This window comes from Pteropus medius, unplaced genomic scaffold (assembly GCF_902729225.1).
Source record: "Pteropus medius unplaced genomic scaffold, Ma_sr-lr_union100, whole genome shotgun sequence".
Lineage (NCBI taxonomy): Eukaryota > Metazoa > Chordata > Mammalia > Chiroptera > Pteropodidae > Pteropus > Pteropus medius.
Genome location: NW_024347867.1, coordinates 4,272,999 through 4,417,177, shown reverse-complemented (window position 1 = coordinate 4,417,177; position 144,179 = coordinate 4,272,999). Strand labels below are relative to the sequence as shown.

At 37.6% G+C, this 144,179-nt stretch overlaps 1 long non-coding RNA gene across 2 annotated transcripts; it reads right to left on the bottom strand.

Annotated features, from left to right (window-relative positions):
* Positions 1-97,296: 97,296 nt before the first annotated feature.
* On the bottom strand, positions 97,297-143,352 carry LOC120615794 (uncharacterized). 2 transcript variants are annotated; one of them, XR_005656364.1, is made up of 4 exons: positions 142,271-143,352; positions 137,368-137,534; positions 104,160-114,691; positions 97,297-97,307 (listed from the first exon to the last, which is right to left on the bottom strand). It is a non-coding gene; the product is annotated as an uncharacterized LOC120615794 (long non-coding RNA). The 2 variants fall into 2 exon arrangements; XR_005656363.1 differs by lacking the exon at positions 97,297-97,307 and having other exon boundaries at positions 100,073-114,691.
* Positions 143,353-144,179: the final 827 nt, after the last annotated feature.

Below are 144,179 nucleotides of genomic sequence, written 5' to 3'. Positions count from 1 at the left end.
CACTTCCCTTGGTCTTTAGGACTCATACAATTTGAGTGAAAGGCCCCTACATCGACTCCCTGTGTTTTTTTAATAATCAATACAAGACAAATGTTAGTTATTCTAAAGTGACACGTGACAAATGGCAAAGAAACTGGTCTGGATTGAAGGAGTAACGTTCACAATGATAGCTGGACGATGGGAGGAGGTGTGAGCTTTGACAGACAGGAAGAAGACTTATACTTGCTAAATTATACTGAGAGTCACAAGAATACAGATTTTAGAAGAGATGCTATACATATACACCAGCTTAAGGTGAAATAGGTTTCCTGTGGGTTTCTTCAATCATTAGGATAAGTTTATAGTTATTATTGCTATGGTCTGAATGTTTGTGCCCCCCCCCCACCAAATTCATATGTTGAAATTCTAATGCCCAATGAGATGGTATTAGGAGCTGAGCCTTTGTGAGGTAATTAGGTCATGAGGATGGAGCCTTTATGAATAGAACCAGTGTTTTTATAAAAGAGACCCCACACAGCTCCCCAGCCCTTCCACAATCAGAGGACACAGGGAGAAGAGAGCAAACTGCAACCTGGAGAAGGGCCTTCACCCCAGCGCAACCCTGATCTCAGATCTTCAGCCTCCAGAACCATGAGAAATAAATTCCTGTTGTTTATAAGCTGCTCAGTTTGTAGCGTTTTGTTATAGAAGACCGAATGGACCAAGACAGTTATAGAACATTTTAATTAAGATCTGTATCTTAAAAATCAAAACTTAAAGTATAATAAATGTTCATGTCCACTTGAAAAGATATAATAATTAGTCAGCTGTCTAGGTTAATATTGGAGTGCAGGACAAAGAAATAAACTGTGTCTGAAGCCCACCTTGCTTCCCACTCTGTCAGATGGACAAGAAGTAAACTCGTCAGTTAGTCATCTGCTGGTCTCTCTTAAGATGGGAGATAACCAGTCAAGTGCCTTGACTAGGAATATCTTTCTTGCAATGGCTCAGGATTTCCCAAAGCACATCAGTAGTCCCTGATATTTGCAAGTTTCCTCTTCTGCCTCTGGGACCATGGGAAGCTGTTCTGGTGTCTTAGCCCATGGCCCTCAGACCCAAGTTTTCAACTGGGTCTGAGAGAGCAGTTAAGAGGGAGGGGGTTACTCCTTCTCCATCTTTTGCTATGGAGGAGAGGCTTTGCCTCCCTCCCTGTGAGCAGAAAGCACTCAAAAGGGAGACTTTGCTCCCTCTCTGCAGGCCCCCTTTTACCTCCTGGCCCCACAAAAATCAAGGCTAATCTGATTGTCAAGGCATGACATTTATTGGGACATGGAAAGTTTATTAAACATTAAAGATGTCTCCTTGCTCTTTTACTTTCTGTGATCAGCCCTCAGGTGTAGTAAGGACAGCTGAGAAGAACCTCCTGCAAGTAAAGATACCCATTCTCTCCTTCTTTATTAGCTCTATTCTTGTGCCTGGATGGGTGAGGTTGTGTCTGACTTTTGGCGTTTTTAATCCTGGATGATGGAGTAGGCAGTCCCACTCTGGCCTTGGGTTTACACTATGTTAACCAACAGTTTACTGGCAGCCTTGAATTTTAGGAATTTTAGCATGCTTGTCCAGGTTAGTAAAGAGAAACCTGATTTTTGCTTGACTGGACATCCGTCTGTGTGCCCTCCACTAGCTAGATATCCAGAGGAAAGCAGAATCAGTAGCCTCTTGAGTTTTGAAGGGGCAAGTAGTAAGGGCTCTGAGCCTGGGTGTTTTGTTACCTACAGGCACCTGGGTCTCAAGGTAAGAGGAGGAAAACCAACAAAAATGATTCTAGGTAAGTGGAGAAAGTCTCAAATATGCCCTTGCCACTGGTCATCCTGTAATGTCTCATTTCCAGCAGCCTTTGAAGTGGCTCCCATGTTAAGAAAAATGAATCAAGTCTTACACAACTGTGTCCTTCCGGCCCAAGTCACATCCTCATCTTCGTTTCTCCGTCAGTACTTACTGCCTCTCTGCAAATGCCATTTTTCTCTTTGAAACAATAATAGATCAAGGAAATGAAGAATATGTGAAAAACCTTTCCCAAGAGCACATTACAAATGAATTACAATTTATGTTCTCAGTGAATTTTCTTATCCTTCACCCATTCATTCATTATTACTGGGTGCTCTATCTCCAGTTAATCTTTTGGGTACTATTTTGGCTACCATTTCCTAGAAGTAATTTCTTTTAATGGAGAGAGATTTTTCTAATGACTTTTCCCTTATTCTTTCTGGCAGTGTGCTATGCCCTCATTCTTCCCGCTCTCCCCGCCCCGCCCCCCCCACACACTCCCCAAAATACATACATGCAAAATTTGCTAGCAGTTTAGAACACCACACAATTTAAGAGGGTCTGGGGGTACAAGATGATTATAGTTGAAAGCTCCAAGAAGTGCATTTCCTTTATATCAGATTTGCATAGGACATCACTACGTTTAAAAACTAAGCAGTTCCTTTCAAATGGATCATTTATCATGGCCCTTTCATCCTCGGGCTCCTTTAAGGGTATGGCCAATCTGGTTGTTTTACCTTTCAAGTATGGGTACTCTCTGGTCCCTGGAAGACTGAGCAAATTTCTGATTTGTGCCCAGATATCTGGTCTACTTCCTTGACATCTCAACCAGTGTGTCCTTGGTTTTTCCTAACTTAAGAAATCTAGTTTCTCTCTTTCTCTCTGCATGTATGTGGTATGTATCTAATTTATATGCATGGTCCGTAGAATATCTTCCTTTGGAAATTCGTTGAGATTTGATATATGGATAGCATCAGAAATTTTCATAAATATTTCACATTTTGTCTCCTGGTAACATTTTGAGACCTGGCCCTTCCTGACCTCAAAAAAAGAGAATCAAGTTGATTGGTTGCTAATTATTTAGATTCTGGCTTTGAAAGTGGTCAAGTTTTATTGCAAAATAAAAGGTCCTATACCTCATTGTGGTAGTATTGCTGATGGGATAATAAAGAGGTTGTAGGAAATAGGAGGACAAATAAGTTTTCAGTTTTGTTGGCTTGGTTTTGGAGGGCCAGAGAGATTAGTAGATGATAATTCAATTTAGAACATGTCACTTCAGAGATACCCATAGGATATCCTGGGTGAACTATCAAGCTAACAGTTAAAAATGTAACAGGAACTTAAGAAAAAGTTCAAAGAAATTATAGATTCAAAAAAAAAAATGTTTGCCTCTATAACAAGTATTACTAACAATAATCAGGACAACAGTGACTTGGAAAGTGAGTTGGACATAGATTTGACTTTTAGGAAGAAGTAACTTTGGCAACAGCATGAATTTTGGAATGAGAAAGAACTGAGACATGGGAAAAAAGTTTGTTGCAAATGTCTGTGTGAAGGTGTGAGGGACTAAATTTGGAAAATAGCCATGGGAATAAAGTGGGGTGGCCAAATTTGAGATATATTTTAAGGCAAAATTCTAGGATCTGGCAATGAAAGAAATTAGGCTAGGCAGTGAGAGAAAGGGAAGTATGAAGATGTTTCTAAGATTTCTAACTGAGGAGACCAGGTGGATAGACACTATTAACCAGCCCAGGTGTATGTCAAGATTTTCTTTTATTCTTTTTATACTTATATACCACCTCCTTACAAACTCCGACTGGTTTCAAAGATATTGGTCCTATTATAACCTTGGTAATAAGAAGAGAATAAATCACTTGCTTTTTTAGATATTTATAATTCCTAGTACATGAATAAATTGCTTGTACTAGTTGAAAAGCAGATGTAATAATAAATTGTGTCCTGGGGCTGGAAGTAGTAATTCAGTACTAACTGATAATACTATTGTTTAACTTCATCACTCATTATCTCATTAGTCTTCACAACATCTCTTACAGGTTTTCACTTCTCTAAGTGGAAGATAATATAGATTGGCTTATCCAACTCCATTTTAGTTCAACTGTCTCCATTCAATCCTCCACCCTGTAGCAGATTTTACAGTGTTACAGATTTTACAGGCTGAAAAAGCTAAAAACTTTATGTCATTTTCCAGATCTCCTTCCAGCTCTAGTTTCTTCCAAAGACTAGCTTTCACAAAGCAGACTTGCCCACACAAGATTTGGAAGACAGAGGTAAAACTCACAAGGTCAACATCATTCCACCACTTGTTATTTCTAGTAGCATCATTGCAGTGGTGGTATTTGGCTTTGTGTTTTCTTCAGCAATTATTACAGTGGTCCTCTATTGGTTGAATTGTGTCCTCCTAAAATATTGAAATCCCAATCCCCAGTACCTGTGAATATGATCTTACTTGGAAAGAGAGTATTTGCAGAAAATCAAGTTAAAATGAAGTCTAATCATTGGGTGGGTCTAATCCAATATGCTGTGTCCTTATAAGAAGGAGAAATTTGGGCACAGAGATAGATGAGTACACAGAGAGAACACCATATGAATGTGAAAGTAGAGATCAGAGCGATGTAGCTACCAGCCAAGGAAAGACAAAGATTGGTGGCAATCCACCAGAAGTTAGGAAAGAGGCATGAAATAGATTTTCTCTTACAATTTTCAGAAGGAACCAACCCTGCTGACACATTGGTCTCCGACTTCTAGCCTTCAGAACTATAAGACAATAAATTTTTGTTGTTTAAGCCATTTTTTCCTGGTAAAATAACACAGGGCCCAATGTCCGGTCTTTATGGGCATTGAGAGGCAAGGAATGCAGAAATGGTAACATCCATTTTGATGATGCACATTCTAGTACAGTGTAATGTTCCTAAAGCACTCGGCTATGGGTTCAGTGTTTTATTTCCTAGTTTCCTTATTATCTTAAAGGCAGCAGTTACCTAGGTAGACCAATTCAGTGGTGGTTCCTAAAAACTCAGCCTAGAACTTGCTTCTGCCCTTCCCATTCCTGGAATTAAGACCCTTTCTCTTAAACTAGGTCCAATAGATTCTGTAATCTACAACATGTGCCCTTATCCTGACTACAGGACACAATGATGCTCCAAAATGCACCAATGATTCAAGCCCACAGAAAACAAACAACAGTTCTGTTATTTTCTTTGAGCAATACAGTATGCGGATCCATAACAAGTATGTATAAACCATAACAGAATGAAATTAGGTAGTGGTTCTCATTGAAATTAGGTCACAAATTTCAAAAAAAAAAAAAAAAGTCTATTCCCTTTAGAGATTTTTGTATTTCTGACTTTACTGCAGTAGTAAGCTAGTTTGTTTGTTTGTTTGTCTGTTTGTTTGTTTGTTTGTTTCCTAACTAGGTGAAAGGGGGAAAGTAGACAGGCAGGAGGGTGGGTAGGTAGATAAGGATGGATTTTATAAATATGGATATAGACATTGTAAACTTTGTTGATCAAATAGAATTTTGGGCAGTCTTGTGGTTTTGGAAAGCTCCTTTAAGACACTATAATATAAAACTTCAGAGAAAAATCAATAACTAAAATTCAGGCTCAAGTCCTACATAATTTGTAGTCAACTCTTCATAAACAATGTAAATGATGTACACGGCTAAAACTCATAACAATATATTGTTAATAATCCCAGTACTTTAGAGCTGGTTTTAAAAAATCTATAATGCTTATTGAGTCTTGACCTTTTCTACTTTAAATGAATAAACCAAGTCTCAGAGTGGTTAAGTGACTTATTCAAATAGTAGTTTACATAAATGGCAAATAACTAATCCTTATGTAAGAAATAGTTATTTTTTTCGGTGTCCTCAGAAAGCACATTTAAAGAGCCAGTTTTATATTAAACTATGATAGATATGCACAGAGCAATCTAGGCAAAGTCCTGCTTATCTAAAGATGAACAAAACACATGATGTAGAGAATTCAGCTGAGCCTTCAGGGCCTAGCTATCTCTGTCATGAGCCTTTCTAGTCTCCCAGTACACATATCTGCCTCTGAATTCCCAGAGCACTTCAGTTATTTCTGTTAGGCTATTTGCCACTGATCCATTTGGGAAATTCCTACCTAACACTTACCTAGCGCCAACACTGTTCCAGTGCTTTCCTCATAACAATCCTATGTGATAGGTACTATAATTATTTGCATTTTAAAGATGAGGACCTAAGGGACAGAGCTAGTAGATAATTCTGCCAAGGTAGATCGGGATTCAGGAGGTTGGCAGGCCCGGAGTTTACGTTCTAACCCCTACCCTAAACTCCCTTAAGCATGTTAAGGTTCTACACATGCCCAATATTTTCTTCTGTTCTGCAAGCTTATTGAGAACAAAGTTCATTCTGGTGCATGTCTGTAGTCCATATAACATTTAAAACAGTGCCTGAGGCAGACTTAGAAGTCAAATCGTTAAATAAATGAGTGAAGATGTAGGACTAGAGAGCAAAAACACGCTCATGGTAAACACATGCTGGTGGTGATGGGGCTGGAGAAATACCATCCTTTCTCTTCGGTCGCAGAATTCCCAAATACTCCCTGCGTGTCGCTTTGCTTAGGCTGTTGTGCTAAGATTTCTTAAAATGGATAAATTGTAGAGAAAATAGCCAGCTTCAGGTAATGAGCTAGCTCCTGATGCGACTCTGAAGTAGAAATGTGACCTTGCTGCTCTTTTTCTTCCCTTTCTGTTGTCTTTCTTCTCAATATAAATGGCCTCTATTTGAGGTGTTTTAGGCTTCACTTAATGTGTTTGGAGAGGTCAACACTGAGCTTCTAGGAAGTGACTGGTCAGACCAAAGCAGTAGGACAATTATGTAAGGACCTACAGGCACATGCTATAAAATATATATTCACTCGGAAGTATGATTCAGCCGCTCAAATGTTCCCTGTAGTTTAGATTTGTACATTTGACTTACCCCTCCCTCGTAGCCATCATAAAAATCACCCTAGTGCATGACTCACTTTCCTTCATTCGCTCACATTTCAGTGATGATAATTAACCATGGCTAATAGTTCTCTTCACTACACTGACTCAGGGATTGTTAAAAGCAACAAGCTAACATAATAGATGGTAGAAGATGGAGACACAAAATGCAATTTGGCTCATATGTTCTGGTAATGAGATTTAACACATTCTTATTTATTCGAGCTCTCAGCCGGGAGGTCTCCTGAGCACAAGCACAGACTTTGATTTTGGTGAGTCAGTCTCAAAGGTAGAGGCAGTTCAATAATCAGTAGCTGGGCTAGAAAGGCAATACAAAGAATGGAAGGGGTTTTGTTTTTTGTATTTTTGTTTTGTTTTGTTTTTGCTGTTAATGTATTTTATAATAAAATAGTCTATATAATTTATTTGGTTTTAAATTATGTCATATTCCTCAAAAAGTTAAATATAGAATTACCATGTGATCCAGCAATTTTACTTCTCAGTATATACAGTAGTCCCTCCCTATCTGTGGGGGATACATTCCAAGACTCCCAGTGAATGCCTGAAACCACAGATAGTAACAAATTCTATATGTATTATGTTTTTTTCCTACATATACATGCCTTTTCACTCAAAGGAAGCACTTTACAGCTTCTCTTGGGCATATTTGAATTGCCAGAACCACTACTCTTACACTTTGGGGCTATTAGTAAGTAAAAGCAGGGTTATTTGAACACAACTGTGCAATGCCGCCACAGTTGATCTGACAACTGAGATGGCTACTAACAGTCGTGATGTGTATACAGCAAGGGTACAAATGAACGTAGGGAGGATGCATGTCTCAGGCCAGACAGAACAAGATGGCATGAGAGTTCATCAAGCTACTCAGGATGGCATGCAATTTATAACTTAAAAATTGTTTATTTCTGGAATTTTACATTTAACATTTCAGCCCATGGTCAACAGCAAATAACTAAAATCATAGAAAGTGAAACCTTGGATACTGTACCCAAAAGAGTTGAAACTGTCAAATGAACTCAGAGTCTGGAGGCTATGGCTAGAAATGAGTGATAAAAACTTACTCAAGGGTCTTAGAGTTCGAAAACCGAGAACACAGCTAAGCAAAAACCCAGAAATGTTCCAAAGAAGAAAGAAAAGGTAAGAGTGTTTGTAGTAAAAAGTGCATTCTTGAGAATAAATCGGTCCTGCATTCTTAGCCCTAGGATTAGTCCAGGACAGTTATCAGTCAGATGTCAGACAGTCTGGATAACAGATGCTGGGAGGTCAGGAGGATGGGTGCCAGGAGGTCTGGTCACATCCGGCAGTCTGGATCATGAATGTCAGGTGAAAGTCAGGCAGTCTGGATATGTGAGTCCTTCAGAGGGGTAATCAGAAGGTTATCGGGAAGTCTGGCATGTGTCCAGATGTATATCTAGATATTGACATAGGACTAGAAAGCTCAAAAAGTGTAAGTCCCCAGGGTATTTAGGATAAGAATAGAGTCTTTCCTCATGCCTCAACCCTCATGAGGTTAATAATTTTAGCAGCTTGGTTAAAGTGACTCCATTTTACTTATTCCCTATTTTCACTCTTTCCTCAAGACAAATCCATGTACATACATGTTCATAGCAGCATTATTCACAGTAGCCAAAAGGTGGAAAAATCCCAATGTCCATCAAGAGCTAAGTGGATAAACAAATTGTGACATAGACAGAGGGGAGTATTATCCAGCCATCAAAAAATAAATGAGTACTGATAGTTGTTACAACATGAAAAACCTTGAAAACATCATGCTAAGTGAAAGAAACCAGACGCGAAGGTCACATATTGTATAATTCCATTTCTATGAAATATTCAGAATTAGTAAATCCATAGAGACAAGAAACATATTAATGGTAGCCAGGGGTAGGAGAAATGAGGCTTTGATTGCTTAATGGGTATGGGATTTCCTTTTAAGGAGATGAAAATGTTTTGGAACTAAATAAAGGTGATGGTTTTATAGCATTGTGAATGTACTAAATGCCACTAAATTGTTCACTTTGAAATGGTTAGTTTTGTTATGTGTATCTCACCTCAATTTTAAAAACTGCATGTGTTCCTGCTATTATTAATATAGTACATGAAATTATAAATTTGCCATTCTTTTACAAATCAGTATAGTATATATATATACATTCTACCATACAAGGGTGATGTTCAAAATATTTAAAAACCAGCAAAGAACACACGTCTCCAATCAGAAATGACACTTCCATGGGCATAATTTTATTAACTCGTAACCAACAACCCCAACACATTTATTAAGGGATATTTCTTCGATTTTACAGAAGCAACCAAAAACTTCAGTAAGACTAGGTGATTACCTCAAGGTCACGCAAATACTAAATAGAACAGACTCACATATAAACATTCTTAGTTCAAACCAAGATATCTATTGCACAAAATTCTTTTTTTCTCAAGACAACTTGCATTCAAACAATTCAACAGTTCCAGATCTTTGGAAAAGATATTGGCCCTCTAAGAAATCTTTCAAATTTTTAAATTATTGAAAGAAGAGGGTAGAAAACACCCGATGAAAAAACAGACCAGATTTCCTGGGATAAACTCAATGGTATAGTTATATTAATAGAAACTAGTATTTGACAATTTAGTATTTTGCAGAAATATGTACCCTGGAAATGTAGTAAAATATGATCTCCTCCACCACCACCACCACCACCACCAAATCCAATGATAGTTCAGTATCCAGGGCCGGCCTTCATAAGCATATAAGCTGTACAGTCACACGGGCTCAGTGATCAGAAGTTCAATGGTTGAGTGTCTGTTGTTACTCTCTCAAAATTCTTAATCATTTTTGAACAAGGGGCCTGCTTTTTTATTTTTGCACTGAGCACTGCAAATCACGTAGTAATTTGCCAACACCCAACTAATTTTAATCCTTATGTGAACTACTTAGAAGGGTTGGTTATTATGAAGATCAAATGGGGTTAATGTAAAAGTCTTTACAGCTTATAAAGTACTTTCACATAAAGTTGCTAGTCTTTAGTTAACTGATTCTTAATTACTTGGATGTACAGACAGGCAGCTTCTTGAGGAACATATTGCTCCTTTTGCAGGTGAGGATACTGTGATTAGAGAGGCTGGGAAACTTGCAGAAACAGAGGCGACATGCCAGTGAAGGCAGAGCCCACTGAGACCCAGGCCTCCTAATGCTCAGGGAAAGGTTCTTCCACAGCTTCCGCTGCTGCCTTTTCATCCCTCAGCACTGAGATCCAATGATACCACCCCAGAGAGGCCTTGCTTGCACCCTAAACTGTATGAAAAACCCCTACTCGCTCTCACTCTCATTTACTCTCTGTCATGTCATCCTGTTCATGCCCTTTATAGCGCTGTCACAATCTACAGCTATTTTTTTGTTCGTTTGTCCATTATCTGTCAATTCCACCAGAACATAAATGATACAAGGGCCAGAAGTTGTCTATCTGTTTTCATCATCGTGTCTTTCTGGCATGGTGCCAGGCACATAGAAGGCACTTAATAAGTCATTTCTCAGATGGTTGGAGAAATGAGTGAATAAGCGAATGAATACTCTTCTCCAGTAGACTGGAGAATGTTACTTTCTGTGCTGACTCTAAAGCACTGTAATGTTCTTTGGTCTCGTGGTCAATGGGTGGATTTTGTTGGAATGTATTGGTTTACAAATGTTTAACTATCAGCTTACTTATTACCTACTCTGAAAATGAGATTCTAAATGATAATAAAAATTGATTTTGGAATTTGTACTAAGCCAGCTGTGCACATGGTACAGAATGTTCTTAGAAGCAACGGGACTCATGAATAATAAGGCAGCCACTTCCTGAACTTTACAGCCTTGCCTGCCTGGTGTCCTCCCTGGCCTACAAACCTTTTGCCTCCTGATCTAAATCTGAATCTTCTCTTCTCGCATGAGTGATAACAGATGAAATCCATGGAAATTACCTTTATCCTGAACCTTGGCTGCTCCTCGTGCTCCACCATTTCCACCTGGCTCCATACTTATAGCACTGCTATTTTATGGAAAGAATGTCATTAACACCACATACCCTGACCTTTGCTACCAGCAGAGCCCCTGACCAAAGCAGCATTATTTCATTCAAACTGTTAATGCTAGATTGCTCCAGATGGCAAAGCTGAATCAACAGACTCCAGCAGGAAGGCTGGGTTTATTTCACAGCAGGTAGGAATGTGCAGTTGCAGCACAAATAGAAAATTTCTTTGACTTTCCCTGAATTATAGGTGTTTTTCATGCTTAATAAAATCAGGATCTATTGGGCTATTTACTCCATACGCTAATATTTTTTGACTAACAAATTTACACAAGCATCACTCATGTGAACATTATCTTAATACATGTTCACTGTAAAAAAATTCAAATAAAATAAAAGCATATAGAATAAAAATATATAAGATCCTTTATCTCATCTCCCTCCTCACCAGAGGTATCTTGTTAATATGTTAATGTATAATATTTCTCTCTTAGCATCTGACACTCTTTATGCATTTTAAAGCATCTGCTTAAAAATAATTATATAAAACATTTATAAAAACCTATGTTGACTTTAAAATACATATGTTTTCACATATTAACATTTCTGAAATTGGGCTGTTTTACATTTAAAGCTTCTTAGATTCAATGAAATACTAAATTTTTTAGTTTTTAATTAAATGGCTCCTATTTGTATTGTTTTGAAACTGGCTTTTCAAGAGAACCTAAATAAGTTCTTCACACAATTTTAACCTTTCTTGTTGCATTTATATTCACATTATTATTTGGTATTTTTAAGTTATAAATATAAATATGGTTATAGCTTTCATATCCCCAAATTGCTTCTAAATTTATTACTGACCCTTCACACAATGTCATAAGCTTAAAAGTCCCAGTTCTATATAAAAAGGTTTGTGTGTGTGTGTGTGTGTGTGTGTGTGTGTGAGAGAGAGAGAGAGAGAGAGAGAGAATGAGAGAGAGAGAGAGAAACAGAGAGAGAGAGAGATATCTTGGGAGCACCCTCATAACCTGTAGCTAATATGCACACAAAATATAAATAGCTTTCCTAATGCTGATGGCAATTGATGTGTCATTTGACTTATAAACTGGTTTATTTATATTTTCTTTAAGGCTGGGTAATCGGGAATATTCTTTTGTGTCATACATACATACCCCATATGAGAGTTGTGGGTTGTACAATATCTCACTGTTTTTTTCTGATTTGAAATGGGCAAGTGAGACATTTGCTAACTTCGCCCCTGCTGTAGCTCGCAGCAACTGTCCTAGTCTTCAGGTACCACTCCCTCCCCAACCCCTCCCTCCAGTTACTGAGCACCCGGCCCACGGGCTGAGCAGGATGGGGGTGAACTCAGGAAGATTACAGCCATGTCAATTGAGAGTGTAGAGGAAGGGAGGACTCTGACCTGGACTCAGATTGGCTTTGGTTCCGAAAACGTCTCCAAGAAGTGGGTTAGCTCTGGACCTCAAAAGGGGAAGGTCCCAAATATTCAAGTGAGGTCAGGACTCCTTAGTGCTCCCTCAGAACTGTCATACACAGATGCCTCATGGACCCTGGGGCCCGCCCCACATCCAGAGCACTTGGGACTGGTGAAGCCTAGACTTGTTCTACCTCTGACATAGAGGGTAGTCGTGTGAGCCTTAGGTGTTTCCAGAATATGGAGTCTGGTAGCTGACAGTGATCCCTGGGCGTAAACAGCATCTCACTCTTGGAAGGCAGTAGAGTGTTTACAGTAGCCACAATATAACCACTCTACAAGTCCAAAGGACAAATGGGAACTTGCATTTTGAACCTGAGTTTAGTCAGCATTCTCACCATTTACCTTCATGGGAAGATGATGCTGTAGTGCCTTTTGACCCAATGGCCTGATCTACATCTGCCACATAACCAGTCAGAACCCATGAATCTGCCACAACTTTTTCAGCTGCCTTCTACCTCCCAAGAGACCCCAACTTGGTTCACCTCTCACCAACTCCTCTGCTATCCCCAAAGTCCAAGCTGACACCACCTCTCACTTAGGTTATTGTAATCGGTTCTCACTCACCTCCTTGCTTCTGTTATTATTCTCTACCAAATTCCATACAGAAGCCAAAGTAATCTTTGAAAACATTAATTTCCTATGTCACATCCACCTGACCCCATTTGAAAGCCTTCTGTGGTTTTCTCCTGCACTTAGAATAAAACTCAAACTCTCTAGCTTGGTCAACAAGTCCCTTACACATCTACATTTCGAACATCTTCTTTATGCCACTCTGTCTCTTACACACTGTATTTCAGACATGCTAACTTTTAATATGCTCTTGTCTCTCCTGGAAAACCCTCACTTCTATTCTAAGCACAGCTGCTCCCTCTCATCTCGAAGTCTCCACTATAATATCCCCCGTTCAGCATAGCTCTCACTGTACACCTGTCTGAAGCCTCCTCTCCCATTACTCTGTCATATCATCCTGTTTATTTCCTCTTTTAAGAGCACTTATTATACTTTGTAATTATTCTATGTGCTTACTTGATAATTTTGTCTTCCTATAGAAAATTTAAACTTCTGAGAATGAGGAATGCTATTGGTTTCTCCATTGTGTCCCTTTTTCTCATCTAGAACATTTCCTGAACAATAGAGCCAATAGATTTTTTTTGTATAAATGAGTGGGCATGATCTACACATTTTAAGTTAATGGGGGAACTGCTGTATACCCTTAAAATCCACCAGCCCAGGGCTGCCTGTGTCTGGACATAAGAAAAGTCTGAGTGAAGACAGAATAAAGTAGCTGTTCACAATCCACATGTTCTTCAGTATCACAAATTTGTAGATCCTACTCTGCCAGGCTTAGTCACAGTGCCTGGGGGCAGAATCTGACTGTCCTTAGGGAGGAAGTTCCAAGAGCGATTCTAATGCCTCTTTGTCTCAACAAGATGGGAGGAAAGAGCCTTTCGTTTGCCCCTGGGGTCACTAGGGGTTACTAGGGCTCACAGCAGGACCGCTATGGTGTGATAATATGTGGTTAGGGTCAATGCTTCTAACTGTCCCGCCACAGGAGGACTAGCAGGCATAGGGGTGTTCCATGGGAAGAGCCGGAGTTATGTTCTGCTGCAGCCCGACCCTCCAGGGGAGCAGGGGAGTGTAGGAGCCAACACAGATCAAAGAGCTTTTATGGGGGGTGTATGTGAGTGGTGTGTGTGTGTGTGCGTGCGTGTGTGTGTTTAAATTAGCTCTTTTTTAAAAGTAAAATATTGTAGAAAATTTGGAAAATGCAGGAAAAATATCAGGAACTTAAAGACTACCCGTGCGTCAGTCTTCTACTCAGAGATCATGATAACATTTTGTTACCTAAAAAAAAAATCACCACAGCCACTAACACTTCTTGAGTGCTTACGATCTGCCATTTTCCTACATGCTTTGGGTGTATGTACTTATTTAATGCTCACAATAACCCAGTGAGGTATTTCCCTTACTCATTGCAGGTGAGTAAACTGAGGCACAGGGATGTTAGGAAATTTGTCCCAAGTCATACAACCCCAAGATTTTAACTTAGCAATCTTCCTCCAAAGCTCATGTTCTTAACTACTATGCAGTAAAGCTCTGTGGGGTTGTATATGTTTATATTTGCACAAATACACACACAGACACATATAATGAGGGACAATGCTTTAACTATTAGATTCACTTTTTTCTGGTTAAAGTAGTGATCAATTTCCCATTGCAAAAAAAGTTTTGTTTGCTTATTTGTTAAACCATGACTGGGTGTGTAATTTTTGTCAAATGTTTTTTTCTGTGACTGTAGAGATGACCTTATTCCCCTCCCATCTCCCACACCCCTTTAACTAGCTAACTAACTTGGTTTGTTAGGTTGGCTGTAATTTTCTTCTAAACAATGGCTAAATTTTCTTTGCTGGCATTTTGTTTCAGAATGTCATCTCTATGTTTAATGATTTTTTTAAATAAGTTTATTTTCTCATACAGTTCATGTCTGGTTTTGGTGTCAAGGTTATAAAATGAGTTGAAGAATATGCCATCTTCTTTTCTCTGAAAGAGTTTAAGTTTTGAATTACCAATATCTTGAACTCGTCTATAAAAATAGCCGGGGCCCAGGATTTTACTCATGGGAAGACCATTTTTAATTCAATTTCTTTAATGGTTATAGCACAAATTCAGTTTGATCTTATTTTTTGAGTCAGTTCTGAGCATTTTTATTTTCCTAGGAACATACCTATTTTTAATAAGTTTTTAACTCATTGGTATACATTTGTTTTCTCTCATATCTAATCTCTTAATGCTATATGTATAGCGACATTCTTTTTCTAATTGCTAATATTATTTATTTGTGACTTTTTCTCTTTATTTTTCTTGATAAATCTTAACAGAAGTTGCCATTTTTATTACTCTTTTTAAAATAAACTTTTTAAAATATTCTTATTTACATATGTGATTTCTATTTATCAATTTCTTTGGGTTATCATCTTTCGTCAGGTTATCCAATGAGTTTGTTTTTCTCCCTGACTTCTTAAATAGAATGCGTAGCTCATTTTTCACTTTTTTTTAAATATAAGCCTTTAAGACTATAAATTTATCTCTCAGCACAGTCTCAGCTACATGACACAAGTTGTGACACATAGCATTTGGTTATTATTCATTTTTCAGGATATCCTAATTTCTATTAATTTTTTATTAGTTTAGAAATGTTTTTTAAATGTTCTGAATTTATAGAACACTGTCAATGATTTATTGCATTATACAAGAAAATGTGATAGGTATGTTAGCAATCTTTAAAAAAATTTTGAGAACTTAAGGCCAAATATATCCAATCAATTTCCAGAAATGTCCCATGTGTAGTTTAAAAAGTATAAGTTTTGTGCCAATAATCCCACAAAAATTAGCTTCTAGACTGCCTGTAGATGTTTTTCCTGGCTTTCAAGGAATTCTCATATTTTCTTGTAAGTAAAAATTGAATTAAAAGAACATTTTTAAAATATATTTTATCCCAAGACTTTACATGTGCTGGACTAAGAAAATTCCTATAAATTTAAGATGAATTTTTTTCCTCTTTCCTTCCAGTAACTTGACCTTGACTGTGGCATGGATTTTATTATATTATGATTAAATATTCAGAAGTCTGTTCCCCTTTTTGATATTAAACACCTTGGGGATAATGCCTATGTCATATTCATTATATAAGCCCTCACTTGCTGGAACATAGTATTTCATTAATAGATTTATCTTAAATTGATGAAATTCTTTAATACTACCCCTGGCAAATGGGTACACTCAAGGACAGAGACCTTCATATTCATCTTTGTACCCCTGAACCCAATGTGGTACTTAGCATAGTAAGGGCTCAAGAGTTCCAATGATCAAACCCAGGAAGGTCACTGTTTCAAATATGCAAAGAGGAAATGTATATTACAAACACCAAAGAACACTTATGAGTCAGCCTTTGAAACATTTGATCCACGGTTTGTTCATGAACCTAAAAAGGTGTTTATTGCCTAAAAGAATTTTAATTGGGTTCGACTGTTTAACTCTTGCTGTCTTTCCAAAGACTTTCACTTGAAATATAGTAAATAATTCATTTCTGTGTTTCTAGAATTAATTATTATAGAAATTGACACAAAGAATCAAACTTCTGATACTTGGCACCCCTTGTAGCAATATGTAATTTATAGATTTTTTTTTTTTCCCATGAGTCAGACCAGGCATATTAGAATCCAAGACAACTCAATTCCTGGTGCAGGGCTTCTGAGAACTTGTCTAGTGAGATGTCAGCTGGAGTCAGAATAGGTGGCTACTGCTTTCTTTCCTGCAGAAATAATTTAGTTTCCCTGAACTAGTTCCCAGAAAGAAAAACTTTATTTCTCTTTCAGCTTTACTAAGCCTAGCACAATTGAGTGCACACTCTACAGCCCTGAAATCCAAAAACCCTGAATACTTTTTTTCATTTATTCAACATGTGTTGAACTCTTATTCTATATATAGTACTGTGTGTCTTCAGTTAGCTGTCGAGCTGTCATCTGGCATTCCATCTTCCTGTTTGAATTTTCATTACTCTCCTTCCATCGATAATATCAGAATGCTGAAGAGCAAGAGTGATCTAAGTCAGAGCTAACGATTCATAACTCATAACTCAGGAGAAACATACAGGGTATTTTCTGCAGCAAGATGTGCTACATTTTTAAATTTTATTAAACAATTATAAGGAACAAGAGTCTACAAACCTGGTAATTAAAGCCCTGAAATAGAACATTTATGTCTATTATAAAGAAGCATTCAACGAATGAAGAAAATGCTAGTGTTTAATAACTTGCCTTGCACATCAGCTAGAGAGAAAAAGAGAGAGAGAGAGAGCCATGTCTAATCAGAAAGCTACATTTATCTTATGTTTATAAAACTATGTAAAATGAACAACCTCAAAAAGTGTGACTATGGGGGAAACACTATTTTATTTTATGCTGGGTAGATAAATTCTGATTAATTTTTTTCTGCAGCCATTCGCATAGTATTATTAAATTAATTTTCAATAATTTTTATTCCATTTAATGATAGAGACACATTCCTTCCTGTCTATGATTTTAGTGCCAAGTCAGCCTGAAGGACTTTGGATTGAACCTTTTATATTAATCTAGATTTTTCTTTAAATTTAATTTTCAGCCTGACTTCACATGATGAGAATAGCATGAAATATATGCGTTTGGTTTACATATCATAACAGAAATCACCTTCTTTGATTTCTAAATGACTTTATCATGAGAATAAAGCCATTTATGGTTTCTTTTCTAACCACAAGTGCATGTTAGACTAGATTTCCAAATATATCCATTAAATGGAAAAAAGTCTACCTGCCAAAAAAAGTTTGCCACGTCCTCTGGCCCTGGCTAACTACAGGCATTATTCATACTTTCTAAATTAGCAAATGTGCACATCGCCTCCATCTGTGAGAATGTGTGGCGGATTGAAGTGGTCGTTAGCACTGTCTATGATCACAGAATTGGCAATTCTGAGTTCTTTTCCTGCCTCACTCCTTACTCAACAAACCCCAGAGAAAGATCACTATGGTGCAAGAGGGCAGCACCCCTGGGAAGTAGAAGTTTTGGTTAGAGTACCTCTTACCGGTCTTCTGAACAAATCCATGTAGATTTCCTACTATATTTCAAAAGAAGTAACTTATATTTCCATAAGTTATCCATATCAACCAATGACACCACAAGAGCAATAATAACAATTGCTATTATTATACATTTAGAAAAGTCAAGGCACACATGATAAATGCAAATGCATCCTCAAGTAACTCGCCTGCCTTTTTGCTGCACCTGTTTTTCTTTTTATGCCAAATATTATTAGTGCACATAGGCAATCATCAAAATATTTACACTGGGCAATGAAAACATGCTTAGAATCTAATAGTAAGTTCCTGATTGCCTACCGACAATTAATCTGACGTGCTAAAATACACTGCTTCGATGTCTGCACTACTCAGATATAACGCTGACATATACTTTCTTAAATGACTAACAATAGTTGGAGCTGCAAGTGCAAAGATCTTCAAACATCAAGCCATAATTGCCAGGCACTCTGGGCTGGCTCAAGAACATTGTTTCCACAGTGGCCTTAAATAAAACATCTTAACTCTATGGTAGTTTTTAAATATATTATAATACATTTATTTTGATGAAATTCATCTACTATGTTGGTAATGTTTCTTTTTCATTACAAAAGTATTAGCTATCTATTGTTTTAAACATTTACTTATATTTACTACCATGGTACAAAAAGGAAGACACATAATGCCTGCCTTCCTATATTCCACTTCCACAGTTATTTACAAATCCCTACACATATGCACACACTACACAGCCATTCCTCAGTAAACATATATACGATGAGTACAAGTGCACATTAACATACAGTGTGTATGTAGATTACATTATTTGTTTCTACGAAGATGGACTTATGATTTTCACGTCATTCTACTTATTCTCACCTTTTAAAACATGGGCATTTTTTCTAAGACCATACCTCAACTTTCCTCAGTTTTTGAATACTGCATAACATTTGCTCAAACGAATACACCATCATTTAACTATTCTAAATATTTAAATTATTTCTAATTTTTCCTACTATAATCAATGCTGCAATGAGCCAACTCATTTTTTATCATGAATATCTTTAGCTTAGGGGTAATTATATTCTTTGATTTGTCCTGTCTTAGATAACAAATATAAATTCCTTCAAGATCCTTGAGTCGTTATATTGATGCAAAGTGCTAGAAAACAATTTTTGAATTGCCATGGATACAATCATATTGCAGATCAGTTCAGGGAATCATTAGAAATCACACCTACTCAGTTACTTTTTCTCTCCCCTTTTCTCTACATTAACACAGGAAATCTACATTCTCTGTGTTAAACTCGTTCCTCTCAATGTCGTTATCACTTGTTTCCAATGTATTATAAAACATTTTTTCTTGCAAGGGAACCCAAAACACAAGCTTTCAGTATCATACAAATGAAATAATTGTTACAACCATTTTCTCATTGGAACTGTATTCAGGGTGTGGTGGAAAATGAGGAAATTAAGAACCCACCCAGTTGCGGTTACTAATTGGTAGGTTAGAAATTTTGAACAATGTAATGAATTTAGTCTAATATTTTGAATGCTCTGCTTAGAGACTATAATCAGGAATCAAATATACAATGTAACCTGCCCTAGGTAGAAATTAACATTGTTGGGAAAGAGAAGTAATAGCATCACATCTCTTCACCCCACTATGTCTGGTTTCCAAAGGGAAGAGTAAATCCTTAAAAGTTAAGGTGTCGAGAGAAACTGGATAAATATTTGTCATTTCTAATTCTATATCTATGAGGGTCTAAAGAATTTTATGAATTTATTCCCAAACTAGTACTATATAACTTTTACAGGCAGAACTGAGACTAAAGCCTAATGTGATGAATCAGTCGTGCAGTAAGATTCACCATCTCAGGTTATCTGGTCTGCACCCGAAACCCCATAGTTGCCACTTCCCCTGCTCTGAATGACATCACCGGAATAATGCATCCTTTGACAGCCACTGTACAAATCCAGTGCCATTCCTTGTAGTTCTCATAATGCACTATTTTTCATTTAGTAGGCTGGCTTTTATCTGGCTAAATGAGAGGTATCTTATATACCCTCTAGGATTTTTTTTTTCTTCCTACAGTCTCTTCTCCTGGGAAATTGAAAGATTTCACTGAAATGATATCTGGCTGATGGAATCTTGACTGCTACTTCCCCTGAAGAGGAAACAGCAGCTCAGAGTCAAGCCATAGTTTTCTTTATAGCTAATAATGTTTCAGATCCCAAGGATGTTCTTAAAGGGTGGCTACTGTTACAGGGCTCTAGTAATGCCTAGACCTGGCGGAGGAAGGGAGCACTGGAGCTCTAGAAAGAAGCTGAGGTTTTGCTAATAACCAGATCACAGCGGCCAGATCCAGGCCAAGCCAAGCTGCAAGCTCTGCCCTGGACCGGAGGTGCCTCTGCTGGGCTCCTTCTCTCTGCCTGCCAGCCTGCCAGCACACGGCTCCCCTGGGACTGGGGATTAGGAAGCCCAGGAACCGCATTGCCTAGATAGATCCCGAGACTGGGAGGAAGACAAGGATCCTTGCAAAGCCCTTCTGGTCCTCCCTCCCCCAGTCTCTTCCTTCCCACCCTCTCACTGCGGCCCACCCCACCCCTACCCCACATATTTAGCTGGCAGAGTAATGAAATTAATCCACCACTCTACATATCCTGTGTGGATTTCTTCAGGAAATGTCTAATTCTAACTGACTCCATTTCACCTCTCATCCAATCAGTGCTCGCTTTTCAAAGATAGAAGATAGTATTTTTTAATCTGTACAACTGTATAATTAGGGCCTAGAATACTATCCTGGAATACAAATTTGGGGAGGGTAAGGATTGTGTTATACATATGTTTTTAGTGATGAACTCACGAACATTAAGATCATTAAATGCCAAGAGACAACATTTTGCCATTTCTTGCTTATTGGGTTAAGGCACTCAGACCACCAGGACAATGTGAGGTGTTGATAAGCCACTTTGGAAAGGTCTTTTCTCTGACTATCTCCTACCTCTCCATTCGACAGTTCCTGTTTTTATTCATACGCTCTGTTTTTCACATCTGGACAATTGCAACCACTTCCATACCTCCTGTCATGGTCCCTCCCACTGCAATCCTGCTGTTAGAATGATTTCTCCGGAACAAAACCCTGGTCATGTGATTCTCTGCCTGAACCCCTTTACTGTGCACCCATTGTATATTGGGGAAAGCTGATGCTGCTATTGGGGTTACTGTGGAGATTGTGCAGATCTCCCTAGCACAGCTGTCTCCACAGCCCTGCTCAGTTGTAGTGATATGGGTAAGCTTGTGATATTCTTCTTAATACTTTAGCATAGAGGTTCTCAACCTTAGCTCCATTAGAATCACCTGGATCCCTCTTATAAAATACAGATGTCCAAGTCCCACTCTGGGCCAACTAATCAGAACTCTTGGGGTAGAACTCAGGCATCAGTTTGTGTGGTTTTACTCCCACCAGGAGATGCCCGTGCAGCATGGATTAACTACTCTGTGTGCTTCACCGTGTGTTTCACTTAGTGATTCCACGGGGCTACCATTTGGGAGGCAAGGGAGCAGGATGACCCACAGCACTGACTGCGTGAGGACCTGAAACACCAAAGCACTGCACACTGAGTGTTGAGCAGAGTCAAGAGGAAGTGTGGCTCAGAAGTTTCCCTGCCGATGGGCTCCACTCAAGAAGAATGACTAGTATGGTCTCCAAATGGCCTTTGTTTTTTCACAGCTCACAGCACATATTCCCGGTATCTGGCCACGGTGCATAGATTTGAAAACATCCGCACACTTCAAATCACTGTTGACGTTCTCCAAAAATTAGTGTTATTATTTCCTAAACATTGTTTTTTAACGACAGTTCAGTATATAAAATTGGTTTGTTTGTTTACCATGTGGCATTTCGTCTAGCCATTGCATAAACTAGATTTTCTGGAGCAATTCCCAATAGCTTTACCCAATACAACAATGAAAGATTTGGTGTTAGAAATATGAATGAATATCGTGGCTGATTCCTCCTCACCTCTTTCTACCTCTCCCTTCCCACTCCCACCTCTATCAACATCCTTGACCTCTGCAATAATATGCTGGAGTCTTGGCTGCTGCAGCCAGTGTGCCTGTGAGATGAGCATCATTGTGAGTTTAGAAGAGAAATCGAATGCCTCTGCAATGTGCCTTCAGTGGAAGGACTGCTGCAAAGAACTCTTTTGTTTACATGTGAACATAAAAATGTTTCAAAACACAAGAAGATTCCCCACTGTGTTCTCAGTTTCCTGAACAAAGTCCTTCACAGAGAAATAAAATGACATCGTCTTACCTGGAGGCTATTTTTCTCCAAATGTCTGAAATGCTGGATTTAAGTGAAGTAGTAATAACTGAGCATCTACTATGTATACTGGCTGAGTGTCCTGAGTGTGGAGAGGGGGAAACACAAAATCTGGTCCCTAATTTTCAAGGAATCACTGTTAAGTGAGCTAGAAAGACACACACATGCACAACAATATTTCAACTCTGAGTATGATAATAAGTATAATACAGATTTAACAAAGTACAATAAAGAACAGGAAAGAATGAGTAATTTCAACTAAAAGTGAAATGGATTGATATATTACTTACATTTATATCTAAATATAGTTTCTGAGCAAATAAAGATCTTTTAAGATAAATTGTTTCTCTTGCCTTTATATATTCATTTCTTTTCCTAACACAGTCACAAATACACATTGCATCACAGTCATGGATTTTCTTTGTAATAACACCATTAAGAACTTGCCACATGGAGAATGGTGGAAGATTGGGGAGTCAAGCAGTTTGAAATAATTTCAAAAGGAACTTCAGCCTTGGGGCATGTACAGATACCAGTACAGCAAATTTTTTCCAAGAGAGAAAGTTCACCACTATTTCCTGTCACCCTTGAAACGTGTCTTCCAAAGGTACAAATCAGGATGTGCAGTATCTTGTATGTGAAATAAATTTAAAATAAATCTAGTTGAGAAATCACTTCTTGCAAGATTAGCTATCTACAAATATATTGTTTATAAAGTATTGGAAATTGAAAATGTTGTTTAGTTTCATACAACGAGATAGCATTCTTAAACATCCATATCAACTCTTTTTTAGAAAATAATTTGGCATAGATTAAATAATTGTCATATAGATGTATACCTGCTACAAAGAGACAGGCTCCCTGTCTGGCATATTCAAATGACCAGCATAGCACAGCACCCAAGTACAAAGTACACCAGGTCCACTGGCATATTTGTCTCAATTTGTTGAAATCTTTAAAAATGATTTAATAACCATGGAAATATAAAGATCAGTTCTTCTACAACAGGATAAGGATACAAACAAGAATGCAAGCCAAAGATAAGATATGCTGCCTGGGACATGGACAGCGTGGGTACCCCAAATACTGAACGCTGTTCGTCATCATGTGTTAATCAGAAAATCTGAGTAAGCCCCGTGTCTCTCTTGCTCTGACTGGACTGTATTCTCAAAAAAACACTGCATCCATGTTAACACTAACAAGAGTATGAGTATGTGTGTGTGTGTTCAAGAATTTAACAACAACAACAAAAAACACTCTTTCCAAAGAGAAATGACTGCTGGGGTTGACTGCTCAATTTGTAGAGAACCCACTAATGACTTTTATTCCTCCATCTCCTTCCTATAGTTATTATTACATATTTCTCTGCTTATTAGTATTTATATTGTTAAGCCTATGTACTGTCCAAAAAGAAATTTGAGGATTAGCTATTGATTATTCCCATGGGCTCTTAAAGGCTTTGGAAGACTAAATTGATTTTGTTAACCGTCATATGTTTTGTATATTTGACATATTTCATTTTAAAAGACTAAATCATAAAGGCCTGATGGGCAAAAATCACATCTTTTAGAAAACACGGAAGCTTCCTGCAACAAAGGCGTTCACTGAATGCAGGTTACTATGTCAGGATTTCTGAGATCTTGTCCTAAAAATGTACATCTTCCCACTGAAGTTCTTAGGAGTGGGTGACCCAAGCAGGCCTCTAGCGCTTGCTCTAACTCAGCTGTAGGGGTGGCAAGATAAAAACAGGAAAACAAAGAATTATCCCTGGAGAGGCAGGACCTGTTTCTCAACTATTCATCTGACTTTGTTTAAAATAAGTCTACATTTGAATTTTCAGCTTTTTATTCACTCATTTATTCATTCATTCATTCCATCATCCAGAGATTGGGAAAAAAAAGAGAGAGAAGGGCAGGGGAAGAGGAACTAAGGGCTATTTGAAAAGTCCAGTTTCAAGGTCAGGGGAATGATTTTGGATATTTTTGCTTACCAGAGTAAACATGAATAAGCGGGGTGGGGAGTGGATATTAATTCACCGGCCTCTAGAAAGCTTTCATAATATATTTGGAACAACCACATCTTTGAAAAAAAAAAACTTTCCAATTTAATAATTAACTTGTCTTGTTAGAGTCAGCATATTTGCTTTATATTGATTTGTGGTGCAGTAAAATCATACCCCTAAGTGTGATTTATGTTCACTTTGTAGCAAATTAGGACCTTTTATATAATCAGAATGAATTGTGTATTAGCAAACACTTACAGAGCCTCAAAGGTCATTTCAATATTTTAAATGATTATAGAAGTTTAAAACTGATACATTTTTTAGTTTATGAAAGCTTAGTAGAATAGGCATGATTCAATGCTCGATTTTTCAAAAGAAAATTAATCTCTAATTATAATTTGTTCCCAAAGGCAAAAGTGGCCAACTCCATGACAGGGGTACAGAAATACCTTGTTATTAGAGTCAAGGCCTGTTTCTAGTGCTCTTAGAAAACACAGAGGTCCTGTCAAGGTATGTCAATGATAATTCCAGGCTCTCTGACTGGACTCCATGCACAGAGCCAACAGGTTTCCTCTTAGTCTAGTGGTTCTGCTGCTTGGAAGCCCATGTTGAGTGAGACTCAAATGTAACACACAGGTGAAGTGGGGAAGCCTATCATGATGACAGCCGATAGTAAGGGCTGAGACTGTGGGGGAGCTCTCATTCAATGTATTTGTCTGTCCTGGTCTGATCTAGTACCTAAAATCTTTCAAACACAATTTCTTAGTCACAATTTAAAAGAAATTCCTTACTTCACTAAACATGTAAAGATTCTTTCTTTTATGACTAGATACCCATGTGTGTTGGGGAAAGGTGAGGAATGATTATGATTTAAAAATGGTATCCCATTTAAATCTGAATATCCATAAATATTTAAAACAAACAAACAAACAAACAAATTCTAAATACCTGGATACAATTTCTTGAAAACCAACTTTAAAAATTGAAATAAAAAACTCTTAACACCAAAGATTATTCCTCCTATCTTTTATGATTATTTTTTCCCCCTAGATTATAGATATGTGTTTACTGGCATCAAAATGTCCCCATTCAGTGGAATATTGTGAAAGCTTTACTATGGGTTATGTAGAGATGAATAATACATGGTTCTTGACCTCAAGCCATCAAATACACAGTAGAGACACATAGCAAATAATTACATTATATCGCATGTAATGATAGACCATAGGCACCAAACAGAGGACATGGGGATAGAGAGAGCATCAAGGAAAATTTCCTGGAGGAGACATGTGAACCGATCTTCAAAGACTGAGCAAATATTATCCAAGAAAAGACCAAAATCCTTTTCTAACTTTCAGGTTACCTGGGTTCTATCTTCTCTGCCTTCGTCCGTCTTGCCTCTTCTCGTCTACAGCACCACTGACATTCTTAGCCTCTCCAGCAACCCTTCATGTTCAAGGGCCTTCTGGAATGCTCTTCCCTGTGTCTGGAGCTTCCCTCTGTGCCACCTTAATTCTTACGCATCTTTTATAGTTCAGCCCTCATATTAGTTTCTCAAAGAAGCTTTCCTTCAGTGTCTTTTGTATGTTCCCCAGTAGCCTACCCCTCAGTCTTTGTTGCATCATTCATCGTCGTTTTAATTAATAATGAATTGTGCAATTGGTTGTTCACTTTAGGTTTCCCTTGCAAAAACATAAGCTCCATGAAAACAGACACCCACGTGTATCATTTTTAACTCTGTCTGAGTACTTAGCATAGGGGAACACATAGGATAGACATTCAATGGCTCTTTCATGATGTAACTGTCTAGATAAGTGGTGATGAGAACCTGAAGTAGAGAAGTGGAGGTGAGAGGAAGAGAAAAGGAGATTCTAGAAATAACTATTGGATGCATATTGCTAAAGCCAGGTCATATTTGATAGGGGAGGAGGAAAAGGAGAAGTAAAAGATAACTCAGATTTACTGTCTCACTTGTCACTTTGGCTTCCCAATCCTTAGAAAGCAGTGCCATATAGCCCTCTGTACTTTTATTTAAAATACACCACACAGAAAGTTATATGTTGCTTTTTGATGTTTCCTGTGGAGATTTGAGAGTTATTTGTAAGAGTTATATATTGAAAGGCGAGTCTTTAAACCGAAGCACCCTATCTTCGCTTCGGTCCAGACCCAAATATTTGATGACCTAACAACCTCCTGGCTGTGACTAGTAAAAGTGAAGGAATTCATAGTAATAACGACTACAGTGTGGAGGGGACTTAGAGTGATGCCCTGTAGAAACTGTCCCCTCCCTATCTTATTCCACTCCCCTGCATCCCTTCTTTCCCCCTCACTATGCTCCCAGGGTCCCTCCACATGCCTAAGAAAGAGCTAAACTGTGAGGTTTTGACTATCTAAAATGTGCAACAGGATCAATTCCATTGTCCTCTCCCACCCTGAGTTTTATATAAAGAGGACTTATAGTTTCTTCTTTCGCTTCCTCAATCTCAGGGACTTCTCAACAAAGAATGAATACAAGATGGGATCATTTAAAGTTTACCATAGATTATGCGGAGAAAGAACAAATAAAAGTTGAAGCTGGCAGTTAATATGTCACACTACATTTTAAGTATCTCAAACATTTCTTCCCAAGCCATACCTTTCCCCCCAAACCACCTACATTAGCTCTAGTATTTGTGGTTTAAACATATTTAAATATATTTTGGCCAGGAAGTTAAATCCCAAGTAAAGTTGTTGGCACATAATAGATGGTTTCTCCAAGTTTTTACAGCCTAATTCCCAATCATGGAAGAAATTTCAGTAAACATTTATGTAACTAGAGAAATATACCAACTATGCGGCGTACCTACTTAAGTAGAAGAAATCTCGCTTGCCCTTCAGAGCCTTAGGTATAACCACAGTTTATTTAAGTAGAAAGAATTTGTATGTTTGATGCAATAAATAAAGAAAACTTTGGAATGTTCCTAAATCTGAGAGGCTTGGCTCCAGAGTACAGGAATCACATTGAATTGTCTGATCTTATCTACTCGTCAATCAACTAAGAACCACCTGCTGCTGCTTCTTACTCTATTTTGTTTCTTTGTCGCTGCTATTGTGCTCTCTCTCCTTTCTCCCTCTCAAATGCTTCCTTGTGTTGTCTTTTTTCCAAACATTTAATAATCCGTACTGTAATGTGTCCAGGACCAAAAAGGCTATGATTGGTGCTGGAACATATACTGTCTAAGACATATAAACCATCACCTTTGTTGCACAGAGCTCTATGTTGAGGAGGCAACCACAGTGATGACTTGGATTGATGAAACAGTTACATGCAAAGAGATTTAAGCAGCAAAGTTATATAATCTGTGGTTCTAGAGGCAGATTTCTATTAACAAAGTTCTACTTAGATTAAGAGATGAGGTTCAAGGTTCGTGTTACATATTTTGTATACATGTTACATGTTACATGCTGAAGGGACAAAATATTAGCTATTCACTTCACTTACACAGTGATAGTTTATATGTTTGACACAAACTGGCAAAGAATATTGCTAATTCTAAGAGTGTATGTAACCTATCGACAGTGGAGAATGCTGTGCCTAACAAGCACACCACCACCCACCCCTGCTGTTCTATTATATAATACACCCTGACTTTGGAAGAACAAATATATCATCTCAAAGTTCCTCCAACTCTGACTTGCTCCACTGATTCAGCAAGTTCCAATGTCCCTGTTTTTTCTAGGTCAATCCTGCTGAGAAGTTCTGTTCTCCCTGATCTTTGGCCAACAGCGAGGATTTCAGGCTGTTTGTTGAGATCATGATCATAACTCATGTAAAATCAGAATAGTATTCCCAGATGCAAAGGCACCCTTGCTCTGCCTCTACACTTTAAGAAGGAGAAATGCAATCAATGCAAATGATCAAAACCAAGTGGGTGTAACAGCCTCTATATCCATCCACGTACATCCTCAGACTGCCCTCTTGTGATTTTTCTTTTCCTTCAAGGCTGTGTTTGCTGTGTATGTTGTCTTGTTTCACTAGGATAAGGGGATTCCACACAAGTTTGCCTCACAGCCCTTCTCCCCACATCCCCAGCATAAACCTGGTGACATTAGGAGTCAAGTAACTAATAGAGGTAGAAGTATATTTGAGGCATGGCGAGCCCTGGATGGCTTTGCTTCTTCCTTTATTGTCTCATCAGCTATTCTATCCTCTCCCTGAAAATAAATAGACTAAGGACATAACCAAGGAAAACCAAATTCTTCCCCATTAGACAATTTATTACATAATATATATAATATATTATATATACTACATATATATAGCATCAGAAAATGTGTGTTTGATATTTTTTATATTTTCGTAAGATAAACCCATGGCTCAAGCAAACGAGAAGTAAAAGATAGTCGTTGCTGGATGATAATCACTGCGACAGAAAATAAACACAAGATGTTGCAGCTACGCAATGTACATGAAAGATGAGGCTTTGTCTTGTTTTTCAAGCAGGAAATGTAAATATTAACTCATCCATCCATCCTCCATTTGCGCACTTGCTACTCTGAGCATACTCGGTAAAGACAGTTGTTTTCAATAAAGTTTATAGCCATAAAATAGCTGCAAGTTGATTTGCTTGCATTAAAATCAAACCTTTAAACACTAACTAGCCCCCACCAAAATCAAACCTAAGACTTTGCAGTGTTCTGTTCCGAAGCTCAACTACTACACGCGAGGCCCAAGACTCTAGGAGAGTCATAAAGCAACTCCAGTAAACCCCTGAAAAGGAAGAAGAAAATATTGAGCACATCCCAGATTCTTGCATCACAAGTATTATACTTCTCCCTTTATTTCTGGAGTTCTTTATGAAAGACTGGACAATCATACCAATGATGATAGTTTTCCTCATTCTTAATGGAAATTGCTTTTTTTCAGAATCATAGGATCTTAGTGTGGGCAGAGACCTTACAAGCCATCTAGCCCTACACTTTATTCAAATTGCCTCTTGATCACATTCAAGAAGTGGCACCTGCTCTCAGCCTAAACCACTGTGGCAACAAGGAACTCAAACTGCGTTACAACATTGTCCATTCCATTTGTGGACGAGTCAAATTGATATAAAGTCCTATAGCTTAAATGATCTTGGTTAAGATTTTAAAAGCCCTAAGCATTAAAAAGATTCTGGTGCTCCAATAGGTAATTCAAAATTTTTAAAAACTGAATCGTAAAATAAGAGAACCAAATTTAGCTCAAAATTTCCTCCTATCGAAATTTTTTTATGTTTTCTTTACATTTTAAATGCAAATTTCTTTAAGAAAAACATTCTTTAATTTCCTTTTGGCCTTGAGTGGCCTGCTTTCCATTGTCCTACGCTCACACTTAGTTCATTAGTGGGGAATCCATCATGGCCCCCTAATTCTCCCCTTCTTCACACTAAACTCTTTTCTTTTCACTATTCCTCAGAGGTCATGGTTTTCAGAATTTTCACCTCTCTCTTCTAGTTGTGCTCCGATTTACCATTGTCTTCTTTTCTACTCTCAATATGTCCGGCTCAGCTTGGACACTGACCTTGCTCTGGACGTGGCACTTCAAGAAATTCCCTCTCCAATCTTTGGTGACCACACCATAGCAGTAACTTGCTGAGTGTGTATTTAATCAAAACTCCTAACTTCTATTTCTTAAGCATTCACCCTTCTGCTTTATGGCACATTTTTGCAAATTAGGAAGAGGCACCCTCTCTGAATAGACACAGCCTCTCAGCCAGACGCCTGAGTGCAGAATGCAACCTGCTTAAACCTACTAGCTGGTTCTGCAATATGCCTACCCCTCCTGTGTTTGTGTTGCTAATTTTCCTGGAATTAAGGGCAGCCTTTATATATTTCCCTTTTACGTTTTATCTTGTTAGATTTGGCCCATTGTTCTATCCTGTCAAGCTATTTTAGGTTCTAACTTATTTGCCCTCCCACCCAGCTGTAGAGTTGCTTAATCTGCCAGCTCAGTGGCCCTATCAAAAGGAAGTGAGGTCTGTTAGGGGAATTCTTATCATCTCACTCTGACTCAAAGGATCATCTCTTCCCTTTCTACAGGCTCATGATGACAATCTATTCCAAAGCTTTGTCAGTATCAATATCAAATTTTGCTTTTTGTGAGGAATGTAAACTTCTCCTTTCCGAAAACTAGGACATATTTTCATTCCCATCCAGTCTCAAAGTGTATCTCCTGTGCACCAAAATTCCTCCACCATCACTGACAGCAATTTCAATTGAAATTGTACAGAGCCAGGGGCAGAGGTATCCTGAAATTTCTTTTGAAGTAGTTTAACTGGGGATTTTTACAAATAAATGAAAAAGTTGCTATGATTCAGGTTTTATTTTTTTAATTGCAGTTTAGAAATTCCTTTATCCATCTTTTTCAGGAAGGGTAAACTGCTAATCCTATAGCTTAATGCAGGGTTGTTGTTTAATGCAACAATAAAATTCCAGCAACTATAAAAACAGTGATTTTAAAATAGGTATATATATAATTTTTCTTTTCATTTTTGCCACATTTTTTTTCATTTAGGAACCTCAAACTATTTTTACATATATTATTAGTACCCCATTTTGTACATGGATTAGAATTTCAGTAGAAAATCTTCTTTTAATTTTATAAATCATAATATAATTACATAACTTGTATCAGTGAATTGTTTTTAATCTATATTTTAACTGTTAGAAAGAACAGAATATACTAAGCTTTTTAGATTAAAGTTGTATCACTAAATGTAAAATTCAGTCCCTACTTAGCATTGCTTCTGATTGCCATAGAGAAAAATGTGATGGAGATACATTTTTTTCCCACATATGATCTCTTTGAGGTATATTTAAAAAGTTTTATACCTACAGAAAGAAAACATTTTAACCAGCAAACTTATTTTCCACACTTATATTGCCAAAAGCCATATCATCCTTCCTATCTTCTCATTTCTCTGATTCCTCAAGTTGCCTAAATAAGAAATTGTAGGCATCTGTCAGCACCTTCTATAGTCAAAGATTTCTCAGCTAATTCTGTTCACACAGGAATTGCCAATTTAGTGGCAACAAGAAGCCAAAGGAAGGGCTCTGCAGTTCAAACAGGGAAGAATCTTTCTTTTTCACAGCTGATGTGGGATGAGCACTCAAGCCTAACCTAGGATTTAAACGTGAAAATAAGATACAGTGCGTAGAATAGCTGGGAAAGACTTGTGAATTAGAACAGAACTAGATAAAAGGGGAAGATGCATTTCAACTTAATCAGTCCAAGAAAGGAAACTACTGGCACTACCATTAGTAGTATTGTCAGCCGATATTTTCTGAATACTTAACTCGTTTCAGGCACTAAGCTAAATTCATTACATTTTACACATCTGATCTCAATAAATTCTTATCGTGACAGTATCAGGAAAACACAATATAATTCTCATTTTAGAGATGAGAAAACTGAAGTATGAAAGATTAGGTAACTTGCTCAAAATAGACAGCTAGTAAGAGACAGAGTCAGAATCAAACTTGTCATGACTGTGTTTTCTACCACTTTCTAGTCTTTACAAAATTTTCGTATAGTTTACTTCAGAAATAAAAGGTTTTTCTTTTTTAACAATAGACCTCAGGTGAACAGAATAGAATCAACCACAATTATACTTATCACTAATTTTGCATAGCCAGCTTCTATTGGGTTTTCAGTTAGTTATTTCTAATGTAATAAGCACCCAGAGATGTACTTCCCAAAACAATAGCCAGAACCTTGATACCAATCTCCATCAAACTCCACAGTCTCCAGCATCCCAACCCCCAAACTCAACTGATATGAGGTATAATCCTGAATCTTGTGTTTATGAATCACATAATTCCTTTTAAAATAGTATTATTGCATATATATGCACTCCTTACAAAGTATATATTTTAGTATAGTTGTTTTTAACTTTGATTCATCTATATTATTTCATGTCTCTGTAGTTCACTATCTTTGATTAATGTACGATATCCACATGTGAATATTAATTATTCCGCAGTCTTGTTGATGGGCATTGGGCTGCATACTGGTGTTTTACTGTGATAAACAATGTAGTTATACCTTTTTAAATACATGTCTCTTGTTATTAATATGTAAGTTTCTCTTGGGTATGTACCCAGGAGCAGAATTGCTGGGGTAGAGGGTTCATACTGTTCAGCTTCAGAAAATAATGTAAAATTATTTTCCAGAGAGATTGCACCAATACACATTCCCACCAACAACATCGAGATCCTATTGATCCTTGTCATTTCCAATACTTGAGAATGTCAGACTCTTAAATTTTTGCCAGTCATCTGAGTATAAAATAGTATTTGCACTTGCCTTTCCATGACCACTAAAGATGAGCATTTCTTATTTGTGTATTGGCTAAATGTTTTTCTTCTTCTGTGAAGTGCCTTGCCTAAAAGACAAATCTTTGCTGCATAAATTGCCTTTATTTAACCTTGGTTTTGGTAACTTTAGAATTAATTCCATATCTAATAGAAATGAGATAGTAACCCTATCTCATCACAGCATCTAATAGCTGTTTAAGGATTGACTTACTGCCTTTAAATTTTTCTACTGTCTTTTTGCTAAAAGTAATCACCATATTTTATAACCAGCTGCAAAGGATAATTTTCCATAGTTAAATGATATTACAAAGAATCTTTAGTTTTTAGCACCACATTTCTCCAAAGCACATGCATTCTAGTGGCCAGCAACAATCACTACTAAATTTCCCTTAGATCTAAGTAAGGCATGGTGCCTAATTCAAAGGCCAGCTTGCAAAGGCTGACAAGTAGAAAAGGGCTTTGCCTTTATAAGGATGTCATAAGTGGCCTTTTATTTGACAGGAAGTTGTTAGTGCATACAAATGCTATTTTAAAGTCTGGGGATATTTAAATATACTCTAATCATTATTCTCTATAGTTCCAGATGCTAGTGTCCCAACTATTGTCCAAAGTGTAACAGAATCATATCCGGTAGCAGGAAGCCCAGAGCCCACTCACAGACACCTGTTACAACTTGAATCACAAGCAAGACAATGCATAGGGATGCCAATGAGAGAGCAGCAAGTGTAGCCACTGACCCTGCCTCATTAACATAGACGAGGATTACAGCTCCACCTGTGGTTGCCAGTGCCTTAGGTAGCTCTGGAAGCAGAGGAAGAGATTAAGAAAGAACATGTGTAGTAAGAAACAGACACGCCTTAGAAGGAAAAAGTGAGTAAGAAAAAAGAGACTTCTAGAAAATAACCATAAATATCTCATTTTCTGTAGATGCCTGTAAAACTCTCCTCATAACAACAATGCATAGTGGGGAGCACTTACAACAGAGGGAAACATGTAGAAGTTTACCTTTTGAAATATCCTGCACAGAAATGCTTGAACTTGGAAAAACAGATGAATATCTCTAAAATTAATGTAATTCAGTTTTTCTTCAAAGGTCTTGGGTAATAATATGGTTCAATCACTGTTACTTTCTTCCATCCCTTAAAAAGGCTCAGTCTCTTTAAAGGTCACCTGGCTATTTGGGGAGATCCCAGCTCCCGAGTATACGAAAACAAGTCTGGTTGGAAACTCAGTAAGTTACTGAATGCAAATAGATATACTACTTTCTTCTACTCCTAACCAGGGCCCCACTACCTGAATATCACAGGGCACTTCTACTGAGTATTTTAAATTTTTCAGGCTCTGCTGTTCTTTCTGCTATATACTGTCTGATTCAATAGACATTTCCACTGGATCTTAAGGGACCTATGTTAACTTTAGTTTGCTTTGAAGTGGAATAAAACAGCTCTCTCTAAATGTCTAAATGAAACCTTTAGAACTCTTAAGAGGAAATATCAGTCAATAGTTTTTATACTTCCAAGAAAGAAAGGGTATAAAGCACAAAACATGCTAACTTTTAAAAGTAAAAATTTAAAAAGGCATAAATTTGACCTCAATAAAATTAAGGAATTGAAATTAAGACATTTATCAAGAGGCGCTTTAAATAGAATGGAAAGACAAATTTATAACTGAAAGAAGATATTGGCAGCATACAACCAACAAAGGATTAGTATCGAGAATATATAAAGAAGGTCAATAAATCAATAAGAAACACACATAATAAAAGAAAAATAGAAGAAAGTTATGATTAATCATTTCACAGAAGAGGAATCAACCATAGTCAATAAACACATAAATGTATTTTCAACTTCAGGGAAATATAAATCAATGCCACAATAAAATATGATTTTATACCCATTCAATTGGTAATAATTAAAGTGTCTGATAACTTCTCATGTTGGAGAAGATATATATCTACAAAGCATTTGTTAAATATTGGTGGTGGGAGTATAAGTTGGTAAAATTATTTGAAGAGCATTTTGGCATTAGCTCCTAAAGTTGAACATTCTCATACCCTGCAATCCAGCAATTTCATTCCTAGGCATAAATCTAAAAGAAATTCCGAACAGGAGATATATACAAGAGTGTTCATGGTTAAACAATGGAAAGCTGGAAATAGCCCAAATGCTAGTCAATGAGAGAGTAGAGGAATGGCCTGTGATGTAGCCAGTCACACATAGGATATTAAACAAAGGAACATGCAACAATATGGATGAATCTGAAATATTATGTAAAGATGATACTCTTTTATATAAAATGAAAAAGTAAAAATTGTACTCTTAAGGAACATGTAGAGATTGGCTGAAAGAATATAAAAAAGGATAGCAATAGAATAATGAATACAGGATTCACAGTGTGGTTACCTCAGGAAGGGGGAAGTGAAGAATGAGATTGTAGAGGACCATTGGCTAGATGAAAGCTATGAGATAGTGGGTTCACTGGTGATTACTGCATTTTAAAAAATAGCCAAACAAACAAACAAATAAATAAAATAAGTGCCTTGCATAGACCATTGATGTGTATGTGTCATGAGGCGAGGATTACATTTTATCCAATTCCAGACAAAAAAAAAAAATCTTCTTTCTTTTATTTCTTACACATTGTTAGCCATGCAACAAAGCAGTCTCCAGAGTCTTCTAAGGGGTAACTTGCAATCATTTACTTGCGATCCTCCCACCTTTAACCCCAGAGGAATAGTGGATGCAGTGGAGCTGTAATTAAAGACCTGACTGATCAATCATTAATGCCCACTCAGGACACTAACCAAGCTTGTCTGGGCAGCAATTTCTGTTGGATGGGCTTTCCACAAGAAGACTTTTGTCCTTGACTACCATGGAAATGGACCCACCCCTGGACAGACATTCTCAGAAGGTGTGAATACCAGAGTCCACCTAGCTTTCCTCATCACCCCACACCGTGAAAGGCAGAGGAGCCAGGTCTGCAGAATGAAAGACCTATTGTGGACAAGGCATTCTGTAGCCACTGACCATTTTTCATGTGGTTCGTTTTTAACCAACCCTATTATTGACCTTATAAGCTGCCAAGTTAAATGTATTGTTTGGGCACTTGAACAGAAAGGGCCCAGACAACTTCACAGTCACTCTCTTGGTGTCCTGACTGGAAAGAACAGATAAGCCCTGTTTGTTGTAAAAGAGCAGTATACTGCTCTGGGAAAGCTTATCACCCAGAGCTTATCACCCCAAAATCCATGCATTCATAATAATAATAATAAAAAAAAGAATTTATTGTGAGAGTTATTTCTTTCTATGAAAATGAAAAATAATTTTGAATATTCAGAAAAGTATAAAATTAAAATATTAAAAATATCCATTATCCCCCAGCATAGAATAAAAGTACTTTTAACTTCTGGTTTCTTTCCATCCTATTGTTATTTTTGTTTTTCTTAATTTATACTCACACTTTCTTTTTCTTGTTTTTCCTTGCCTTCCACCCCATACCTCAATATTCAGATCACATTATTTTGTATCCTGCTTTTTCTTTAATTTAAGAATATATTATTAGCATTTCATTTTGTCATTCTTAGAAACACAACTTCTAAAGATTGCATAATAGTCCATGATATGGATCTATCGAATTTTATTTATTATTTCTTTATTGTTGAACATTTGTCATTTTCCCAATATTGTATCATAAGATATGCCATGTGAATATATCTGCACATAAAGCATTTTGTACATCTCTTATTATTTCCTTTGGGTAAATTCTTAGAAGTAGAATTTCTAGATCAAAGGGTCAATTGTTAAGGCTTTTAAAATACACATTCTAAATCCTCCTCCAGAAAACTATCTATTTATATCCTTATCAGTAGTGAAAAGCATTATAATTTTTAAATTTCTGATAATTTGATGGGAGAAAAATGATATATTGATTTTGTTTGCATTTCTTTAATTCTTAGAGATTGAATTTGCAATGTTTATTAGCCATTTGCACATTTTCTTTTGTCAATTAACTATTCAATATCTTTACTAAATATTTAGTATTTTCATATTTTTCTTATTGATTTGTAAGAACTTTTTATATAATTATGGTAACTGACTTGTATATGCTGCCAATATCATTCAATAATTTTTTTGCTAAAAAAATTGATTTACATTTTATAGACACACAAAGATTCTAAATATTCTTTATTGTCAAAGTAACAATTTTTCCTTTGAGATTGTTTTCCCTTACAAAGCTTACTTCCATCATAAGATCAAATAAATAAAAACCTATATTTTCCTTCAGTACTTTAACAGTTTCATTGTAGTGTATTTTATTCATCTTCATATATTTTGGTATATATTATTAAATGAGAATCCAGTGGGATTTTTTATTCAAGTAATTAACCAATTATCCTGACATCATTTATTGTACATTCTCTTTTCAAACTGATTTGTGATGTCATCTTTCTATATATTGGATGATCTTTTATAATATGATCTATTTCTAGACTACTTTGATTTACTGGGCAGTCCATATCTCTGTCAGTACCACACTGATTTAAATATTACAGCTTTAAAATGCAATTATATATATAGATATTTCCCCCTCACTTCTCACAACTATTTTCTTTTTTTTTTCCAAAAGGTTTTATTCTATTTTCCCCATTTATTCTTCCAGATGAGATTATTGTTCCAGATGAGATCTGTTCTCTCGGCCCTCTGGTGAATATGATATGCAAATAAAAAAGAGACTCAAAATACAGACTAAGACATTGTAAAATCTATATTCATGCTATATTTATCAGCTGAGCTAATAAATTTGTTTAAAATTTTTTTCTCCTTTATTTGGTTATACATCAGTTTAACTATCAATTATCAATGTACACTAGAATGAGTTATTCATTCCCTACATTAATAGAGCAGAATTGCAAGTCTTAATAAAAATATTACCCAAATCTTATTCGAGTTAATAAATTTGTCTAGAGTTTAGATACCCTTAAACTTTTCACCATTGCTATTAAAAAAAGGTCAAAGGGGAAGTTTTGGATTTTCTCTTTTGTTTTTTTGACTTTCTTTTGTAAAGGTGACAACAAATCCCCAAACTGGCTGATGATACATCCAGGGACCCCTGGAGCCTGCATAATCTGCCTACTGGAAACAACACCCAAAAGTCAAGAAAAGAAACTTTAAAGCCATCTATCAAGTATTTATTTCATATTCTTTTCTTCAGAACTAAAGCAACAAAAACTATGAAAATAAGCTGTAGACTTTCAATTGGAAAAGCATCAAGTGGTAAAAGACCCCCTCCACCATGGAAAGAATCCCTCCTACAACACTCACATGGTCAATGGATGGTTTTCTTTGGTACAAATAGCCTTAGTAACAGGGAGCTCTCTGACCAGTACCCAGAGGTTGGAGTGGAAACCTCAAATAGAAATTAGAAACTATTCAACAAAGTGACCCCAAATTTGCTTAAAGGCAATTAAGTTGAGATGCCCTGTGATCTAAAATAACAACTGCAGAAGTAATTGCTAATGTGTTTAATGATATTATATATTGGGTGTTCTAAGATAGAGCCTTATGGATAAAAAAAGACAACCATCACCATCAAAACCAGCAAACATTTAAGGAGCAAATGCAAGTAAGCCTCTGAACAAGACACAGAACTCAAAGGGGCCCAAGACAGAGCCTTGCCCTTGAGAAGCTAACAATCTAGTCGAGTGGTCAGGGAACACAATAACATAAGGTCATGTGGAATCAACATCAAACGAGTATCAGAAGAGATAAATCTTTACTCCCTATGTTTTGTGAACAAATTTATTTGTGGTTCAAATTTGCTTCCTACCCATATTTTCCTTTTGCCTGAATGTTCTGACCTTTATTTAACTTTGCTGAATTATATGTATTTATTTAGCTTTGCTGAATTATATGCATCTTATTCAGCCACTTTACTTCTTTCAGAGACAAGTGTTAGGTACTGCTAAGGAAATTCACAAGAGTAATTACAAGCTGGGATACAAACAGCTTATCCATCAAGGTCTATAAAATCCCCATTCTGGCCCAGGGTCCTTAAGCATTAAAGCTCTAGCCCACTGCTGGGCCATCTTCTCAAAGTCATCCCTCACCAGCATCAGACCCCTTAAAAGCATCATATTCACCTGGTAAATATTAATCCCATTGCTCAAAATTCAGTTTTGAAGAACTGCAGTAAGACTGAAACAGTTCTTCATACACAAAATAAACCTAGCAACTCAAAACATTTAAAAACAAACAGATGGAAATGTTGCAGTATGACATTTCAGAACTTTACTTGGTCTAATTTGCTTTTATTCACTATTTTACATTCACTAAGAGGATTTATATTTCTGTGATGTATATGACATCCACACTGTCCACAAATCAACATGAAACGAAAGACCTCACTTGCTGCAGAGTCTCCAGCCTACTAAAATAGCGCTGTCTAATCAGGCATCTCTGCAGGAAACAGGCCTTCCTACGCAGGAAGCACAGGAAAGAGGACTGGAGACAGCAATCCCAGTGGCTTTTTTGCCAGAAAGGACAAAATGGCTCTTCTGGCAACTCCTGACTCAGGAAATCACTGAATTAAGTAGTCAATCTGCAGAGTAATTTAGCATGTCATCTGCTTCCTGGCAACAGATATTTGGAAGCATTTATATTGTAATTCAACTCTGTCACCATGGGGGTTAGAATTCCTTCTCTCCAAGGACCTCAAGGTCAGAGATTTTCCTGCAGTTTCTACAGAGCCACTTCTTTTAGTTCTTCTTCCCCTATCCAGGCCCCAACAATCTGGCCTCCCCTTTGATTTCTGTCTAGGTCAAGCAAACCCTTGTCTTCAGAGCTAAATATAAGTTATATGGGGGTGGTAGAGGCCCGAGCAGTGGTATCCCTGGAAAATACACTTGTGAGTGTGCAAAAGGATGAAGATATGAGTGCACGCCCAGGAGCTGCAGTAGCATTGTTCTCTCTCAAGGAGAGGGAATTGGAGAAGAGGTCAGTAGCATGAGTTCCCATTCCTGCTTTGGCATGGACTTTCTGTGTAATGTTGTACAAATAATTTGCCTCCCTGTTCCTCTACTTCTCCAATTTGGGAGTGAACTTGACCAGTGCCCTTCATCTTCTTCGTTTGCAGACGTTCGAAATAGATAATGCCATAAAGCCATAAATATCCTGTATGTCACAAACAAATAGCCCTAACCATGCACACAGGGAGATCAGTAAACACATGTTGTAGGGAATGAGAATTCTGATCATGGATAAAACAATTTCTTACAGCTGGTGAACACATGTACCCACAAAGTACTTAAAAACAAAGCATATAAAATATAAGCAGCAGGACCATTTAATTCTTACTGTATGCATACATTTGTAGAGCTTTACCACTTGGGGATAATGATGGCTAAATCCAGATGAGAATAAGGCATCAGGAAGGTAATAATTTCTATCTGGGGCAGAGGTCACTTTACTCCTCTCTTGAAAGGGACACTCTATGGATTCAGCAATAGGGCCCAGGAAAAAGTGTCCTGAAGTCATGAATGTCAAAATAGAGATCTCTACCAAATAACCATGAAGCACTGGGTTTGGAGTCTCCTAGAGTTAAGACCACAATCTTCCAGAAAAAAAGCTAAGCTGAGATGGGGTGAGGCATTCCACATAACTTATTGCCTTTGGCTCTCATAGCAATTCTGTGAAGTAGAATTATCTCATTTTGCAGATGATAAAAATAAGCTTTAAAGAGACTAAATAATATATCTACAGTTCATCAGGGCACTAAGATTTGGAGCTGGGATTTTGAATCTGTCTGTCTGATCCCAAAGTCTATTCTCCTTCTATTAGATTGCTTTGTCTTCCATGTACTACTTCTGTTATTACCTGCACACCCAAGCTTCCTAATTTGTAAAATGGAGAAAATACTACCTAAATTTGTGAAGCTGCTGCAAAGATCAAAAACAAATTACATAGGTGAGGGTACTGTATAGAAATGTAGATTGTTATTCTAATAGTAATTTCATGCATAACCTTTATGTCTCTTCCATACCTCCAGCCTCATTATTACAAACACATGGGGAAAGTTTATACTGGGCCAGGAATATGGATCTTGTTTGGCACATAACCTAACTATCATTTTGCATTTCATTGACTTCGAGGAATTTACATATTTTAACACAGTTCAACTAGATTTTGAAGTGCTGCATCTCAGGAGTTCTTACAGATATTCAATTCTAAGTTAATCATTTATTACCTTTAACTTATTGCTTTAAAGATCTCATTTAAAAATCTACATGTATTTAAACATTGTCATATTCTTTAAAAGAAATCTTGCATAGAAATTAGATTATGGCTAATTAGGTATGACATCAAATTCATGGGCAAATATCAAAATAGGAGCTTAATGGAAAAGAGAGATTTGTTCTTGCCCTGATTTTTTTTTAAATTTTCTGCAGTATTCACCTCCCCAGTAGAAAGAGAGCAGTAATACACATTGCCAGACTTGCCCTGACCTCAAGAAACAGGAATAAAACATAAATTAAGATTGCTTATGTATTATTATAAACAATTTGTTACTCAGATTCACAAAGGGGAATATTCATCAGGCAAACTATCTTTAAAAAGCTTCCTATTAAGAAATAAATTCCAAAGTTTAGCATTTCAAAACTGCATGATTTGAATACATTTTTGAACCATCCAATGGAAAAATAGATTGATTCCACATGTGCAGAGCTTGTAAATAGCTCAGTAATTCTTTCACTGTTTCCAGACACAAACTAATGGCCTCTTTTTCTTTCCCTGGTAGAAGATTAGGCCGTTTTTTCAGAATCAGAGTGAGAAAGTGGGGGAACAAGGATTATAATGGAAAAATTTAATTCACTCAGGATAGCAGGGTAGTATTAGGGATTATGTAAATCTTTTCTTCACGGGACATAGTTCCCATGAAGACAAACACCCCCTATAACTTCAGACATTAGCACACAGCCATGTAACAAAGCTAAACATTTTGTCTTATTAAAAAAAAAAAAAATGCTAAATTACATTGTCCGTGTTTATAATACTCATAGAAAATAGTAGGTTCAGTGAAAGGCATTAAATAAAGAGAAGGACAGGATTAGCCTTACATAAAAATACTGTATTCAGGACTTATTCCCTGTTCTCATTTTGAAACTCTGTAGTTGGAGAAACTCCAGGTCATGAGGCACAGGGTCAGAACACCTGGGTTTGATCCAGATTTTGTGATTTCTAAATCATCTTATGCCTTTGATTTAATCCCAGCACCACTGATTCTGCCCCCTGTTTTTCTAACTTAGAATCTCCTGCCACCAACGCTCCGGGAGCCTGCGCTGGTAGTGACATTTACACAGTTGTTTGTGAGGATCAAACAAGTAATACTTAATATGTTAAGCATAGAACCATGCCAGGATGTGATAAATGTACAGTAAATATTAATTTTTGTTCCCGCTGCTATTATTATTTTTTTTAGATAATGGTTGCTAAATAATGGGAGCTTCAGCTTCAACCCCAGTGCCATGTCAATTAAAAGTAATTGAAGTGGAACTCACTGTCCTGCTTCCATTACTCTGTAGTATCTGAGCTCATGTATTATCATAAAGTAGTTTGATTTTGTTTATTAAGAAATACCAGCATTCCTCTCCAGTGTGGAAATATTCCCTCCACTCTCCTGGGGCCCCATGGCTGGTATGTTGGTATAGATTTTCTCTGTCACTTTTAAAGAGGTGCTTAGTAACTACAAACCAGTGAGCATCCAGCCAGGGTACAGACACTCGCAGAGCCCCTCAAGAACTGGTAGGGCCTGCTTTCCAGAAAGGCCCATGGGTGATCTTCACCTCAGCACTTGGAGAATTCAAGATGTCAACCTTATAAAGCCCCTGAGGATAAAAGGAAGTATGTGACCAAGGATGACAGACATCCTCTCTGTCTTTCGGGGTCCTCCATGCTTATAAAAGCACTTTCTACAACAGATACTTAAATATTACTCGCACTATAAACACAAATCTTTTGAAATTATTTTAATTAGATTTGGGTTTTTTATTCATCTTGAGGTGGAAACAAATTTCTGTTCAAAGAAATTATTGTTTCCCTTCAGAAGTCTTAAGAAGGACAAAGTAGACTGATAGAAAAGCAAACAGGCTCAGTCTCAGAGGTTTTCTAGGCCTCATTCCTTAGACCAGGTACTTAAAGCACAAAATATTACTGACACTGAACCATGAGTCATTTCAGAAAAATATCTTCAAAAAACAGAGATTGTTTCAGGAAGTTTCCTTGCTCAATCAAAATCCATTTCACACTGTTCAACTCTCTCTGATAAAACAAAAATCTAAACACTTGGTATTTATAATAAAAGCTTACTCTGTGCCAGGCACTGTTCCAGCTGTTTTATTATATTAAATAATTTAATCTTCACAACAGTAACATTCTATGAGTGTCATTATTGTCCCTTTTACAGGTGAGGATGAGGTACAGAGATGTTAAATAACTTGTCTAAGATCATACAGAGCTAGTACATAATGAAGCTAATATTTAAACCCGAGAAGTCTGGCTCCGCGGTCCTCAATTTTAACCTCTCAATTATATTACTTCTCTTTTTTTTTCTAAAACAAAAATGAATATTTTGAAAATTTGAGACATCCTATAGCATATCACCACTAAAAATTCTCAATACCTCTCTTTAGAATATAATTAAAGATAATAATAAATCCTAGGAACCCAACTAATAATTCAATGAGTTATAAGTCCAATATCTTTCCACGTATATATCACACCAGACAATTCCAAATGTTAATTTTTAGCAACTATGTAGATAAATATAAATATAAACATACATGCTAGAGAACATTGCTCAGTCAATGTTGTTCTTTGCAACAAATACAATCTTTTTCTCTAAGGTAATGACTACAATCAGTTACAGAGGAACACTTTTAAGGGCCCATCACGCTGGCCTCCACAGAAGTCGAGTTATGTGAGTTAGCATTTATACCTCAGCCATCTTCTCCTTGAGAGTTTTAGTATTGTCAGTTGCTTGAAATATATTGCTATTTGCACACTAGGAAGTTATATGGTTTAGGTTATAATGATTTCGTATAAATCATAAGTACAATAGATAGCTGAATATGTATTGAACCAAGGATTAATTCCCAATACATAATGGAAGCTATTTATCGATGAGTAATTATTATCAAATGTTGGCTGACTATTTATAGACACCAAAGTCTCTCAGTCACTTCAGAGGTTAGGGCTTCCCTTTCAGTTGCTGTAAACACAGCTTTCTCCAAGACTCTGTTTATATGTCTGCTTGTCAACCCAGCGTCAGTCACTGGCGCTCCCATTTTTACTGCTGCTGCTCCCTCATCCTGTTTACAGGGCAGGGAAGATGATCATAGATGCAGAATTATTTTAACTCACCAGAGCCCTGGAGAAACTACCAGTTTTGCTTTAAGCAGATTCATTCCTCACTTAGACCTTTAGCTTAAAACTGCTTTACCAGGAGCCAGTCACATGAAGTTCATTGGCCTACGCAAAACGTTATCACTATTTTAAGGCAAATTATACCAAGTCTGGATACCTATTAGTCACAAATCTTCTTTGACCTCCTCAAAAGGAAACTTACACTATCATCTCAGGGTAAAGGATTCTTTTATTGTTAACAATGAGTCTCGTTAGAATCACCTTGGGAATATTTCTCTTTTATTTTAGGTAGATAGGCGAGTGGGTAGGTAGGTTGACAGACAGACAGACAGACAGAAGCTTGGGGCCCACACCAGTCAATTAAACCAGGATCTCTTTTTAAAACTTCTTTGATTCTGCTGTTCAGACAGGATTATGAAACACTGCTCAAAAGTCAGTCTCCATTATAAACAAATTACCAAACAAATGTTTTACATATGATTAGATCAAATAGACGTATGTTAATTTTTTACCCCAAACTTCCAAACAGTTTTAGGAGGCATGAAATGGCCAGGCTAGCTGAGTACAGAAGGCAGTCCTCAGTCATGGAAGGCTGTATTGTGTAAGAAAGTTCATTTGCCCCCTTCAGCAAACCCTCACTGTAACCTAGTCCCTTTAGAGAATGGGATAAGGACACAAAGGACTAGCTTTCAGAGCCTCGATAACATAAAGAAGAAATTAGGTTTCGATCCTTACCATGAGATTCCAGAGAAAAGAAAGAATTAGGACATCCCACAGAAGTTCAGAGTGACCCCTGCCACAGATCAAAAGGTAGCCTGGTAAAGAAATATAATGTCTCCAGTATAAGAAGAAAGGGGAGATCAGAGATTAAAGCTGAGGTCTTCTCTCTTGGGATGACTTCCAGTCACCCAGGGTATCAAATAGGAATCCTTGATAATGATGTAATGCTGCTGAAAATCAATTCAATTCAACACTGGGAAAGAGCAGAGCAGTCCCTGACAGCGGGAGCTGGCTGGAGCTCAAAGCCAGGCCCTGATGTCCCCCTGTTAGATGGAAATAATTTCACAGAACACCAACACTAGGCAAGGCCACTCTGTGGCTGTGATGGATCAGGACAAAAACAAGACCACTCCATAATAATGTCTAAACACAAAAACATGAACATCATCCAAACAACAAAAAGACTCAACTCCCCCTATCCTGATGAACATGAGTTACTGCTGCTGCTTTAGTCTTAGGCTAGTCTTCTTTCCTTCTAGATACAATTTAGAAAGATATCCAATCATGGAATTACCCCTACTTCCTGACAGTACCCAATCCAGAGCAAAGTCCTGTTTCCTTAAACCTTCCTCAAATCACCTAATATAAGCCTAAATCCTATAATTAGTCATTCCAACGCACACCAGTCCCCTTGGTGTGTGTTCTCACTCAGCACAATGAGTCATAAACCAATCCTGTTCACCTACAGGTGGATTTTGGTGGTCTCTGTTTTCTTTAAGCATCTAATATATGCCACTTTAAGAAAAAAGGAATATAAGGCCTTAGTATTCAAATGGATTTAAAAGACATCTAAGAAATGAACACAATCGCACGATCAAGGTTATGTGTGTACACTGGCAAAGAGATGCCAAACCACTCTTGAAAATCATCATGAAAAAAGGGAGATGTAAGCTGTGCTTTGAGAGAGGAACAGAATTAGAAGGTGTGGAAGATGGGCACACAGGGAATGGAATAACACGTTATAACATTTCATGATTTAGGAACCTAAAGTTTTCAATCTTCTCTTGGTTCAACAGTTTCTTCTGTAATCATTTTACCCTTATCTCTTTCTTAAAGGTGAATAGTTTCAGAAGAAGAAAAGTACCTACTACAGACTTCTTTTTACATTTCCTTCTGTGTTTTGAATAGAGAAACAAAGCCCAGTCCATTGTTGAGCCAAGTCCTGGAAACACAGTTCAAGAATAAAATAACGCTTTTGTTTCTACAGTTGTATTGAATTTATGACACATAGAATTTTAAAAAAATAATACATTAAAAGGTCACTGTTGACGTCACCCGGGAAGATGCATATAGTGCGTTTGAAGATTATTCAATTGAATTGCAGAGTCTGTCAGTGAATTAGATCAATAAAATAACCCCACTACTAACTGCAGTTGTATGACAATTTTGTTCCTCTTTCTCCCTCTGTCTTTCATGTTAGAGATCAATTGGTTTAGATGATCAGTCAAATAATACATTTGTATGTTTCTTAAACAAATCACATCTGCATATTTTATATATTCAGCCACTTTATTCTTTCTGCAGTTCACTGGTTTTATTTTTTAATTAAGCTGCAGAAATGGCTCTTTTTATTTTTTCTTTCAAATGCAACTTCATGGAAGCTGTGATGTAAAACAGAATAAAGAGAGAGCGCTCTGGCTGAAGTGGGGTGGAGGTGGGGAGACCCAACCTTGAGGATCTCTGAGGAATTTCTAGGACTTCCAAGAACATATGGAAGTTAAAGCAACTGGCCTGCTAAATTACCTTTACTGCTCATGCCTGCTGCCTGCCTATAACTGAAACCTGTGAAGGGGCAGAAATGGAGATGGGCAAGAGGTGAACTGTGATCCTTGGGATGTGGGAAGAACATGTATCGCAGAAGCCCAGTCACATGTGAGTGCTCAGCGGCCTACAAAGCTTCCTCTGCACCACAGCCTAAACTATCTCCTGCAGAGTATTGCTACACGTCCTCGGGTGCTTTCTATGTTCCCTTTTCAGCCAGCTCTCAAAAGGCATCAGCTATTCTCTTATCTCTTGACCCCTCCCATTACTTGTCTGTCCATTCGACTCCCCTTTCTTTTCTGCAGCCTCAGCTGGGCACTGCTGTCTCTTCTGGTGGACACTGCCCCAGTGAATCACCCCTTCAGCTGGGCTCTACAACCACCTCAGTTAGGTTCCATCTGTCCATCTTTTTTATGTTACTCCTGTCGGGATGGGACCAAGTCATTCTGCCATGTCTTATGGAACCTTGAATGAAACAAAGTCTTCAGTTCTCATTTCAAGTTAGGGTACTTTCTCATCATCTCTCTGAATACAAGTCTAACAGGAGTCTATTTTGGCCTAGGAAATAAACCTAAGTAGCAGATATCATGTCATCAAACATCCCGTTTTCTCCAACCTCTCCTCTATTTGGCTGAGCTAGCCCCTAGGTAACCATATCCAGTCTCATAATTTTAAACATAGTGTACATACTAAATTTATATCTCTAAATTTATATCTGTAGCCTCAACCACATCCCTAAATCTAGATTCGCACATCCAACTGCCGATATGGTATATACACTTGGATTTCAAATTGGTGTCTCAAACTGATATGTCCATATCCTGCTCACCTCCCCAACCCCAGTACTCTTCATTTCAGTATGTGACACCACCTTAGCACCTTAGTGAGAGTTAGGGCCCATGACTCTGATGTGGAGAAAACTTGGAAGACCACAAGTCAAGTCCTCTAGTGTTTCATATGATTTGTTATGGTAATATATCAAGCTGATTTTTATCTCACGTTCTCCAGTAAAACCTAAGGTAACAGAGTAGACTACAGTAAAGCAGTATATGAAGTTCCCTTCCAAAATAATACTGAGAGAGATTCTATTACAACTATTCTCCATGTGTGTGTGAATCTCAAAGGTTCTATGAAGAGAATAATACACTTTAAAGTGTGTGTATTAAAAAACCAAATGTCTCCTTTTCTAACAGCGATTTTTTTTTCCAGAACTCAAAAGCATATATGGAATGTACTTCAGATTGGTTGGTCCACCAATGCCCAAAAGAGCCACACGAACGTCCTAAAACACAGGTGTTTTTATCAGCACCATTTCAGGCCAAGTCATTTTGACCACAACAGCAATAGCAGCAAAGTATCATTTATTATTACCATCCCTATTTTACAGAGGAAGCAACTGAGGCCTAAACATGTTCAATGTCTTCTCCAAACGTGAACGGCCAATAAGTGCCAGGACCTACCTTTTAGCTGAGGCTTGGTGACCTCAATGACATGGCTCCAGGCCACTCTGCAGCATCATCAGGTCATATTCTTTTTGGTTCCCCTTTGATTTGAGCTGCTTTGACTTGCATTTATTCAATCAGCTCTTCTCAATCTCTTTATGAAAACTGCAGACAATTTCCATTGCTCTTATATTGTTTTATTATATTTTTAATTCACTTAAAGGGATTTGGTTGGTTATAAGAAATTGGCAAGTTACAAAGAAATAAACCCCAGATGGATGCCATGTAACATGACATTTCAAGTAGTTTCACTATTCCAAAAAAGAAAAAAAAAAAAATCCATGGGAAATAACAAAGACTTAATAGTATATACTGGTTTAACGGATATAAAGTCAGACTAAACTGAGATATTTTCTCTGCCATTTCTTATAGAAATTTCTACTTGAAAACAGGAAATATGTGGAATTAATATCTCCTTAGTCATGGTGCATGGGCATTTTGGGGGATGCATTCATGACTCAGTGGTGGCCTGACTTACATTTCCATCTGAGGACATCTTAGAGCATTAGATAAAAGAGAACAAAACCACTTCGGTTTCAGCCAACTGGGTGGGTGAAGAAATAGTTGAATTACATAAAATTGCTAGTTTTTTTTTTTCCACTGAATTCAACCATCCATGGGTTTTACTTCTCTAAATCTGTTCCTGTGCATATTACAGCCATATTTAGGAATCAAATCTATTTTTTATTTCAAACCTCTTGATTCCTGATTCATCTCAGTCCACATACCTTGGCAGACATCCATATACACACGCACAGGCCGTGCTGCAAATGTTGCTTAGTAAATTAGATGTTCGGCGTGCCAAACACATTTTTCCCATACAAATCGTGTTACAGATGGTGGTTAGTTATCCAGTCCAGATAGCAAATGGCTGTATATACACAATACAGGTGAATGATGCTATTAAGAGACTTATAGATGCTAAGCTTTCTTTCTAGCACTGTTTCCATGGTAAAGGGTATGCTTTTACAGGAGGCTGGTGTGGAGGCTCTGCTCACTCACCGTGCTGCGCTCCTGGGTGCCAGTGGGAGATGTGCAGATGGAGCCAGCATTCTCTGGGGTTTCTGAGCTAGGGACATGAGCAGTAGCAGCTGGTCCAGAGGGGCAGCTGTTCCCATAGAGTGATGCTCACTCCAGATTGTGGCAGAAAGAGAGTGGTAGTGGCAGAGATGCTGTGATGTGTGGTTGTCATTCAGGCAGGCTGCTCGTCCTGCTAATGGCTGCAAGGTAGAGGCCACCTCAAATCAAGACAGGATTCTGTCACTGAGGAAGAAAGGATGCCGGTATTTATAGGCAACCAGCAGTATCTGACCCCACACATGTAATTTCAACTAATTACAACCAGATTAACTCAACTCTAGATATTATGCAGAGGGCAACTAAAATCCTAAGTAAGAAAATTACACATAAACTTTTGCTTCTGGAAGCATGTAGCTTTAAAAGTAAAGAAAAAAAAATCAATATCTGGTGAACTTCCAAAACATTATGGATGTTTCCTTTTAATAGCAGTCAGAGGCAAACCAAGACATATATGTTTTTGCCATCTCTTTCACTAGGAGAGGATCTCCACTTCTACTCTAAAATGACTTATGCAATATATAATTTTCCTTCTACTCTGATTTCAAACTATTAAAAACAAATGAATAAAGCTAATCTATGCTAAACTGGCAAGTGTTTTCTGATGGAAAACACATCATGCTTTCTCATTCTCTCAGGAAGCTACAAGCAAATCAGATTTGACAGCTGACCTTGATAGAATTTCCCCCCCCTCTTTTTGGATGAGAGCGAAGAGAGAGAAATTGACTTAAGATAAAATAGCAGCATTTAATTTCAAATTTTCCCAGGGCATTCTTTATAGCTGATGATTGTCTATTAGTGTATGCTACCACTGATGGGAGCAGGAGGAGTCAAGAATAATGGGTTTCGGGCTTAGGTGCTTGGGCAGATAGAGGAATAAATGAAAATGAGTTCAATATTGGACATTTTTAGTTCATGATGCCTGTGGGATATGCAAGTAGTTAAGCAAATCAAAATGAATGCCTGGCACTTAAAAAAATATATCTAGCTGGAGTTACTTTGAAAGTCATAAGGATATAAAAGTCAAAGTGTGGCAAAGATGTGATTTTCCAGGAAAAGAGAGAGAAGAGGAGAGGACAGAGCATTAGGGAACACCAAGGTTTAGGGCAGTGCTTTTCAAACATGATTGTGCAAGTGGATCACTTGGGGTCTGGTCAGAATGCATATTCTGACTCAGTGGGTCTGGGATGCAGCTTGAATTCTGCTCTCAGGTATCGCTAATGCTGCTTGTCCTTGGACCACAGACCTATAAGGATTTTGAGGACTGCAAGCACAGAAAACACAGGGAAATGGACCTGAAGGAGAATTCGAGATGTAAAAGGGGAAAAAGCAAATCTAGAGACTGGGGCTGTGGAAACCGAAAAAGGAAAGACTTTAAATGAGGATGTGATCACATGCTGCAAAGAGGTCAAGACTAAAGAGAACACTCTATTTGGCAATTGAGAGACCATGGGATGACCTTTCTAAGGCAGCTTAAAAGTCTGAAAGCAGACTTACTAAGGAAATGAAGATAGTAACTATGAATTTTTTATGCCTTTGAGAAGCAAAAATATCAGCAGTGGCCTGAGCATCACCATGGAGGTTCCAGAGAAGTAGAAGGTAGAAATCTCCTGTTGGAAAGGTTCCATGTGGCACTTTGCAATTGTCACTATTAAAGGGCCCTTATATCTTGAACAAGAAGATTTAAAAGTAGGAAAGCATTTGTCTGTAACGTGTGCTTCCCAGGTTCCTGGGCAGAAGCTAAACCAAAAAAATTACAATAAATCTATGCAGGGGGAGCCTGTGGATCATGCTCATAAAATCCTAACTAATCTTTGCACACACATGTAGAAATGGAGGAAATGTGTAAAAATGACAATAGTTGCATTATTATTGTAGGACTACAAGTGACCTTCAGATTTTTCTCAATTAAAAGAATGAAAAAAATGTATTCACATACATCCTTTATTTTAAAATATTTAACAAATATTTTGGATGTCTAGTAAAAATCACAAACAGAACCTAATATTCTTACTTGCTTGTCGACTACTTCATACAAAACAGTTGAAAATTTTTCCTTTCCTTTTCTGAACAAACATGGGAACAATATGGTACTAAGCATGTTTTGCGATGATGTATATGGGCTCATTTATTTCAGATAGTATTATTTCCTTTCTATGTCTAGTCATTGCCAAGAAAATAAAAGATTCTATTTGTAAAAGAATGAATGTTCTTACTCAAAAAATGTAGATAACTCACATTACAATTTACTCTTGGAGTCCTCCTCTGCATTTCTGATTTTTTTTTCTTACTCAAGAGCCATATTTGCAAATAAATTAATGAACTAAGTGAACAATTTTGCTGAAAATTGTTTTTTAAATGCATAAGGAAACCCTTTGGTGTCATTATGTTTAACACCAGAACTTTTTCTATTCCAACACAGTGACACAAATGTTTCTTTCTGAAGTATATCTGAAGGTAAATTATTTAAGCAATTTTCTTAATAATTGGAAAATGGTGTGTGTAAATTCATTTATTTAATCATAGACAATTTAGTGTAGGCCACTAAATATCTGTATCTACTTTTTTCCATTAAAAGCAAAAGCCTGAAGAGACGTGTTTCTGAGAGTGTATATGTCTTTAAGAAATTGAGTAATGGGCTCAGAGTGCCTTCTACAGAGAAGTGACAAGAGCACACAGCTAGCAATTCATGACATGTAAAAAGCAGTTAATATGTCTCCTACTTACCCATGTGTCATCATTCATAAAGTATTATTAAAAACGTGAATAGGTCAAAACAAAAGTCTCCGCTTTTGTAAGGCTCTGACCTAAATTTCTGCCAGGAAACTGCACAGAGAATATTTGACTTCTCACTTTCCATCCTTTATAGAAAATCAATATCAGTGAAAACTGAAGAAAAAAAAATGGAGGGGATTACAAACCAAAGTAATAAATTAGCTGTAAAAAAGAGAGCTCATCTTATCATACTCCTTCCCAAATTGAGTATTATCACTTCTTAAATGTTTCCACTAAGTGGAAAATGGTGTTTCATCAATGCTTTTTATAATTGCAAGACCCAGGAATTGTTGATTCCGTACTCTTGAGCCACATCACCAATACATCCTGCTTCCCACGCCTTTCTTTTCCCTCTCCCTCAGCTGGTCCCTCTCAAACATTCTCTCTCCCTCTACCATCCCAGATGGCCCTATAGTAGTGTTCTAAGTTTACTATTACCATAACTTCCTTGATTTTTCACAAAGCATCACTACAAAAATCTCTTTCTTTACTATGCTCTAATGTTTCCAACATCTTTTTTATTTTCCTATTTCTCCTTGTATAGGAAGAGAGCTTCAAACTGCATATGAGTTGTGTGTTCCAATGAGTTTCAGATATATGTCGCATGTCTGTAAAAGAGTAGGAAGGTCCGCCTGAAATCTATGTGCATGAACATCTGAGAAACCTTTCATTCTAAGAGAAGAATTAGCAATGATTTAACTGTCAAAGGGGAGAGACAATTTGACTCCGACATGGTAGTTACTCCCAGCCTAACTCCCTACAGACTTGTTTTGAGTCTTATGGTGAATGGTAGCACTCAGGATAGGAAACCAAAAATCTGTTTGATGAGAATTTCTTAGGGCACACCCAATAGTAATTTTGTGCCTGTTCAACACAGAGTAACACCAAGAAGAAAAGAAAGTACTCTCTGACATATCAATCATTACAGAACACCATCCCCTGCAACACCTATAGTCTACAGTAGTACATCCAAGGGTACAGCCAAGGCCATTTCCAATAGAAATCAAGTCTCGAAATACCCAGTTTAGTGGAAGGGTTTCATGGATACGGAGATACCCAAGAAGAAGATGTTGGAGCAGAAAGAAGGATAAAAATCAAGGAAGGCTCTTGGAAACCAAACACGACAGAAATAGTTGGGAAGACAGGGAGTCAACTTCACAGAGCTCTAAAGACAAAGGAAGAAAAACCAGTAAGGCATGCGTTCAGCTTTCATAGGAGTGATTTTCATCCTGTGCAATTAATATATTTTGGAACAAAAATTCTCTTATTATTGAAAAAGTATATAGAAGTAAATTTCATTATACTAGGATTTTAAGTGAGGCAAATTTGCAATTCTGGAAATATTTCGGTATACCAGTTTCTATATGCAGCAAACTAACTGAGAGCAAAAGCATCAGAAAGTAAATATTATTTAGAATAAGTAAAGACTAAATGTTTTCTAAAGATGGATGTTTGCTTCATTTTAGGTAAGTATTCTCAAATTTGCCTTTGCAGCTAGTTATAAATCTATGTTATTTATCTGATCAATATCTTCTGGATCTCTCTGACTTAAATTCTCGTTAACATCCAAAATTTCATGAAGTTTTTAGCATAGAACTTTTTATTAAGATTTAGAGTTATTTGCATTTGAATATGCATGTTCTCAATCCCATATGAAATGAGAAAATAAGGCAACATAAGTATTAGATATTCAATTCCAATCTCTGAGGAAATGATCTGTTTTGTTTTGTCTTGAAAATATTAATATTTTACTAGCATATGCCAATTTATTTGTTAGAAGAACAGTATAGATTCATCACTGAGAAAAATACCTGAAAATTCTGTAGCACTCTACCACACGGTTATGCTGAAAAAGAAAGGTGGCAGAAATCATAAGATCATTCTCATTGGGCCTTCATATCTCACAAACAAAACCTGGGGCTTATAGTTAGTTACCCAGTGGTATATCCAGTACTAGGATCTTAACTTCTAAATATAAGCCCAGTGCTATTACTGCCCTTGTAGAAAATCGAGTCTTTGGGCCTCTCTTACATCAGTTTCCAGGATGGTGCTCAGAGAAAGAACCAGGTTCTCCTCGAATCCTGCCTCCTTATCACTATCTCACACAATCATAAGCATTGCCTTAATGCAGATTCTCTTTTTAGCTATTGAAGTAATACTAGGAGCAATTCTCTTTAAAAATGCAGGTTAGTGAAGCAGTTTCTACAACCCATGATGAGAACTGCATTCCCATCATTCCTGTCCACATTGGAGATTTTATCCCAAAGACTTCTTAAGAGGAAGTATATTTTCTTCATGCAATCGGGAAGCATTTTTAACACCATTTGGACTTTGTCGCCTCCTGTCATATTCCATTCTCTTTATAGTAATAAAATTGAATGGAATAAATAATTTCCTCTAGGTTTCAGACCTCTTCTTCCTCCACTCAGCTAAATGGACCTTTTTCAGCTGTACTATAACATGCTACTGCATGGGTAAGCAAGTGTTGAGAGAGGAGAGAGAGAGAGTAAGAATGAGAGAGAGAGAGAGAGAGAGAGAGAGAGAGCGCTCTAAAGATATGTATTAAGCAAGAAAGAATTTCAATACATTAAAAGAGTGGAGAAAACTGATTTTTTTTTAGTCATGATCATCATGATCACTGCCAGATTTCTAGAAAATTGACCAAGAACCTGATTTCATAATCATTAGCCGTGAAGAAGGAAAATGTAATAGGGAAATAATACGTAAAGCAGCTAACAATATGTAAAGTATTAAAATGTAAAGCAGCTAATAATATGATAGCAATGATAGTAGAGCCATAGGGGAGACAAAGGGATGAATTATGATGAGGCCCTCTCACTGCATCTGTTAAGTGCTCAAATGGGAGCCCCATATGAAATTCCATGTTCCATTGGTAGTTATATACAGTGCCAGAAGCTCTTGCAAACTTACAAAGACTTCCATTGCCTTTCTTTTCATTTTACAACAGGAGGGAAAGAAGCCACTGATAGGGAGTGCCTGGGCATCTACTGAGTTGGTATAAGGATACAGAAGACTAATCAGAAAATTTATTACTATGGTTGAACTTCTCATCAAGATTAGTTTTGCAGGTCGTATTTCTAAAACAGCAAGCTTTGAGGCTGGCTGACATACCAAGCTCAATCCTTACTCAAGCAGACATAACTTTCAGCATTATCTATGGACCAGAGTTAGATTTCACCATACCCGGAGATTACCAGCTTATTTGTACAACCTCGTTTTCAACATTTTCCACTTCCTTCCCAAACTTTAAATATGTCCATGCTATTTTTATTTCTTCTCCAATTTATTTGGTTCTTAAAGCTGATGCTTAAATAATTTCCTCATTAATGGGAGAAAAAAAAAAAAAGAAGAAATTCTCAAAGACTACTTCCTAGTTAGATTTAGTCAATGGAATTATTAGAGCCCTATGAGGCAAAAGTGATACTTTTAGGTATCACTTGAAGAATACATAGACGCATGATTTATAAGGTCCATGATCTGAGTCATAACTAAGCCCTGACAGACATCAAGATGACATTTTTAGTGGGGTGTTCCAGGAAAGCAATGAACAATAGGAGATGGGGTATCTGTCTGAAGTTGACAGCAGAGAGTGATGGAAGAGACTTACAGAGGTCAGACAAGGAAGGCGACCAGGAATACTCAATGAATTACATAGATCCTCCCTGTTAGAGTTTTCCTGTCCACCACTATCTTACCCTTAGTCTTTGGCCACTCCCCTAGCACAGTGTGTCCTGCCAACAGCTAGTAGAGGATACCACAGGATGCACACAGACACTGACATTTGAAAGTCGCAGAAGCAGTAAGACCAGGTTTGGTTTCAGTCAGGTCATTTAAGTCTCAATGGAAAGGTCTCTTTTTTTTTTTTTTTTTTTTTGTTCCTTTCAATAACATTCATACCAACAGAACAGGAAGCAGACAAGTTCAGTACAAGTTCAGCTTCCACCCCACCTCTTCCCTCTGCCAAGCTTAGGACAGGCTGCAGGACCTAAACTTAGTTTCATATTACACCCACACATACTTAGGCTTAATTGTAAAGCAAGGTCATCAGACAACATATAAAATGTGAAATACAAATCAGAGTTCTTGCATATATATATTGCCAGATCTAATCACTGGCAAATTCTATCTCTCGGGACTGTAATCTTTGGCTCACCTCCACTGCCTACCCAGATGGCCGGTAGGTGGGGAGTGCAGAATCAGGCCTTTCTACATCACAGGCAGAGTATGCTCATCATGTTCTCAGTGACAAACAGTCTGAAGTGACAATGTGACAGCAAAAGCAGATGGGAGTCATAGCTTTAGTCATTTCCCGTATTTCTCCATTTTTACAAGCCAAGAAGACTGCTGATGATATTTGAAATGAGATGTCAGTGACCAGCAGGGCTATTATTCCAGGAGGAGTGATGGAATGGGGGTGAGAAAGGCCAGCTGGACATGACAAATGTCAGACTAGAGCAATGGTAAAGTCATAAACATGATAAATAGAAATGGCAGGCAGTGAACTATAAGGAAGAGTATAGATACGTGTATTTAATGAGATCACACCAGCATTTCAAAGGTGCCTGATGAAGAAAAGAATATCCATGGCCAAGTAAATTTGAGAAATACTGAGTTAAACAAAGACTGGGTTTTTTACACAGGATTTCTCAGAGCCTTCAGCATGCTATTATGCATTGCTAATCTCCAAGAGGCAATTTTTTCACCATTAAACTTTTTTATTATGGACATCTATTAACACCTCATGGCACATGTGCTCTGTTTGATAAATGCTAGACTAACAATTACCATATGTGCATATGAGGCTTTAAGAAAATAATTATTGGCATTTCTTTCAGTTCCATTATTTTAGTTTTTACTATTTATTCAGGTAATGATACCGCTAAAGGGCAAAACAGATGACATTAGAAAAACTGGTCCAAAAAGTAAGAAAAGATATGAAGCAATTAAACATTGAACTAATAATCGACTGATAAACCATCATCTGAATGCTTTCAAAAACAGAGAGTAATTTCTGGAAAGTACAGAACATGGTTGGGTAAAGATTTATAGATGTAAAAGAACCCAGGAGAAATTGCTAATGAAATTTTGATTTGCTTTATTAACTTGAATGTAACTTCGGAAAATTATGTAATTGATAAAAAGTTATAAATGAGAATGTGATTATTATACTATCTCCAATAATAGCTACTTCCTCATTAGTTTATATATCAAAATGCTCACTTCTTCTAAATGGTCACTGACATCTCATTTCAAATATCAGCAGATAGTCTTTTTTGAGTTATTTTTAAAAATGTAACATTATGGCAAATAGACTAATGCCAATATTAAAAAAAAAAAGAGGCCCATGGACATATTGTATAAAGTACTTTTGAAAACAAAAGGAAATATGAATGAAATAGTTAACTTTAAATTATAATAAATTGTTCTCTTACAAAGGAATGGAAATACTTTTAATGCTCTTAGCAAAGAAATATTTTCAGAAATGTAGACATAAATATTTTTCAGAAGTTTTTTGGATATTTAATATATGTTGCAAACTGAGTAGATAAGTCCTTAATGTAAGTGTTGTTACATTAAATATTTATGTAAGCTGTTAAATTTTAATTAGGCAAATTTGCTTTATCCTGAAATATAAATATGCTTATATGTTTAATACTAGTACAACGCTATGAGATTGAGTGAGAGTAAACAAGAATGACTGGCTGTGAATTTTTGCTGTTATCAAAAGCAAATTCCTAGGAATTTTTAAACTCATTCTATGGTGGAGAATCTATCGCTCACTCGCTCTCTCTCTCACATAGACACACAAGTGTGTATATATGTTTATGTAGATATATGTATATGTGTGTATATGTACAGTTTTACATACATATTCTGCTTGGTTTTTTTTTCCGCTTAAATTTTATTGTTGGTCAAGTCATATCAGCACATAAAATGTTGCCTCAGGAATTTTTTTAAATGGCTACTTAACATTTTTAATGAATCTTCATTTCTCAGCTGATTGCTTGTGTGGAGTAGTAAAACAGAGAGCTGCTAATGTAACAAGATAATCAAATGAGAAATTATTTTGTTTTATTCTCAGAGATATAAGAAAAAAGTATTTTTTCCATCTCCAGCTTCAGACAATAGCCAAGCTTGAGATCTAAGTCTGGTCTTCTCTACCACAAGAAGAAATTTATGACTTTGATATTCGAAGGAGAACACAGATGATGTGACTCCCTATGAAGAAAATTCTTCATTCAGGTTTTGTGTGGAAATCCAAGCTCATTAAGAAAACCTCATGCTGAGGTTTAAATAGAAGAAACTGACCTGCCATGAAAAGGATGAGTATTCTAAGACTGTGAAGAGATTAATCTGGGAAGAGCACTCCCTACTATAAGAGATTCATGCTCTACTTTCTTGCAGCTCAGGATAGGAAATGGCTGTGGGATGTCTTAACCAAGTTTTCTATAAAGCAGAGCCCAGGACAAAGATTAAGGTGGTAAAAATTTACTTGAGAAATGCAAGCCCAGGGCAATGAGGGTAAGAAGAAAAAGAGAGAGGAGGCATGGAAAGAGGTGAAACAATGTGATGCAATGAGTTACTAGCTGAGTACAATTTCAGCGGCCATGAAGAGAGGTGGCAGGTTGCTAAGCGAGCAAAGAGGTATCATTCACAAGAGTCACAAAAGACAGGTAATTGATTTTGGCTCCCTCCCATCTCCCATTTCTCATTGGTCAAGGTTTATCTCATAGGGAGGCAACTCCCCCAAACTTCTGTATTTCACCACCAGTCATCCCCTTGGTGGCACTCGGGAAATTACATCTCACATCCTGCCAGATAGTATATCATCCAAACCTGAAATAGTGGGGCAACAAGATTCAGGTGGGGCATCAGCCAAGTGAGATGAAGGAGGAAGCAACTGGGAGAATCTGAAAAATCATACAAGGTATGTGTTCCAATAGAGTGGAGGGCCAAAACTGAATGCAGCAATGGTAAAGACAGTTATAATGATGCTTCAAAGTCTCATTTTTCATGCAGGTCCCAGTATGATCCCAGGGATTCAAAACCTGACAGCTTGGAGAGTGGAGGCTCAGAGTCAGATGGAATTTGATATTTTTAAATTAAAGCAATGTGACATCTCTTATCATTGAAACTTGGGAAGGAAATTTATATTAGCTATGCTAGAAAAAATACAGCATAATCATACGGCAAATAGCCACTATGAATTTTACTAATTCAAATTAATTTCAAATTCCACTAACCTTCCTAAAATTAAGTGTATAAGGATAGTGATAAAGAATTGTGTTGATATTTATCACTTTGAATTTGGATGAAGGAAGCAAAAATATGATTAAAAAGAACTTACCTGTGTGTTGACATCCTCATTGTCATTTAATTTTAAGATGTTATTTCTGCTTTCTAAAGAGAGGTGGCTTAGTTCAGATACCACTGAGAACTAAATGCACATCAGATATTGTTAAATGTTTCACTTACATTATCTTATTTGATCCTCATAACAACCCCTTGTGGTAGTGTCACTTGCCTACATTTTATAGAATTTAAATGTAGAAACTGGGATCTTAAAGAGATTGAGTTGCTCAGTCATATTGCTGATAAATAGCACAGACAAATCTCATCGTAGAAGATGAAAAGTACCAAAAATAATAAATCATGAATGTTTGTGAAAATATGAAAATAAAAAACCACTAAGAATGATATAGACTATTTTCATTTACCTGCTATGAACTTTAAGAAAGATTTAATAATATTTTTGTGCCCAGTCTGAAGCTATGTGTAAGACTTCTTATATGTAAAAGACTTCTTCATCTACGTGAGACACTAATATTTTTTAAAAATAGAATTAGCACTAAGCCATTAATATTTTTAATACTCTAATTAATAAATCCATCATTTGGAGAGGTCAAATGTACATCATAACTGACTCAGGAATTGCAATTTTAGAATTTGATCACATGTAATGTTCTCTATTTGTTGCAGATAAATCTGACATTAACAGATGAAATAGCTGCATATTTTCAGCATATCTCCCTATTTTTTTTCAGCATTTATTGTATAAGTATTTGTGTAGTATTATGGACTTTATTGCAGATATTCACCGTTACTGAATATGATGCTGAAAATAAAGCTTTGTTTTCTTCTTCCACATTTGCTTGGAAAGTAAAAACAAACGTGAATGGATCTGAGCACAACAATGAATCATAAAACACAATGACTATCATTAACTTTTAGCACAACTGGAGCAGGTTTCATTTTCATAGCTACCTACCATCTTTTTTGTCTCAGAATGTTGACATGACACAGAGCAGTCACTGGAATGTTTTTCATTATTTTAGAGGAATGTCTTCAATTCTTTTAAAATAATGGTGATAAGAATATCTTGGAATTTAGTTTAAAGGGATGCCCTTCAGGATAGAGCATTTGAACTCTTAGAAATATCAGGAAAGCTTTTTCATTTTTATAAGTCTGGAAAAATGGAACGCCTTATATGTTAGCATCAACTCTTTCGCATTCTCTGCTTAACTATAAAAGGTTTTAAACAAACTCAGACAAATGTTCACGAATGCATTAAATTCAACATATTACTCTGTTCCAAATCCATAATAGGAGTAGTTCATACTCACCTGAAGCAATTTATACCAAATTGATCAAACATACCCAGAAAACCCAGCTCCTATCTGATCCCAGAGTCCTAATGTGTTTGTGGTACAGCAAGGAATCATTTTCCTTTTTTGATTTTCTGATGAGTATTCATCATGAATGGTATGAAAAACAAAGAATGTAAAACATAAGGCAATGAAGTTTTTAAAACACAGGATCAAATTTCTTTTCGATATTGCCTCTCTGGGACCACCAGGGTGATTTTTCTGCAATATAACTCTGATCATATCTCTCCTGATTAAGGCCATTTGATGGCTCTCCACCTCTCTTGTCTAACCAAACTCCTAGCTTATTTCAGGCCATATGATCCCATGAGTTAATATTCCAGCCATACAGCCCACCTGACATCCCACAATGCACCATGCTCTTCCTTCTTTTTTGTCCTCAGCATAAGATATTTCCCATGTGTATGATGCCTTCTCCCCACTTCACCTGTTGAATCCCTGCTTCTTGGGCAGGTCATGACTCAGATGTTACAGCCTCCTAGATGCCTCGCATGAGCTTCCTCCTCTATGTGCTTCAACAGTATCTTCTATGAAATACAGGATAATCATATAGCACATAGCACTTACTTGTCTGTTTACTTCTCACTCTCCCACTATAGGCTACAAGTCTCTTGAAGGCAAAGCCTAGAACTTAAACCATGTTATATCCCCAGGGCCTGGTTTAATGCCTGACATAAAGAAACCTCTCATTTATTGTGTGAATAAATGGAAATTTTACTATTCTCAAACTATCTTTAAGTGACTAATGTGTAACAGGGCAATTTTAAAATTTTGTTAATCTGTGACAGACCAATTATATTTTATTTTCAGTCTCCATTCTGGCAGACGTTGCAGGTTGATTTATTTGACATCTGTTATGATGTATAGCAGCTCAAGATTCCATTTTCCAGACTCTCCTAGAGTGAAGCATGACTAGGCATATGACCTTGAGAAGTTATTTCACTGTTCTATGCCTAAGTTTCCTCATCCATAAAATGAAGATGCTTATAAATCCTTCCTCATGGTGTTGATGGGAGAATGATATATCGATAAAGCATGAATAATGCTTAGCTCTGGACTGTTCATACAGTAAAAACACCATAAATACTTATCATTGTAATTAATGTTTGTCACACGCAACTGACTGCCAGTAAGTCTTATTTTATTTGGACGTTTTCATCTGGGCAATTATTTTACTATCCTTTCTCTTCATTTCCTCTTCAATTAAATGACGGAATTGAAACACACCACCTCTAAAGTCTTTTTACTCTAAAATATGTTGTAAGATGGGTCCAGAGAACTATGCATTTGTAATAACCAAGAATGAAAGGAGCGCATGATGGGAGAGGGGTGTCAAGGGTAGCATAGGATGGATATAAAGAACCGAGAAGAAGGAAGTTACAAAACATTTTTCAAAAGAGCAGTTCAGGGGCATCGAAAGTGGGAAAGATGATCAAACAAACAGCATTGCATTTTCATTTCTTCCTGTCAACCGTTTCAGCTACTGGAAAGGAGATATGCCCCATGATAACTTTAGCCTTTGTATATTGATAATGCCAATTCTATGCACAAATACAGACAACAGAACGGTTGGTCTCTAGTCTTGCCATGGAAGTAGCAGAAAGGATCCTATTGTAGAACTTACAAAACCACTATTTGATTAAGCTGAGTCATTTAGGATTGCATTTGGCGGCATGGAACAGAAACCAACTAGAGTGGCTTATATAAACAGGAGATCTCATTTTAAAGGACACTAAAGGCAAGTAGTACAGGGCTGAGTTAACTGTTCAGAGAGCCAAGCTCCTTCTATATCATGCTTTGTCATCCTTAACATGTGACTTTTGTCTTTGTGATCACAAAACAGCTGCACCTTCAGGTATAAAGTTCTCATTCCAGACAAAAAGAAGGGGGAAGGGCAAAGGACAAAAGACACATGCCAGCTGAGATTTTCCCCTTTTAATAGAAAAGGTAGGGTTTTATTTCCCCTGGAGCTCCACTAGTCGATTTTCTTTTACATTCTATTGGCTAAAATTGGGTCACATGGCCACCACTAGTTGCAAGTAATTCTGGGCACATTGCCACTCAAAACAAAAGCATGAAATTATTTTACTAAAGAAGATGAAGAAAATAGACTTGGTGTAGGGAACTAGCACGTCTACCACTGGCCTCTTGGTCAATAAGGTAAATTATACTTGACTAGCACACAATGAAACATATACTATATGTGTTGTTTAGTGACACCTGAAATTAGATTAAGAGAAACAAGCAAACAACAAAACAACAATCTTATATTGCTTAGAAATTAATCAGGTCTAACCATCCTTTCTCTTCTCCATAGTCTCCCTTCCATTTCCTGCCTTCAGCCTAAAAAGAAAGTTATGTTTAGCACAACAAAAAATCTATTACCACTGGGCCAAAAACTTTGCAAATAGATTCATATGCCATGTTTTTTAACATTTTTCAAGCTAACAACTCCCAAGATTTTTTACTCATTTTTATCAGATCTTCATAACACATTTCTATGTTAAATTTGTCACATTGTTTCTCAATTTCCTTTCTTTTTCTACCATCACTATTCTAAGGGTGAGAGAAGTAAATGTGTTTAATTGTTAGGCCCCTGGAGATTCCTGACTTACAGAAATTATTCCTTTGTCTTTTCAATAGCTTATGATACTAAAATGCAGGTTGGCTCAAGATAGAGAATACACAGTATATAGAGAGGAAATCTGTAGAAGAAAAATACTATGTTGACCTTAAAAAGAAAAAAAGTGAGAAAACATAAATGCTAACAAGTTTCTTATGTGTAGACATGCATCTAACTCAAAATATTTGTACAAAGTCATCTAGGAGATAGTCAAAATATAGCCAAAGGAGATAGCCCTAAATATCCAAGTTTCTAAATTTTCTAAAACAAAAAATATATGTATCCAGGAAATTTAAAGCCAGTTTTTGTATCAAAATTTGCCCTTTGACTGAGAAAGTCAAAAATAACAATGAAAACAGTAGAAAGGCTTGGTGCAATCTGATGAGCGATAAGAAGAGAAAATGGAAGCTTGCCCTTATAGTTTGGGTCATTGATCAGTTTCAAACAACTTAAGCAAAGTTTCTCATACAAATCAGATTCTCTAGACCTCAGGAATTATCCAACAGGCTCCAAGAGCTTGCATAAGCAATCATTATGATTATATATAAGGTAAAGAGGTGATGATCGCATAGTAATTTAAACAGGACTTAAGCTTAGGATAAAGATATATGTTTAATCATTGTTGCAAATCAATTCTATTAATATAGAAGAAAGTGTTCAGGTTAATAAAAAAGACGAAACAACCAATAAAATCATAGTTTGAGATCTAAGCAAATACAAGTTACAAAACCACTCAAACCATTCTATTCAGTCTATCAAAAGGTAAAGAAAGACTCGGCACCAAAAGAGGTGTACTCTGACCTCATGCCTTCCAGGACAAAGAATTGTGTGCTCTTTGTTCTCGCTGTTGCTACTATTGTTTCGCTGTTGACACTGTTTTGTTTATTAACCTGTGAATGTTCTCTTGAATTACTGAGTAAAATGTTTTTAATTTCTCATTCCATTTTCTGGGGGCCAGGTATATATGCTACAAAAATATAATTAGTCAAGTTCCAGAATCAGTTAAAGAAAATTAATGACACATTTCTCTATACTACATGACAGTATGGCTGGTTGAAACCATTGTCAAGGAAATTAAAAAGCTTACTCTATTAACAAAAGTAGAGAAAAAGCAATGGGAGCTGATAATAAGCCACTAGCCCATTGGAAGAAGTACATTTAAAAAGGATCAAAAGAAACGCCAGTCAGTAAAAATAAAAATCAAGAATCATTTTTCAATTGGCTGAAGAAATAGAATATACCAGTATACGCAAATAACAGAATCTCTCCTGACCCCCTGCCAGATGCCCCTCTAAAATGAAACAACTTATACTTAAATCACAAAGCAATATCAAGTCTGAGCTGCCAAGTTCTTGATGCCTACTGTGGAAGAGACAATATATATTCACTACATTTTCCAGCCTCCTTTGCAGTGAAGCAAAAATCATGACTGAGTCCCCACTAATGGGGATGTGAGTTAAAGTAGTGTATCCTTTCTGTCTATCAATTCACAAACACTTTGTGAATTGTCCACATTTCTTCTCTGCTATTGATATGGCTAGAAGCGAAACTCTCCAAAATACAGTCCAGATCCCTGAAAATCACTGTTGGAGGAGAGGCTCTGAGCAGACCTGCCTGACTTATCCTATGTCAAGAGCAGGACACAGTTGAGTTGCAATTAGGTTTGAACTTAATTTGAGTGTGTTCTCACATTTTCTTCATTTAAAAGTTTGAATGTTTCAGTCCAGAAGGGATTGACATAAAATATGCAAAGTGATGAAAGCAAGGACCTACAACCAAAATTATTCTACCCAGCAAGGTTGTCATTTGGGGTTGGGAGGGTCTTGGAGAATGGGATGAAGAGTTAAAGAATTACAAATTAATAGTTGATAGATGGACACAAAGATCGGGAGCACGGCATAGGGAATGCAGTTAGCATTAATGTATGGGCTATGTAGAGAGCCAGAGAAGAGAAAGAGCAATTAGGGAATTGTTTTATAAACTATATAAATGTCTAACCAATGTACTGTATACTTGAAACTAATAAAATAATTTTAAAAAAGAACTTCCTAGATTAAAAAAAATAGCTGAAGATGTTCTTCATCACCAAACCAACATTGTAAAAAACATTAAAGGGGCTTCTTAAAAAATAAAGGAAAAATATAAAAAATATAAAATAAAATATCACAAAGAAAAAAATTCTCACCGACAAAGGCAAACACATAATAAAAGCAGTAGATCAACCAACACTAAAGTAAGTACTAAGGTTAAAAGGCAAAAGTAGGAAGATCTTGTGTAATTAAGGGATACACACAAACACACACATAAAAGAAGTAAAAAAAAAATGAAAAAAACATAAATGTAGAGGGGATGAGTAAAAATGGTAGTGATTTTAGAATATGTTTGAACTTGAGTGATTATCAATTTAAAATGACTGCTATAAACATAGCTTGGTATATATAAAGCACATAGTAATCACAATGCAAAAATCTACAAGTGATACATAAGAAATAAAGAGAAAAGAATCCAAATATAACACTATAGAAAGCCATCAATATACAACAGAAGAGAGAAAGGAATAAGAAACTGAGAACTACAAAAACAACCAGAAAATAATTAATAAAATGGCAATAACTACATACCTATCAATAAATATTTTAAATGTAAATGGTTCAAATGCTCCAATCAAAAGATGAATAAAGAAAGAAAATGTAACACATGTATACAATGGAATTTTACTCAGTCATAAAAAAGAATGAAATCTTACCATTTTCAACAACATGAATGACCTAGAAGATATCATACTAAATGAAATAAGTCAGTGAGAGAAAGACAAATACCATATGATTTTACTTATATGTGGAATCTAAAAAACAAAATAAACAAATTAATAGAAATAAACACATACAGATACAGAGAACAAACTGATGGCTACCACGTTGGGGGAATAATGGGACTGGGAAACTGGATGAAAAAGGTGAAGAGATTAAGAAGTACAAATTGTCATTTAGAAAATAGTCATGGATATAAAAGGACAGCATAGGGAATATAGTCAATAATATTATAATAACTATGTATGGTGTAAGGTGAGTGAAAGACCTATTAGAAGATCACTTCATACATTATATAAATGTCTAACCACTATGCTCTACACCTAAAACTAATATAATATCTAATGTCAACTGTAATTGAGAAATAGAAAAAAAATTAAAAAGGAATAAATGTTTGGTCACATTGGTGAAAATAGAAATCTCTTTTTTCTTTCTTTTTTTTTTTCTCTCTCTCTTTAAGAGTAAACGATGCCAACAATTTGGCAAGTGAAGAAACAGATTAAATGCTCTTTGCCCTAAAATGATTAAATAATAACAATTTCTTCCTTTGATGACTTAATAAATAACATGATTTGTCACACACACACACACACACGTGTGTGTGTGTGTGTGTGTGTGTGTGTGTGTGTGTGTATAAATTGGTAGATGAGTTCATTCAGCAAATATCTATCAAACTCTGTTGAGTGTCAGGTACTTTTCTAGACATTTGGTACATGTCAGAGAGCAAAACAGATGAAGAGCCCTGCCCTGAAGGAGCATGCATTTTTAATTGTCAAATTATCTTAAATAAATTCATCTTTCAGAAAATTTTTTTCTCTTGATCAAATATGTAAGAAAAGAAGCTATTTCTCCAACACTTCAAATTTCATACTCAGTATAGTCTTAATCAAATGGCATTACCTTCTCTGTTCCTACCTCAAAAATAAAAAATAAAAAAATTTGCTAAATATATGTGCCTCTTGATTTTCTATGAACTCAGAGCTTTAGCTCCAAGTGGCTATAACATTTACATTTGTTGACAAAAAGTCTTTAAAAGTGAGTGCTATTGTTGGTTCTCATAGCTGTTCTTTTCCATGAAGATGGGATAGCAGCAAATGCTGTCAAAAAAAAAAAAAATGAAACAAATAAGGACATGGGGCGATTGGTTATCAGCTTCTTTATGAGCATTTAAGGAAGGAAAAGGGAGATGTTTCTCATTGTAACACACTACTTTGCATATTACTATCAAACCTGACAGGTCACATTTTAATGTTCTTAATAACTTCCTCATGTTTTCAATCATGAGGTAAAAACATCCTGTTAACCAAACTTAAGTATCTGTTCTCTTTTAATATGGAAAGATTCAAATTATCTGGTGTGCAATTTCCCTCATCTGAAGTTAGCTGCCTACTAAGATTGGAATTCATAGAATTGCTCTTGAACTTAAATAATAAGTCCTCAGAGACATCTTGTCATATATTTACTCTACTTTTAAGACCAAGGACCAGTGCTCCTATGAGAATCTAATGCCTGATAATCTGAAGTGGAGCTGAGGTGGTGATGCTAGCGCTGGGGGCGGCTGCAAGCACAGATGAAGCTTCACTCACTCGCCTGCCACTCACCTGTGTCCCGGTTCTTAATAAGCCATGGACGGGTTCTGGTCCAAGGCCCCCGGGGTTGGGGACCCCTGATCAACAATGTATATGTGTATGTGTGTATTTTGGGGGGATTGTGGCATGAAGTAGAAATTGGAGGTAATGCTCTCCCAAAGCTTGTAGAATAGCAGAAAGCAAAGATTGAAAAATGCTATATTATTAATAATAGTAGCCACCATTTATTTGGTGTCTACTCTATGCCAAGAACTTTATTTATGCTATCTCATTGAACCCTAACATTTTTCTCACTTTTTAGATAAATAAACAGGCGCTCAGAGAGCTTAAACAAGTCCTAAACTCTAAAGCATTTATTTAATAATTGAATCTTGATCTATCTGATACTATTACCAACATACTTTCAAGTATGCCGCAAATCATCCCATTGCAAATTCATCTGGGCAAAGATAATTCCCATAAAATAGAACACAAAATTGGGCAATTGGAAATAGTTGCTTGAGGATCTAGACTTTTGGTCAAACAAGGGCTAAAGGCAATGTCACCATGTGAGGCTGAGTGGCAGGCAAACTTGCAAGCTGGCAGAGAAGGAGTTAAATGCGTCCTAAAAAGTATCCAAAGAGGAGACCTGATGAGATAGAATTTTTAAAAATCTCGAGCCATTGTTGTTATGGCTTAATTCTTGGAGCCTTTAACTTCCTTAAAATAGCACCCTGTTCTTCCTTAGGAAGAAGGCAAACACTTGCCCTGTACTACTCGGAGCCCTAGGGCTTTCTTGGGATCCATGGGTAAAACATGCATCTCTTTTCACCTGAATTCTAGCATTCTAAAGGAAACTTAAACCTGCTCAACAGGTTCTGAGAATGTAAGAAGCCCAGTAACACCAGAGGAGTTTTTAAAACCCTATTAATGTCTAAGTGAGTTGCTCAAGGTTTCCAGGTGATAGAGTGAGAGCCAGAACCCTAATAGTCTAATTTCAAGGATGAGATTCTTTCCATTACCCCATAACTTGTTGTTACCTTGTATAAGATGAGGCCTAATAGAATTAATTAGGTTCAAGGTTCTGTTCTGTAATTTTTCTTGTTCCCTCTACCCATATTTTTCTTGTGCCACCAGGAGTCAATCAACAAACATTATCTAGCATATCTGATTGTATGAAAAAGTTTAGCAAGGGAAGTTAAGCTGTAGATATTACTTCCAAGGGTATGCCACCAGCCAAATTTTTAGTCCTCTACTCTGAAGAGTCATGGTTCTCTACTCAAAGAAGCTCTACCTTGAAGCATACTGTAACAGACCTATGCTGTCCTGTTTTCGGAAACAGTCTAAGTCTCATTTGGTAGTGGGAATTCGAAATTATATAAAGGCCTTAAGAATTAATTTTCACTGATAAACCCACTAAAAATGCCTGACTTGAAAGAATGATACTTGAGAGAGATTATCCACATCCTACGCTCAGGCTTCATGTCTTCATTTCTTTTCCTTTAGTCCTGAGATGTGGTCTGTGATGATTTATAGCTCTTATCAGTCTACAAACTGACTGAAGGAGAAAAACGTTCAAATAAATAATGTTGACTTAAACCATAAGGAGAAAATATTTATATCTCAAGATATAGAAGGGGAAATTTCCAGACATTATCTTATCCATATATAAAGATTTGAAGCAAACACGACATAATCAAGGAATGTAAAAGAGAACATGTTTTAAATGTCTTTTCCATCTTATTTTCCTGTAGCCTCAGCATGCAGCAAGAACATCTACTACACAAGCGATAAACTTGTTAATCAGTTTTCTGCAATAAAGCTTATTTCTATGAGTATATTATTCATTCAAAAGTTCTAATAACCCTACATGCGAATTATATTCTCCCAGTCATCTTATCAATTTTACTGCTATGTGCTCAGCTGTCAGTATACAATTTGCAAAGAAAAGCTTTTTCAAAACTGTAATTTTCTTGAGTTTTAAAGAGTTAATAAACTTGATGGAAATCTTGAACTTTATTATTAAATTTCCTCAAAGCCTTTATTACCTCCTTAATGTTACCCATTGGCTTACAGCGATATTGGTATTTGGTCTCATAGTGCTTGCTACTTGCTTCAGACCACATTCACAACAATTTGGTTGCAAGATAACCCAGGCCTGGCATGTTGTGAGCTGCTACCATGTTACTGAAGCCAACCATAAACCAAATTATGTATTTGGGAGAAAAAAATAAAATAATTCATTACAATGTTATTTGGTAAACACTAATGGAGATATGAGCAGTAATACGACTAGAGCGAAATTCAGTTGAACTTGCAATCTGCTCTGAGAATATATTTATAATTTATAACATATATAATTATAATATATAATTTATAATATATAAAATAAAATAAAATATTTTTTCCTCACTCCTAGAGGGTTCCCAAAATGAAAATTACAGAGTTTTTTGCTTTTTTGTACTATTTCTTATCCTCAGTTTTTCTACCTACCACCATAAAGCTAGTGCCTTCATTTGAAGACTTCTCAGAAAAGAATACTACTAGGAATTATCTTGAATTATGCATGGCTTAAAATTTTTGTATATTTCACCTTCCCCTCCTCTTTTTCATCACCACCACCACCATCATCATCATCATCATCATCATCATCATCATCATTGTCATCTACCATTTATCAAAACTTGGCTAAATCCAGGCACAGTGGTGGATTTTTTATACATAATCCTCACAATAACCATTCTAGGAAACTGATACTTAGACAAATAAAGTAAACTATATATGCAGCTAGCTAGAGAGATAGAGCTAGAATTTAAAAGAAGTTACATCTAAGTATCAGGCTCTTCTCATCAGTTTCTTAGCGGAGGCAGAGCTGCCCTGTAACTCAGCCCAGTTGCAGTCCACGTTCAGGGCTCTAGTGCATGCTTCCATGAGAGCACTGGGCCAGCAGGCCTCACAGTCCAGCACTCACATGAGCTGCGTCTTGTGGCTTGTTTCCGCATCTACTGGAGCAGTGGGACAGAAGTCTAGGAGAAGAGAAGCATGTCCTCAGAGAAGGTCATTTTTAATTCTTCAATAGCTTCTCTGTGCCTCTTTGGTTCAAAGCTGGTTTTGCATAAGCTCTCCTTTTTTTCTTCTAACTAGTTCTGTCTTCCTCTTATTCTTTAAAAGAAAACTTAATTTTGCAGATCAGATGCTGTAATTTAATAGGAATCTAAGGAGTAACTGCAGATGGTCAGAAGGTGCCAGGAGCAGTTTCCACTGGCTCCTTTCCCTCCAATCCTATAACGAATGTTGCCACCTGTTATCAGGGAACAGCTCAATAACAAATTCCATGATTGGAATTAAATTGCTTTAGCTTCACTACAATTACTTCTTTTGTTGGGAAAAAAGTGTATTCAAGTCATGCAGTTTACTGGATTTTTACCAATCTCTTCAACCCTTAGGTTCCTTTGTAGAACGTGTGCCAGATATGAAGTAGGAGTTAAAGGGAAAATGTGCTGGCTTTTTTTTTTTTAGTCCTGATTTAAAGACCAAAATTATTAGCAGTTTTTCTGTATGAAAAAGTCTGCAAAATCTTAAGTATGACCCAAAAAGAAGGAGAAAAAAGAAATTTTATTTTCACAGATTGCAAGGACCTTGTCAGCTTACAATTCATTATTTTTTTATTTTTTACACCTACAGCACCTGATATTCCTAGGTGGTCTCCCATTCAAGTACTAACCAGGCCTGACCCTGCTTAGCTTCCAAGATAAGACAGGACTGGGCTTGTTCATGGCCATAAACTAAAAGAAATTTTAAGTTTCCTTATCAAGTTACATGTCCATTTTCAGACATGTTGACTAACTTTGGGATTAGAAATCTCACTCTAAATATTTACTACAGACAAGATGAACCTATATTAGCAAGTATTCCTATAGCCCCAGAAGATATTGATTAGGTTTATTTGCTGTGGAAAGCCACTTCTGCAATTAGCATCCTGGCATTTTTTCTGAAAGGAAAATTTTTAAACTTTAAAAGTGAGTAGAATACCTACTTTGACTTTTGCTTCTTTCCATTTTGCTTTCTCGGATTGATACCATATATAGCTGTACACAATTTCTGCATTTCTAACAAAGGTAGTTCTCAAGGAGGTAATGGAGGTAGTCTGATAGCTCTCATCAGACACTTTCATCAGAGTGTTTTTATAATACTATTCTATGAAATTTTGAAGACAATGTACTGTGAACTTCAATGCCTAAACTTCAAAAACTTTAATATGAGCCAAATGGCACACCAATGATTTCCAAATCAGTGACAGTTTCATCAATATGCAGCATCACAGGGCCATCCACTATTCAAAGAATTCTGGCAATAAATTTCACCAGTTTAATCTCTAAACTGAAGAAAAATTATTACTTTTGTTGGAACTACCAGACAGATGGGATAGGTAAAGTACTCGGAAATTGAACAAGTAAAGGGCATTGGTTATAGAAAAGCAGAGTGATAATAAAGGTGATAGTATCCGAAATTGAATAAAATGGACAATTTTTATATTACTAGAAATTTCTCAAAGAATGTAATAAGTTAGGTCCTTTTATTAATAATATCATATTTCCTTTCTCCTGAAATCCATTCATACAAATATTTATAAAGTACTTATAATGTGTCAGATTAGGTACTGGGAATAAATAAGAAAAAAAAACACAGGACATGTGTCAGTAATATTCTATAATTATTTTGGTTTTACCATACTGTCAGTTTGGGGAGAGCGGTCATAAATATTTTTAAGAAAGCAGAATAATCAAAAATATTCTTAATATGTATAGGATAACATTATATGTATAGGATAATCATTAACATATATAGGATAATCTTAATGAATTATCAAGGTGTCTAGATTACTTCCATTGTTCCACATTCATGAAAATACCTAAAATATGGGGTATCTTGGTGCAGATGAATTTTAACCATGTCACTTCACCTTTGCCGCACTCACTCAGGATTCCTACCTGGATTTGAGCTTCTGATTGATTGAACCAGATTATCATCATCCTGAATAAAAAGCAGGGAACTGCCCTTACCAAAATTAACCCAACGTGAAACTTCCTTCACGTGGAGAGGGTGCTCCATGGCTAGACAGCCAAAATCACAAGAAAAGATTGCCCCACTCTCTCACCTCTGGTTGCTCAACATCCTCACACAGTTTCATTGCTAAACTATTTCTTCAGAAATGATAAGTAAATAATACATGTTTCTACTTAATATAATGCAACCCAGCCTCAGTAAAGTCACAGGATACAAAATCAATGTAAAAAAAATCAGTTGCATTTCTACACACCAATGACAAGTTATCTGAAAAAGAAATAAAGAAAAGAATCCTATTCTAATAGCATCAAAAACCATAAAATACTTAAGAATAAATTTAACCAAAAAAGTTAAAGATCTATGTACACTGAAAACTATAAGTCGCTAATGAAAGAAATGAAAAAAGACATAAATAAATAAAAAGATATCATATGTTCATGGATTGGAATATTGTTAAAATGCCTATACTACGCAAAGCTGTCTATAGATTCAATTCAATCCTTATCAAAATTCCAACGGCACTTTTTACAGAAAAAAAAAATCTTAAAATTTGTATGAAACAACAAAAGATCCCAAATAGCCAAAGCAATCTTGAGAAAGAAGACAAAGATGGATTCATCATAATTCATGATTTCAAACTATACTGCAAAGCTATAATAATCAAAACAGCATGGTTCTGGCATGAAAACAGACACATATACCAATGGAATAGAATCAAGAGCCCAGAAAAATCCCACGCATATATAGTCAACTAATATTTGACAAGGAAACCAAGAATAATCGAAGAAAAAATGGTCTCTTAAATAAATTGTATTTGGAAAACTAGATATTCACATGCAAAAGAATAAAACTGGACCCCTATCTTACACTACTCAAAACTTAATCTGAAATGGATTAAAGATTTAAATATAAGACCTGAAAACATAAAAACCTTAAAAGGAAACATAGGAAAAATGCTTTTTGACATTGGCCTCAGCAATGATCTTTTGTATATGACACCAAAAGCACAAGCAACAAAAGCAAAAAATAAATAAGTGAAACTCTATCAAACTAAAAAGCTTCTTCTACACAGCAAGAAGTTTCACACACACACACAAAAAATGTAACTATCATCTTAGCAATCCCACTTCTGGGTAATATCTAATGCAAATGAAATCACTATCTTGAAGAGATATCTGCACCCTTGTGTTCATTGTAACATCATTTACAATAGCCAAGAATATAAACAATCTAAATGTTCATTGACAGATGAATAAAGAAAGAAATGTGGTATATATGTGATAGAGTATTATTCGCCCACAAAAAAAAAAGAAGAAAATCCCGCCATTTGGAAAGCATGAATGAACCTTGAGGGCATTTTGCTAAGTAAACTAAGTCAGACAAAAAAAGGCAAATACTGTATGATATCACTTATATGTGGAATCTAAAAAAAAAAAAAAAAACCTAAACTCAGAGACTAGATTGGTGGTTGCATGGATGGGGGTGTAGGGAACAGGGGAGAAGGTGATCAAAGGGTACCCACTTCCAGTTATAAGATGAATAAATTTGAAGATCCGAGGTACAGCATGGTGACCATATTTGACAATACTGTATTATAAACTTGAAAGTTGCTAAGAGAGAAGTTAATCTTAAAAGTTCCCACCACACACACACACAAAAGGTGGCTATGTGAGGTGATGAATATGTTAACTGACCTTGTTGTGGTAATTATTTTGCAATATGTATATTAAATTACCACGTTGTACATTTTAAACTTACATAATATTATATGTCAATTATATCTCAATAAAACTAGAAAAAAATATTTAAAACAAAAAAGACTGAATAGGCAGGTGATAGGCTCAGCTTTTAATTCAGCAAAGACATTATCATGTTCCCTAGTAGACACATTATTATGTCCTTTGGGATCTGAAATCTCTAAATCAGCTGAGCCCAGAGTTGCAGAGATTAGATAAAAGACTTTTGTAAATGGTGTATCGTTAGCTTCAAGTAAGGAACTACTTCAATTTATGCTCTTTGTACACACTCCTGTGTCTTTTGTTTCTAGAATAGCACCATGTAGTATTTGCTGATTCATAATATATGCTGCATCAAGCAAGCTAAGCACCAAAAAAAAGTGCAAGATAATACCTTCCAGCTTGTGTTTTAACCAAGTTTTTAGTAGACTTTTTTATTGTTCTCTAAGACCAAGCGCCTTTAAGAAGTGGGTACATAAGACCTATGAACCTCATGGTCACCAGCCTTGTGTTTTTCTCTGTCTAGTGAGTTCCTGGATCAAAAGCAACATTGCGTGGAACACCAAGAATATATAGAAGGCATTTTGCAAATTTATGATAGAAACCTAACAGGCCAAAAGGCAAATCCATATCCAGAATAAATACCTGTTGTAGTGAGGATAAATTAAAGGAGCCCCCAACATGGCTGGCTAAAGAATGGGAAGAGATTTTGGTGCATCTAAAGCTAAGAAAAAAACAAACCTTCCAGACTGGCCCCACTGGAAGGAAGCAAGCCTATCATTCACATTAGTATCCAAGAAAGTTTGACAGCCAATAAAGATATGCTTGCACACATCTCAAGGGACCCTAAGCCTGTCAGTTGGGTTGCAGTAGGAGAGCCTTTTGGCAGAAGCACATTCAAAAATCAAGTGGGAGAAAACATGGGAGTCCCAGGGGCTGCCCCATCTGTTATAGAGCCCAAATGGTAACTGAGTATTTGCGGGGAAAGGTCAAACCCTCAGAAAAGAGTCTAGAATATAACAAAGGATCAGGAGTTTGGTTTGGAGCTCAGATCCAGAAGTCACTATGTGCTCTAAAGAAATTGACCCCCAATATACTCAGTAAATGACTTCAGGTGGCAATACTTTTCCAGGCTGCACCTCTTGGTAAGACCAGGGCTACCAAGCCAGAGCAGAGCTGGGAAAAGCAAGGATTAACACTACTGTTTTATTTATGGCTCACTATGCTTATTAAATTCTCCCTTACTCTTATCTGATTTTTCATCTCCTGTCACCTTGCCCCACATTATTTTCTATAAGAACATCCCACCCATCCCAGAAATACATAAGGCCCTTAATGTTTTTCAGCTTTGGTTATCTTTGCATCCTCAGAAGTGTCTAACAATGTAATTTGTCAATAAAGTTACTTAACTACTTATTAAACTGCATTTTCTTTTTATGGTGTTGAGTCAAGGTAACAAGAATTTACTTTCTAGAGCCATATGTAATCACTGATATAAAGTACTATTATAAAGGTTGCCCATTTTGACATTAATGTAACAGCATGGACTCCCTTGGAGAGCATTTTATACATGGAGCAGTGTTGTAATTGCTAAGGCAAGCTGCATTCTTTCCAGAGAATAACAAAGATTCTTTGATGCATTCAAAAACATGGAGTCATTGTATACGTTAGTGCTGCCCTTGAAATAACAAAAGACCTTTTGATAAGAGTTCTCGGCTACAAGTGTTTCCATGGCTGCTTGATGATAATGGGCAAAGATTCACACTCCTCCGTTTACAGTTGATTCATCTCTTTTGTGAGTCTTCATGGTGAACAAAGAAAAATGAAAGTAGACATGAAGTGAACATATACTGAGTCATGTGGGGGACATTTTTGCCTAGTTTTCAAAGAAATAGTTAAGCCCACTGAGTTCAAATACAGGGAATTGTGGGAGTTAAATGGATTTAGAAAATACCCCTGGATATATTCAGTTCAAATGCGAATCAAAGAATCCAAATAACTCATATTACACTTTTGCTTTTAATCAAAGAGAATTAAATTATAGCTTTGGAAATTTCTAAGGGCTTTTTGATTTAAATCACTTACTAAAAAAAAAAAACAATAAATGCCAAAGTAAAATTATTTTTAATAAAGAAAATTTTAATAACAAGCAAAAAAAAAAAAAGCAATAATTTCTAAGTCTCTGCTGATCACTTGTTTATCCAAGTTCCTTACATGGCCTTCAAGACTGTAGGATCTAGGTTTTGCCCTACATACCAGCTTCACCTCAGTCCCTTTTCTTCTGCCACACAAGCCATCTTGCAGTTTCTGACTTTGCTGAATTCTTTTATACTTTGGGCCTTTGCACATTATGTTCCTTTTGCCCCAGAAAATTCTCTGTCCCCCTCACCTTCCCCCTACTCCCTCACCATACATACTGGTTCTCTCTAATTCTTTAAGTCTCAGACTAAATATAACTTCCTAAGAGAGATCTTCCTAAAATTTTGACTCAAAGCAATCCAACACCAGCAGACTTTTTATGGAAATTAAGAAGCTGATTGTAAAATATATGTGGAGATGCAGAGGGCCAAGAGTATCCAAGAGAATCTTGAAGATGATGTACAAAACACTAATGGTAAAATTAGAATTATTAATTGCTTGTAGGAATTTAACTGGTACAACTATTTTGACAAACAGATCTGGCATATCTATTAAAACTGAGTATGTACATATAGTATGATCCAAGGAGTATGTACATATAGTATGATCCTAGGAGTTTCTCTCCTAGGTATATAAATGAAAAATGTATTCATATGCTTCCCAAACAGCATGTAAAAATGAATATAGCAACACATTTTATAGTAGCCCAGAATTGGAAACAACCCAAATATCTATCAACAATAGAGTGGGGTGGTTAAATAAAACGTGGAATATTCATACAATGAAATACTAAAGAGTAATGAAAATGAACAAACTGTATTCCACAACATAGATAAATCTCACAAACATAATGTTGAGTGAAAGAAGCCAGACACAAAACAGTACATACCACATGATTTCATTTACATAAATTGAGAAAATATGCAAATTAATCTATGGTGATAGAAGTCAGTACAGAAGAACAGCAGACATAAGCAGGCTTCTTGGGTGCTTTTACACTAGTGAAGAATAGTTTGCTCACATTTATGTTATAGAAGCAATGAAGAATTTATTTTTCTCTTTGCACACCGTATTTCCACTTCTCTATTTTCATGTGGTTATTCACCAGACTATTTCCAATTCAGAGCTTCCAAAATAGTGCCGAGGACAAACTCTAGGGACCTGCTGAGTCCAGGATGTGAGTGCATATATTTCTCAGTAAAAACTGAACTTTCCTTTAAAGAATACAACCATATATTTAAAACAAAACAAAATGAAAATATGCACACACACTCATATACCCAAAAATATCTATCTAAAAATCACTAAACAGATAAGACCAATTTGCTACTAAATTTATATCTCATATGAACAAAAAGAATAAAATGGCCAAATAGTGGACACGTGTTGTATTTCGTCCATCTAGCCCCGCTTTCTCTTCTGGTAACAGTATATGTATAGTTTATGTATTTTCGATGAGGCTGATCCTACTCATTCTTGGTCTCCAGTGGGGAAGGCCAAAATGAACCTTCCTCTGGCCATTATGTCATTCAGGAATGGACCTAAGTCCCAAGCAGGAGCAGCCTTAGACTTTGCAGCGATTTCGAATGTAGAAAAAGTATGAGAAAAGGCCTCTCTCCCTCTATGGTGGCAAGTTACAAGAAAAATGAAATTTGGAGCTCTCTATGACCATCTTTCCTAACCATAAGAAATAAGCCATCCTATTTAGGTAATAGATAAAAATGAGACCAATGTGTAAAGAGAAGTCAAGAAAGCAGGATGGCTAGAGACAGAGTTCTGAAAACAAACTTGGGCCTTGGATTCAAAAACATTTCTTTTTCTGCTCAAAAGAGTTTGTGTTGTATTTCTGTTATTTGTAGCTAAGAGGCTTTGTCTAATATAGACCAGAAAACAAATATATCAAAAAATATTCTGTGAAAATTCAAGATAAAGGCCTATAGTTATAAAGATATTTACCAGATAGATTTTAAAGATTATACAGATTGTTTTAGCAAACTTATTGTTGTTCGCAAATTATTTCCATTGAGTTGTTTTGACGATGTCCACCAAGTCTTTCACACTAAATTCTCTCAGATAAACTCTAAATTAATCATTAAAAAAAAAAACACACACATAGGCTCTTCACATACCTACTAGAGACTTTTTTTTAGACTTATTGATTAACAATAGAAGCTGGGGAAGGAAAAGAGGATAAAATTCAAACCAACTATTTCCACAATTTTTATTAACTTTTGTGAAACAGTGTGTCAAAAGGATAATATGAGTTAAAATGAGTTTTCGGTATTATTTAGAGATTTTGTTCATCCATTATATTAGAGAGGTAAATTTTTTGCATCATTTTATTTGGGTGCATATTTTAGATTTTCCAGATCAATGTTTCCTCTACATCACTAACATTTGGAAAAGTCAGGTATTTTTGAGTATCTATGTCATGGGTTGTCCCCCCAAAAGACTACCTACTTCTGTTAATTTTAAGAGATCATGTTAAAATCGTCAGCATATGACTTTGGATGCTTTGATTTCAAAGATTAATTTTTGCCATTCAGTAGCCCACCATTTAGTTTGTGAAGTTATTTTCTCAATGTACTGTGAGTGATCATCAAGGTTAACAATAGCAGTTGTTCCCAAGAGCAAAGCCATGGACATGGTGTGCGCCTGGTTTGAAGTGCATCTCTGACCCCCACTAGAAAGAATAGGAGGCAATATAGTGGTGGAATAGTAAATTTAGAACCCAGGAAACATGGAATTAATTTGTGTACATCTAAGAGAGAAAAAAAATAGTAAAAATATCCTTAAGGATTGAGAATTATCCCTTGTGGACTAAGTGAAAACTCAAGAGATAAACCCAAAGAATTTGAACTTAAAAGCACTTATATTCTTAACCTTCCTAATCACTTTTTAAATTTTACCACTGCTCACTGGGACGAAAAAAGCAGGGACAAGTGAACTATTACTTGAACTCACCCAAACTATTGAGAAGTAACTCAAGATACATACCATGGTGATAGTTGTTCATGCACATTAATCATATTTGTCAAGAAATAAAACATATTATATATCTAATTGGAACAAATAACCTAAATTACAGCTATAATCTTAGAAAGTACAGCCATTCTTGCTGCTAAAGTCTTGATACAGATATATATGTGTGGATATGTGTTTAATATTTTATTATCAATCATTCATATTTTCTTTTTATTTTTTATTAACTGTAAACAATGGTTTTCAAATATTCAGAAGAAAATTAAACACCTCCAGAAGTCATAGCAATCCATCTTCAAACAATATAAATCCAACAGCACATGAGTCATAGACTGAGTGAGTCAGTCAAATCAGAGGCTAAGCTGGTGATTCATCATTAAACTGAATTCATATGCATGTTTTCCCTTTGCTTGGAGGCAAATGCGATAGATTGAATTATTTTTTAAAAGTTTCTTCTTGACAAACACATCAGACTTGCAAGTGAAAATGGTAACTTCATTCGATGCCAAGCTTCCCCAAAGTAAATCAAATATCTCTGCACAGCACTGACTGAGTCATGTACTTCAAAAGCCACTGAGAGATGTCAATCACGCAGGGCAACAGAAGAGAGAAACTTGAAATACCAGGTCTTGCCCTTCTAGCACATCAGAGACGAATCAGGGGTGTTGGAAGAAAGGAAGAGGAAGCACTAAGCTCCTATTATCCTCCTGTGTGATGTGGGCAAATCACTGTGTTTCCCTGAACTTCAGCTTCATTGCTAATCAAATTAAAATAATGCAAGTCAGCCTACATATTCCATCAAGTGAGGGCAAAGATAGAATTTACAGTTTGATTTTATATCCCCACCAAGAAAAAAAAAAAAGAAAAGCATCTCTACTCTGTCCCTGTCCAAATGCTTATAATCCCCATTTATCATTGCCTTTGAATGAAGGTATTCAGTGTCAACCCTGCTGCATCCGAGCATCACCTGCGGACCTTTTTAAAACATCATTCCTAAGCTCCATCCTCAACCAACTAAATTGCAATATCTGGAGTGGGACTTAGTCACTCACCAGTAATTTCTTAGAAGTTGCCCAGGAAATTCTGATGTGTAGCCAGGGTTGAGAGCCAGGAGAACAGTTGGTTTATAGTGCAGATTCCACACCAGCAGTTGTTGCATAACCTATAAATTTCTTGGGCCCCACCTCAGACAGACTAAGTCAGACACATTGGGGGCAGGATTCAAAATCTGCTCCACATTTTAACAAGCCCTCCAAAGGATGCTGATGTTAGCTAAACTTGTAGAACATTGGAATGGAATAGGTAATAAAGATTCCAGTTAAAACTCAGTGTTATCTAGTAATGATAACATTAAATCATTAGACTAACACTAGTACTTCAGATAGAATTAGTTTTTCAAAATATTAATTCTCTAAAATATCAAGTTGGGCTTGATAATTGATAGAGGTGGAGAGCGGGTGGACACAGAAGTCTAAGATGTAAGACTTACAAATAAGCATCATACAAGCTCTTTGAGGAAAAAAGGTCGCCTGTTGATTCATTATCTGACACTTCATCAAGCTGCAACAGAAACAATTCATAGTCATGGTTCCTGATTAAAGAAACAAGATCCCATATGAAGACTAAATTCTTATAACGTGTTACTACTTATGTGGTTGGAAACCACCTTCATCTTCCATCTTTTGAAAAGCAAGTCATTCCTTTTTTATACACAGAGTGAAGGCTGGATAATGCAAAAGACAGTAGGCACTGTCAAATTTACACTAGTGACTGCTGTGAATGGTGGCCTCCTGAGAACATCCAGACCTTCTGGATTAGAGTAAATTATTCAGCCTAAAAGTAAAATGTCAGCCTGGCCAGCATAAAGCTACTAATGCTAAAAAAGTTATTCAAACAGAACCAGGAGATATTACCAAATAACTCACTTTAACAGCTTAAATCTTCATTTAAGCACTAAATTAAGGCCTTTTACAGATGTGGTTCATTGTGATGAACAAGAAGAAAATATCAATAAAAGGTCTATCACTAAAATAAATTAAAAATTCATTTACTGCTTTAATAGTTTACAGACCTTTGAAGTCAAGTTATACAGATTAGCATGCCAAGTAACCACAGGACAGGTAAAGAGGGAGTGGGTGTGGGGGTGTGGGGGTCTGGTACCAGAAGAAAGAAAAAGTGAAATTTTTTCAGCCTGAAGAGAAAAATATACATGGGGAAACAATTGCTTATAAATGTAAACATGATAAATTTAAAGTTCTAAAATTCTATGATCATAAAGGAAATAATAGATTTTAGTCTTCAAATCAACCTTCTCATATCTGCTTTAGATGTGAAAAATTCTGGATGGCTACCTCAGTTTATAGTAAAGTTATTGTATAAACTCTGGAATTTAAACAAAATATCATCACCTAATATATTAAGAATTCATCATTTTGCCGTAAAATTTAGAACTCTAATTTCCTGAGAATTTATTGAAGACATTTTGTAAATCCCACTGAAAAGTTAAAATATGTGTTTATAGCCACTATTATTTAATTAGATTTTAAAATTTTTTGACTGCTATACTAGTTATTATTGTAATTAATTTTTTTTACTACTGGTGCTTATTTTAATGCATTAAATGTAATTCCTGATGCAAAGAAAGCAGTTTAATATCATCTGAAACTTGGTGGAGCCATTGTAAAGTTAATTTTTCTCCAAGGATGGATCTTAAAAATGCCTCGACCTCAAAGATTTCGAGCCAAAGTCATGTCAGTTTAACTTGAACACTCAATGACCCAAGAAGAGGATTACTAGCAGCTTTATTAGACAAAAGAATATTGTCCTGAGTCTACTAAAATTAATACTGTCCAATCAAGTCTTTAGCAATTGAGTTCATCCTCATTCTCCTCTTTCCAACTTCATAGCAGAAAGCATAACCTTTAGATGCAGATCTCCATAGAGCTTAGCCTGTTTAATCCAGGGTTTGGCATTGCTGTGAGATCAGAACCCTGTTTGTATACTTTGCAGGGAAAATATGAGAGTGGATAGCATCTTCTCTTCTTAGCACATACCACAGAATGTTATCATAAACAGGTGTAATTATTCGATGAATTTGTTTTTTCCAACAAAACATATGTGCCAAAAGGGAGAGCACAGTGTTTAGTTTGCACGCTGTCGTGCCCTGCATGTGCCAGGCACTTACCCCACACGCAATGAATATTTGTTAACAGGATAAATGAAAATTTAATCTGAGAACAGAATAGCAAGCTTCATTATGTCTGCCTCACCTTTAATCCAAATGGAAGAAACAAAGAGGTTTTGTCCTGATTCTCATTTATGCTTTAGTTAAATGTTTCGTAAATATTATATGTAATATTTTAGTTAGAAAAGTATGCTTCGATTTAGTGAGCAGTGTGTTTACCACTATTTGGTAAACAATGAATATGAGCAAGTTGCTACATAACGCTAAGGAGTGAATTAGCTATGAAGTAACAAGTAGGACACAGAGGCTTGACCTAGAGGAGCTGAGAGACTCTACAGGACAACAAGCCTGGCAACCAAATTATATCCAATGTTGGGAGAACTGCAGTTTTACTCTGGGATTCTGCTCACCCTGGGGAATGCCATAGACATGGCCATTGACTATAGACTCTCTGATCTTTTTCTCTTGTCTCCTAAATCTTCTCTCATTATCCATCTCTTTACACCCAAGGCTGTGGCATGCTAAGGGATAACAAAATATGCTCCTTTAGATGAAGAGCTCATATTTTCCTATTTCCTGCCTTCATCTCTTGACAAGGAAACTTGATTTTTTTCTCCCTTTGGATTCTGTTTTCAGGACAGATAAATGAGAATCCCCTCAATTTTCAATCTTTTAAATAACATATTTTTAAATGCTTGTTTGTCAGAGGCATTTTTTCTTGCTCTAGGGGAATGAAGAATCCAGCTAGGTAGTCAGATAGGCAATGCTCATTTAACCAACCCTAACTTAAAAAAGAAAGATGGTCTGAAGAGGGAATGGTGAGGCCAGGTCATTCCTTTCTGGCAGGCCCACAGTTTCTTTCTCAGTGCTCTTTGGCCAAGCTCCAGGGTGCATCTGGCACCCAGTTCTTAATGCTGATCAAAGCACATTCTACCTACTTTGCCCTGCACTTTTCACATGAAGAATTTCAGATTCTGAAATTACCCTTTGCATCCCATTCACCCCCATCCATTCTCTCTGCACCCAGATCTAGATTATCCAGCAAGCTAATTTACAGAGGTGATAAACTATAAGAGCTAAAGGAGTTGGTCACTGGACATGTTTGTATTGGAAATCAGATGTCATGCCTTAAGCACAGAGAAGCAAATCTCCATAGGTGACAGCTCAAGGAATACAGGGTAGAAAAGTACACTGAGTGAAAGTGAAAGACTATCAGGGAATAACAGAGGTGACTGATGATTGGATAGCAGAGCCCCAGTCCTCAGGTCACACAAATATGTATCAGATCGGTCTGCCTCCTGAGACCAAAACTGGTGAGACCAAAAAAACTAAGGAAATAAGCATATGGGAAATGCGACTGAAGCAAGGGAAAGAAAGCTGTTTTGGCTGGTCCATTCCCTAGACTTCATGTACAGTCGCCACCAAATGAATGCACTATGTTCACTCCAGCATCAAAGGACTCACCACCATTCCCTGCAACCACTGCTCTCTCGAATGTAGGTCATCGAAGCCTTTTGCTTCAACTTATACCTTTTCTTAAGACCCAGTTCTTAGTGCATTATTAACTTAAACTACGGAGAACCTCTTTGCTTTTCTATCCTCAGAGGGCATGTTGACTTTTCTTCCTTTTCCTCTTTAACTTTCCTCAGCGAATTTCCCAATAATCCATGGGGACAGGTAGGGATTACTTTAAATAGCCTAAGAATTACTTGAATTATCATCTCTCAGTGGTGTTAGCCGTGAAGTTAATGTTACTATTAAAGAAGATTGCTATAACTTAGAATTGACATAGAACTAAGTTTTTTCTTAAAAGATCATCCACTCTTCAAACCCAGCCAAGTTTGCAGCAATCAAAAAAGCTTTCCCTTTGTCAGCAGTGTGAGGCAGGTGACAAGAATGGGCAGGCTCAGGTGAGGTCACAATGAGCTAATTCTGGGCCAGACCACATGGGAAAAATCATCACCACAGTATTCCAAGGCAAGCCCTGTTTGGTTTTAGGGACAAATAATGGTAAAGCAGCAGCTTTTTCTTTCCTTTTTGCCAAAACCCCTCTACCTTACCCTCTTCCTCTTCTTCATCCTTTTTATTCAGAAGAAAACATTAATGATGAATGTCAACATGCCATCTGATTGTCAATGTTTTAGTTGGCTAAACGCGTATGCTGAGGTCACTGTCCCTCAAGTCCAATCTCCTCTCTGCCCCCAGTTTGGTGTCTTCGCCCCCCAAATCTAGCCCAGCATCTCTTCCTCCCATGTTCCCTGCCCTCTTTCTTCCCCACCACTGAGATCTGCTCACTCAGGGTCTTATCGCCTAACATCCAGTTTCTCCTTGGTTCCTCTGAGGAACTCTCAGAGGGCCTCATCAAGGAGTTTTTTTAATAAATGTTTAGGAAATTTTCAAAACGAGGCTGTGTGATGCAAACAAGAAGAAATTTTATACAGAAATGTGCTTATGGAGACAGAGAAATGAAGAAGTTCTAGCTTTAGGCATCAGTGGGGCAGAAGAGAAATGCAGCTACATGGACAAATGGCTATTAGAATGTTAATAGTCTACATACAGTTGAAATGTGTTCAAGAATGAGCAATCTTAGAAGAGGGACCTCCACAGGCCGTACAAGCACATTAGGTATCTTACATGCATTGATTCAATTCCATTCCACAAATTTCAAGAGCCAACAATGTGCCTAGGTGCTATGATGTATGCCAGATACAAGACATATCTGATTCCTGTCCTCACAGAGCTTGCAGTTTAATGGGCAAGAAATACAATGTGATATGACATGAAAAGAGCTACAATGGGAGAAAAGAATGAACTTGGGCCCATACGAGGATTCCTGCCTAATCAGAGTCACGGAAGACTCCTGGAGGAGGTGACATTTCAGCTGCAGACTGAAGGCCGGGCAGGAGTTATCCAAACAAAACTGAGAATTGGGAGAGAAGGGGAGAGTTTTATCTTGACAACAGTCCTGTGAAGTAGGTGTGACTACTTCACTTTTGCAGTAAGATAATCGAGCCTCATTGGGGTTAAAAAAGTTCCCCGAGGTCTCAAATCCAGTCATTGATGGATAAAGGCTTGATCCTCAGGACAATTGAAGTCCAAAGCTGGGCTGGTTCCTTGTTCTACATCAGGTCTCTGGCTGCTCGCCGCTTTACCTATTCTAAGCCCTCAGAGAAGCACGTGACATGACAGTATTGTCTGGCCAGAAAGGAGGGCAGGACAATGCTGACCCATCGGAATTTTATCACTGAGCAGCAAGGCCCCCAACAAGGGCACCCTTGAATTCACCGCAGAGTTCCTGAGCATTCTCTCTCCTCAGGACAAGTCCTAGTGTAAGCAGCACACAGGAAGTAAACTTGTTTCCGGAGAAGTGTATGCAAATGATTTTTAAAAGCAAAAAAGAAGCTTTATTCAGAGCAGACCGGACTAGAGTATATTCAAAACAAAATCTTTTGTAAACACTATAACATCTCCTTTCTCTTAGAATAAAGCGCAGCTGGATTATTGGGAGCTGGCTTTTTCTAGCATAGCAAGTCTCAGGAGATTAGAGACTGTCAGAGACAGTCAGAGAAAAAAATCCTTAATTAAACAGCTTGTTTTTATTCTGGCCCCGTTCATAGGCTTGAAATACTCTGAGGAGAAAATTAAGTGACTGACGTAAATGTCTATCACTAAGTATATTTATTTAAAACCTGAATGGCAAAAGGCAAACATTATAGATATTAATGAAGCAATAAAACAAACATTTGACCTTTTTTTTTTCTCAATGATATTAATTTGTTTAGAAGCATGTTTGCCAGATTCAAGGTGAACTTCTTGCAGGTCACATAGAGGCCCTTTCAGGCAGTGAAAATTTCCTTTTTGCATACATAAAGGTGAGAGGCAGATAGTATGTCCATAACACATAGATGTAGAGAAGTCTGTTTGCTATGCAGATAACAAAAAGTAACACATCTAATGCTTTACTTTGCATTCAATGCCCAGAATGTCAATGTATAGCTCCACTATCCAGGCAAGGCAATGACACCTTCAGAAGGTGCAGGCTGTGCTTTCAAGAGGTTTAATATAACGTGTGGAATTCCTACAAGGCTCACATGCCTGCTGACTGGTATGGATATTTCGGAAACCATGCAAAAACCTCATCTTAGGTGCTTTTCTTCCTCAGCTCTCCTCCCTTCTTTGCACAGCTGAGTTCAAAAAGCCCTGTAGAGGCAGAGCCATTTCTGACTATGGCCCGTTTGGCCATTAGCAGGCTGCTGAAGTGAGTCTGGCTCCAGAAAATCCCTAACTGCCTACCCTCTCTCCTTTCCAAAACAGAAGATATTCACCCTGACCTAATTCCTACAGAACTGAGGATTATCTCAAGCTGTACCAACAACTAGTTCCAACTCCCCAAGTCTGAAAAGAAGACATGCTTTGTTTCTGCCATTGCACCTAGATTTCTCATATCTCTCTGTTCTTGAAGGTGTCTGATCTGAATTCACCCCATTTTCAACTTTCTCTCTCCCTCAACCCCCACCCCTCACCCGTCCCCCTGCTCTCCTTGCATCCTTCCCACCACCACCATTACTACCACCAGGGGAAGCTTTGAGATAAGTCAATGAGATAAGAACCAGGCCTGTTTTTTTGTTAAATTTAGACGGCTCATATTTATATTATTATATTCTGGGTTGGCATCTGGCCAAAACAGCTTCTTGTTTTCTGCTTCCACCTTCTCTCTTCTCTAACCCCTAACACACTCACACACTAGGACCCTTAACCAAAGGGTAACAAGAATATGATGTGTCATTTTAGTTCTTACGTTTTAACTTTAACTTGCTTCTCATTGTCAGCAGGGCAGAGATAGTGACTAGAAATAAATCAAGACATGAGAATAGGAAGGGAACTAGCACACTACCAGTAATTTTGCCCCTGTTGCTTCTCTTAGCCTAGAGTAGCAATCAAGAGCACTGACACTGGAGCCAGGCTGTTCATGTTCACACCCCAAAACTGCACTTGCTAGCACCGAGACCTTGACTACTTTAACCAGCCTCTGTGCCTCTAGGCCCTCATCTGTAAAACAGGGAAAGAGATAGTGCCAGTCTCTTAGGCTTGTTATGAGGATTAAATGACTTAACATGTGTGAAGCATTTAGCACGTTATAAGCCACAAATAAACACTAGCTATTGTTACACAGGGAGATACAAGCTCTGATCTCAGCCAGAAAGATTACTGATTTCAACATTAAAAAAAAAAAAAAGCAGAATTTAAACAGTTGTTTATTTTTTCTTAACACTGCTTTCAAGTTTTCTTTTAGGTTAGTGTCACTTTGGAAGCATAGAAAGTATTTTGAATTTTATGCTCTAGAAAAGCTATGCATGATTGAGAGACTTTTACTAGATAAGTATCCTCTCTCTGTGGATGTGAAGAGACTAGAAATCAGGCAGATTTTTCTGAGATTTCTTTGTAGAAAGATAAATTGTCCAGCTGGATCATGAGTCCTGGTAACCTATAAATAAATCTCTTTCTTCAAATCATGTTGTTAGAAGAAAGCCTGTTATGTTGTGCCTTTTCATAGAAATAATTGATGTTGTTACATCTCTAGAATCCTTCATTCTAAGAAGAAAAGGCTTCATCTATAACTTGGCCCCATATTTATATTCTGTCCCTGTCTAAATGGTATTAAATGTCCAGCCTGAAGGAAACAATCAGTGCAAATGCATTCTGTGAGCCCATGAAAGTACCATGCCTGCTAGATAGTGAGTGCCCAGATTAAATGTTGAGTGGATTGTTGAATAAATGAATTATTGAAAGAACAAATGAATTTCAGAATGAGTAAATGGAGCAGTTCAACAGTGAAGCAATGAGCTGTTGTAGCAGAAAATGTATTTCACTTGGGAATAATAAGAGATGATTTTCCAGGCAACGCTTAACCCGAGTTATTATTTCTATAAATGAAGCTTGGAAGTTGTAGAAAACCTTTCCCTTCCACAGCCATTTTACAATTTTACAGACATTCGTAGGCATTTTGAAGCAGACATCTGAGCCAAAGGCACCCATGGCACCAATTTGCATTGCAAAGAGTTGCATTTGCAGCATTCCCAGTATTTGCTTACTTCAAGAGGTAGGACAGTCATAGTCTTTTTCATCAGTAATTCTGTTTTTTGAAATCAAGAAAATTAAGCCCTGACTTTTCTAAGCCAGTAAATATCTAAAAGCAAACCTCGAGGACCTGTTCTTGGATGTGATTCTCTTCTATCTCCAACCTGTGCTACCGGCCTTTGGGATGTGGATAAGCTGCAAGGGTCCCAGCTTCTCCACTTTTCAAATCTTATCCTGCCCTTGAAAAGCTCTATGCTACTGCTGTTCTGGCTACTGGCCAGGTCAACAGTTGAACTCAACAAACATTTATTTTATATCACTATGATAGGCTGAAGCTCCCTCCTGTGCTCTTCTCTGTACCCTTTCTGAGAAGCATTGACTTTGATCACTCCCCACCTAAAGACAAATGTCAGGTCACCTGGTCAACCAAAGAGCCTCACCCTTTACTCCACAGGGTCAAAGTCTTCTAAATCAATCTTTTCTCCATTGTTGGTAACATCCCAAATATTCTGGCTGAAATGTGCAGACATACCATACATTGATTCGTTTTATCTCAGAACTTGCCTGTCACATTGATTGTTACCTTTTTCTGAAAATTTCAAAATTCAGCATTTTCAGTAACGAGCATAATCCCTTCTCTCACCTCTGGGTCCCCATAACCTGCTTGACTCTTCTCAGCATATCTAAAGGTGCTAGTTATCTTGCCCTCGTGGCTTTAGAGATGAAAAATAAATTGCTCCAATTTAGAGTCTTCTTACAAAGACTGTCTGCTTTTTTTTTTCTGTGTCCTTTTTTTCCCCACTTCTTTTACAAAAATTCTCCCTTTGCTCTTATCTGCTAGTGGGACTGAAAGACCATTACAGGCTGTCTGTAGCTGGAGAAAAACCTGATGGCATTTTTAATATCCATCAACATAGTGCTGCCACATCCATTAGTATGGATCTCACATAAGAAGACGGAACAATAACTTCTAAAATGCATGTTAGAACCACCCAATAAAAAGAAAGGTCTACCATATTTGAAGTTTTGCAGCAAATTATAATTAATCCATGATCAATAATTAAATACAGTTGACCCTTGAAAAATGTGAGGTTTAAGGGTGTCGACCTCCCACACATTTGAAAATCCTCATGTAACTTTCAACTCCCCTAAAACATAACTATTAATAGCCTACTCTTGACCTGAAGCCAGATGATCTAGGCAGTCAATTAATATACATTTTGTATGTTATCTGAATTATATACTGTATTGTTACAATAAAGTAAGCTAGGGAAAATAAAACATTATTTTAAAAAATCATAAGGAAGAGAAAATACATTTACAGTATATATATATTTTTAAATCTGCACAGAAGTGGACCCATGTAGGTCAAACCCCCGTTGTTCAAAGGTCAACTGTAGTTTACTAGCCCATGTCCTGGGTAGGCTTCTTGCTTGTTTTCTGTGGAGGCAGAGGAATCTTCTAAAAGAGGCTTTGGAACAGAAACAAGTGCTAACATCTGCCATTAATATGCATGGAAGAAAACTGAAATCAAATAGATTTTCTTAGAATTTCAGATCAGGTACCTCAAAGTGTGCCTGAATTAATTTGGAAAGAGACTAGATTCAGCAATTAAAAAGTCGATGTTCTGTCTCTAAGACCCAACCAGTTGCAAATAAACTTTATACTTTTCTCCTGTTTTACATTATTTTCTTTCCAACTTTGAGAACTCTTAATAGACTAATAAGTAGCATTGTTGGAAGACCAATGATATGAAGATTCTAAAGAGGAAAGACTGACCGTTCATTAATAGTGGTGACTTGTTAAAAGCCAGAAGCTTACTTAAAATATTCCACCAGAATTCTATGGAGCCCTCTTCTATATGCTACTCAAGGTTTAATACTTAACCATATCATGGTCCAGTGCCTTCAGTTCTATCCTGCCCTGCAGCATGTACCCAAGCTTCTCGTAAGTTAATGGGTCATTCATTGCACCTGATTTTTCTTAGCCCACCCACTTCCCTAGAATTCGGAATTTATTGCCAACATTCTCACCCCTTCACAAAATTAATATAGCGCTACTAGGACCTGGTGTACTCTGAAAATATCCAGCAATCATAATTCCACATTTAGACCTTTGAATCCAGTAATCAAAAAGGATAAAAGCTGGAGCAAAGGGAGGCATTGTGTATAGTTCTAATTAATCTATTTTGACTGTTTGCAACTTCCAAAAATTTACAGATAGTGACTCAAAGTTAATTGAAGTATTAGAAGAATAGGAAAGAAATAATCTTTTAATGAAGACTTGTTTAATTCTAGTGTATTTCCAAAAGCTATCCCATTTACAGATAATGAAATTGAAGATCAGAGAGGTTACTTGCCTAATTTATATTAATTAAATGACTATGTAAGCATTAAAAGCTATATATAGAATCGAGATTCAAATTCAGAAACCCCCAACATAGAACTCTTCCACTAAACACATACTGCCTTCCTAAAATCAATTGGTAGTGCCATTATTGGTACTATCAATATTTTCTCTTTCGTGCAAATAGTAAAGTTAAATATACATTATTGACAGTGCTCACTCTTAAAGAAGAATTTTTTTCAAGACCGGTAGTTCCAAACCTGGCTAATAATCAGAATTACCTGAAGAACAACTGAAATATTTCTTAGACCCTACTCATCAGCATCTCTGAGGATGTACTCCCAAAATCTTCATAAATATAAAGGTAATTTTCATCATCAGCCAATTAGGAAATTATTAACTCATGACAATAGTGACAAAAACCAACACTACTACTTGGAGACACAATGCATTATATATTTTCAAAGTATTAAAGCATCCTTTATTTCTTCTTATCCTCATATACACCTGTTGGGAAGGATGTGGGGTAGATATTTTTATCCTCCTTAGATACAAGCAGAAAACTGGTTCAGTGAAAGAAGGAAATTGAATTATCTTCTTCATCTTCTTAGGTAAAATTGGATCACCTAGGAAACCCAAGCTGGGTGTGGATATATAGCATTAAGAATGTAAATGTCGCTTACTAGATTTCCCCCCTTTCCTCTTTCTCTGGGATCACTGGCTGGATGGCATTAGGGGATGAATTGTTTCTTCACAAAATACATATGTGGATGTTCTAACCCCCGTACTTCAGAATGTGACCTTACTTGGAGATAGGGTTGTTGCAGGTGTAACTAGTTAAGATGAGGTCACGCTGGAGTAGGGTGGGTTCCTAATCAGATATGGCAACTGTCCTTATCAGAAGCGGAAGTTTGGACATACATGCACATATAGGCAATATCATATGAAGATGAAGGCAGAGATTAGGGAGATCCTATGAGCTAAAGACATGCCAAAGATTACCAGCAAACTGCTAGAAACAAGGGGAGAGACATGGAACAGTTTTCCCTTATGGCCTTCATTCAGAAGAAAGCAGCCGTGCTGACATCTTAATCTCAGATTTCTAGTCTCCAGAACTGTGGGGCAATCAATTTCTGTTGTTTAAACCATCCAGTTTATCGTTCTTTGTTATGGTGGCCCTCACAAATTAAGAGATCAGAAACACCTCCCACCTGGATGATCAAATTACTAGTTAGCATTTCTATTAAAGGAAAAAAAATCAATAAATACATTTACTTATCTATAGGTTTCTGAAAGGCAGTTATGATAGTCATAGATCTTAGAAGATATAAGTATCTCTACAAAAAATTAACTCAGAGAAATAAATTGCTCAATATAAATATGTTTAGTGTTTTGTAGAAAAAAATAGCAAGAAAAGTAGAAAAAAATATGCTCACAAATCCTACCTTTAGCTTTTCTCCCTAGTATTTAGTAGAAAAACATCAATTTGTATATTTCTAATTGTAGTTGAGGGAGTGTATAATATAGATAATCATGAACCAAAGCTTTAGTCCACTTCCTCCTAATGTTACACCCTGGCACTCCCAGATGTCTGGGATGAGGAGCTTCTCATTGTTCTCATCTCCTACTCTAGGGTGTAAAAGTAGTTATTCTGTAATATATGGTAAATATCACGTCATGGGTCCCAAACTCTGTGTAGATGTTTCAGAAAGAATTTTGCTTCAAGATACAAAATATTTAATAAAGTAAATTGAACCTAACATGTCTTGGTCTTTCAAACAAAAGTACTCCAGAGTAAAAGCTTGACGGGTCTGTCAGGAATCTGCTAAATTCTCTCTCTCTCACACGTAGCTCTGTGTGGTGTGACATCCTTGCCACCACACACCCACTGTTTTGGTTGACGAGTGCTTTGGATTGATTTATTTTTAAATGATAAGCCATACTTTCAAATATTAAATAAAAGATTTTGTAAAACGAGCATTTTATGCATATTTTGATCATTCCCATTACATAACCTGTTTTGGAGGGCGTATCTTATGTGTGATTTTTATGATGCAAAGAATAAGGCATGTGATCAATTAAGAATACCTACAGGTGTACAGAGATTATGTCAACATAACTAGTGTTCACTCAGTTGTGTAATATTTCCAAATATCTGAATGTTTGGCAACATGTTAACCAAATATACAAGTGTATCCTCTTTTAGTTTGACGGAGATCATGGTCATGCTGTATTTTCAAAGAATCCAACATGAATTACTAAATCAAAAACACAGTCCACCCAGTTCAGTGTTTGGTCTCAAATGATGGCATTGGAGAAGGCTACATGGGTGCCTCAGAGCTTGGCTTGAAGTCTGCAGTCACCCCCATAACATCGTTTCAATCCAGTGTGCATTAATGATATTTCACGCTTTACATACACCTGTGTAACAATAGATCAAACCTAAATTAGAGAACAAGTAAAGGAAAAAGCCAAAGGAATAATTTGGGATTATGCCACGGATTTAACATGCAGTCCACTGAACAAGTAAAACTTTCCCATGGAGGAACGTAGGCCGTGTGTATACAAGTGCAGTCAAATCAAACAGACTACATTTTTTGGTTCTGGCTGATTCACTGCTGCTTATCTACAAAGCCACAGGATGGCAATAGAGAAATTCCTGTTGTGCAACTACTGTTCAAATAGTTTTATGGAAAAAAAAAAAAAACGAGACCAAATGCTTTGGTTCTAGTACAATTTGCCTGTGATCTGGGCATGTTCATGCTTTAGGGAAGCCCACACTCATGCTGGCCACAAGTTGACACAGCCTTGGCCTGTCATGATCTGACCCTATCTTTCAGTCTCCACTCTCCACTTGACAATAATCTCTTCCCTCCTCCAATCCATGGCCTTTTAAAATAAATAAAAACAAATATTCATTGAGGAGCTACCAGGAACCAGGATCTGTTCCGTGCCCCAGAGTTACAAATGGTATAGAAACAGAGTTGTGTTGTCACTGGCAGTTAGAAGCCTAGACGGGGCTGCATTTCCTGGCCTCCCTCACATTCTTCTGTGTCCACATGACTAACTCTTGCCGATGTAATGTGAGCAGAATTGATGTCTATCATCTCCAGGACAGGGTTTTTTAGAACCTGGTGTGCCTTCTCCACTTATTAATCTTCCCCTGGTTCTTGCTGGAAACAGAAGACTCTGAGCCTTCCCCTGGTTCTTGCTGGAAGCAGAACCTCTGGAAGGAAGGATCGGGTGTCTGATTCCCCCAGGTGAGGGAAAACCACCAACCAGGAACAGCAGCATTGAACTGTTAAGGAAGTTTGTGATGCACTTGAAATGTGTTAAACCATAGAACTGTTGGAACTAATATTTACAGGTCTTATCATTAACCTAACTAATACAGTGCCAGGTGGCCATGGCACTATTGAGAAAAATAGTGCTCAGATGGAGGATGAGGAATGCAGCAGATGAAATTTTGCTAATCTAAATAGAATGGTCAAAGACCTCATTGATCAAGGGATGTGAGCAGAATCTGGAAGAAAGTGAAGCTCTTGGGAAAAGCTTTGCAGAATGAAGGAACAGCGAGTGCAAGGGTTCTGAGAAGAAAGCCTCCCTGCTATGTCCAAGGAACATCAAGAGGCCAGGATGCCCTGAGTGGAATAAACAGTGCAGTAGCTGATAGGGCTGGAGGTCAGAGAGGAAACAGAGGACCCAATCGGATAGGGCTTTAAAAACTATTATAAGATCTTAGAGTGTTGTTCTGAATGAGATAAAATATTATTCGGAGATTCTGAGCAGAGCAACGAGCTATTTTTACATTGTGAGTGGATCACTCTGGATGTTCAGTTGAAATTACGCTGTGCAGGGCTGGAGAGAGTGGAAGTGGAAGCAGTTAGGGAGTTATTGCAAAAGTCCAAGTGAGAGACACTGATGTCTTAAAACTAGGGAAGTGACAGTGTAGTGACAAAAAAGGGTCACGTCTTGGATATTTATTGAAGATATAGCCAAGAGGAATTGAGAATAGATTAGGTATGAGGTGGGTATAGGAAAAAGTTAGGAACGGACTTGGGGCAGCAGTTCTAAGTGTCTTTACCTCTTGATGATCCAAATGAAAACATCAAGTAGACAGACTTTTGAGCCTGGAGTTCATTGGAGAGGTCCAGGCTGGAGGGGGAAAAAGGAAGGTGGCATGGTAGAGGAGAGTCAGTCATCAAAGTATCATGTTATTTAAACCCATGAGACTAGATAAGATATCTAAGAAATTAATATAATCAGAGAAAAGAAAAGGTTCAGAAACAGAGCCTTGAGGCCCTCCATCATCTGGAGTTTGGTGGGAAGAAGATGGAGCTCAAGGATGGGAGAGGGGAACAGTTCTCAAAAAAGGAGAAACATCAGGAGAATTTTGGTTCCAGGAGGAAATAAAATGTTTCAAAGATGAAGGATGGTAAATTATACCAAATATTGCTGCTCGTTAAATAAAATGAAGACTGAATTTTCATTTGGAATTTAGCAACATGCAGATTTTGGCTGGTGATGCTGAGAGAAATTTCAGGCAAGTGATTGGGGGAAACACCTGATTAGAGTGGGTTTAAGAAAGAATGGAAATAAGAGAAAGTAGAATTGACACAGATAAACCTTTACCGGGGTTTTGTTGTACAGGGGAACAGAGTAATGGGCAGTCTCTAGGCATGTTAATTTTTTTTAGGATGGGAGATACTACAATACATTTCATGTTGATGGAGATGATTCAGTAGAGAGGGGAGAAATAATAATGAAGTAAAGAAACAGAAGAAATGCTGGAGCCATGTCCTTGAAGAGGAGGGAGGAAGTGTGTAGAGTGAAGGGAGCGAGCTTTTGATAGGAGCAGGGACAATTCATCCTCAGCCATAGGAAAGAAGAGAGAATCTATGGGCTCAGATGCCAGCTTGTGGTTAGATGTGATACTTATATTTTCTCATTGAAACAAGAGGCTAGTCATCAATTAAGAATGAGGACGAAGGTATTGGTATTTTGAGGAGAGAGTAGAAGGAGTAAAATTGACATTTTGGGGTGTAGGGGAATGAATGAACTAGGAAAATAGAGCAGGATGGTCTGGCTACACTGAGAGCTCCCTTAAGTTCTTTGGTCTCAAATGAAACCAGAGCCTATGGACATGAGATTTTCTTCTCCAAGAGCAGCTGCTAAAGTGTAAGATGGAGTAGGTAGAGTTGGAGCAAACCGGGGTTGAGGGTCATGGGGTCTTTAAGATAAAGTTAGAGAAGGACAGGGAAATTAAAGGTTTATACCAACAAATGATGCTAATGATAGTATGTGGGATTTAGTTTGGGCAATTAAGGAGAGTGAGGCACAGTGAAAAGCTGGAAGTGAGGGGTAATGGATTCCTGGCCCTGGTATGATCAAAGAATTATTGAAGGTACTAGAAGCAGCGGGCCAGAAGCATCTGATCTGGGCTGGAGGAAGTGTATTTATTGGCAATGAGGCAGCCATATCTGACTGCCTACCATTCCCCGAAGCTCAGGGCATTTCAAATCACCTTTAAATTTGCTCTCTCTATTTCTTCTTGTTGGAATAATTTTGAATCTCCTCTTTGGCTCTTCTCCAGATCCATTGCCATCTCCTGGTACAGCTTCCCCTCATCCTCCAAGTCAAAATTAATTGCCTCATCTGCTGTCGTCACATAATGTGTTTTATTCACTTCTCATATGAAGCTCATCACATTGTATCATCATCTGTTTTCAAGTCTGCCTCCCCACAGCCTGTGATTTTGAATAGGATAGGATAATATTCTGCTCACTACCACATTCCCAGTTTGTGGCTAGAAGGCTGGCCCCCAATCCCCACCACCTTGCCAGGGGCTGTAGGCACTGTTGCCCTGCTCTAATCCACTTTCCAGACTCCAGTCAAAGTGATTTCCTTAAAAATGGAAATCGGGTCATGTTATTACCAGGCTTAGAACTGTTAATAGACTTTCCAGTTGTTCTTAAGATAAAGACCAAATTCTTTCCATGACATGTATGATCCTGCAGGACTGAGTTTAAGCTTGCCTCTCTAGTTTCATGGCTCACCAGTCTCTCTCTGCCTTTTACATTCTAGCTGCCCTGGTCCCTTAGTACTTCCAAAGTGCCATGCTTCTCTCTGAAATCAGGGTCTTCTCATGTGCCTTTCCCTCAGTCTGGTACTCTTCCTATCCTTCAGATATGAGTTCAAGTATCACCTCCTCTCTGACTCCCAGCTAGGTGGGGATGACTTATCACATAACCTCAAAGCACCCTATGCTTTTCTCATAGCCTTTAGCAGCATTCGTAATTACATAGTCACAGGTGTGGTTATTTAGATTAATGTTTGCTACCTTTCTTGTCTGGAAGGCCCATGAAGACAGCGACCACGGGGCTTTGCTCTTTAGTGTATTCGCAGCACCTACCACGATGCCTGACTCATAAAAATACATCATAAATATCTCTTCACTGAATGAATTTATTAAATTAATGTATAGATGGTTCTAGAGTTTTACTTAACATTCTGTAAAATATAACCAATTTGATTATCCAAATACTTATAGAAAAGAACATTATCAAACACACACACACAGACACACACACACACACACACGCACGCACAAAACCAGCCTTAATGAGTTTTCACACAGATCTTTAAAATACATACCCAGACATTTCAGATTGTGATTTGTCACTTAAAAGCTATTCCTAATTATTGAAATGAAGCTGATGCATATGTGGTATACCAAGGGGTACTCCCTCCTGAATGTGAGTTATTCAGAAATCATGCTGCATTGAATATTTCGAAATGCACCTCAGGCCTGGAATCAAAGCTCACTGGAATTTTCCTGCACAAAAGATAACCAATATAATGAAAGGCCAGTATGTATATTTGTGTGTGTAGATTCAATCAAGAGTCATTCCCTAAGCCCATCCATAAAGTGGAAAGTGGACTCTAGTTATCTATTTTCCATATCTTAACGGAATTTTTTTACACTATAATCATTAATGTGGTAAAAAAAAAAAAGTCTCTTTAGGGAAAACATCCATTTGTTCACTTTCTCTTACACATTAGAATTATAAATAATAAGCATATATAAATGTGCAAAATGGGCAAAATAATAACATTTATAACTGAATGTGTCTATTTCTCTTTTTTTTAGTTGGTTTATAGTTAAGGAAACCAATAAGAATACAAGAATCTTTTAAACTATTTTATTTTTTTATTTAATCTTTAAAAAAATTTTTTAATTTTTAAAAAGATATTCTAGGAACTACTTTGAAGAAGGGTTTCATCTTGTGCAATAGAAAAAAATTGAAACAAAACTAAAGATAGTGTAATGATCCCTCTTTACCTACTACCAACCTTCAACAACTGTCAGTATTCCACCACTATTCTTTCCTCTGAAGAAATTTGAGGGCAAATTACAGGTCGAGTTCAAGCTTTTGTTCTGCATAGTTGCCCAGAACAATCTCCTCACCATTCATCATCTCCGCCACTAGCACTTCTCTGACTCAACCAAAGATAAACTACTTTTTGTGAAGCAGGATGGACTGTGTTTACTATCATCACCATGGCAAATGGATTTCTCAGTGACTTGCTCAAAAGGATCCCTTATTAGAATATCTCCAAAATAATCCAACTCTTTAGCACAAGGCTTATAGCATCTTAAGATGACTGACACGAATTTATTCAAGATCAGTTTTTAGAAATTGATGTACTGACACAGAATCTAACACAGTCATGCTTATGATTCATAATTTCTCTTTTTGCACAGGCTACTTTAAAAATTCATATAAAATATAGTTCAGTTTCAGTTACAACTGTTAAAATTTACAATTATACTTCTCTTTTATGATGCTGGGTTTTAACTTAGCTTTGTAATGTTACTTGTTTTGATGTTCAGGGAGCAGTCTCATGATTTTTATACTTTGTTTTGTATTTTGGAAATTACCCTAAACCTAACTATTACACTAATTTTTTTCAATAGCATGTGGCCGAGCCCTTGAAAAAATCTGGCTTCACTAAAGATAGAAGTGAATATTTGAATCACCTATCATTAAAGTAACCTAGAGAATAAATAGACTTCCTTCATTGTTCCAAGGGAGATGAGACGTCCTCGAACCTTATCTTGAACTTGGCCTAGTAACTTTGATAAAGTTGGTTCTGCTCTGACCTTTGAGACCAAGATCAATGGCTGGGTTTGCACCCATCACTCAGTCTCCTAGTGACTGAGCTTGCTGGCCTCCAGTCTGTCAGCTGCTGAAGGCTGAGGGTTGTGCCTAAGACCCTATACTCCCCTACCCTCGAATGTCTCCTTTTGGTTAAATACATCTGCAGAGATAGCCTGCACTGATTCCCGATTAGACACACCTCAGTTTGAGGCTGTTATATTCACTTTGCTTAAGGTACGCCTGTCTTTATCCATTAGAAAGTGCTAATTTGATATCTACTTTCTTGAGAACTGTCAAAAATTTCTTCTCGTTTAAATCCCACTACTACACACAGCAAGGTCTTTATCACCTCTTGAAGTTTCCCTGGACTTTAACCATATGGCCATCCCCCAAGTTCCTTAGACTTGGAACATAAGGCTTAGAAAGTACTGGGTCCTAGTGAAGGTCCTTCCAACCTCTGTTCATTTATTCATGTATTTATTCATCCACTTAATAATAATACATTGAAGGCACTAGAAGTTAGCTGTTCTCTACTTGACTTTCCATCAGGGCATGGCCTCTTTCCCATGAATCTTCCTTTGACACCTAGCTCCAAGCATTCTTCTTATGGCCTTCTGAGAGAAGCCTGGGCAGCAATATTTTGCTCAGAGGGTAACCTCTCAAATAGCTGGCTGTTCCTATTTCTGTGTATTTCTAATTTACCACATATGAAACTCCAGAAATGATACCTGAAGTGGCAACTATTTCCTCTAAGCAACGCTCAGGAATGTCATAACTCCCACCCCGACTCTACAATCTCTCTTCTCAGAGGTTCAGACGCCCGCTTAGTCCTAGGGAATACAGCCACATTCTTCATTTCCCTGAACCTCAGGAAGCAAACACGTTTTCCAACATTCGTGGGCCGGGTAGGACGTGATAAATGATATGGCCAATGCAGAGTGCCCATCGTGTCTCAGAGACATAGTGAGGCTGCCTTCCTCACAATGACCCATGTCCTAGTGAGACTGGGGCACTGCCAAAAACTCCAAGGGAGATTCTGAGTCACACCCTCTTTTAAGATCCTCTCCCCAAGACTGCGAGGGACACACTAACTATGCTAAACTTTGCATCTGGAATGTGAGCTGAAGACCAGCCACAAAATGTCCTCCTGTTCCAGGTTCTATCTCTCTTGCAACCAAAGCAGCAATTGTCCTAAAACTTCCACCTGGTCCCTGTCAAAAGCGAGAACTGGGCAACAAGGCCAGCTGCTGGTTTTGGGAAGCTTCAGAGCAGAGGCTGAAACAATCTCTGTCACCTTAAGAGCTCTCTCTAGCTCACACACTTCGAAAAGCATCGCCAAGTACATACAGATTTCTTGGATCATTTTCAATTACTAAGAGAAGGTACCGTTGTTAAAGAAAACTAAAAAATACCCACAATGACTGTGAAATCTTTTCATTCCCTACTCTTTAGGTAATTTGTTCTGATTGCCACTATTTTAAAAGGCAAGATTACACACCAGGGAAGCAAAAAAGATAAAAAAAGGAAAATCTATTCCCTGCTGAGGCCCTATCAAAGCTCAAATAGTGTTTGGAAGCAAAAGGCGATTTTTTTTTCAGCTCTAATGAAACCTTGTTAGCTAGGAACACGGGAGCTGTACTGATCTAGTGAGAGGGCTTCCTGGGTCCTTGGAAGACCATCAGTACATCCAAGGTCATTGTCATTCTTATCTTTCTTCTCGAAGCAAGAGAACTTAAGTATTTACTAAAACTGTCCTCATTGGGATATGTAAAAAAAGCGGAAGAACAAAATTGAAGCCTATTCTCTTTTTTTCAGATAGAAATATGTATCATCAGAATTTGTAAGATATAGAGTAAAGCATTTGAGTTTTCAAAGCTTGTTTGTTTTTCCTCTATTTTGCCAATTGTCTTTAACAATCAGTAACTCGCTTATCCTACTGGGATAATGCTTTAACCGGGTTATAGGTTAAGGGTGGGCGATTTTGTTTACAAAGGATGAATTGTTGTTACAATTACTTCTGAAGCAACAGACAAATGACCCTCAGGACCCCCTAGGAAAAGCAGTGAGTCTTTCCATGTGTTAAAATGATGCAGGCTCCACTAAGACATGGAGCTGGATACTTCCTCTGGGTTGGGGGAAGGGAAGGGATGGACACAGCTATAGGAGTTGATCCGCCACCACATTCTTACTTTGGAGTTTAATTCCCATCTAACTAAAACATCTGAAACAACACACCTAAGAAAAACACTGTTACAAAAGAAGGCAAGAAAAATAGCTCAAACGTAATAGCTAGGGGTTCTATGTCAATCATTTACTCCGTGATCCAGTAGGTTTCAACAGAGCTTCAAAACTTGTGTGTCATATCTAATAGCCTATGGAAGAAAATGCAGTGCAGAACTAACCTGGAGTACAAGTACATTGTTCTAGAACTATAACCTCTGAAAAGGAGAGATAATGAGAAAACAATAGGATTCCCACACACCACCCGGAAGCTTATGCTTAGATAGTATATATGAAAAGTAAAGAATAGAACTCTATAAGCTCTAGGATTCTTTCTAGCTTCACAATTCTTTGAGTATATAAACAAACTTAACATGAGAAATGTTGTTTAGGCCCAGCGAGGACAACAGACACACGTGTGCCACTGTTCACTTCATTCTTGCCCCATATCTTTTACAGAGTTTAAGTATCTACATGAGATTTAAATAACAACTGATATGTTTGTAAAATAGTATGTTCACATAAAAGGCATCTCTAAGGTTTGGATTTTAAAAATTAAAAAAAATAACTTTTAAAAAGTAACTGGATAGGTTTCAGAAATGACCCAGTTCAGGATGTCTTTGTTTACAAATGAAGAACCTCCAGAGACAGAGGCTGTTCCTCTCACGCTTCTGTCTACTGAGGAGCAGAGCTGGAACTAGGTCCCAGGCCCTGAGGCCAGCGCTTTTGCCTCTGTGACCTGGGGCTCACTGACTGACGAGTCACGTTTGCCTAATGAGGAAACAGCGTCATCTAGTGGCAATGTATCAGAGTTAGCTAGATGATATCTAATTCAGCTGCCTATGCCAGAAGGTGAAAAACATCTCTCTCCCATCTCTGCTGATTGCCCAAGACGTTTCTGGACCAATTTCCCTTCTCTACGTTTTCCAAAGCTTAAGCACTTCCCTTCCAACAACTCCTTTTCCCACTGACATTTTCCATTCTCTCCTCACGCCAAACTTTCAACACAGCATCGGAAATCATCCTCACTAAGGATCATACCCATCATGGCTGTTGTTTTTGAATGCTTCTTGATTTAAGTTTTCAGCAAAATAACACTCTTAACCATGATTTCAGGCCTTTTGCCAATGGATGTGTTTAATCAAAGAAATTTCCTCATTTCTTATGAAGATCCAGATTATGTTCTCATTTAGTTATGCTGATACATTTGCTTTTCTCCTCTTAGCAATGAATTAGGACCTTTTGCTGCCTTTCAAATAATTCTGAGCATTGATTGCTTAGGACAGTTCTGTGAACAAATGTGTGGACTAGTTTCAGAAGTATATCTATTCATTCATCTTTCATGTTTTTAACTATTTATCAATCTCTTACTAAGTTCCAGAGGCTAGACATGTCCCTTTCTAGGGACTATAACTTTGGAGGTAGAAAACAAAATACATCAACAAATAATCGTCCTACATGATAATTGCTCTATTATAAGTAAACTCAAAGGGAGGGGGGAAAATCATTCTGCTGAGCTTAGAAAGAGCTGCACAAAAGAGAAAACATTGCACTTGCATGTTGAAGCTAGGTAGGCCTTTTGTTTCTGTAGAAGGAAGGATGGAATGGCATACCAGGCAGGGGGACAGCAAGAGCAAAGGTCCAGAGTCAGAAAAGTATGCAATGTGATCAAGGGTCAACAAATGGTCTATTCACAAAAAAATGGGGCCCATGAGATAAATGGGAAGTGATGTGGAAAGGCAGTTTAGAATCAGAATACAAAGATACTTAGATGCCATATCCTGGAGAATTTGGACATTATATGCAATGAGATACCATCACATTATGTACCACAGCAAAAAGACTGTGTTTTGAGGTCTCCGTGAAATAAAATACTTGGTTCATTCTAGCCATTTTGATGCTACTTTTTTCATAAAAGAATAACCAGATTTACACAGTTTCTCCAAATGGCATCCTCACTAAATAGCTGGTGAAACTGAACATGAATTATTTGTCAATGTTGGGGCAAAAACTCAGACCTGTTGGCTCCCAATCAATTTCTTTGTAGTAAAGAGCTAGCCAAGAGCATGAAATATCAGTAGAATAAAATAATTTTAAATTAGAAACTTTCCAGATTTTCCTCCAATTTTGTTCCTATATAAATCTTCTGAAAGTACATTTAAATATTCACAATTATCCTTTCTTAATCATATCACCTTCATTCATGATCCTGCTTTATAAATGAGAAAATAATGTGAAAGGCATTCTATTTAAAAGCACTCATAAGAGAAATAGAAAATTTTCAGATTAAAAGATGTGATAAAAGAGAATAAGGTAAATATAAATCACCACGGGCTAAAGAATAAAGGAGAGAGAAATCTCACCTTAGCATCAGAAAGGCACAGCTATGTACAGATTTCTAGGAAAGTCTGTTTCCATTGGCTTCATGAAGAATCAGTCCCACTAGTGTCAGAGGAAAAGACAGCATACTCACAGGTGTCGTTAAAAGACAATCTTGGCAACTAATTCTAACTTGGCAATCAAGAGGCCAACGTTTCTCTTCAAGAACTTTCTGCTTCCAAACTTGGGCCAGTGTTTTCTATTTCTGCTTTGCTTATACAGGTAGAAAATCTACCTTCTGAAATCCTATCTCAAAAGACCACCCTGCCACTCCTGCTATTGCTTCTTTTATTAACTATGTTCATTCAAGTTTCAAGTCTCATAAAGCTCTACTCCATTTTCCGTGCTTCTGCAGTTGATAATACAAGATAAGTATCTGAGCTGACATTTCTCTTCAAATGAATACCAGACATTTTACATAGAGCTAAAAGCTCAAATCATATGATATACTGCATTGCCCAATGCTGTTACCATAGTATTTTATGTATTTTACGTTGAGAGGCTAACATTCCATTCATCAAGTGAACACCAAGTGGGATAGGGAAAAAATAGACTGTCATGCTTCCAAAGCTTCCAGACCACAAAGAACAACCGGACTCACACAGCTGCTCCTTGGCCCAGCTCTAGATCAACTAGTAGATTCGAGTGTGTCATTTCTAGATTCTCCTCCCAGAAAAGCGGTAGTTGGGCAGAGCACAGGGAGGCTGGGATGAACCTGTGGCCAGGCTGCCTCCTCAGCTTTCCACTCTCATAGAGTTAGCTCCATTGGCACTCTGCCCTTTCCAGAGCTGGCCTGGAGACCTGGAGCTCTTAAAAGCCCAGAGCTCTTAGAAGTTCAGATTGTACATGTACATATCAACCTGTGGCTGTGTCAGCTCCATACTTGGCTTTCCAAGGGAGGGTGTCTGCTCTGTGACTTTCACTGCCTAACAGATATGAAATGAAAACTCTAAGCATTCAGAAAAGTGGGTGGGACTAAGGAGAGTGAGATTCTGTGTCTGGTGAGAGCCTTGGCCCTAGATGCCAGCTCAGCACACTACAGGGCAGATCCTCAAGACCTCTAAAGTAGCTGTGACAAAGTGTGTGCCATTGTTAAGCAGAATAGTTTACATTCACTGGGGTCACCTTTTGTGAGAAGCATGCATGGGGAATGAGTTCAACTGAACATCTGTGAAAACACAAAAAACAAACAAACAAACAAAAAACATAGACACCTACCACGAGCCCAGCACTATGTTAGACAATGATCATCGTCCCATTCCTGTGGAACCTACAAGTGACATATGACACAAAGAGTTAGACCAGACTAGCTCTTTGTGACAGTAAGGACGTCCCAGAGAAACTGGTGTTTTAAACAGAGACTAAGAGAAAGGGGCTGAGGAAACCAAGGTCCTTAAGGCACAGAACAAAAGGATAAATTCCAGATATTATTAGATGTCTTTGATTGACCTAGGCAGAACCTCCATTCCAGAACAGGTGACATTCTGTCTATCTGCCATTTTACAGCCGCTTAACTGTATAAAATATGACCCTACTTAAGTCTGATCAGTTCATTTCTCAGAGGCAGCCTGGAAGGGATATTATAAAATCTCAGGTATCTGCAAATGATGGTTTGTCATCTGATTTTGTAAATAAGTTTTATGGGAATACAGCCAAGCCCTCCATTTACATATCCCCTAGGGCTGCTTTTGCTCTACAATGTCAGAACTGAGTAGTTGCAAGAGAGAAAGTATGGCCCATAAAGCCCAGAATATTTATTATCTGGTTCTTTATAGAAAAAGTTTGTCAAACCCAGCAATGGCTTGCAGAGACTGTATAAACCAAGTTCATGAAATGTTAGGAAGAGGCTCCCAAGTGGACCACAACTCTTTAGACTAGGAGATCATATGCCAAATGTTAGGTTTCAGTCAGTCAAGGACAACAACCTCACAGTCACATGTTGACTCTAAAAGATGGAGAGCCTAGTAAAATCCCTCCATGAGCTTGCACCCACATATGTGTGGTGGGCACTGATATCAGACTCAGGAGAATATATCCATTTAGCAGAAAAACAAGCACCAGTTTGATTTCCAGGAGCACTCAGAACGACATGTCAATTTTTCTTCTTCTACAACGGGAAATGCTTTCTTATGAGGCATATGCTCGACTGGAATCCCTAGCATGATGGTTTCGGTGAGGATGGAAGCTGACTGAAGACAGAAGCATCACTGATGACAGAAAGTGAGGGTATGGTTCTCTATAAGATGGCTGGGTCATTGGAGGGGTCAGAGAGAAGCATAGGCAGCTCTCAGTAACACTGAAAAATAGTCTTCCAATAGACCACTGGTTTCCTCAAGCAGTAGGTTATGGGTCCATATCCACCACAAGGTATTAAATGTTTGATTGACCAGATCTTGACTAATAATAGCAAGCAAGTCTAGCACTTCGGTATATTGGGACATAATTTTTCCTGAGGGTGAGAACTGGGGTAGGACCAAGGCAGGAGCCAGTGAAGTAGAAGAAACTCTGAGGACTAAGTAATGAAAAAGAGACCCCCATCCAGCAGAGGCTGGTCACCCAGCATGGCAATGAGTTGGTACTGTGTCAGAAGACCATAGATATTTATAGCCAGCAAGAAAATCTCCCGTTAGAGGAAGGAGCAGGGAATCATCATGCCTATAGAAAGTGAAGGAAAGGAGTCAAGAAACAATTTTATTTTCATGATGTGAGTTTTGGAAAGGATAAGAAATTCAAGGAATGGAGCCACTCTCTCCAAAGTTTTCAGGAGGCCTTCCCAGGGCTATATGTGTGGTCCTAATTTACATGTTATTTTTATTTCAAGGCTTCATGCCATGCTCTACTTCACCCCCAGTAGAGCCCATGGCTGGTTTTTGTCATGCTGAGCCACGGCATTTTGTGGTCCTAGAAAGCAGCTGGCTGCCCTGTAATTGGAAGATGCTGGTAAGCCCGTGGCAACATGAGTTCCGTCCTCATCTCTGGCTGGCAATGGCTGCTATCCAGCATAGGAGGGTGGGGACCATACCCCTTGCATTCCCTTGAGCTTAGAGCACTCAGCTGTGTGAGGAATCAGCCAAGGTTGAAGGTGGACCCCAGGCAAGGAATGCCATAGCAGTCCAGGGACAATGTTCCAGCCACAGCCACAGCCACAGGCAGTAAGGTACGATAAATTCACACAACCTTGATTCACAGATTGAATGTCTGAACTCCCCTCCTTGACACAAGAGTCTGGGTTGCCAGATCCAGCCTAGATAGGGCCAAGAGTGATTTGGTGCTGGCCCACAAATGTGGAGCAGAGGATGACCAAGGCCAAAGTGAACGCCAAACAGGCAATCCATACGAAACAGTAACTGAAATGGGTAAGGTAGAAACAGAATCCTTATATATCCAAGGAAAGAGGTGGGAAATTAGAGATGCCAGATGCTAGAGGGTAGAGCTGAGAGAGAGCCCCAGTGCTGCTGGTGCACACCTGTGGCCTTCTCCGTGGGCGAGCAAGCAGGCTGTTAATGGTCAGAGTAAGCCAGATACCTGGGTGAGTCAAAACCTGTTAATGTCCTGGGTGTTAGTGAGTCATAAAACTAAAGTTTTCAGGTGAGTCTGCTGTGTGATGTTGGAAAGAGTTCTAGACTGTGAACTAAACTACCTGAGACATTTCCCTGCTTACCAGGGACTGTGCATTTCTCGCCGAACACTTTCTGAACCCAATCTTCAGGGTCTCTGACGTAGAGATTCAGCCTCATGGGGAAGCTTCATAGAAGATGCAACCAAGAGTGTCTGAAGGTCACTCATAGTGAGTTGCTCGGAGAAATGTTTTCTATTATTGAGCTGTCAGGTTTTTAGATCTGCATCAAAGGTTCAAATTCCGTTGATGAAAGATTCAACATATGTTAACTGTAAAAGGCTTTCCAAAAGGAATCAAAATACCTAACTCTGGCTCTGCCACTGATTAGGTCTTCCAATTTCTAATCTGTGATCCCTTCTAGAACTAATACCCTATAATCATTCATAAATCAAACTGTATATTATGATGAAGTATGCTGGCAAAAAACAGGCTCATATGGACTTGTACAATCCCCCTAAAATCAATGATTAATGAAGTCTTTGGCTTCCAGACGCTGTATACAGGGATTGGTCTGGTGCCCACAACATAATCTTCTGTTCCCACATACAAATCAAGGCTATTGTGATCAATAAAGCCTTGTTAAACATTTCTAAGGAAGTAGGTAAATGGCACAGTTAATAAACTATAACCTATGCTATTGTTTTTCCCTTGATCCAAAATGTCTTTCTCCTTCTGCTAAATCATGCTTGCAGTACATACTCCCACCTAACATACTCTAACTCATTTACCTCTAAAATTAGGCTTTAGTTATTATTCATTTATTTATTTATTTACGTTAAATTTCAGCAAGAGTCATTTCACACCAATTTCCTCAACTGGCCTCAGTTTTGTTACTGAAATAATAATTGGGAATTTAACCAGCATGAATAAATTGGAAAACTGGATATTTTAGTTGAGACCTGGAAATGTTAACTAAACTGTTTATTGGCTCATTGTGAAAGCAATTCAATGAATAAAAGTATCATGCATTTCGGTATTTGTTTAGTCAGAAAAGTTGCTGCCCAGTAATGGTACAAAAAAATTCTCTGCTTAGGCATTCTGTATTCAGTCACAAACAGCTATGGGTTAACTTGGACCAGCCTTCCCAGTAGAATCTCATTCATTAGTACTCCATAATATTTAAACGTGGTTACTTGAATTTGGTTTAGATGCTGGTAATTTAATATATCCTAGTGCCTGGGTGATGATAATAACAGCTAACCAATATGGAAGGCTTACTTGTGTCAAGCCCTGGTCTCATGTCTTTACATATATTACCTTGTTTCATCCTTACAACAACCCTATGAGATGCATCCTACATTCCACATTCTACACATGTGAAAATTGAGAAGTATATCATCTCAGAAATAGTAAACCCAACCATCCTAGTTCCAGAACCCCAGAACTTAGCCAAGGGCCTCCATAATGTACATTTCCACTTTGCTTTTGCAAAGAGCCTGTTACAGGTGAATCTTTGCGTAATTAGAGACATAAAGGATTCATGTTTACTACCAGAATCAGTAAAAGCTGATCTCCATGTTGAAAGGCTTTGCAGCAAAGGTTCAGTCCAACCCCTACCACATCTCCCCAGGAGGAGCAGCCACCCTCTCTCTGCTCACCCCCAGCGACAGGCACTGGCTACATCTTGCAGCCCTCTACACCCACTTCGGAAGCTCAAACCATTAGAAATGGCATCCTTTCCTTAAGATGAAGTATACTTTACAATAATTCTACCTGCTGACCATAACTCCACTCTCTGAAGCCACAGTGAAGAGATGTAACCCCTCTTTCTCCTAGCACACCCTTCCAACATTTAAAACAATTATGCACCCTCCTAAATCATATTCTTCCTGGCTCCTCACTCATTACTCAAGTGCCACTATTTTGAGATCCAATTATCCTAGTCACCCTTCGCTGGGCTTTCTAAGTTTGGGGCAAATTCCATTTGAAACGCAGGTCTTGGAATCAAAGATCATTGTCAGAAGGCCTGAAGAGGCCACAAGTATTGCCCCCATTTCTGTAGGTCACGTCTCTTGGTGTACCCCTAGACCACCCTGCAAGACTGCTCACTGGCATCCAACTTGTAAACCACAGCTAGTCCAGAGAAAACTTTTTTCATGTTAAACTATCATCAAATCACACATCCCCATTTTGCACATTTTTAAAATTATCCCTTTAAGCACAAGTGTAGGATTTAATATTCAAACAATACTTCTTCAAGCCCGCAGAGAAACAGAGAGCGAAACAGATAGATATTTTACTCTGTGTTCATCCTACCTCACAAACATTTTCTATGGGATAGTAAAGAAATTCAAATGGCCTGTTAATTAGCTCACAGATGTAATAATTTATTTTAGAAGAGAAAAACAAACAAAAAAGGGAGTATTAGCACAGAGCTAAGCTAGACCCTAAAATATAAACAAGCCAACCAAAGCAAAAGCTCCAACAGCTTTCAGAGCCTGGGGCTATTTTCCTATTCTGTTTCCCTTGTGAAAAGTGATCAATGCTGTAATTTTAGACATTTGGTGAAACAATACTGAGCCCAAACTTCATAGAGGCCAACCTGAAGTTTGTGGTATGTGGCTCACTCTTTTGTCACATGTGACACTGTTTCCATGAACAATAGGTTGAAAGTGAAAAAACTCATTAGCTGACTCTCCCAATCACAGCCAAATTCTAACAACAAAAACAACAAAAAAGCAAGGCAGAAAACTGGGCTTGGAGAGAATAAAATATCTTTCATGACATCAGCAGCACCAATAAATTTACAACACAAAAGGAAAAAGAACAATTATTCACATTTTTAGACAACGGTTCTTTATGTTGCATAAACTTTGTTTAAATAATTCATAGCTACATAATCAAGATCCCACACACAAACTAAGAAAGATTTTATCTGTGCATTCCAAAGGGGTTTAAAATATTTGGAGTAGTGTACTCAGAGATGTTTCTCTTTTTTCTTCCAAATCTATTCATATTCTTTACATCACAAAACAGATTTCAAGTTTAAAAATCAACAAAGAAAAAAAATAGAACATAAGTTTTAAATAATAGGAAATAAACGGCCTAACATTTGGAACAATTCCTCCCCTTTGCTATTTTTGTTGCTACAGGGTGGAACTGGCTTTTTGCAAAACAGAGAGCTAACTTTAAATTATGGTATTAGTGGTTTTTATTAGACGTTTTGAAATTCAGTGAGACAATATGAAATAGAAAAGTGACATTATAGAAAAGATCTTACTACTGCGCTATTTGAGATATCAAACACACTTAGATATCAAGGTAGACTTTAGATACCTGTAATACCTAGTGTCCCCAGGCAAGAGGGAAACTGAGTTAAACACAATAGCATTTTCCAAGGATACTTAAGAAGTTTGTGGAGGAATTGTAATATGAATCTATTATTTCCTGATACCTCATTGTCTTTCTTCAAGGGCATTTTGAATAAGGAGTTAGTAAAGGTTAGCATTTTCTTGCTGTAATGATGAAAGAAAGAAAGAAGGTCACGACCAGGAAGGAGCTGTGGTGCAGGAGAGGCAGCTTTTTTCTTGTGCCCCACAGTGATATTGAATACGACATCAATCTCCTTGGCAAAGATGGACAACGTCTGTTTTCTGTTTTCCTGAGGCACAAAGGCATCAAATCTATGCCATCTCATCGGCCCCAGGAATGAAAGAAAGAAAAGTGACATTAGTACTTAACACATAGGATTCATTGTAATCAGTTTTAATGCTGTGCCCACAAACATAGGTAGAAAACAGGAAAACAGTCTTGCTATTATTTAGAGAACTTAATAATCGTTACATGGGGGAAAGGCATACTGAAAATTCATAGCATTCAACAAAAGGAATATATAAGCAGAAGACTTTTTCCAAGAACAGTTTGTCCACAGACAAGAAAACACACACACACACACGCACGCACACACAAAATAGCAACGTGTGTGAGTTTGTGCTTTCTATTTAAGGTTACCCAACTCTCTATTCTCTCCTGTTCTATACATTCTTTCCTAAATGTTTATACCTGCTAATTCCACAAGGATATGATTCTTATTTTGGATACATTTTGAGTATCTGAACACTATCCTAAAGATGCAAATCAGAAGTGGATTACAAATTCATGTAGCCAAGATCTTACTTTTAAAAAATGAATTTGTGAACTCCAATGTGGTAAAAATATGTATTCTAGTCATCTCCTCATAGTTAACAAACACATCTCCTTGAGATTAATGACGTATAAGAAGTTTGATTTGCCTTTGGGGGAGGTTTTGGCAGCACTTTTTGAGTACAAAACACAAAAACACACAATGGGAGTTGAAAAATATTTAGAAAACTCAAAAACAACAGCTTGTGTTAATTCTCAGCTGATTTGTGACTTGCCTTCACTTTTCACCTCATCTAGACTGATGGCAGAGTTGCAACGCAGGCCCTGTGGCCTGCACTGGTCACAGATGTTTTATTCTAATTGTTTAGAGAAACACAGACCATTGTGTATATTTATTAAGAAACAAAAATATGTGGCAATCAAAACAATCTTATCCACAATTAAAAGCAATCAGGCACAAATACTAAATTTATGAATATTGGTCCCCTGATGATCTACATTTTCCAAGATAGAAGCAAACGATAAACAAAAAGAAAACAAACACCCTGTAACAGACCTGCAGCCATGCACTTACATTGAAGAAAACATATTGTATGAGTTACGAAAATTTAGAGTAGCAATTTCAGAGATAAGAAAGCTACAGAGCCCTTTCTGAATTTCCTGACATCAGCTTAGAACAAGTAGGGTGGAGTGCTGTGGGTGACACAGTGGAGAGGTGCCTGAGAGCTCTGCCTGTGTAGGCCTTTCTTGTTCCCAAGGAGGTCTCTGAAGGCCCTGAAAAACCTAGGTCGAAGAACCATTAACTTAGAGAGGTTGACTTCATCAAAGGACTATTGAAACATACCACTGACACCAAAGTTTTTAAATATTTAAAAGGTGACATATGAAAGAAAATTAAAATAGAAAAGTTTTTAAGGGAATTTTTGTATTCAATTAAATGAGTACTTAAAAAAAAAAGCATTCTTCAGCCTGCTATTATATCTGGATCATTGTTTCTCCTATGGATGTGGAACCATGTAACCGAAACTCAGTGAATGGTACCAACCTCACTTCTTTTCTTCCACATCTGTCTTCCGGGCTTGCCTCCCATTTATTTAATTATCAATTTCTGCTTGTTCTACCCTGGAGCCTCTCTCAGATCATCTCTTCTCCATTTACCCAGCAGCTGTCCTAACTTGGGCCCTTACCAATTCCTCACCTAGATCCTAAGGTGATCATTCTAAAAGCCAACAATATCGATCACTTCACTCACTTGCTCGAACTCCTCCACTGGCAAGTCCACATTTCTTGGAGTACCCAAAATCTGTCTGGATCCAGACCCTGGCTGCCTTTCCAGTCCTTCCCCTGCTCCAGGAGAGTCCTCCCCGGCACTCCATGAGCCCCTGTGCCTCTGTGCCTTTGTATTTATGTTCTCACTGTTTCGAATGCCCTTTATTCTAAACATTTCCACAACCCTGAAGTCATCCCCAACTTCTACTTTTCCTGATTGGCCTCTACACATTCTTTAAGACTCAGCCCCTGTGTGCTCTTGTAATCCCCTCCGTGATGTCCTTAGAGTAGAAACTCCCTTCTTTATGCTTTCTAATACATTATAAAAACTCTCTTATAGCATATATCTCATTGTATTATAATCATCTATTCACTAGTTTTCTTCACCCCTCTTTAAGGATAGGAATTAATGTTATCCATCTTTGTACCCACAGAGGTTAGCTGGGCCTTAATATCAGCACTCAATGCAGGTTTAAAGGATAAATAAATGAGGGAATAAATGAACACATGTGCTGGGAAAATCTAGGGATGAATTCTACCAGGTAGAAGGTAAAATCTTATATGAACTCACTTTCGAGAAGCTTACGGGTAAGTTCAGCCCTGACCCTGTTCCCACATTTGATTTGTTCATTTGTTTACTCATTCATTTATTTAACAAACATTTGTTGAGTCTGCCATGTTTTAGGTACTGCATCAGTCATGAGAGTTCTGCAAACAATAAAAAAAAAAAAAATCTCAGTTGTTATCGGAGAGGGCTTCCTTGATCACCCTGTGTAAAATACGACCCCTCAACACTCCCTGTATCTTTACCTAATTTATTTTTCTCTTGACATTCATTGGCTGACATATTTTGTATTTCTTTGCTGGTTCTTGTCCATCTCCCTCATCAGCACTTGAGCTCTCTGACAGTAGGCAATTATGTTCGCCTCCGTATCCCCAGTGCTTAGAACAGTTCCTGGCACGGAGCAAGCACTCAAAAGAAGTGTATAAATAAGCAATTTAAATTAATATCTGTATTACTACTGCAACTATATCACATATCAAGTTTTTTCCATATATGAAGTACATTATTTTTCTTCTCCCTTAATTGCGATTGAAGTAATGACATTATCGACACCATTCTATTAATTCTAATGCAGATTCATCATCCAGGCATTATGATAAGTCTGAGGATTGAAGTCAGTGACATTTGTGTTCAGCATCCTTTTTCCTTGTCATATGCTCTGCCCTTTCTTTCACCCTACTCTCCTTCCTCTCCGGCCCACACACATGTCCCTTCAGGCTCCTATAGCCTCATGCCTCTTCTGTCTTCCAGAGCTTCAGGTCCAGGCAGGAGTCCCCACTCTGGACTTTTGCCTTCTTGTATCATAATTTACCTCTCTACTTCTCAGGGAAATGACAACTATTACAGGCAACTATGTGTTCCCTTCATTAAAGCCATCTCATAATTTAATCCTCATGACAAACCAATGGAGTAGTCCATTAATGTCAACCCTCATTATAAGTAAAGAAATAAACCCCGATGACTTAAATGACTTGTAAAGATAATACAATTGTTTTAAAGGCCCAGGTCAGGTATGTCTGAACTAAAAGTTTGTGTCCTCTCCACAATCCCCATTGCCAAGTGCCAAAGACAAACTAAGGCGACTGTAGCTGGGAATGGTTTAATAATTGGAGACTCCAATACAAAGGAATATATCTCTAATGGTGGAATTTGTGGCCAGCCTGGCAGATCAGATCTGTGTGGGACACGACCTTGAGCAGGGACAGCTCTAGAAATCTTCCTTTTAATCTCGCTGTATAAGAAACCACCTTCCATGCACTTGCCAGGCCTGGTGGAAAATAGAGCAGCAAGTACTTAATAAATGATGTGTTGTTCCACCTCTATGACTGAATCAAATTATACTCTAGGCTTAAGAGAGTCCAGTTAAAATAAACTGGTTAATATGAACACTGAGCATTTTCTAGTTACAAAATACTTTTATTGCCTTTTATAGCTCTTAACGGTTTTTTTCTATTCACCACCAGATATAGATTTCTAAGTTTCAGAGACAGAAAGAGGCCTCAGTGAAATCTAACTCAACACTCGACAACCATCAGTTTTATTCCTACTTTATTCATGGGAGGTCTTGCTTTGTTGAAACATTTTTTTCAGTAAGGCCTACTCAAACAAGACCAGAGGAATGATCAAAAAATTAGTGGGTACTGGACCTTGTTTGTTTTCTCTCAAATGAAGGCTGTATCTGCACAATAATTACCTGAAGAATCCATCCTTAACTAGCTCCTGAATGTTATATAGGTGTAAACTCCTCCAACAAAAATAAACTCAACACTATGCCAGCACTATATGGTCCGTAGCTCTCACAGGTGTCACAACACACTTATGACATAGGTTCTCTTTTTTATCTCTCATTTTGCAAGAAACTGTGCCTCAGAGATGTTAAAAGACTTGCCAAGGTCATGCAGCTAGTGAATGGCGAGTTCAGGATTTGAACCCAGATAGTCTGAGTTCCAAATTTTAACCACTTCACTTAACATTATACACATTATTAATGCTAACTGATTAGCAATCATTTTGCCTTATGCTCATAATTCATTTTATAACTTTTATTCATAATGGCCCCACGTGTGGTTTTTATTTACTAGTGGGAATACTAGGAGGATGGGAAGAGAGAAGACAGCATATGAAGCAATTGAGTAAATTTCCTAGCTTACCAGCTCCTGGATTTCAGGTAAGAATTTGCACAATCCTGTATGTTTCAAAATGCAGTGTTCGATTGCCTGAGTTTTTGGCAATTACCAAGTAACCTACTTTTAAAATGTGTTTGCTTTAAAGTGTCCACTAAAGATTAAATCTCCTGAATGAGCCCAAAATAAAACTCAAAGTCACCTAGCTCTGCAAAGACCAAAGGCGGCTGCACCTGGAGCAGATTCAGGGGAAATTGGTCAGATGAATTCACATACTGTGAACAGAAAATACATTTGAGCAGTGAGAGTGAACAGTTAGCTTTCTTCCCTGGAGAGACCTTGAATAACATTCCAGGCTCTGTCCAATCCTGGTGGCAGAGAATAAGATGTATGTGGGATCATAAGAACATGAGCATCACAAACTGTGGGGCTGGTTGACATTGTCACCTGCGATCAGCTGGAAAGTCCCTCAGCGCATCTTTAAGAAGCCCTTTCTCTGCACCCAGCACTATGCTCAGAGTTGGTGGATTCCATGGCTAGCAAAAACAGACAAGAACTTGCCCTCCTACAGTTTACTATTTTGTGTTAGAGACAGAATTTAATCAAATTATCTCATACATGAATATATTGTTACAAATCCAAATAAGTGTTATGAGGCAAAGGAACAAACAGGCTCTGAGAGAAAATGGAACGAGGTCTCATGGAGGAGGTGGCACTTTAATAGATACATGAGTAGATACTGACCAGTCAAAGGGGGCTGGGCTTCTAGGAAGAGGTAACAAAATGTACAAAAGTTCCTTGATAACAAGGCCACCACTGCCCAAGATGCATCTTTGTGCAAATTAGAAAAAAGGCACCACCTCCTTAAGACCCTTTACTTCTGTTAGAAATGTTATTATTTTATTGATTTTGTCAGAAAAAGACTTTTTTACTATCAACTTCCAGAAAACTTGTTTATAAAATTCTACACTATCTAGAATGGCAACAGCTCAACCCTATGTCATCCAACATTATAGCAACTAATCATATTTGGCTACTGAGCACTTAAAATGTGGCTAGTCTAAGTTGAGATGCACCAAAAATATAAAATTGAATTTCACAGGTTTAGCGTGAAAAAATATATCTATAGAATACCTCAATTACGTTCATATTGATTACATGTTGAAATGGTACTATTTGGATATATTGGGTGAAATGAAGTATTTTATTAATTCCACTTGCTTCTTTTTACTTTCTTTTAATTTGTCTACAAGAAAATTTAAAATTACAGGTGTAGGTCATGTTTGTGGTTCACACGACATTTCTACTGGAAGCACTGATATCACTTTGGCGGAGTGACCTTGTGTTTTGCACAACCTGGCAAACCATACTGTGCCCTGCATGACAGGAATGGGCCTGATGAGCGAGAGGAAATGAAAGGAGACCAGAGTCATTGTTGCACAGAGGGCAAAGAGGAGAGTGACGCAAGATAAGACAGGTCATACCAAATCCGCCTCTTAGCCTGGAAAGTTCAATAAGGTTCATCCTTTGCTTTGTGTTCACAGATGCTTCTCTTGCTTTGGAGCTTGTCTAGTCAGTGATTTATTTTAAAAGCACTTATTAAACACCCACTGTGCGCTGGGCACTGTGCTAAAAACTATAGCTGCAAAGGTGAAAAAGATACTCTCTACCGATAAGAGCCTACAGTCTGTGGGAGACACAGGAAAGAAGCAAGCAGGCCATTCAATAGAGTGACCTGTGACCATGCTGAGCCCTAATAATGTGAATGCTAAATAACTGTGTGCTGTTGATGATAGAGGGGCTGGGCAAGAGAATGTGGAGAACTTGGCCAAGATGTGCCCCTCCCTCCCAGGAAAGACATTGGCACATGCCTTCTTGCTGGTGGGCTCTCTGTCCAAAAGGGCAGTGCCCTGGGAGGGTGTGGCCAAGGAGCGCAGATCCTACCCTTCCCATCCCTGGAGACCTCTCGATGTCCCTTTGTGTCTGTGTCTTTTCAATAAGAGGCATGCACAATTCTTTATAGCATTCTGGATGTGTATCATTTATGTCTCTTATCATACCTTCTAATCAGAGTAGAAACCAAACCAGTAATTTTAGAAACCAAACCAGCAAGAAGGAGCTAGGGAAATCTTCACTTGAGAACACTGAGGACTGAATTCCATAAACCAGAGAGGAGGAATTCTCGGACTTAGGCCAAAGAAAGGGATGTATAGCCCCAAGCAAGTCTCTTGTCCCCATTGCCACCAACGAGTGTTTCCATTTATATTAAAATGGATCTGAAGAGCAGTTCATCCCAAATAAAAACAGTATCAGTTATACTAATTATATACCAGACACTGTGTTAAGTCATATAAATTTATTAGCTCATTTCACTCTCTTGAAAACTTTATGAAATAGATGGAGTTGTACCTATTTTACAAGATGGAAAACTTACTCATAGAGAAGTTAATGATTTGCCAAATCTACTAGTAGATAGCAGAAAAGATGCTACAAAATGGTGAATGCAGATGAGAGAGGGCTTTGCTGTAATCCCAGAAAGGGGGACCATTTGTGCACCTGCTGAACATGTAGGAACCTCAGGTTTAAGAAGCATCGCAGGCAGATTGCCTGCTTCCTGAAGCCCCTCCACACCTGGAGAGGTCTTTACAGTGGGATGCTTAAGGATGGGGGAGAGGAGTTTAACAGGGAGGCTGGGAAGGAGGCTATTGCCTAGTTCTGATGCAGTTGAAGTAAGTTCCTTCACCAGTGAGACAGAATTTGTTAAAACAGAAAGGAGACCAGACTTGGAGCTAGACCAATATGTTTAATTCTCAGCTTTTATATTTACTTGTTTAGCAATTTCAACAAAGTCATACCAGCCTTCTGTTTCCATAATCCATATATGTTTCCTAATTCATAAAATGAAAGGTTAATACTGATTATCCTTAACACTTACTACCTATTATAATATTATATTATAATATAGTACTACAATATTATAAGACTATTTTACCCTACTACACTGAAAAATCTATAATCCATGAAAAAACACAAGGGAACAGGGCCTGTCTCTAGAAGCTGTGGGACTAACAAGAAGCTGGATTTTAGACTCAGGTTCTGTCCTTCAATTAAGGCATCTCTGCTGTTTGATCTTTAAATTTTTTGAACCTTGAAATACACCTTTATATTTTATAAATTCCTCACTAAGAAATTAATGAAAATTATATAAAAAGATGACTTATAAAAATAAATAAAACTGGTTGAAGAATATGGAGAATTGAGCTCTGGACTCAGCTAAAACATTAATTCCTTGCGTGATCTTGAACAGACATTTGTCACTCTTTCCATTGCCTCATGTGTCAAACGGGACCCATATTAGAATCAAATGAGATAATGAAGGAAACATAGACATGAGATTGGTACAAATATATGACTGTTTTCATCATTTATGTATCAGACTGAAATATCCAGATTTAATATAAATAACAGGCATACTGTGTGCCTTGTGCTAGATCTTCTCTCAAGGCTTTGCCCCTATTAGGTCATTTAAACCCCAGACCACTTCTGTGGTGTAAGAGTCACGAATGACCTATTTTACACTCAGGAAACAGAAGCACAAGAAGCTAAGGAAACCCAGCCAAAGGGACATGGCTGCTAAGGGTCAGGCAGGGCTTCTGACCCAGAAGAGGGGAGTCTTACTCACTACTCTATATCACCTCTCAATTCATGTTTCTAAGAGTTCTAGATGCCATATATGTATCTACGTTTTGCTTATTATAAAAAGAGAGAGAGATAGAGATTCTAAAGATAAACTGGAATGCTGGAAGTTATATTTTAATATTTAACAAAATGGAAAGTGGTTAGATCATTATTTCTATGTATTATTGACTTAAAATAAGAATCATTTTAAGATAAGCAAGGTGACTCATTTTTCCTTCATTCAGAGATCATTACGTTTGATTTTAAAAGCGTACAACTATGCAAAATTGCTTTAAAGCTTATTTCTTACCAAAAACCTACACTGAATGATGTTATGTGCACACATTAACTCTCAAGGTCACATGCCCTGAGAGAGCTGCCAGTATTGCATCAGGAACTAATGCCAAGATTTCTGCATCCCGCCTTTTGGTGAGGGACTGGGAGAGGCAGAGGTGTGTCTGCAGAGACCAATCTGTAGCTAAGGACGCCTGTGTGCTCCCGCTCTGAACAAATAGGGGCCAAAGGGGCTGACGTCAGTCGCAGGGTTGGCACGACAGCCAGGAGGGCTAATCTGTTTGTGCAGATAACCTTTGCTGCAGACTGAGTCTGTGCCAGCATTCAACTGGGGCACCCTGAGCTCCTGCACTTACATGGCCTCTCCAGATTGCCTTTTATCGTATCCTGCCTGCAGTGCCCTTGCTAGAATCCAAACAGTAGCACAGCACCAGGGTCTAGATGTACACTCTGCAGCCAGACTGCCTGGAGGGAGCCTCCCTCCACCATGCCCCAGCTGTGTGACCTTACCTGACCCCTGTCTGCCTTAGTTCCCTCATCTGTGCAATGGGAGTAATGACAGCACCCACCTCAGAGAGCTGTTCTGAGGATTAAATGGGTGAACACACATCAGGTCCTTAACACAATGGCTGGAAGACAATATGCATAGCTGTCATTATTATCATCCACAGCATTTCAGGATCCGTCACCCCCAATGCCACTTTTTGCCAGTCCCCATCTTCAGATGACACAACTATATATTAATTGTTTACATGCAATTCACGTAACATCAAATTTACCATTTTAAAGCACACAATTCAGCATCTGTAGTGTATCTGCTATGTTGCACAACCATCACCTTTATCTAATCGAGGAGGATGTTTTTTATCACCTCCAAAAGAAATCCAACCCTATAGCAGTCACACCCCACTCACCCACCCCCATCCTCTCACACCCACTTAATCCACTTTCTGTCTCTATGAATTTGCTTATTTGGGACATTTTATATACATAAATGGAATCTTAACATCTGTGGTCTTTTGTGAAGATGATACACTATGAAAGAAGCCTTTACACTTCAAGAAGCAAACTAACAGGATCCCAGTGCCCTCCCCCTCCAAAAATAATAAAGCGTTAGCTGCATTTGCTTGCAGTTAACAGCCTCTCAGTGGGCTGCCAGGAGGAGGCTCGGCTTGATCTGGGGTTTTGAAACATTTTAAGCTTTGAAGCTCCTTTTCCATCCTACATAACCCAACAGAGGTGCAGAGCAGCAGGCCTATTTTTCCATCCTCCTCCTTCTTTAGTTGTCTACAAAGATGAGCAGAGTGTCCCTGGTGACTAAGTCTCATTACCAGCTAATTATCTCCCCTGACAGGAGATTGCTCCTCCAGACCTGACCTATAGGAGGAGACTCATGACAGAAGCTTCATAAAATGAGGAATTCTTCCACAAGCTCATGGAAGCCCCAGGCTAAGAACCCCCATGGGCTTAAATCCCACCAGCAGTGAGTGGTTCTTGCTTTAAAATATGCTAAGGCCAAAGTGTCTTTTTGCCTGAGGGGTGCTATTTAATTGCTTATGAGGAAGAAAATTCCAACATTGTTCTTAGAAAAAAATAATCCAGACTAAAGGACATCTCACTCATTCCCAGTTTAAGAAAATAAAGGCACATTTTAATAGCTTCTCAAATCCTTGAGACCTAGTGGCATGAATTACTGGTGGAGAAACACAGAATGGAGGGGAAGAATGGCCTTACATGTAGGTAGAAGTGCATTTACATGCCCGTGAGTTCACAGAAAAAGACAGCATCAATCTCTGAAATCTCTGAGTGTCCAGTGAGCCACCGGGAGCCATGGAGAGCAGCTCACCAATTTAGTCATCACAATTAATTAGGGGCCCAGTGTTAGGAAAGCCCATTAAAGATATATTATGTTCATGAAAGCCATGCTAAACTAAATTTATGTTTTGTAGCTGAGTCTTTTGGACACGTGGGTATAACTTATTGTTAATTATTGTTGTATTATAATTATTTGCATTGCCTAACCATGGGACTAGATTATTTTCTTTAGAACCGTGTAGTAAAAAGAGCTGTGAACTTGGACCCAAACACCTCAAGCAATCTTTTTTTTTCAAGTTGTTATCTTTCTCATTATTTTTGAAATGTCTTTGTTTTTACCTATTTTAATGGGCTATTTATTTTTTATTGTTGAACTGTAGGACTTATTTATATATTTTGGATACAAGTCTTTAGACAGATATATTTATTACAAGTATATTCTCTCAGTCTATGCTCGTCTTTTTATCTTTTCTTTTAAAGCTTTATCGTTGTACACCTTAAATGAACACAATGTTCATTATATGTCAATTACATCTCAATAAAGCTGGAAAAAAGATTTTTAAGAAGAAAGCATTGTTTAGAGAAATGGGGAAAAAAGCTTTATCGAGGTACAATTATTCAAAAAAATGCACCTATTTGATGTGTACATCTTGATGAGTTTGGACATATGCATACACCTGTGATACCATCATTACAATCAAGGTGCTAAACATGCCCATCACCTCTAAAACTTTCCTGTGTCGTGTGTTTGTTAGTGTGTGTGTGTGTGTGTGTGTGTGTGTGTGTGTGTGTTGTGTGTAGTAAGAATATTTAACATGGAATCTATTCTCTTTACATATTTTAAACTGCAGAATCCTGACTCATTCAATATCCTTGTTTCCTTAGCCTAATTCCTTCTGTTTCTTTGTCCTGGAATTCTTCAAACATAAAACAATGATGACCCTCCCCAAGACACCTCCAGCTCTCAGAATCTACCAAAGGTTCTCTAGCTAATTGACTAAAGTGAGAAGGTAGCACCAACATGAAGCGTCTCAGGGCTAAACGCTTTTGCATAGTCAGACTGGTCCAAGGAAGGATAAGTAAGTGGTAACTTCTGGCCTGTTGAGCTCCTGCTCATCAGTTAGGAGTTTGAGAACTGAATAAAAATTCCAGAATGCCACTGGTCTTCAGTCAAGTGAGGATATGTTTAAAATACACAGTGTTGTGTTGATGTGACAACGAGAATAACAAACACAGGTATGCTTATTACTCTTGCTGTTTAACTGTCACCAGGGTAGAATTCTAACACTTCTTTAGGAAAATCAACGTCTTTCTGAAGGCATTAAGCTCCAATCTGGCTAACAGTCAAGCAGCAGGAAGAAACATGGTACGGACATAAACTGTGGAATTCATCCTTGAGTAACAGAGAGCTGATTATATAATGGACCTCGTGCTGATCTCCATTGGTACTGGTCACTCACTGCCCTTCCCTGTTGGATGACCTGGAAAAGGCTGCTTTGTTACCTGAGCGGACTCTGCCGTTCAAGCCAACAGCCAAGAGTCCCATTGCCTGTGTGCTTTCTCTGATTACATGCTTCCTTAGGTTGACAGGGATTTCTTTCTTCTAGATCAGCGCTTTTTATCAAAAGGTCCAATGACAACCTCTGGATATTCATTCCTTTATGGTACCAAGGCTATCAATAGTGATGAGGTCACATTACACTCTGGCCCAGTCTGAAAGAGATAAGATATCTACTGTACGAACTGTACCTGCCCCTAAGACTGGGAGTTGCCCTGTTTTATAACTTCACTGAGATTCCAAAGCACACTGTAAAAACTTTGGAACAGATCTGTGTATCACACACATATTTAAACTACCTTTTGAAATTAAACGCAACTTGCATTTCCAGTTTATAAAACAATGACCTATATTAATAGGACTCATGAATTAAAAGCAAATCCTAATCCATTTAGGTTTCTTTTCTATCCCCAAGATTTTCACATGATTTTGTTTCCCAATCCATGTGAGCAAAACAAGATAGATCAGCTTTCATTGTAGTCAAAATATTTTGCAGGAACTAATGAAAAATTCTCATCATGGGGCAGATAAGAGGGTACACATGTCACAACAAGGTCAAGCAAACTTCAAGTTAAATAGTTCTCAGTGGGCTGTTTGAACATCCCTTCTCGTCAATTGTAAGAAGCACAATTTTTAATTTTCTAAACATTCCCTTGCTGCAAATGCTCAAAAATTATACTCTCACTCCCTTTTCTCATGTTTGTAAGCTTATCTCCATTGGAGCAGCCCAGGTGGACTGGAAGAAATGTTGATCATTGCCAAACTAAAAAGAATTCGAGCCAGGGAAGAAATTCACCCAGGTCTGATGTCGGTCACTCAGTAGTATTTATTGACCACTCACTGACTGACACCCAATTTTGTATCTTGGCAGAGGCGGCCGGCCCTGCTGCAGAGAGAACAAAATGCAAGTTCTCCTTGAATCCTAGAAGGACGTGGTTTGTGGGTGGGTGTTTACACTGTAATTTACACTGAGCAGGTGGTGGAATTTTATGTAAACTGGTCTCTTCTTTTCAAAGAATCAGGGGGAACATTTTTTTACTTAGTATCAGATGAGAATTGTCAACAATCCGAAGGTAAAGGTCAGTAGAGGAAAAACATGAAGCCCCCAATTTCTTTCTAATGTAGTATTTGCGACTGCTATTCTCACTATGTAGAAATCCCTTGATCAGAATTTTCCCTCTTGGGGGAAAAAAAAAGAGCTCTGTTTATGTTCCTTGCAGGTACTGGAGTGATTCGATTTCGTTATTTTTAAAGTATTTGCAAGAAGGGCAGTATTTATAATTAAAAACTTGCATACATATTTTTCTGCTGAAATCACAAATGCTGCCTTTCATTTTCTGAAGCAAAGAATGCATTGAAAAAATGGACAACCAACCAGATTCCTAATACAAAATAAGACTTGATAGATCTATTTAGACCACGGTTTCTCAACCTTGGATCTTGTCATTTAAGGCCAGATAATTCTTTGATAAAGAGAACTCTACTGTGCATTGTAAACTATTTAGCAGCTTCCCTGCCTCTGGTGGCTGGATGTCAGCAGCACTCCCCCAACTGTAACACATGGAAATGTCTCCAGACATTGCTGATGTCTCCTGGAGTTGCAAAAATCATCCCTGGTTGACAAGCACTGATTTAGAGGAAAAAGGGTTTTTTTTGTGAGATGAGAGGTAAATTAAATCTGCAAAGAATCTGAATTGGATTTCTAGTAATCAAAATAACATTCTAAATTATAAAAACAAAAGGACATTTGTATAGAAAGCTAAGATCTTCCAGCCTAGAACCTCTGTTAATACATCACAGTCTTATTTTGCAGCTCCTGACGTAGCAATTGAGTTCTCTAAAAGAATTAAATTATTCTTTTTAAGATACAGTGTTTTCTAGACTCAATAATGATCAACTTAATAATTATTAAAACCAAATTCTGGACTAAATAATAAAGCTGGTCCGATTTTTGCTTTTGGTGTTCTGGGACATATTATTGAAAGAATGAGAAAAATTAAAACAATTTCTTCGGTTTCTAACTCCACAAAATTGGTTTGCAACTTCTTTAGTATCTATGTCACTTATAAAATGTACCACTATGTTTCATTTTATGTATATAATATTATACATTTTATTATATCTATTATATTTATAGATATAATAGATAAGATTCATTATCCGACTATTTCAGCAAATCAAATATTCTCTTTATGCCACCTCTCCCCACTTCAGCACACATGCACATATTTTTCTGAGCTTTATTAATCTAGTTTTGATTTTCTATCTATTAATTTTAACCTAGGGCAGTGGTTTTCTTTTTAAAAAATTACAGTATCTCTTTCTTCCGACATTTTAGATAGAAACCTAACTTGTGAAACAAAACTCTTGTCTTTCTCTCTCCTGGAACTATTCTTAAGGCAAAGTTGAAACCCCTGACACAGGGAAGAAGATTAAACTTTTAATTCTGTAGTTATAACGTACAACATGAGGCATAATAATGTCAATAAAGTTCATAAGCATTTCAAGGTTAAAATGACTACCTTTATATGTAGCAAATTCTCAATTAGCCTCAGGAAAAAAAAATTATAGTTTTCAAAGATAGATGTAGACTAACTATAAGGAAGACCAATGCTCTTGAGTTTTTAAAGGAGCAAATCATACTGCAATGGAAAATTCTGTTTATTGTACAAAGCTGTTATTCCATGTAGAAGTCCTCATTAAATATCAGTTCTCTGCTGTAAGAAGCTGCCCCTCAATTCAGCACCTCACAGGAACTACACTGAATTCCTATTTTGCCCATCCATGGCACATTGACTGTTTTTTAGTAGCTTCTTCAGCCACACCATGACCCCTCATCTTCAATCAGGCCACCGTCGTGTGCTTTGGACATATCTACTGATGTTCATGCCTAATGGAAATTCTCACTTGCCAGTCCCTATCAAGTCAACTGCTGTTTGTTTTTTTAATTTAGCTTCAAATATCACCTGAAGTCTTTCTTGAGTATTTCTCCCTGGAAAGAGCTCAGCCTCCCTTTAAGACCTCTTGGAATCTTGGTATTGAGCTGAACTAAATCATTGTCTCATCTTTGAATTCTCCCTGACTTGCTCCGATGAGTAGGTCTGTCACAGGGTTACTCCTAAAGGACAAATCCCTCCAAGATAAGACTCTATTTTTCCCTTTGAATCTCTACTTTATGTTCAAAGGACATACAATAACTTTTTAAGTAACACTTGCTAACATAGAATTGCATATATAGTTTTTAAAACAAAAATGGATTATTATGAACCCAGGTATTAATAGGTCAGTCACAGAAATAACAGCTTGCTCAGTTAACAGAGTGCAATGATTAATTTTATGTGTCAACTTGATGAAGCCTCAGGTTGCCAAGATATTTAGCCAGACATTATTCTGCATGTTTCTCTGAGGATATTAGGATGAGATTAAAATTTAAATCAGTATAATGAGTATAGCCAATTGACCTCCATAACGTGGCAATGTCTGGAGACATTTCCATGTGTTATAGTTGGGGGAGTGCTGCTGACATCCGGCCACTAGAGGCAGGGAAGCTGCTAAATAGTTTTCAATGCACAGTAGAGTTCTCTTTATCAAAGAATTATCTGGCCCTAAATGACAAGATCCATAATGTGGTGGGTCTCATCCAATCAGTTGAGGGTCTGAATAGAACAAAAGTCTGACTGACCCTCCTCTAAGTAAGAGAGAATTCTCCAGCCTGATGGTCTTTTAACTGAGATATTACCTCTGCAGATTTTAGACTTGCCAGCCTCCATAATAGCATGAATTTATATATGAATTTCATGTATATGTATATATGAATTTCTCCGGAGAACTCCTTGAGTACTACATAGAGGAAACAAAAAAAACTTTAATAAATATTACAGGGCCCTATCTGAGCATGATAGGCCTGTCACTCTAACCCAGCTCCTGAGAAAGGAGCAACAGAAACAGAATGTATGACCGCCTCAGCTTCCTAGGCCAGGCCACCTGTGTTACAGGAGGGAAAGTCACTCAGAAGTCTGGAGGTCTCCCACATAGCCACAGGGGCCAAGATGCACTCAGATTTTTTGAGACTTGAAGCTTAGACCATTTTATGTATCTGGGGTGGGGGTGCTTCTTAAGGAAAAAAAATATGAAATTACAAAAATTTTCAGAAATACATAAATTCAGGTGAACACATTGGAGACCTTTCACAACTTTGGAAATAGTCTATTTAAGTGACAGGCACTTCTTGATAAATTCACTTCTGCACAGGAAAATTTAGCTGAAAGACCTGAAGATTCTGGTTCAGTGCTTACCCAGTTTCAAAAATGTTGAGGATGACAGAAAAACAGAAGGGAGAATAAGGGCTGCTGACAAATTTTGACAACTAACTTTTGAAATTATTTCCAGATTTAAACAAAGTACCAGATGCCTTCCTAAAATAAAAACAAATTACAAGGAGAAAAAGATATATGCATTTTACAAAGAAAAAGAATTCCTTCAATGAATAAAATTGGTTAGTAGGTACAAATGAAATGACAGCTGCTTACTCCCCTAGCTGATTATCAATTTCCAGTCTCATGAATTCTAAGGTTACATATAGTGACTGCTTCTCAAATCTGAGACAAGGGCTCTAAAATTGGCTCACTTTAAAGTTGCTCAAGCAAATGTGACCCTTCATGCCTGGTATGTGTCGATAAATTCAATCTATAGGGGTGAAGTTTCTTGTTTTTAACTCTTGCAATTAAGAGAATGAGTTGGTTTTCTAGAAAGTCTTCAGGGCTATTAAATTTTATATTTATACAAATGAAAAACAGTTTTCAAGTTTGGTTTACCTGAGACTGGGAATTAATTTTTCTTAAAATTCATCACACCTCCATAAGAAGAGCAAACCCTTCCATTTAAATTTCTTTTTAACACAGGTTACTGAACTCTGTGCTGGGGAAATAACTATTTTGTAGATTCCATTTCTTTGATCCTCAGAATCTTAATTTAGGAGTTAAAGATTCATACCTACCAAAGCTAGTCACAGCTCTTGCCTTTATTCCTTTCAAAAATGAGGTGTTCTGGGACAGATAGAAATGACAATGTATGTGTGTGTGTGTGTGTGTGTGTGTATCTGTGTCACACACACAGAGATACATATACTCAAAAAAAAAAACTTTGGGATGTGTGGAACAAGTTTATTACTATATATATACAATATATATATTACTATATATATATATACACACACTATACACACACACACTACACACACATATACCACACATACACTCCCACACATACGCATATGCCATCAGTGCTCATTATTCATGATAGTTATGCCCTATAAATCACTGTGAACACTGAATTAGCAAATACTGAAGCACTGCTCCTAAGGAGAAACACAGGGTACACAGGGTTAGGTTCTTGCAAGCCTCTAGTCACATTTTCTTTAACTGATCAATATGTAACTTTGTTTTATGCCTATATCTGTTTAAAGATTCCTTATTTAATGTAGATTGTTGACTTATTAACATTGAACTCACCGCTAGCAGCACTATAACTCATGACTGAATAAAGCTTATGTAACACATGCATTTTTCTCCTTAAGGCACATCAGCTTTCTTGCACTTTAAAACACTAGACAGCACTCGCACTAAGCTTGGGGGCCTGTTTTAAATAGTGAACTCACCAACAAAAAGCACAAAAATGAGAAAAGTGTATCAATAAACAGGCCATGCAAAGGATACTTGCTAACACTCTGATAGCTAAAACAAGAAAGCAAAGTGTCACCTTGATCTCCCTTAGCTGGAAATGTGCACGATGGACAATATAATTTTGTCACCACTCTGTGCATGTCCATAAATGACAGTGAAAGCATGGTGAGTGTTGATTTGGGTGTTACAAACAAATTTTAGTGAGTTGGTGAATTCAAAAATACAGAATCTGTGAATAATGAGGATTAATTACATATATATGTATAGTATATGTATCTGTGTACATTTATATATATTTATAAAATAAGTGTCATTACTTGATAGTGAGATTCTAATTCAATCAATATTTATTGATGCTTACTATTGGCTACAGGGTTCTGTCATAGATGCTCAAGTAATACAAAAAAAATATAATTCATAATAGCCTTCTTCAATGCACACATTATTAGGAAGTCAAAGCATTTTGTATATAAAATGATAGTAAAGCCAAGAGAAAGACAATGTTGACGAAACAACAGAGATAATACATGTTACATAAAAGCTATGCAGGCTTTGTTTCTGTTACATATAGTTCATGAATTATTTCCTATGTAGAAATTGGAAGAAAAAATAAATTAAGAGTTTATATCTGCACAATTCAATCATGGTAGACATGAGCCACATGTGACTGTTTAAGTCAAAATTGATTTAATAAATAAATTAAATTTAAATTAATTTACAATTTAGTAGTTTTTCAGTCCTACAAGCCACATTTTAAGCGTTTAATCATGACATGCGGCTAGTGGGTACTGCATGAGACAGCATAGATATGGAACATTTCCATCGATGTAGAAGGTTCTATTGGATAGTCCTGATACAGATTCTCTATATGTGTGGAAAACCAAGGAGAAAAAAATCACACACACACACGAAATTCCTATTCAGAATTATTAAAGCTATAAATTATATAGAATATTTTAGGTTTTACCCTTACAGCATTTGAAAAGGAGAATTTTAAGTTTGTCATTTCTTGCACATTAGTGATATTTTATGATAACAGCCAGAAACACCATAAAATTTCCACGAAGTCTTTAGATAACAATAATATTTCTATGATAGAAAGAAAACTCCTGACACTTCATGCTCAACGGTGGTTTATTACACATCAAAAATAAACATATTCCATTTTTCTGTTTCTCCATCATTTGTTAGTTAATTCTCTCAGAGAAGCATTAAAGGTTTACATGTACAGTATGAGCCTTGGAGAATGAAGCAAAAGAGAGAAGTTTGTTCACAATTCTATCAATAATTTATTATGTAAACTTTGTAACACAAAGATCAAGAACACAGGTTTGAGCTGTGCTTTCAGTAACAACCGTGGAGCTGCCCAAGAACACCAGGAACTTCCAGATGTCCTCTCACCAATGCTGGGTCGCCAGAGACCTTGGCAGCTTCTCCCATTCAGATCTCCCTGCTACCAGCTCTGTGGATGGCAGCCACTCTGTGAGGGCATGGGGGAAATTCCAAGTGCCCAGGATTTAACCAGGACGTACGGCGCAGATACACTCAATCTCCAGAACCCCAAATAGAAAAGAATATTTCATGATATGTCAATTCCATCCCATCTGTGCATTTCCAAACTCCCTTCCCACTCTCACCCCAGCTTAGGTGGTATTTCTCTTGTCTGGAGGAGACAGGGGAAAAGAAACAACTCCGGAAATTGACACAAAAGTCTACTTCGAATATATTTCTGACTTGCACTTGGACCTGTAGTGTTTAAGTTTAGAAGATTAAGAACTTGTTGTCTTTGTTTTCAAGTACAGACCTAACGAATTCCCCAAATCTCCCAGCCCAACTGGGGTATGCTCACGAGAAGAAGAAAAGAATAACCATGTTGATTTCTTAAGTTTGCTATCCTCAAAGACACCAACCTACAGAGTGACTGCTTCTTTTAACAGTCACTTTCATTATCAGTTTTACTTGAACCAGTATATCAGGTTTTATTAATACCTGAGCAATTTTCAGTCCATTATCATTAGTACCCATGAAGGATATAAAGAAGGAGCTAACTTAAACCCAGAAGTGCATATTTGATCACATCAGCAAGATAAACATACCTGTGGTCAAATCATGTGATTTTGGATATTTCTTTCATGCCCTGATCTATGTTATAATTCTTTTTAAAAATTTACTTAGTTTATTCCTGAACTTCTAAATTTACATTCAGAGATTGCTTTGGAGATTTCTTGGAAAAGAAATTTGGTAAAAGGGTATTATGCTCCCTGAAAACTATGAGAAACGTTCCTGTCTTCTATTCCCTGTTTAAAAAAGTAAATCTGACACACCAAGTAGTTATTTTTTTCTTAAGCACCATCACTTGAGAGATATTAATAACCTCAGACAGATTTAAATTCTAGAAGAAAAGAATATAAATTCCATATTAATTAAAGGATATTTGGTCAGGGACCCAGGAAACCTGCTTCAACTAGTACTAAGAATTCAACATACTGCAATAGAAATAAATGATCCTCAAGAGAAACAACAACAAAAAAAATTTTAAATTAAGTCCTGTTTGTAAACTTTTATGAATAAGCAATATTTTGTTATGAAAAATGCTTTTCAGCACAACTAGTATTTTTCCAGTAACTAGAGTTGCACAATTGCCTGCCCTAACCTACAATAGGAAAAGTGATTTGCATTAAAAAATATAAGTGATTTCAAGATGGCAGAGCAAGTAAATACTGTGCTTGCTTCCTCTCACGACCACATCAAAATTACAACTAAACTGCAGAACAATGATCATTGAGAATCACCTAAAGTCTAACCAAACAGTAGTCCTTTAACTAAAAACATACAGAAGAAGCCACCTCAAGATTAGGAGGAAGAGCAGAGACAGAACAGGCTGGTCTCATACCCACATGTGTCTGTTAACAATAGGAGGGATATCTCAGCTGCGGATATTTCACCTGGAGGAGCAAGGGGTCCCAGCCCCATACCATGCTCCCCAGCCAGGGTTCCAGTGCCAGCAAGAGAAATCCCCACAACTTTTGACTGTAAAAACCAGCAAAAATTGTTGCCGAAGGAGATAGAGGGCTGCAGGAGTTGCAGAGTTTCCTCCCATTCCCAGACTTACTTGCTGATGGACTTGCTCATTCTGAGTTCCAGCACTGGGGCAGCAGCTCAAAAGATGCCAGGGACATATGAGGAGGAACTGAATTGTCTGGCTTCAGGGCGAGGCCTGGAGGGGTGGCTTTCTCCCAGGCAGAAGTGCTAGCAGAATTCATTGTTTCTTTGTTGAGTCCTTCCCCCTCCTGGAGTATAGACACAGGTGGCCACCATATCTGAGTCTCCATCCACCTGGTTAACACAGTTTGCTCTGTCCTGGTGATTCCCTGAGACCCCGCCCCACCTGACGTGCAGGCCCACCCAAGCTGCTTCCAGTGGCTTTTCCATACAAACTGCCTATCTTGACTCATTCTGTGGACTTTCCTAAAATCTCCCAAAGTTTCACAAAACCCAAACAAGTAGCGTCTGGCCTCCATATGCCCTGCACCTGTTGCTGAGCAGCACCAAGCTCAGCACTAGAGGCAGTCAGCCTCAGTTCGCAGTTTTGCCTCTTGAGGCACCTCCAAGCCCAGTGCAGGTGACTGCCATTTGTAGATTGGTTGGTGGTTCATGCCAGGTGGCCCCCAGCAGGGCAAATCAAGTGACCAACATTTGCATCACAGGGGTACCAGAAGGAGAAGAGAAAGAGCAAGAAATTGAAAACCTATTTGAAGATATAATGAAGGAAAACTTTCTTAACCTAGTGAAGGAAATAGATATACAAGCCCAAGAAGTGCAGAGTGTCAAACAAGATGAACTCAAAAGGCCCACACCAAAACAGATTATAATTAAAATGCCGAAGTTTCAAGAGAAAAGCAGTTAGTTACCTACAAGGGAGTACCATAAGAGTGTCACCTGATTTCTCAATAGAAACTTTGCAGACCAGAAGGAATAGGCACAAAATACTCAAAGTGATGAAAAGCAAGGACCTATAACCAAAATTACTCTACCCAGCAAAGCTATCATTTAGAATTGAAGGACAGATAAAAAACTTCCCAGACAAGAAAAGGCTGAAAGAGTTCATCACCACCAAACCAACATTACAAGAAATGTTACAGAGATTTCTTTAAGAATAAGAAAGATTTGAAAATGTGAATAATAAAATGGCAATAACTATGAATCTATCAACAATTACTTTAAATGTAAATGGATTAGATGCTCCAATCAAAAGACATAGGGAGGCTGAAATATAGATAAGAAAGCAAGACCCTTACAAGAGATGCTATCCACAGAAGACTAGCTTCAGATCAAAAGACACAAAGTCTGAAATTAAAGGGATGGACAAAGATATTTCGTAACAATGGAAACAAAAATTTTTTTAAAGCTGGGGTAGCAATACTTATACCAGACAAAATATACTTTGAAACAAAAGCTATAACAAGAGACAAAGAAGGACCCAGTAAACCTACTTCTATGTATTTATCCGAAGAAACCCAAAACACTACTTGGAAGAAACACGTGCATTCATATGTTCATTACAGCACTGTTTACAATAGCCTAGGTATGAAGGTAACCTGAGTGTCTATCAAAGGATGAACAGAGAAAGAAGAAGTGATACTTAGATACGATAGAATATTACTCAGCCATAAAAACGAATGAGATCTTGCCATCTGCAACAACATGGATGAACCTAGAGGGAATTGTGCTGAGTGGAGTTAAGTCAGACAGAGAAAGACAAATAAATGCCATATGATTTCACTTATATGTGGAATCTAAGGAACCAAATAAACAAACAAACAAACCAGAAACTCACAGGGAACATTTTGATGGTTGCCAGATGGGAGAGGGGTTGGGGGTAGTTGAAAAAGGGGAAGGGATTAAGAAGTACAAACTGATAGTTACAAAATAATTAAAGGGATATAAAATATAGCATAAGGAATATAATCAATAACATTTTAATATCTATGCATGGTGTCTGATGGATACTAGATTTATCGAGGTGATCACTTTGTAAGTTATATAAATGTCTAATCACTGTTATACTCCTGAAACTAATATTATATGTTAACTGCAACTGAAAAAAAATTTTTTTTAATTGAAAAAAATACATGACAACCTGTAGAGAGAAGTTGGTATAATATGAAACAAATGAGAAAACAAGTACGGTGATTGATGCTATTGAACTGCTAGTGAATAAATGAGAAATAATAGCAAATATATATATATATATTTTTTTATATATATATATATATGAGACAGCAGATCGAGTAGGCAAAGTTGAAATGTGATGGTAGCAACATCCTCACTTTATTGGTTTCTCGTAAGAGATTTTAAGGAAAATTCCATCTCCAAGTATTATGTTTTGCAGGAAACATATTGAGGTTCTTAGGTGACTTATATAAGGCTCTCATAAACCGAGCATATTTACCCAACATATATACCCAGTGTATTTAACACCTGGAACATAGCATCTTCCACTCTCTTTCTCTTTATGACAAAATTACTTTTAGTACAAATATGAAATGAAATAAATAATATTAGGATATAAATACAGACAGTTAACATCTTCATTTATTAAAGTTTCTACATACAATCATGCTAATAAAAATTAGCATGATTTTTAAAAAGTGATTTTTAAAAAGGTGAAATATCCACAAAAGTTAAAATTTAGTTGCCTTTTAATCATACCACTAATGTAATGTTTTTATTTCCTTCATTTTTCTTTAATTTTAAAACAATTAAAAATTAGAATAAAATTCTATGTTAAGGATATTAGTCAAATTCAAAAAACTATATTGTGCAGGAATTTAATTTGTACTAGCAAAACAAAAATATTACATCCTATAGCTATCAGTTTTACTGTTTTATTTTTCAATCTTACCATTTTTAAGTTAAACACAAATGAAAAAAGTGGTGACAAAGAATTAAAATAACCTAGTTCTGTTTCTTTCTCTTTATAATCTCTGTGCTACCATTGTTTATCTCAAATCTACTACTTAGATGTGGGTGTATATAATACCCTAGGGTATGGACATATGGACTTTGACAGAAGTAAATGGGAACAATTCCATGGCATTATGAACTTACTCCAGAAACAAGTGCGTGTGGCTAAATCCACATGCATTAGGGGCCAATGAGATAACCGGGAACCTTCCAAATTAACTTCTATGTAGACTACAATGTTTATGAAAGGACAAGTAATAAATACCTGCGAATTAGGAGCATATATATATATATATATATATATATATATATATATATATGTAATATATATAGTGTGTGTGTGTGTGTGTATAAATTTAATAGTAACCATAGAAATTGTTAAGAATTTAAACCAACAACAGACTTTTTTCAAGGAGCATTTCATCACTGACATTGTTTAGAACTGCTAGCACATGGAGATGATTAAAAGCAGAGTGGCATGTAGTCAGTTTTATTATTGTTTTTAAATTCTTTACAGACAATATACTTCCATATTGCTGCACAGAGAGCTGACTGCTCCTAGCACCCTGCCCCACACACCCAATTCGGAATACCACCTAGTCTTATTCATGTATTTTAAATCTCATGTAATTGTGAAATTCAATTTGCACATAAATTTAAAAAATATTGGAATAAATTTCCAAAGTTCTATCCAGTCCAATAACTGGATTTTTGAGAGTTTCGTTTAACGATATAACATGTAGGGGATTGTGGCTAGTATTTATTTCATTTCAAGAAGTTTGGTATTAACTTAAAATTTAACTAGTTATCCATAATAATTTATAGTATTCTTTTCATCCCAGAATTTCTCTAAACACTTTAGAACCTATTTGTATTTTCATCATGGCCCATAGTTGGGGGTTATAAGTACTGTAGCTTTAATACCTCCTATTTACTGTTCTATTTATTGTTCTCTTTAAACTTTGTTCGTTCACTCTTTAAGGGCTGTCTCCTGGGTTCTAGATTCTGAGATTTGGTTATGCAATTTTGGTCCCACTTCAGGAATATATTCAGAGAACATCAAATGAAACTGCATTGGTTGTTCTATCAATTTTAGATCATTTTTTACACTCTCTCCCTTGTTGCTAACTGGCCATGAAACTGAGTTGAGAAAGGAGAAAAGTAAACCCTCAAGCTGTATCTAAAGCTTTATTTGCAATAATACACCAGCACATCCAATAATTTAGAGACCGAGGCAAATTCTAGGATTCCAGGATCCTAGAATTACGAAGCTGACGTCAATTTGCATTTGAAACTTGGAATGATTGAATAGCAGTTGTACCCTCCACTGAGAACACAAACACACCTGTGCTTCCTATTTATGTTCACCTGCTAACTAATTCATATCCCCATTTTGTCACACAATGACTTTCCCAACAAACTACTATAATGTTTTAACCTATTAAAGTCCCACTGTAATGTAAAAGTGTCCATCTCTATCTATCTATAGCTGGATATAAACTATGGCATGCTGGAGCTGGCTTGCACCAGCTCACAAGAGCTGATGGTTAAGTAGCATCTCGTCCATTTTATGTTCAATGATGTCACACTGGTGGTTTGAAATTGGCCATAGTGGAAATATTTACACCACAGAAAATGGCAAATGCCACAAATCAGGGTTTCGCCCACCCCAAGAAAGCTGGTTTTTAAACATTTACCAGAGCATCCTTAGAGATTATACATATATCTGTTATTACTTCACACAGGGGTCTTTATCCTGACTTCTTCCTAGCCTGGCTTATGTGTGTGCCTGGTAAACACCACAAGAATGCATATACATGAGTGACTAAAATGTACAAGAATTCACTTAGAGATTAGTTATGGTTACCTATAGTATATTGCTTCTCCATAAAGTATGCACAAGGAGAAAGGATACCAAAGTTTGCCAGAATACAAGATACTGCTTTAGGTATCTAATACAAGAAAGCAAATGTCCTCTGAACCATGAGTTTGTATTAGTTAAGGTCCCAGCATTTGTATACTCAAAAGTTTAACTGAGAACTGTTTAACGAAAAGACTATTTGCAAAGAAGTAGATAGAGTTAAAGGAAATAAATAAGGAATGGTGAAGCACCCAGGGACCAGCAACAGTAGAGACAGGAGCCATTACTATCCCTAAGCCTAAAGGGGCAAAGGGAAGGGTTGCTCTTCCTGGAGCCAACCAACAGGAACTCTAGCCAGAGGTAAAGAAACTTCCAGAACTGTGGCAAGGCATGCAGGGGTAGGGGGAGATAAATAGCCAGACCTCTCTCTATGCCTCCCTCCCTCCTTACTTGTGCTTCTCACTGGCTGGGCCCACCAGAAAGAAGAGGGCAAAAGCTCAAGTGACACAGTCCGTTGAGGTCACCTCCCAGGTCACAGAGCAGGGCGTGCAAGGGCAGAGGACAGAGCTGGGGAATGAAAGCAAAAGAGAATAACCCTCCCAGTCTCCTTGACTCTCCTTTCCCTCCATTCTGCATTCCTTCTTCTAGCTCCATGTAGCTGCAGAACAAGTAGAGAATTGAATCACTTAGCTATGCAGTCACATGTTTTTTAAAAAATTTAAGTTTATTATGATGATGATGATGATGATGATGATGATGATGAAAAAGGAGAACTGTAAGAGAGAAAGAGGGATTTTAAGGAGGTTAGGCTGCTATGGCTATAATTTCAAACAGAACTCAAATTGCAAGCATATTTTATATTTTACTTAGAAAAGCCATATAGATTTAAAAGTGCAGAATAGAAGAACGAAGCAATATACTCTGAAATCATCTTTAACGGAGGAAATGAAGCCAAGTCATAATAACCTTTTGACGCAGAACATCAATGTCATTCCAACGATTTTACAGAGATCGACAAAGGGACAATTAAGCCAGATGACTCTGAATCGTTCGCTTGAATGTGTTAAGGATGGTTTCCTTAGTCCAGCACTCACGGCACTTACTGGAGAGGCACTTCAGCCTCTACTTTCCTCCTACAGGCACAGAGATAAAGAAAATGCATTTTAAGGTCATAAAAGTTGTTACGATGTCCTAGCCCTAGTCATACTCAGGATAATTATAATAGCAACCAACTCTGGCCCAAAGAATCTCTACATAAATAGGCAACACATTCCACTTACACTTTTGGTTAGTGTTTGAGTTTGTTAGGGCGCTATAGTAAAATCCACACACTGGATGGCTTAAACTACAGAACTTTTTTTTTTTTTTTGCTTCACAGTTCTGGAGGCTAGAAGTCCACGATTAAGGTGTCAGCAGGGTTGGCTTCTTCCGAGGCCTCTCTCCTTGGCTTGTAGATGACCGCCTTCTTTCTGTGTCTTCACATGGTCTTTCCTCTGTCCTATGTTCTAATCTCTTCTTATAGAGACATCAATCATATAGGATGAGGGTGTCTTCTTATAAAGACATCCTAATGACTTAGTTTTAACTTAATTACCTCTTTAAAGATTCTATCTCCAAATACAGTTACATTTTGAGGTATTGAGGGTTAGGGCTTCAATGTATGAATTTGAAAGGGACACCGTTAAGCAAATAACAGTTTATTTTCTTTCTCCTACACACCCATTCTCTAGCTTCCTCCAGAAAGGACAATTTGCCCTGGTCTACCTTACTTCAACTACTAAAAAAACATCATTCTTTGGTTCCTATCTTTCAGTCCATGCTTTCTACTTTCAGGTATCATAGGCAAATTATCTGACTAATTAGAAATTACAAGCAATTTGATTCTTCCAATTTATAAGTATATCAATCTCCCAAGTAAAAGGAACTGTCTAGTGACAATGTTGTTATTGAAAAAACAATACTAGAATAGCAAGATTTCAGGAATCTTTAAAGCTGAAAATAGGAATGTTTGAGAAAAGGCAAAGAATTGCACTTGGCTTCAAATAAAGAGGAAATGTGTAAGGTACCTGCACAGGCCCTGGTGCTCCATGGGGTCTGAATCGTCACCAGTTCCCTCATGCACAGGGGTAGATGTTTATAGATCCAAGAGCCCCCCTCGTCCTGCCCACCATTGTCTGCTGGGCCTCACCTTCGGATTCCTAATCTGCCTCTCCATTTTCACTCACCGTCCCCTACACTCGCTCTCTACAGTCTCCAAAGCAATTTTATAAAAGTGTGAATGAAACGATGTCACAAACACAGCTCCACACCCCCTTGAAATCCTTCAAGAAATTCCTATTGCTTTTAGGAAAAATGTGTGCCTCTCATCACGGTCTTTGAGCAGGAATAAACAGACTACAGCCCTAGGCGAAAGCTGGCCCACTGCCTGTGTTTGTACTGCCCATCACACAAGATTGAGTTCGCTATTTTTAAATGGCTGAAAACACTCAAAAGAAGGTCTCATGACACATGAAAATTACATGAATTTCAAATTACAGGGTCGAGAAATAAAGTTTATTGAAACATAACCACACTCATTTATTTACAAATTGTCTGTGGCTGTTTCTAATATAACAGCAGAGTTGAACAGTTTCACAAGATTGTATGGACCACAAATCCTAAAGTATCAACTTTCTCACCCTTCACAGAAAAAGTTTGTCAAGACCCGCCTTACAAAATTTGGGTCATTTTATACTTTTTTCCATCCTTTTCCACCCTCATCTCAGGTGCTCCCCCACCCCTCATGCTATGCTTCGGCCACAGGAACCATCTACGTGTTTCTCACACAAGCTGGGCACACCTGCATTCCCAGGTCTTTGAACTTGCTGTTTCCTCTGCTTAGAACTCTTTATTAATTGGCTTCTTTTTCTTTAGGACTCAGCAAAAATGTTATTTCTTCTGAGAGACTTTCCTTGAAGATACTACAAAGTAGCTCCCTAGACCACCTTCCAAGTTCTATGTGAAAATGAATATTTTACTCCTTTATACAAAGGCATTTAAGAAAGTTTTAACTTTCAAGCTGTAGAAAAATAAAATATTTTCTCTAATTTTTAAGCAAAAATTTAAGCAAAATTAGAAACATAACATCTTAATAGTTTAATATCTTCTAAAAGTGACATGTGTCTATTGAAGTTATTTTAAAACTACAGAAATGTGTAAAGAGAGGAATAAAAAATCACTCCAGAATGCCACCATCCTCAGATTATTATCTTCAATATTTGACATATATCCTTTTATTTTTCTATATAGTTTTGTTATTTAATCTGAAGCAACATAACTAGCCTATGATTAGATTGGCTTAACTCTAAAATATGCATAGTTGTTCGGTGCTGTAATATATATTAGAGAATATCGATTTATTAATTCATAAATTAAGATACTGTTTGTTTATACTATAAGTAAGGGTCATGCCTGGACACATATATAGTATCTAAACTTGATTCTGTACTATGAAACATAAACGTTAATCCTTCCACTGCATGCTTGGAGATTGCAAAGTAAAAGAGAAAAAAAAGAAAGAAGGAAAAGGAAAAAAAGGAAAGAAAGGAGGGATAGATAGACGAATGGGAAGAAAGAGGAAAGGAGAAAGGAAAAGAAAATGTGGGAAGGAAGGCTGGTAGTATGGGACAGGAAGGAAGGAAGGAAGGAAGGAAGGAAGCAATGGAAGGAATGGAGAGAGGAGGAGGAGGAGGGAGGGAGGAGGAGGAGGAGGAAGGTGGTGGGGAGGGAGGAAGGGAGGGAGGAAGGAAGAAAACAAACAAACAAAAAACAAGAGAAAAGAAAGAATAGAGAGAAAGGAGAGGGGAGAAGTCATTTTTCCTGAGTTTAATTATATCTTTACAGAAAGTTACATGCCCATCTCATTTCCATGTATTATCTTTTAAGTTTCATGCTAACTAGCCTTTGAGGAAACGGTCTGGAAATAATTGCACACAAATTGCAAAATGCCTTTGATTTGGCTTTTTGCAAGCCTTCGGCCCTGTTTGTTACCAGCACTAGCACCATCACCACTCACTTTTGCTTAGTTTGGCAACTGTCAAACACGCTCGCAAATTTGTTGACATTCCTTCTATTGAGAGGTGTGGTCCACATCCCTCTCTTTGGTTCTGGGCAGGCTAGTGATGGCTGCAACCAACAGAGAGTATGGCAGAAATGGTGCCATATAATTTCTGAGGCAAGGCTAGGAAAGGCCATGAAGCTACCTCCTAGTTCTCAGGAAGTTTGCTAGCTGTAGGGTAATCAATCATCATGTAAGAAGTTTGGCTACTCTCAGACTTCCACACTTCGGCACTCTGGTCAACAGCCAGGCTGAGCTCCAGCCTCAAATGCCAGCCATGTGAGTGAGCCATCATAGACATTCAGCCCTGACTAGCTAGTATGGGTTGAACTGTGATCCCCAAAAAGGCATATTCAGCTCCTAACTTGTGGAACCTGTGAATGTGACCTTATTTGGAAACAGAGTCTTTGCAAAGATAACTAAGTTAAGATCAATTCACAGTGGATTAGAATGGTCCCTAATCTAGTGACTGGTGTTCTTATAAGAAGACAGGAATTTGGACACATTGACACACAGAAAGAAAAGATGACCTTGTGAAGAGATAGGCAGGGAGAATGCCACATGACAACGAAAACAGAGATTGATGGGATCCGTCTATTAGCCAAGGATAGGCGGCAAAACTACCAAAAGCTAGAAAGGGACAAACAATGATCTTCACTTAGAGTTTTCAGAGACAACATGGCTCTGCGTGGAGGGGAGGCGGCCAGCCCCTCAAGCTAGACCCAGAAGAGCAAGTGCTCCCCATGAACCCCCCCAGAGACTGATCATAATTGATACTTCTGACATAAACCAGTACCTCTCCCCCACGTCACATGGCGTGTTGGCTCCTGGAAAAGGTTGTTGTCCTGACCCGGACAAGCGTGGAAAGCTCTTCCCTTACCTGGGATGGGTCACATCCCAGTTCCCCTGTCCCTCCTGCCCTGTTCTATAGATTTCCTGTTGGCAGGTGCCAAGCGGCGTGGAGGATATCCACTTCATCTTGCCCAAGACGTGCCTCACATGTAAGTTTCCCTTCACACGTACACTCTGTTAAGTGGCAGGCTGGAGTGGCCTCTGCCTCTTTCTTCAGTCTTTCCCTGCCTTCTGCTTACGGGGGTAGATTTTCAGTCCCAAGGCTTTTCTCTGGATCGTGTGTATGAATACTCTGCTGATACCTTGATGTTGGACTTCCACACACTTCTGTTATTTTAAATCCCCCAGTTTGTGGTACTTTGTTTCAGCCATCCTAGAAAGCTCGAACGCTAGCCCTCAGATGACGGCAGCCCAGCCATCATCTGGAGGCAAACACCTGAGAGACTCCAGATGAGAATTGCCCAACCAAGACCCTCCCAACTTCCTGACCCTCTCATTTATGAGCTAAGGGGAATGTTTAAGACTCTAAGCTTTGAGGTAATTTGCTACATCCAATAGTGAGACTAGAACCCTTGGATAACTCCCATTCATCCTTCAGGTTTCAATTTAGCTATCATTTTAGGAAGCCTTCTCTGACCTACTCACACCTGCATTGCATGCCCCTCCTCTGAACTCCCACAGCACCTCTGTTTATCCCACTTTTCACTCTACATGGTCCATGGAACCCGTAGGTCAGCTCTGCCCTAAAGCCAGCCTTTCCTTTTGCCGTATCGCAGCAAGTCTTCACGTTCATCCCAAAACTTTAACTCATCCTTTCCAAAGTACATAAGTGCACTTCCGCTTTCACTAAAGGTTGTGTAGGGGACACAGAAGACAAAGATGATAATATGCACCCTTAGAGCAGGGAACTGAAATACTCACCAGTGGACATTTTCTGTTTGTTTAGCCTGAAGCCCTCCGGGGAGTCATCCACTGCAGAAGCTCTCAGAACCCTTCAGACGTCAGTGATGCCCCCGAGGGACAAAAAACCTTAAGAGTTTCCCAAACGCAAAGTCACTGGACTCTTTTTTCATGGAATAGCTTCGAAGGCATGGGGTTTTCCTAAATTTGACTCACCTACAAATACTCATCATTATTTTAAATTCCTTCTAAGTTATATATTGCATTATTTCCACTGAGGTATGGACTCTGAAAAAGGAGCAGGGCCCTGGCATTTCACTTGGGCTTCTTTATCATCATTAATAAGTCCCAGAGCAAGTATTCAGAGAGACCTTTGAGGGAGCTTTATCATCCTGACTCATATTTAATGCGCTTCATACCAAGAGCATTACAGAGCAACGGAAAAAACACACCACGCTTCTCCACTGCCCAAAGACAAATACAAAGCCATTCGGGGCACTCTGAGTTTTCAATTTTCCAGCTATTTTTTTAGATTGAGGTATAGTACTAGTAGACTATTTCAAAAGTTTATGGCTACTAGATACATAGCACAGAGAAGGTCAAATGGAGCCAGAAGGAAGTTGCAATGGTGCTGCAGACACCTCGAGCAAGTCCTATCACCTCCCAAACAACATCAGCCTTGAGGAACTGTTTGGTCAGGAGTGCCTTATGGTCTGCTAAAAAGTTTTATTTGTAGATATTTGTAGATGACGAAGCAAGTGATGTTATTCTTTAACCATCGAGAAATGTGAGTGTTGTCTTAGCAACATGACAGCCTGTTTGCTAGCCCTGGCCCAGTGCTGGGTGATGCGGATGGCAGAGGAAGGCTCCCACAGGACCTCGCTCATGTTTCTTATTACTCTGTGGTTAGGCTGGATGTATGCTCGTTTGTCCTATTGTTTTCATCTGTGCGGTTTTCCTTAGTCACAAGTGCTTGAAACGCAAGAACTATGCATATTTGACCTCTTATAGGATGATGAGAAAACCAACCATGGCCTTTTAAAAACTGAAATGTCATGACTATGATAAAGATTGTGATGCGTACTGTATTCCTAGTTGGTAACAGTGAGGCCTCCTAACGATTATCTTTCTTGTAATTAAAAATCACTAACTTTAAACGGAAAGAGTACTCATCCCCACCCCCCACCCCCCAACATTATTCATTATCTTATCATGCAAACAAGCACACATACACATACACACACACACACATACACTTTTGCGTAACTATGATTCTCCCTATGACTATCCCTGCCTATTTCTCTTTACTCTACCTGCCTGGTATCCAAAATAAAACTGGAAGTCACCCTTGACTCTTTCCTCTCTCTCTCTCCATTGGCATTGAACAGCTGCCATTGCCTGCAACCTACCTCTTTACCAACCCTGAAGTTCTCCCCTTCTCTCCCTGTCTCCAGCATTCAGCACTTTGCACCGTAATCAGCAAAATCCTTGCCTGGCTCTTCCCTAAAGTCACAGATCTACTTTCACATCATTTTGTGCCTTAGGCCCTGACAACATAGAGCCTGGCCCCCAGCAGGTCCTCAATCACGTTGGCTAAATGAATGACTTTCTCATATAACCTCTTCATACATTCGCAAGAACATATGGCCGCCCAGGTGGTGTGACTGGCAGGCAACCAAGTGGAGTACAGAAGGAACGCAAACCCACCTCCCTCACAACATGATATAAGGCCAGAAATCACCACTGGCAAAGTAGATGTCACTCCTGAGCTAAAGCGTCATGTTTCTAGGAGGCTTGTGTTAAAAACCAAATATGCTCTCTAAGATAAGAATTAGTACTTCAGAAAAATTTTCTTGGTCAGTTAGCAAGGTTCTGAGCGAGACATTGGACATGTGAATTTTGATAGCTAAATAGTTCAAATGAGATCCAT